This window comes from Cinclus cinclus, chromosome Z (genome assembly GCF_963662255.1).
Source record: "Cinclus cinclus chromosome Z, bCinCin1.1, whole genome shotgun sequence".
NCBI classification, from domain to species: domain Eukaryota; kingdom Metazoa; phylum Chordata; class Aves; order Passeriformes; family Cinclidae; genus Cinclus; species Cinclus cinclus.
In genome coordinates, this window is record NC_085084.1 from 43,861,101 (window position 1) to 44,005,279 (window position 144,179).

At 38.6% G+C, this 144,179-nt stretch overlaps 2 protein-coding genes across 2 annotated transcripts; one reads left to right on the forward strand and one right to left on the reverse strand.

Annotated features, from left to right (window-relative positions):
• Window positions 1-20,469: 20,469 nt before the first annotated feature.
• Window positions 20,470-72,547, forward strand: SHC3 (SHC adaptor protein 3). The gene is made up of 12 exons (XM_062512962.1): window positions 20,470-21,648; window positions 37,086-37,156; window positions 49,155-49,218; window positions 51,850-51,969; window positions 55,142-55,195; window positions 59,379-59,430; window positions 63,400-63,526; window positions 64,555-64,708; window positions 65,689-65,785; window positions 66,727-66,921; window positions 69,063-69,358; window positions 72,419-72,547. The coding sequence occupies exons 1-12, from the start codon at window positions 21,109-21,111 to the stop codon at window positions 72,545-72,547; spliced, it is 1,899 nt and encodes a 632-aa protein (XP_062368946.1). The 5' UTR covers window positions 20,470-21,108.
• A 12,395-nt stretch (window positions 72,548-84,942) lies between these two features.
• On the reverse strand, window positions 84,943-86,088 carry S1PR3 (sphingosine-1-phosphate receptor 3). Its single transcript, XM_062513435.1, has one exon. It carries the CDS (start codon window positions 86,086-86,088, stop codon window positions 84,943-84,945), a length of 1,146 nt encoding a protein of 381 aa, XP_062369419.1.
• Window positions 86,089-144,179: the final 58,091 nt, after the last annotated feature.

A 144,179-nucleotide genomic window follows, 5' to 3' on the forward strand; every position in this document is an offset into this window, starting at 1 on the left:
AGGCTGCCTATGGGATTAGTGCTCTGGCTTGATCATGCTGTTTTCTCCTGCTTGATATCGTCTACTAACCCAGTGCTGCTACAAGGGAGCCCCCAGTGAAGATAAGGGTTACTTTGATTTTTAAGGGACCAAGAGGAATCTAAACAGTATAGCTGGTCATCTAGGTCTTTGATGACAGAGATGGACTTTCATAAGACAAAATTAGAATGTGTTTTTGAATTTTCAACCTGTTGTCCCTCAAAATTAATCCGTATGTGTATAATTTGTTTTTTAATGATGTTGATCATTGATGTTAGTAGTTGGATGCTAGGTTGAAGTTTAGACTTCAAAATTTCCAGTTCATACTTTGAGAGCACATGAACTGTATTTTAAACTGCAAAATATGGTGCACCTATGAAATACCAAATTTCTTTTCTTTAGGGATGCTTTTTCCACTCTTTTTGTATTATAATTACTTAATGTAAAATATATATATAATTAACAAGTCTATGAAATCTCAAAATAGCATCTCTGGATACTAGCACTGTATCTCTGGAGTATTTTTTTGACATTATTGTGCATATTTTAATGTCTTAGTTATGCCTGAGGAGTCTGAAAACTTTCTTCAATATGTCTTATAGCATAGCAAGCGTTACCATGGTACCTTTTAACATTTTTTCAATCAGCATATGGAGCCACAAGGGAAGAAAAAAGACTTGAGAGAAGAATTTTGGAATGGCATAATGCTAAAATAAACCTGTTATAAAAAATGCTCCATATGATTGATGATAAATTAAAGGAAACAGTCCTGTAATGTATCATCTGTTAGTTAAACATGTGCTCTCATTTATCTAATCAGTACATAACCAAAGCCAATTACTACAAATTAGCAACAACAAATGACAGCCTTTAATTAACTTGAAGCTACATCCCTTTATTTAAGCCCTCAACCCAATATCTGTAAAAGTGGAATAAGTTAACCTTCAGGGTGTTCAATTTTTTACTTTCTCAAAAGCTAAAATTAAAATGGAGCAACTGGACTGAATGTAGGGATTAGGAATGTGGCAGTTTAACATTGTCGTAGAACTGGTTTGCTGATACATTCAGCTCCTTCCTGAAGATGTGGTGAGATGCAAGAGGGAAAAGGTCTTCCTGAATGATATTAAGTGGTAGTAAAGCTTCTTATGAATTAGTTGAAGACTGATAGATATGCTTAAAAATCTATAGTTTATCTATATTATCCGAAGCACATTTTCCTCATGACTGCCAAAGTACAGCACTTTGCCCTCTTTCACAGTACCTTACAAAATGTGAGTTTTGTGAAGCTTCCAGGAGATAAGTTAGGTAGTAAAGCTTTAAATATGTTTAAATATGTTGTTTTTTTTTTTAAATTCAGTCAATCCTGTGATTGAGCTTTTATAACTACAACATGTTAGTTGAAGACATATGGTTTTATCAGTAAGGAATATATTTGTATATTCCAGCTTGTTACAGGATAGGGATGTGTTTTGCTGCAATTGTTGTTCAAGATGAAGTTTTTTTTGAGAATATAAATTACAGTGCGGATTGTACAATCCAGCAACCAAACGTTGAACCTACTCTACCATGGCAATTCAAAGCGCAAGAGAATTTAAACAGTAAGAGGATCAAATTATTTTTGCTCTTTGTTTGACTCACTCTTTTGGTGACCAAAATAAAGATAGAAGGGAAGAGCCTGAAGCTTGATCTAAACTCAGCAGTTCTTCAACATGCATTTTGGTGCTGTCAGAGTTCTTCCTGCTGCATGAAGCAGATTAAAAGGAAGAAGCTGGGTATTTTGCAATAATGCAGGTGTAAATATGTACGTGTGCCTCAGATTTTAAAATGCAAAAAATACTTGCTTGAACCTTACTTTCCTAGGTGATCTGTTTTACATTAAAGCACTGTTGCATTGGCTATTAATGATGTATATCTTCTGTGAATGAACAGAAAATGTCAGTATTTAGGGTGACATCTTTGGAAGCATTAAATGCATATGCAAGCACTTCAAAATGGCAGAATATAATTAGAGCTGTGAGTTTGACAGTAATTACTACAAAATTACAATATTTTTCACTGTGCAGAAGGCAAAACCAAATGAAATGGATGTGTTAGCATCTGGTAAGCATGAGCACAGTTTCTTTGGGATGGTTGAATGTCATATTTGTGACACTCTGAGTGAGATCTATGGCTGATTGTTCCTTACCATTCAATTGTTGCATCTCAATCTGCCCTATTTATAATTGGAGGATGTCTCTTCTGCAGCTTGAAAATATGAGTGGAGAGGAGGTCAAGTTCTCTTTAGTCATTCAGTCAGGAGTGTTCCAGTGTAATCACATATGCAACCATGTTCTCAGAACCTATTAGTTGGTAAGACAGCTGTCCAGTACTTTCCCAGTGAATATAATTGCCAGGGACAGAAAAAGCTTTTTGAATGAAATTTTCCTCCTCCTTTTAAAATCAGGAAAAACACAGCTTTACTTCTGTTCCTGCAGATACTCTGTGTTCTCCTGTTACAGTACTAAGTCCTGGCTTTGGTGCATGTATGAAATATTAGCATAATTTTTTCCTAAGTGTTGAAAAAAGATTCATGATTTGAGATTAGTTATATGCCTAAATTCCTTGCATTCTTAGATGTCAGTGAATTTCTCTCAGTAGTATGCTAAAGAGTACGTACACACGATAAGGGTGAATAAGAATATGTTTGATTTTTAGCCTGCTGGTCAAAATGTGCATTTACTTCCACACTGCTTTCCATACATTCCAGGTATCCTTTCTCTTTTCATGCAGTGTTTTTTATGGTGCATGGCATATGTCACTGAAATAAGAATAGTGAAGATGATGAGCATTAGAAGGAAGATAATGATAGCAGGATTTCAGTTTGGTTTTAAATGAATCTAGACATTTTGCTTTGCTGAGTTTAAAACAAGCCTTATAAAGCAAGTGAGAAAAAGACCTGTAATCTTGCTATATTTCCATATTATTAATTAACGGGCTTCACTGAACTTAACTGACTCCTTTAAAACATTGTAAATGAAAGAAGCATGTATTTACTTGGTTCTGATCTTTGTCTTAGATAATTCTACAAAGCAAGTCCAATCCTAGGGAATAGTGAGCAGTAGAAATTTCTAAGGGATAAGAGAACTATCATTCCATTTTATAATTGCACTAAATATATTTTTATTAATTAATTTATTCATTTGTGTATTACTTCACATCCAAAAGTTTTGCTTTCTTCTCACAATGAAAGTAAGAAAATACAGTACCTCTCCTGAAGTGTTTATAATAGTGTTCATAGTATCTGTATACATGCACAGTTAGTTCTGGTAAATGTGGTAGGGCCCTGCACAGGTTAAAATAAGGTCTGCTGCATGACTGATTGTGGAGTTCCCTCTCAGATTCTCATAGGATGTAATAAAGAAGGAGAAGCTTCTCGATTTTTTTTCCCAAGTGGAAGCAGTATATTGCATGTATGACAAATCCTTAATATGTAAGGCAAACACTTGGAGGAATCTTATGTATGGACTTCCTAGAATATCAAAACTGGTAACAAGGAAGGTCGTAATGAGGAAGGCTTACAGATAGATTTCTGAATGGCTATGATAGCAAGTAGAACTGAAACTGTAGGAATATTTTTTTTAATCGCAGGATATATGTCCTTTTGGGTTTTTTTTATTTTTCTGATAAAAATGTTTTAATAAGTATGTATTGTAACTTAGTAATCTGAAGATAATTATATATAACGATATTTAAAATTCAAGTAGGTTTGAGTTTGTTGGGTTTCCCCCCCCCACATTTCCTTTGTTCTATTTTTGCAGTTGCAGCCCATGTTTCTGGCTTGATTTAGTCAACTATATTTGGCTTGGAAAATGTATGGTTACATTATGTACACTGACTATATGGTTTCCTGTGTTCATATTTTTAAGTTGTTGAAATGCAAAAGGCAATAAATGCCCTTATTTTTCCTATTACCATTTTCCTATACTTACTGTTTCGTCCTGTAAAATTGTTTAACGGTGAATGTCAACATGTTCTTTGTCAGAGATCTTGCTTTTTGGAGTAAAATGGATAAATAATGATACCTTCCCAGGCTTCCAGCAGGGCTTTTGGCTGTGAGAATAGACAATTATTGAACACTGATCAAAGTATTTGGGAGTTATGGGTAATTTTAAAGTAATCTAAGCCATTAGGTGGACTTTAAGTCATTAAGTTGCTCATCCACTTGTAGTTATAAAAATAACCCAACTCTGTTGTGCTACTATCTTAGAGAGTAGATTTTACTTATTTGTTACCTCAGGAAACAAGAGGAGAAAGGAGGAAGAATTATCTGTTTAGAAATGTAATAAACAGAGAAAGAATTAGGATTAAAAGGCCAGCAAGTTGCTGTTCACAGAAGTAGCTATTGAGGAGATTGAATAAGGGGAGCAAGTATACAGCTCATTTTATGATTAGATGGAATTTGTTTGTTCTGAACAATATTCAAACATTTGATCTGCTAATAAGCAGATAGCTTCAGTTTGAATACTGAGCAGGCATTCACTAGCTGTAATTCAGCTGCAGTAAAATCTTACCAGCCCTTTATCACTATCTTTCCATAGCCTGTGGAGAGAGTTTAGGATGACTTGGTTTCTAACTTTAGCCCCTCCACTAAGTGCCTAAAATTAGGTGGGTGGAAAATGAATTTTGGGAACATGCCACTCAGTGGAAAAATTAGCTTTGAACCTGGAAACTCCCACCTGCAATCTGCATATTAACGTGTCAGAAACATGTGCTATATATGGGTGGGATAAAAACAGTTGTACTGTTTATGGACACGTTGCATTTCTGCTGAGATTCTATAATCATACTTGAGATAGTTTTCTGTGGCTATTTTAAACACATTGAATTCTCATTGGCATGAGTCTGAACTTTGCAAGCAAACATTCATAGATTTCATTCATCACCTTTATTTGTTGCCCAGGAAAGACTTATGTTGGTCTGTCTCTTGATATCTAGGAATTGAATTTTCACAAATACCACAAATGACAATAGTGAATTATAAAAGCCATGAGATGCTAGCCAGTTTTTAAAATTTGAAAACCTTCATATTTCTTTTTTTATCTACGCCATGAATATTGAGAGAATATTTTCCATAAAATATGCAGTCAAAAAATCTGGCTTACAGCAGTATCAGCAGTGCCCTTTTCCCATGTTACTAACCTTTCTTGAGCTAAACCCTGAAATGAACCTATCATGGATATGACCAGCATTTTATGACCTGGCCATGATAAATGGAGAATTAGTCCTGTGTTACTCTTCTATTCGGTTAATCATTTTTCAATTTTGAAATGAAGAAGATTATATTACATTCTTTATTGACATTAGGAAAGCTATTTTCTCCTGAGTAATGTCACACAGTTCTTAACATCACACAAATGTGACGTTGCCTAGGAGCTCAGTAATCTTAGTTCCCAGCATTAATGTTTAATTATATAATATGATTTATCACAATGTTGATTAATTTCCTTCAAAATGTAACGCAAATGTTTTACAATAATGGTAGCCATTAGTACTACATCACTGGGACGCAGGACAATTTTATGTTCTTTTGATTAATTGTATCTCATGTTGTCCTGTCCTAGCAATGTATTTTTGTAGTAGAGTTTCAGTGAAGAGGGTGACCACTGAAGAGCACAAAGGACAATCTTTACCGTTTTCAATTTCCTATTTCATGTGTTCTGTAATATTCTCCTTAGCTTTAGTGCAGGTGGAGGAGAGGAGTGTCCTGTTATCGAAACTTCCATGCTCATTCCTCAGTGTGTCTGATAGCAGTGCTTTTGACAAGACTTCTCAACTCTGAGAAATTATCCAAACTTCTCAAAGTCTGACAGTAGGATAAAACACTGTGTTTTTTCAACAATTTTCTTAATGTGTATCCTTGAGGAACTTTGCTATTTTCAAATTTACCAATTATTTCTAAATCAAATTAGTCCTATTAAAACCATTAATATATATACAAATTCTTCTTGTCCTTGTCCTTGTCCTTCCCTTCTCCTTCTCCTTCTCCTTCTCCTTCTCCTTCTCCTTCTCCTTCTCCTTCTCCTTCTCCTTCTCCTTCTCCTTCTCCTCCCATTTTTCTCACATACATCCATTTTTTTTCTGCAGATATAGCATTTTATATATATAATATATGTATTTAAAATTTGCATTATGTATATATTTAACTAACAGGGGTTTTAGTTTTTAAATCCTCTTTGGTTCTTTTTCAGTTTCTTTTTTGTTTTGTGATAAGAAACTAGTTAATTTCCTTCATTTCTGTATGCTTGAAATCTGTACAGAGCTCTGTTTTTATGTAAAAATAAAATGAGTTTTTATTCTGATAACATTTCAAACACCCAAAATTGTCATTCAGGAATTCTGCAGCTTTCAATCCTTTCTATGCGACGGCTATTTTTCATTATAAATGAGAGTTAAAATCTTTTGTGCCTATGCTTGGATATAAGACATGAAGCTGTTACATCTGCTACTAAGAATGATGTAACTGATCTGGTATTTAAAAATGCCAGAGTGAGTAGGTAGCTGTGGGAGATGATATGAACACTTTTAGCAGGTGCCTTGCTTTCCAGTAACCATGGGCCTTAATGTATGTTTATAGATTCCCCAATATTTAGCATTTATGGGTTGATTTTTTCACTAGAGTCTTGTTTGAGTTTCACCTTTGTATATGGTATACAAGTATTCAAGCAAATAAACAATTACATGTAAAAGCAGTTAGTTAACAGGCATATGAGGCATCAACCCAAAGATAGAATTTGTAGTGAGTTAACATGGGACAGGAATAGCAATGTGAAGGTGGAAGAATCTATTTTGGAACAGGGAGTTGTTCTTGTGCTTTAAAAACCTTCAGGAACTTATAACAGGCTTTTTTGAGCTTCACAGCTAAAATTGCTTTGTAGATTTTACACCTTACAGTATTCACTTTATTGAAATACTTTGTATCAAAAGTTTTGTACCACAGATACTACAAGGCATTGCATTTGTTCTGCTTCACCAGTTAATGGATTCTTTTGGTTGTTGTTTGCTATGAGTATGGATTTTTTTATCTGGTGGTTGGTTTTGGCATGTGGTAGATACATGCTGAAAAGAAAGTGAAAAGGTCCTTCTACTTTAAGGCTAATATTTGCTATTTTTACTGCACCCAAAGAAAAATATTCTATGAGAAGAAGTATTTTTGTGTCACTCTAGCATTAGTCATAAGAGCTAAAGCATTAACCAAAGCCTGTGCTTTTGCTCTTCTGTGCTGGTACTGTTGGAGTCCTTTCCTCTTTGCCTTGAATGCCTTGAATTCAGCATTGGATGCTGCAGTCTTCTATTGTGGTGCAGGTCACGTAGCAGTGAATGAACAAGGTTGCATGAATAATGTGCTTTTTATTCAGCGATTGGATAAAAATTAATGCCCTCAACACCTACATACTTCCAATCTCCACTGCTTCCTGTGTGCTTATTCTTTCAGAAGCTTTAATTATTTATCCTTGGAGAGAATTTGACAGTTACAAGTAGTCACGACTCAGCAGATTAACCATACAAACACCAGAACCGATCTCCATGTCAAGTACACTCAAATGTCTCATGGAATCAAATGTTGATTTTGAAGTGATGTGACTCCAAATTAAGAGGGAAAAAAAATTGCATCCCTAACTGCTGCATATTTTTTAATCTAACACTGTCTTTAATTAAATTAAAGTTGGTTTAATATTCTTGCTAATTTCAAGAAGTAGTCTGAAGTGTGTGATATGCTTAAATACTGACACAGGCATTCTGCAATGGAAAGGCATTTTCAGGAGAGAATTGAGGGAAGCAACATTAATTAATAAGCCAAAATACGTGCATGGTTTCCCATCATGCAGTATTGCATAGTGATGAGGAAAGAATGAATTACATAAGATACCTGCAGTGTTTGCTACTTGATCTTTACAAATGTTGTGTTTACATCAAAGAAAAACTGCAGGTATAGCAGGAGTCAGTATAGCTATATACACTAAGAGGAGAAACAGCTTTGGAAATAAACTGTAACTTCTTTATATTGGCTAGAGACAGGGAAAGGAAGAAAAGCATGTGTGTGCATGCGTATATATATAGTTAAATCCATAAATATATTTTGTCTACTTGCTCTGAGTATAAGAAGATCACCAAAGAAATAGAAGGGTAATTTTTCATGTGACATTTTTGATAGAAAAAATATTTATTATATGGCTGTATTTTAGAAGACAATGCCTAAAAGGCCAATATTAGACTACCTTGCTTCAGCTTGTTGAATAATGCTACTGTATTATCTGACTGGACTGTATGAATCACAGCAGGTGGGAGCAAATCTGTCTGCATCATCAGACTGCATAATGTAGGAGTGTGCCCAGCACTGGTAGCTACTAATGATTGATTTAAGCCTTGAGAATTAGAGAAAAACTATACCTAATACTGACCTTATCTCCCAGTACTAAGAACAGACTCAAAAGTGTAAATGTGCAGTGGTTGTGTTTTGTGCTTTTGCTTACAAACAACAAGCAATTCGGTGACTGATTACAGCAGCAATTCTCCCAGAGTTGTGACAGCCTCTCTGAAGTTTTAATAAACACCAGCTATTTTCCTTGAAAGTAACTGACTAGTCTAATGAAGAATCCACTCACAGAAGACATGTTCCTTGTGTTAGACAAAAGAATAGAGAAGATACTAACAGCAGCTCCTTTTTACCTTTTGTGCTAGGAATTATTAACTGTTAAGCTTCCTTCAAACCAGCTGATAAACTGCAAATTGCACAATACCATATTTAATTCTATTGAAATGAATGTACAGCTGAACATCTGGACCAGTGGCTGAGTCTTAACTAGGGACAAATCATGAGATGTATATTCTGTGTAGGGACAATAATCATGATCATGGTGAGATGAATGTCTGAAGGATGAACTGAACTCGTTCCCATTGCTTTTGTATGTGGAACTGGGCAAACTCAGATTTAAAATTTTTGAGTGTTAGCATGAGAGATATTTGGTGAGATAGCCATAATAAAAACAGGTGTGCCGAAGTACGGTGATGTGCTCAAGTACGGTCAAGTGTCTGTTGTTTTAAGCATTTGTAACAGGTTTATCCCACTCCACATGAAGCCATGGGTGACAGGCAGGTTTGCATACTTTGTGCGATAGATTAAGGGCATTATGAACAGTCTTAGGATTTCAGAGAAAGGAAAATATGGTCTAAAATTTCAAACGTTTATTAGAAAATCATTAATGTGTCTATGATTCTTAATCACAAATGTAAACACTGCTCTGTGGCATATACAAAATCTTTTTGCTCCAGTTAAACGACAGCAAAACAGCTGCTAACCATGTGGGTTATACTGCCAATGTCTTGACATTTATCTGTGAAGTTTTGTGCTACTGGTAATACCTCAGATAATATGTAAAGCATGTTTATTAAAAATGTTAGACTTTAAGAAATACAGGCTAATACTATGGTGCCTGCCTCTCTGGAGACATAGGTATAATTTCACCTTTTCCTCTTCCTGCTTATTCCATGTGTGTGTTGTTACTTAACATCTTCCAAACCTCCCCTTTTTAGTTTTTGACTGAATTTGGTCATTGGTTTCATTAGCTGTCAGTCTAACAATGATATGCAGATAGAGGATACTGAGCAGCTGCAGAGGTAACCAAGGAATGGAAGACAGGCTAAAGGGTCATGAATCTCATAGTCACACTGTATATGTAAAGGATGCTTTTATGGTAGATGCTTTTTATAGTAGGATTGAATTTTAATTTTCTTTGGTCAAAGTACTATTCAAACATGAACAAATTAATGGTAGTTTAGAAAATCAGTATCTTTCCCAAAAAGGCACTTAACAGCCTTTAAAAAGTATTTTCATTTGGTGAAGTTCAGTTACATCTCTAGTGAAGCCAAATGAATATTCTGCTGGATAAACCCAGTGCTTATTTGTTAATAGGATTATAGGCATCTGCTGTACTGAGAAGTTTCTTATTTTTTTTTTTTTATCTTGAAGTAAAAATTCAATGATAAAAGGGAAAACTTGGAACAGCCTCTTTATTTTTGATTATCTATGTTACAAGAATTTACCTTGGGGTTTTTTCAGTCATCCTTTTGATCCATTTGCAGTTTCATAACTACAAGATGGTTTTTTAGGCATAATTGCAGAAAGACCAGTCATATGATCCTCCCTACACTGCTCATATGTCATGTGCATCACCTTTCCTGGCAGTATATATATCCCTTCTTTTCCTTAAGTGATGGAGAGATAATTTCTGCTGAAAAGGACCATGCCAAGGCTGAGCGAGATGGTTTATCTACTGATGACATTTTATAGACTTCCTTCCTTCCTGGAATCCTTCCTGGAATCCTTCCTTCCTGGAATCCTTCCTGGAATCCTTCCTTCCTTCCTGGAATCCTTCCTTCCTTCCTGGAATCCTTCCTTCCTGGAATCCTTCCTTCCTTCCAAAAACCTGAAGCAGCAATAGAAATTGCGTTGCTGGTCATTACTCTGTGCTTCTGAACAGATGAGATTCTCAGACAGGATGTTTCTGCCCTCTTAAACTGTGTTCTTACTTTTTGATAAGATACCACTCTCACTTGATGCTGCTGTAACACAGTGTTGTGGTTTAACCCTAGCCAGCAACCAGGCACTACACAGCTGCTTGCTCACTCCCCAAGAAGTGGAATCAGAGAGAATTGGAAGGGCAAAAGGCAGGAAACTTGTGGATTGAGATACAGACAGTTAAATAGGGAAGGCAAAAACTGTGCACAGAATCAAAGCAAAACAAGGAATTAATTCATGCTTCCCATGGGCAGGCAGGTGTTCAGCCATCTCCAGCAGGGAAGGACACCATTACGTTTAGTGGTTACTTGGGAAGACAGACACCATCACTCCAAGCATCCCCCCCTTTTCCCTTCTCTCCCACTTTATATCCTGAGCTTGATGCCATATGGTCTGGAATATCCCTTTGGTCAGTTTGGGTCTGTTGTCCTGGCTGTGTCTCTTCCCATACTCTTGTACCCCCAACTTCCTTGCCATTGTGGCAGTACAGACAAGAAGAAAAGGTCTTGGTTCCATGTAAACCCTGCACAGCAATAACAAAAACATCTCTCCATCATCAACCCTGTGTTCAGCACAAATCCAAAACACAACTCCATATTAGGCATTGTGGTGAAAATTAATTCTACCCTAGCGAAAACCAGCACATGTTGCCTTGCAGGAACTTGTAAGATTTTCATTCTCCTTATTCCATTTTTGATTTGTGAGTGCTGGGAGGTTGAGTAGGGAGGCTCTCTGTAGATGCTAATGCTCTAGAGAGAATTCATGTGCTCTGTAGAATGGAAAAGCTCCTTCCAGCTTTGTTTGTATCTTGGACAGCAGAGGGCAGGTGTTAGTTTTGTGTGATTGAAAGCTTATGTGCAAGGGTTGTGTATACACATTCCATCTGAATACTAGAAAGGAAGATGTAGTATAGAGCAATTAAATACAGATTATGCCTTTTTGTGATTATAGGAAGTTTTTCTTCTAGTAGAATGCTTTTGCTTTTTCTTAAAAAAGCACAGCTATTGTTTTGGTCAAAAAAAAATGTAAACACAAAATTAAAATGGTATTGGCAAGGTAAGAAAGAGTATTACTGGAGGAACATTACTGTGCCTCTGCATTACTATATTCAAACCTCCTAATATCATCCTGTTCTCTCATTTGACTCTCACCGTGGTGGTCTGTATATGTATTCCATTATATATATTCCTGTATGTATATCACATATACAGACATATATCTGTGTTCTGATATAAAATTGTAATGTAGTAGACTTACTTTTGCCTTAACTGTTGAGTTTTAAATTTAATTGCACTTAGGGATTTTGTTGCTGTGTGCAGTCCTCATGCTTGTAGCTAAACAACAGATTTCTTCTGGTTTTGATATTCCATTAAGCATATGCTGGTAAGGTGCTGTTCAAAAGCAGGCTTAGTATTTGCACACTGTTAGGTGCAAAGTTGTCTTTTTACTGGAAATGTTTCTTGCACTTGGTTAGAGGAGCAGCTTTAGCAGGACAAAGCATTGCTATGACACTGTCTTGGTAGTCCTAGGCAGATAAAGAGTGGCTAGTCTTTAAAATAAAGTCTTAATTTAAGGATCATTGCAGTTCATGGTGGTCAGTAATAACTTAGAACAGACATCTAACAGGTTGCTTTAGTGGCACATGATAATTTCATAACAGTATGGGTCCTAGTGAAAGTAAATAATAACAGCAGACAATCAACAACTATGCAATGCTAACATATTGCCTGTAATGATAGTGTTCAGTCAGTCTCAGATGTGCAGTCACTTAAACCTGAACTAACTGGAGACAGCAGCACTACTGTTGCCACTGAATAGTAAGGTTAATTATTTTCAGTGCACTTAGTAGGATTTTTCTTTCTGCTTTACTTACTGCCACAGCAGACCTTCTCAGACTCTATGGTGGCTTCAGCATCCCTTTTTCCTCTCTCTGTTTTGGAGCTGTGAGCTATGTCTGTGTCTCTGCCTGTGGCATTTCTCTTCTACCTCTTCATCCTGGCACCAGTGCTTTGTGGAAATCCAATTCAAAGTCAGCACGGGGCAGTTCTGAGATTGGGCTGTTGATATAAGATTTTGCCACAGACCGTCATAGCTGACCATTTTCCCTCATTCCAATATCTCCTATGACCTGCATACCCATCAATTACCTGTGTTCAGCCAGTGGGCTTTGGTGTCTGCTTGTCTGTTCAAGCCCATGCAATTTTTTTGTTCCAGCCTTTCTGCTGTCCTTGCTACATGTCTTTGCTGTTGCTGAAATCTGGTCCTAGCACATGTGCCCAAAGTTCTTTGGAGAACTACTGGCCCTCAGAATACCAACAGTTTTCATGCTAATTCAGCCTTAATTGTACTGAAGCTTCTCAGGGCCTTGCCTTCCTTGAGCAGACAAAACACATATTCTGAGGGTACCTAGAGAAAGTTACAATATACTTTTGCTACAACAAAGAACCATACAGGTTGCTGTGTATGACAGTAGGGTGGTAAACATATCTTTATCTCCATTTCTTTGCCATTCTAAACATTTTTAAATCTTGGAGTCCTTTTTAGAACTAAGGATTCTTGCCTCCCTTCTGCTCTGCTCCAGTTCATAGAGCTTAAAGCAGAATTTCTCAGTCTTCTCATCTGCAGCCATTTCACTTAATGCCTTTCCTTACATTAGTAGCAATGTAATTTGTAAACTTCTATCCAGTTAAGTGAACATTTAATCAGATGTTTAAGTCCCTCCATCCAGCCCTGCCTCATTAACATGTCTTTGACAGATTTGCCATCCTACTTTCCATATGTATTGTTGTATCTAAGGTAGGCCAACTCAAATGCAAGGAAGAAAAGCAACCCAGATAAGAAAAGAATGCATCCTTAATACATGCAGGCATGCGGGTATATCTGTATGTATACACTTGTCTGCAGATGCCCGTTTCATTTGACTATGCCGAGAAAAAAGTGAACCATCACTCAGGTCAGATAACAAGTAGCATTAACATAAACAGGTATGGTGGTTCATATCAGCTATATGTATGGATAATGCAGAAGTAGTCCTTCTTTTTAATTCACTGGGAATGAGTGCTGTGAGTGCTGCTGTGAATAACCCTCCACTGGTGCTGTTATCCACTACTACAGAACTTCCAGAATGTTTTAGTACTGAAGCTGACCAGTAACAGCTTTGCATGTAGCTCCATATTTGCCAAGAGCACCTGTATCATTTGGTGACACAAGTTAATGGGCTCTGTTTCAAGGTGAAGTGGGTGCAATTGGGTGTTAGACACTTGTCCTGGCCTATGCAATTCGTTTCCTCTCCCTCACCATTCATGACTGAAGTGATTTGGTGCCTAGAACTGATCTAGCTGAAAATAACCCCCAAAACCCTACAGCAGTTTTTTCTGTGTTATTCTTCAGCCAGGTCTCACACACAGCATGCACTTTATGGCAATGTGGCAAAGGTGATGCAGTCACAGTTCTCCTGTCCCCAAACCTCTACAAATAGTGCCAGAATTTTGGTCTGATGTGCAACATAAGACAAATATGGTAATTTATAATCTCTGTTGGTGTTGCTTCTTACAGTTTTGATTATAACCTTTTAATTAAGGGAGAGGAGACTAATGGGTTTGGGAAAGTCTGGGTTTCTTTAATGGACTGCTGTCTGATCAATCACGGTATAGTCAGCCCTTCCTGATGCCAGGTGATACAACAAAATGTACTGTGCATTTTTCCACATATTCTTTTCACTGCTAATGAAAAGGTTTTGCCCGTATTTAGCTATCCCAACAAATGAGTAGATTACTAGAGTATAAATTTTCTTATGGTGGTAAAGAACATATTTGTATCTATACTGCATAAAGAAAATTTTTTTCATGGTTTTAAAAAGCAAAATATAAATAAAGCCATTTACATTTTCATAAAAGTAAACATACTTCATGAGAGCAAACAACCTAAGAAATCTTGTACAAGAAGTAAGACACAATTAAAATTTCCGGACTTCATTTGAATTTGGAAATGGAGAAATTTGACTCCTATTGGAATCAACAGGAAATTTGTGAACTCAGATTTCACAGACAAGGTGGTGGGGAGGGGATTTGAAATCAACTTTGCAAAACATTCCTAGGTATGAACAAAATAAAAATAAAACACTAAAAAAACCTATCAAAACCAAAAAATAGACACCTTATTACAATGTAGGAAAAAAAACCCCTATTGAATAATTGAATGCATTTCGTGAATGAGAAACAAAAATATGCTAGGTTAACAAATAAGCAAATGACTGGTTTTCAATCTGAAGAAGATAGTAAATAAAGTTGTTGCATAATTCGTCAGTGAGCTGGGTTTTCCACTTGCTTTTTCCTCCAAATCACAGGTTTTTCTGATTGTTTAAAATAGAAACATTTGGAGACAAGAGTATATAATGCATATATGCCCAGAAGAAGCATAACTTCCATCAGTATGAATGAATCATGGGACAATGTTATGGGCCTCTCATCACACTATTTTCAATGCAGTATATTTTGTACACCATGCCACAGTCTGTGGTCACAAAAGAAAATGTAACCAGAATGTATTTCTTAGGGCAGAGTCCCTCTCTAGGGTGAGGCTCCAACTACAGTGTGACTCCTGGTGCAGAGAGTGGAAGCTTGGGACAGGGAGAAAGAGGAAAAACCATAGAAACACAAGATCATCTAGAATGGAAAAGATCTGTTATACACAAAGGTCTCTGGTGGGTGCAGGTAACCAAACAGACACGACAGCACTTTAGATGGTCTGTTTTTTAGGATATACAGTTCAGTTACACTGCTGCTAATTCTCTAGTTTCAGTGTCTCACTGAAAGAAAGAAATAATTCAATTCTGGGGGATTGCAATGGTTGATTTAGTGTTGGTTTGTAGATTTTAATGCACTTCACTGTCTGATCCTTCCTCACAAAAGCTCAGTGTCATGTTCAGATTTGGATATTATCTCAGAGCTGTCTTTTGTATGAACTTTTGTAGTGTGTTGACTTTTAACAGTAGGCCCTCAGGAGCTACTAATGGAGCAGAAGGAATTACTAGTTTCATTTTCTTCCAAATATTTAATGTCATATTTCAATGAGTGAGCATGTCTTAAGATAAAATTGTTTTAGTATTTCCAACTAACAGAAAAATAGCCTCCTGAGCATTGTTTAGGGTCCACTTCTGTTTCAAAATATAAGCATCTGCACAAAAATTTGTAGGCATGTTTGACACCTTAATTTTATACTCTATCGATGTAATTTAAGTTGGAAATTGATCATTAACGGTTAATATTCACTGATCTTGAATAGTAATACTTTTAACAGTGCAGTTTTCCAGAGAAATAATTTGCAAAACCACAGATAATGCTCCCATTTCCTGGTGCAGCCCACCCTTAGCAATAATGTTGCCACGGAAACAGCAAAACTCTGATCCAGTGAAAGAAAAGGGGTGAGGATGAAACGGAGATGGGGGCAATTTATAGCACTTTTTTTTTCTTCTAATAAATTAACTAGAATTTGTTAGAATCATTTTGGTTTCAGGTTGGGTTTTTTGGGAGAAGGAGGTGTTCCTTGGATTTTCTGCTACAGGAAAACAGTACCCTTTACCTACATGCCTTCAGGGTTTTTTGCATAGGACAGTAAACTGAGGTTGGACTCAAATACCCATTAGGAAAAAACCAATCTAAGTGATGTGGTCCAAGTCTATGCTTTGATTCCTGAAAAATGTTTTGAAGTAGAAGTATATAGTCCTGCCACTGACAGGAAGTTCAGTACCTTCCAATAATTCTTGCAGCTATAGGATGAAACTGCCTTGAAATCACAGTAGGATGTAACTGAGCTCTGTGTGCATGTAGATCAGAGAAACAGACGAATACAGAATATGATATATTAAGTATATACCAACAGAGAGTATAGAATTGTTTAGAATTTTTTCTTTAAATTAAAATAGCTACATACTTCTTAAGAAGGTTAGATCATAATGCCTTTTAGCTTATCCTGATGTTATCTTGCTTCTCTGTTAACTACATCATCTGAGGTTGTTTTACATAAAGAAAGCTGGATTAGGCTGATTATAATAAATACATGGGCAAGATATATCTGATATATGGCTATCTCGTGTCGTGCAAAGAATGCTGATATTTTTACTTCTCAATTATCAAAAGAAATGTCCCCACAGGTATTAGAAAAGTTTGTACTACAGAAATGCTATATTTTTATTCAAGGAATTGACCATTTGTTAATAGTGAAGATCCAGCAAGGAGATTTACTTAAGCAAATCATTAACATTTGTCCATCATATTACAATGTGAGGAATAGCATCCTATTTGCTGATGGCTTAATGTTACATCACAATAACAGTAATGGTTTTGGACTTGTCAAAAAGAGGAATGTTAACTGTGATGCTCTATGGCTACCTTCTGTGTAGTATTTAAAGTCTTAGCAACATCTATATTTATGTTTGTCTGACATATTCAGTGTTTCTTATAACTTAGCTAACCCAAATTCAGTTTGGAGGGTTTTTTTGGTCCAAAAGTTAAGATCGTTCTCATTTTTCTTAAATCCAGTTTAGTGTGCAAGCAATTTTACTGCTACCAGGCAATAACTCTGAAAATGCAAATATTTCAGTAGAATTTCAACAGTTTCTAGCACCTGTTTGTATAGAGGACACACCTGACCAGTGTATTACTGGAACAAAGTATTTTTGCCTACTCTGATTATATGATTAATATTTCTCTGAATATGATCACTGAAAGTCACCTTTTTTGTATTCTGGGGAGTTTCTTACAACTACATTGGGGAACACAGTAGTGGCATTCCTTATTTCCTCTTCATGGTGGAACATCATCCTACTTGTTTTGGCTTGTGTATAGGCAATGTCTCCTAAATTTGCAGCAATTTAAAATTATTTGAACCTCAACAAAAAATGTAATTTCTCCCTCTAATCATGCCCCCAGCATAATTTCTTTTCTTACCCTTTGCAATTAATAAAAATTAGTAGCTTTAAATTTACTCTGAAATACAGGCTGCAGAGGTAGTTTAGATACAGAAGGAAAAAGGTGGCAGCTAAGAATAAGCCCCTAAGAGCTGCTTGGAAGAAGAAAAGGAAGAACAGTGACATGAAACAGGAACTGAATTAGGGCAGGAAGAGTATGCATGAGAAAACAGTGATAAAAAAAAACAGCAGAAAAAAAAATCAGAAAAGAAAGAATGGTCTGAGGTGCCAAAATTACCAGTAGTTTGCAGGAAATGCTGTATTTTGTCAGAGGCAGCATATACCCCCTCACTGTATTTCTAGGATTATATATTATTTTTCAGTTACTGACATTGAATTTCCAGCTGCCATTTCATTACTGGGTCAACAAAGAAGTAATTGTTCCATGGCCATTTATTAATCATGTTGTAGTGTCTGGCTCACAGGCCTGCAAAAAGAAAAAAAGAAGAAAAGAAAAAGGCTCATTTTCAACCTGAATCCTCTTTACGTGCTGACTTAGCATAGGTTTGCAAATAGAAGTAAGAAAGAAATAGTTCTCTGAATGTCTTGCTGTTGTGCTATGATAATAGCAGCAACAATCTTGTTTAAGGCAGGCATGGTAAAGTCAATGTGCAGACATACTGCTGGAAATGCAGAAGACATTATAAATGCTCTGGCAATAGCTAGAATGAGCTAGATCCCAATTTAAATTACAGTTTATGCCTATTACACAATCTCCTAATTTCATTCATTATTTCCCGGAGTTGGATTTGAACCTGCTGCCTGCAGGACAAAATTGTGTACTGTTTCTAGTCCCAGGAACTATAAAAGGCAAGGTTTTGAAATGTTCAGTTCTCCTACCCTTGGACTGGATTTGTAAGGGAGACAGCTTCCCAATCAGACACTGAAATAGGTACTGGATTTCAAGCACTGAGTAATTCAGTGGCTTCTGCTCCTCTGCAGTGTCTAGTGTCAGATTTGCAGGAGAGCATTGCATCCAAAGGTTTCCTTGGAAGCATTTCTCTGTCCAGTCAAAGTTTCAAAAATTGCATCTTTTGCTGGTGCTCTGGAAAGCTTTTATCCTCTACCTTTGCCATTGCCTACCATTCCCTGGAGTGATGATCATACTGCCTTTAAATATCTACTGTGCTAACAGGGTAAATAAGGGAGAAATAAGTATATGCTTTTTTTTTTCAAGGAGAGCTTTGGATTTCTTTTTGTGGTTGTTTTTATGGGGGTTTCTGTTGTTTGGGTTTTCTTTGTTGTGGGGTTTTTTGTTTGTTTGTTTTGTTTTTATCAGAGGTCTCTGAAGACAAACCTGTAAAATCTATGAATCTGCGGGCGCAGAGAGAGCAATTGAATATCAAACGAAATGTGCACATTCATGTTCCTATCCTGGATGTAAATGAATTGGCTGAATGAACACAGTCGGGGAGAAGCACAGATCTGGCTCCACGGTTTTCCTCACCTGCTACTCCTGTGGACACCCCAGGCATTTCTCTGGCAACACCCTGTCTTCCACGGGGGCTTCACGACCCATTCCCGTCTGCCGACACGCCGGCTTCATTTTCTGGTGTTGCAGCAAAAAAGGTGCCGCCTGTGCTGGGAATGGGATCTTCCACTATTTAGCAAGGCTTTGCTGAATGAGTCATCAAAGCCTGCTGGTATTGGCTGGGCTGGTGAGCACCCAAGGGATTGCCTGGCAGAGGCTGCGAGGCCTCGCTTCATTCACAGAAATGTGGGGATGCTAGCCAGCCCTTTCATTCACACGCGCAGCATCTCATTCACATTTTGCAGTCCTGCTGGCCGCTTCTAATGAAGAGAGCCGTTCGGGAGCAGTAGGGTTTTCTGGGCAGTAGAGACACGTAAAAATAGGCTATGGTGTGTATATTTGCTGTTGCTGTGCTAGGAGGATGACGAGAGGAATGAATGCTGTGAGGATGCTGTAGCAGGTTTGCAGTGTGGTGATGAAAGGCTGTTCTGCAGATCAGTAGAAAACTGCTTTACGTTGACTAGGACATTGCCATTATTCATCACTTCTGGGATAAGAGGTGCTGGCTTAATTCATTATGTCATGAATATACTGATTAAATACCTGCATTTAAGCCGGCTGTTTCACTGTATTTGCAGTTTGTATACTGCAGCCTATAGTTGTGGGAAAAGGAATTCTATAGGCTTTTTTCCTTTAAGTTGTGCTGCAGTTAGTAATTTATTTTAAAAATTACTTTGCACTATGCAGCTTCTCTGGTCTAATTTGTTTATGATGCAGTGTGTTGTCCTACATCCAAAAACTGTTTTGCAAAGCAGATTAATTTATATGAAAAAGCCATATGGCTTGTGATGGGCATTGTGTATCACAATGCTGTACACACTTGGACTTCTAAAGAAATTGCAGGAGAAATTAAATACCTGTTTTTTGCATGTTTTGCTACTTCTCCAGATCAAATGTTTGAATGTTTGTGACTGACATTTTTTGCTTAATAAAGGCTGCATTTTTTTTCCTCCACTGCAGGATGTCAGTTTGCTGCTACCTGGACTTTTTAATATTCTTTCAGGGTTTTTTCAGTTTTTCAGAATTAAACCAAACATTCCAGTGAACTGAAGATCCTCTTCATGTTCTTCTTCGGAGGGAATACAGTTGTGAAAGAAAAAACATCTGTTAAGCCTGTTGTCGGACATCAGAAAAATACTTTTCTTCACACATAGGTACTTATGTAATTCCTGCATTAAAATAGAATGTTCTTGTGAAATAACAGGGAAGAAGGATTTCTTTCTCTATCAAAATTTGAATATAACAGTTTCTGTGAGGGACAGCATTGACAAAAAGGCACTGTTAGGCTGCTTTTGTGGAAGAAAAAATGTATATTTTCTTCAGTTCTGTTCATCTGTTCTGAAAACCTTTAAGGTGTCTGTGTTCTGCTGCAGGGGCAGGAGAGGGGTATTATATGTCTGCAAATATTATCCAGATATTTACTTTTTAACTGTGATTTCTTTACAGATTCAGAAATATGTGAGGTGGAAGAACATTTTAACAGATGAATAAAGTGTGGTGTTTCATAAAGGCTTTTAATTCAGTTTTAAAGGTAATTGCCTTTGGTACTAAAAGGGTGGTGGGAGGGAATAGGAATTAAAGGTTGGGAGGAAGTATCTGTTTGAGAAGATAGGAAAAGGGAATTTGAGAATTGATTGGTGCTAGTGTGCTGTAAGTGGGTGGATGTGGGTTTTTTTTTTCTTCTCTCTCCTTTTTTTTTGGCTACAGGAAGTGATTTGCAGTGTTCACAGGCTTTTGTTGAAAAGGGTCCTTCTCATTTGTGTGAGTCATGCTTTTGCTGTGAACGAGTTGGCAGCTCTAAGCAGGACTGGGATCTCAGTCACAGAAAACTGTTACTTCACCCAACCTTAACAGGGAACCAAAAGAAATTTCTTTAAAATATACATTTTTTCATTTTTCCTTATACTCTTTTCTTTTTTACCCTAAACTCTTGTTAACCCTCCGTGTCGTTATGAATTGCTTGCTATGTTAGTACAGGCATCTCCTGCATTGGCATCAGATTTGCCAGAACATATGCAGGAAAGCAGATAGAAGGGCATGCTTCAACGTACCAAGTATAACCGCTTCAGGAATGATTCTGTGACATCTGTTGATGATCTTTTTCACAATTTGCCCATGAACAGCAAGGTCTCAGCAGTTGCTACGACTTCAGCTTCTCCTTCGTACCTGGTCTCATCAGAAGTTCTCCACAAGGACCAAGAAGATGGACCCACCGCCCTGTGTACCCTCATCCATAAAGTGTCCCACTTGAAACTCTCTAGCACGGGCAGCCTTTTGGGTATCAAAAACCTCTCCTCTGCAGTAAAGGAGCTTGCTGTCTCCAAATTGCAGGGAAGCTCGAGTGCTTCTAGTTCAGCAGCAGGGGCTTCAGACAACACATGTAACCTTGTCTCTGCCACTTCGTGTTCTCAGCAGGACGTGAGCAAGATGAGTATGGGGAAAAAAGCACGGGCAGAGGACATGCACCTGGGAAGTGAAGATTGGAATCAAACTAGCAGTTTTGTCGATAAATCCTCTCGAGGATGGCTGCACTCGAGTGAGAAGATCCTGGGACCTGGTGTGACGTACATTGTGAAGGTTGGTCTGTTTTCTTCCATTCTCTGTTTTTATCAATGAAAAATTCTCTGCTGGTTTTGCTGACAGGATAGTCAGGCTGAAAGGATCTCTATTTTTTTTCTTTTGGTGCATAATACATGAAATGTAAATGCAGGAAGGGAGGGTTGGGAAGCTGTGTTAATTTGTTACATTAAAGCAAACCTGCAAATAATGTTCTACAGCTGTATAAAAATCTTGTTCCTAAGCTAAAAGCTGATTTGATTTGGGTGTTTTAGCCTTCTTCTGAATTTAGGTTTTCAGTGTTATCTAGCATACTGTATATATCTTGGATACGTAGGCTTTCAATATGTCTGGTGCAATATACAGGAGGAAAGACACAGTCCTTGATGTGAGGAGAACTGCTAATCATGCATGAATTTTTCAGTTTTAGAAACCTCTAAGGGCAAGTGCTTTTTTAAAGTGAAAGGATATTTGAAATCTTAGAGCAGTGAGGCAGAGAGCACAATTATTACTCTGTTTCACAATTAGAAATAATGTTGTGGGTAGAGAAGGGAAATGCAGCTTGTTTTACGTAATGAGCATTCAGCCACCTTAAATGTTATTGCTCTTTTCAGTTCATTGATACTGCATGTCAAGAGCAGAGGATCTTAAGTTTACAGGGTAAACTTAATGTTTCTGTATGCTTTGAAAATATTTTGAAACCACCTGTTAAAGTAGAGCCTTCAAGATAAGTATATTTGCAATGTTTTTTGTAGTTAGGTAAGAGTCGGGTTATACCTTTCAGTGTAGTGTGCAGAAAGTGTAAAAATAAAATTACTGTCCAGAATTCATTCTTCAGTTGCCATGTTTCATTTGCCAAGAGGCTTTTGTATTTTAAGTGTTAAACTGTATTGCAGCAGGCTATTAATATTACAAGTCTATTTTTAGTGTGATCTTATTTTTGGTGTAAGAGTCACAGGTGACTTTATTTCAGGATGCTTTAAAACTGAGTGACACCCTTGTTACTTAACTCTCACTTCTTTTTCTCAAGTCTCATTATCAAAGGCAGAGTGCATATTTAGCTGTTGGGGGACTAGAAAGCAGTTTTCATTTCTTTGTGTTAGTGGTGATAATAGATTTAGCAGGTGGTGGTAGATTGAGTAAGTTGGCCAATTCAGAGCACTATTGAAATTGTACTGTCTTTTTTACTACTCTGAAATTTACTGGAACTACAAAGGAATCAGTGCTACCTTTCAAGCCACAAACTGCTGCTCTGTTACTCTTCAAGAAGTGTGTCGATAAAAATAACCCACTGACACTAGACATAGTGTGTTGAGACTCTGATGTTTCTTTGCACAGAAATACTCTGGTTAACAGAATGTCATTTACCATTTTCACATTAGCTCAGGGGACTCAACCATTTTACTTTTTTTGTTTGGGATGGTATAAGCCCAGTAATCACTCAGTAATGATAATATAATGACCCAGGAATGAGAGAATACACTGCTGCTGTTAGTTTTACCTAAAATTATTGCTATGAATCAGAACAAACACAGCATTCAATTTCTTAATCCTTTCAGTAGTTGACCTACTATATGCTAGAGGAAGCTCATATCTTTGAATTGAAAAGAGAATTAAAGTTATATAGAAGTGGACTAACATTTACAGTTAGTAATTTACCCATACCTAACAGAGATAATAGATCAAATATTTAATTAGTGCAATTGATGTTGGGTATATGAAAGTGTATTTATACACACTATATACATCAGAATTTTCAAAATCAATCAAACAACTTACTTTTAGGTGTTTGTTAGTTTGTTAGTCATTAAAATGTATGGAATCTAGTTTATTGTTTCTGTTAAAAAAATATGATGATTACTTTAACTTCATGGTTTCTGGCTTAAGAATTATGGAACAGTGCTCTAAATGTAAAAACAAAGATTGAAAATAAATACCAAAATAAGTGGTTAATGAATGAATGAAAATAAACTGGTCCTGATTAGTTCATAATTTGCTTGCTTATTAACTATCTCAGTTTTCCTTGGCAACTGCAGCATTCATATGGATAAGAATAGAAGTGCAGTTCCCAAATCCTTAAACATTGTTTGCTACCAAACATTTTATCCAATCAGACTATCAAATCAATACACAGGTTATGTACACTGAGGGGAAACATTCCTTGGATACCTCATGGCTATACTGACTGTCTGGGGGACTCATACCATGTTTAATTAGTACCATATGCCTTTCAGATAATTCCATATGCCTTTAGTTAAACAAGACAAGAATTAGATTTGTTGTTAACCAGCAAACCTTTTTCATTTTTTTTTTTTTTTTTGGTGCAAATGTGCACTGGATTGCAATTTTCTCATCAATCCACATTTTAAACAGAAAATTAGTCATGGGACAGGGTTAATTGTAACTACTGGGCAGTTTAATAGCTCACATTGGAATCTTCTGAAGTAAGAAACACAAAATTCCAAAATTCCTTTGTGCACTGTATGAAAAATCTGAAACTTCACGGCTGTTCCCACATTTTCACATATTAACAATTTTTAAAATAGGCAGTGTAATTCTAATGCTTAAAAAGGGTGTATGTTTATGGTAAACTGTACCTATATTCTGATCTTCATGGTCTGCTGCAATGGAATTGTTTTCAACCATAAAAGTACTGGCACTTTCTAAATTTTTTCCTCCCAGTAGATTTGATGTTGCATTTTTATATATTTTGACATAAAGATTTTCACAAAAACAACCCCAAAAACACTTTAGTAACAAATTAGACAATTACCATAACCATGTTTGGGACATAAAATAGTCCAGTCCTGATATCTTACTTAATATACTGTTGGACTGTTTAACACATAATGAATTAATGGGAAGAACAAACAAAAAAATCCCTAACAAACAAAAAAACAAAGAAGTGGTTTACCGTGCTGGAAGTCCTTAAAGAGCTCAGTGCTTTCCCTATAGGGGCTGATTGCTACAGGGAGAGATTATAAGTGTCCATGTTGTCAGAAAAACAAGGGCATAGAATAAAAAAAGTGTAACAAAACTGAGTAATGTAGCAACAGTTAAATGTTTCAATGTAATCTGTTGTTTCCAATGATAAATATCCACTGATGAATATAACTGGATAATGTTATAGACATGTCAGATATTGGTTTATTTAAATAAGAGCACAACAGTCAAGAGGCAGAATGCATTTCTGTCTTAAGGTAAGTTATGGCTGGATTTTGTAACAAGTGTCAATTATTTTAAAATGAAAAATGCTGTTGTTCAGCTGTTCAAAACCAAATAAAGCAAAAATACTGCATAATTTTATATACCTGTATGATGTGTATCTGAAAAATTCAGTAAGATTTAAAGCCAACACAGTAGTATAGAACAGATCTGGGTAAATCTAGTGTTAAACACCAGATAGAATCCAAGAGAGAGGAAGGAAAGAACTACTTCATCCAAAGGAATCACTGCAAGTCAGGCAAATAATATTTCAATAAAAAGGACATTAAATTATTATTATTATTATTATTATTATTATTATTATTATTATTATTATTATTATTGCAAAGTATTCAAAGAACATAATCCTAACTGCAATTATTTCTTTAATATTTTAACACTTTCATTCCTTGTGAGGGAGTTAAGAGCAGTTTATAGCTGATGTGGAAAACTGACATAATTGTGAAGCTGTTCAAACACATCACCAAGTAAAGGCTTCAGTTCTGCAAACATTCCCACATGACACTGTTTACGGGAGCATTCTCATTGAAATAATTGAGGCTACCTTTGTACACTGGAAGTTAAGTGTGTGCTTAGGGCTGAACTGAATTGCTGTGTCTCTCTAATGGCTAACCCAGACTGAAAGCACAGCCTTAAATGGAGCTAACAAAGTGGAAAACTGCGTCATATGTCACCTTCCTCTAGAAGACTTCAGGGCTCTTTGGAAAAATGTTTCTCTCTCTTTTTTTTTTTTGCCTTTCTATTTTAGCCAGAATTGATTTGCTAATAATAATAATAATAATAATAATAATAATAATAATAACAGCAAAGCTTTTTTTCCCACTCTTTTTGATTAAATTTATCTTCTTTATAGGAAAAAAAATTATGGAAGTTTGTTAGGGTTTCTTTAAATCCTATTTAATTTCAACTTTTGTCAGTCAAATTGAGGTAGTGCTGTTGGTTAATCACTGATCATTTGGCATGGCCTGACTAAAAACATACTCAGTAGGATTTTGTGCATATAATTCTAATAAAAAAAGCCCCAAGCACACTCCCAGAGTATCCTGTTTATGATGAGGTTTACATGTTTAAGAAATGTGTTGTGTGTTTCAGTCATATGGTAATAATAGAATAGAATACTGACATTTTACTTCAGAGCCTTCTACCCTCAGCCTGGGTACACAAACTGTGTTAACAAAGATTAATGAAACTGGTTTATCACTATGGGTTTTAAAGATGCATGCATGCATATTAGGGGAGAGAGAAGTAAGTGACAAAGACAGGATTGGTTTAAGTAATTAATCCCTCCTATTGTATGGTATTCCTGAGAGATCAGTTAGTATCCTTTCCATTTCCCTTCACTGTTATTTGGACATTGTCATTTTACAAAAGAATGACACTGATGCCTGTTGCTCTGATGAGAACCTTTCTTTGGATCTTCATGGACCTGAACTACTGTGGGCCTGTTGTACAGCCCAATAATAGGAAAAGAACATTTCTCACAGAAATTAGATCAGATTCTACTGGCAGAAATCATATCATAGAGTCTTTAATTATAATATTATTCTGATTACATGAATCAAGTACTATTACTGTACATTTGTACATGTTCTGTAGAAAGCAAAGCATGTATCGATTTCAGAGTTGAAGGATTCAGCTATCAACATGAATGTCTGTTCTCCAGTACATTTGGAGTGTTTGCATGGAGTATTTTTTTTTAAAGCAAAAATTGTACTATTGCTAGTTATTTATCCTGCTAGTTAGGTATGTCCTACAGTTTTAAAATTCCTAGATGAATTTATACAGTCAGTGTAGGAGAAAAAATTGCATTCAGGCAGAATTCCTTCTCTGTTTTTCCTTGGAAATTGGATTGTTGGTTTCTTTATTTATCTTCCAACAATGTTTACAGTAGGAATATCATGTGCCCAATGTAAATATCTTCCACTACAAACGCAAAGAAAATGCACAGATGAATCAAGATCTTCAGGGAAAACTCATGTCCTTCTGTGCTGCTGGAGAAAAGGCTCTCCTTTGTCCCAGTGACAGGGTGTTTTTCTCTCCTAGCCGAAGAAAAATCTTGTCTCCACTAATCCAGAAGCTATACTTGTGCTGCAGCCTGGCTTAATTTTAAAGCTGAAAGTTCGAGTGAATGCACAAAGTATCAATATTAAATTTTCTTCTTTACAATGAGAAAATGCTTGGATCTGCTTTGGTGTAGTGTCAGAGACAACCAGCCTTTCCAGCTACTAATGCTTTTTCAAGGTGATTTACTTCCCTGTGCAATGAAATGAATTTCATAGAGGAAGAGGGGCTCAGTATTGCTTCTCTGCAATTCTGCATTGTCCTGCAATATTAATTTCATTTGGCCCTATATATTTATGACAAAATGTAATGCAGCTCTACCTTTGTCAGCTGCAGGCAGGTCTGAGGCAGAGCCTGACCATTGAGTTGTGATGGGAATAATAATGGGACTCAGTGCAAGCACATTTCCAGTCATCCCTTGTTTTCTGGAGCGATTAGGCACAATTCAGTAGGATAATCTAGAATGTTTATTTAATAAGTTAGATATTCCCCTTGGCTTTTCAAATAAGTTTTCATAAGGCCAGGTGAGATTTCAGTCTCAAAAGGCTGAGTCAGACATTCCAAGTCACAGCTAAAAGTTCAAGAAGACTGAAAAAAACACATCTGAAATTAAACAGAAATGGCAACCAAAGCCATAAAAACTAAAAATAGACAGGGTATAGGGTGACACTAAGCAATAAATGTGAGGTAGAGAGAAAAAGGTGTCTAGGCTTTATTTTTTCTATGGCACCATCACATTGGATTTACTGATACAGATTTTTTGGTTGGTTTGTTTATTGTTTTTTTCCTCAGAATAAATGCTGAAATGAGAGACATAAATTGAACAAATACCTTCAATAACAAGGACATGACCAAAAGAAAGAGATTTTATGTTAAGATGTTGTCTAAGCTTGCTCAGCACCATTTCTATCCTTTGGAAAAGTTGTTGTACTAAGATGGCTTTATTTGCAATTTTGGCTCTTACTACTTTAGGACTTACACAAGAGAGACAATGTCTCATGGGACAATATCTTTCCAGACTAACATTTGACATTGCTTAGCTGTGATAAAGTAATTATAGGAAACAGAATGGTCTCTTTTTTAATAGACAAGATGCTTTAATGAACCACAGAACATTTTAGAAATACCTGTAACTTCCCAAAGAATTGGAATATTTCAGAAACACTGCCTTTGTCACCAAATGTAGGGGCCGTGTTTTGTCACCACATGTTGAAGGCAGATGCTACTGTGTTACTCACTTCAATATTACTTTTCTTTTTGTAACTTAATTGTGTGGAAAAACTAAGCAGCAACCATTAACTAACTGGAAACGTATAAACTGTCTTTAACAATATCTTTATCTCTGCCAAGAAGAAAAAAATATGGAAAAAATAAAAGTCAGGTCTGCTTGGTTTTGGGCACAAACTGGAAGCTGCAGGTGCCAATTCTGAGCTGACCCTGGCCTTGGGAGTTTTGGGAGTAGTGGTAAAAAGTGCTTGGGGTCATGGAGGGCCTGGTGATACCCCTGGCCTCCCAGAGCTGCTCTGCCTCTTCATAGCCTTTATGCTTCAAGGAAACCTTCCAGAGATTTTTCATTATTTAAATCCAGCCTTGGAAATCTCTCCCCTTATCCCCCATTTTTTTTTTCTGCACAGTGGAAATTATCTTTTAGGCAGTCTTACTGAGAACACAAGAAACTATAGTTTCAGCATAGAGTTAAAGATTGGTAAAGACTCAGAAAGAGGATTTGGTTTAATTGCTGAACTCTTCCGATGGAGACCAGAGGTATATATGGTATTCATATAAAAAAGTACTCCCTCTCCCTCTGTGCATGTTTTGGATTTTCAGTTTTAACAGTGACAGGTCCTTCCTACATCACACCTCCAAATGCACAGTTTAGAAAGCAGTACAGTATATGAATTTCAGATACTTAACATGGGTTTGTATTTGGCATAGAGGAAAAGCACCTGTTAGATATTTTGTCTTCTGAGTCTGTGATTTAATGATACTTCTCATCAAGTAGTTCAACTTGCTAATGACTCTCTTACTCTCTAATGACTGAGGAAGAAAAATTCTTTAATAGCTGGATATATTTGCAGCGTCCATACTTACAGTTTCAAATGTCTAATTATGATTTCCAACTATTGAAGCATATTGTTTTGGCTGCAGAATCTTTTGTGTGTTTGTGTTGAATGAATTCTGATGCAGAACATAAGCTGCTGGAACTAATCTGCATGGTGCTTTAAAGGGAAGTATATCTTAGTGGATAGTCAAGGTAGCAGCAAAGCAGTCTGGAAAGTATTCACTGAATAAAGTATGCAGCTGTGAAAATGAAGCAATTAATCTGTGCTACTGCAGTGCATACTCTTAAGTGGTTCACACTGCAGTAATTGCATTCACTGTTATTATATATTTTTAAAATTAAACCAATAGAACTAAAACTTGTTGGGATTTTTTTCCTCAAATGCAGCTTTTTTTAAGGGAAATTCTTGGCCCATACAAAAAAATACAATATGTTTACATTTAAAATAATAGAATAAATCACTATCCAATGTGAGTTTCTGATTCTAACATTCTGATTCTAACATTCCTGAGGTTTTGCGAGAACATTTATCCGTAAGGTAGAACATAAGAAATACTGTTCATGTGAAACTACTGATATGGGATTTTTCTGAAATCTTGTGAAGGCTCTGTTCATTTAGCATCTCTACTACATAAATATTTTTGTGCATGATGTTGTCAATCTTGTTTCATCCACCTGCAAGTAAGAAATAAGAAAAAAGTATTTATTTGAAGATATTTTGTTTTCAGCCCCATTTGAGATGGAGATTAGAAAATTGTCAGAAGCGAAATTTGTTTCTCAGTTATATCTTTCCCCTCTCTAGCAAGAAATGAGACCTCAGAGTTGACTTAAGAAATTGCTTTTCGAGATAAGATAAAATATCTTCTTTTCCTAGCTGAATCTTTTGCCTTTTTTTAAGAGATTCTGAGTCCTTACTGTTGAGTTGATTGTGAGATGCTGCCAGAATGCTTTCACAGGGTAAGACAATTCATATAAAGGGTTGGCTATCATTTGCCACTTAAGAATTGTTAGTCTGAATATATTGAGACATATAATCTATTTTTGCTACAAAACCAAGTTATTGTACAAGAGGAAATAGGAAGGTGTTGGCCAGAGTTGGAGGTATTCTTGAGAGAACTGTGTTCTCTCATCCATTGCTATAAAAGCAAACCACCTGTTTTCAAGAGGAATGCAACTGACAGTCATATCCATCATCATTTCTACTGTATGAAAGCTCTGTTGGTTTACTTGTCTCATGGAGGATTTTGTGATGATAAATTTACACTGAGTGGTTGAGGCTTATCTGTAGTTGAACCCCAAAGAAGATTGTCTGTTCCGTTTCCACTCAGTCAATCCTTACTTAGAGTTTTCTGTCTGGATTGGAACATGCATTCTTTAATGAGAAAAAAAAAACCTTTGGCGGAAACATTGATTCACTGTAAAGCTCTGTACCTGATTACTTCCTGGTATAAGAATTACCAACTGCAAAAGTATGAAAGCACAGAGGAGAGCCTTTCTATTTTTCATGGCAGCATATGTTTATAACACATTTTTGGTGCTGGATTCTGGTAGTGTCTAAATATAGGGCCTTTTCTTCATTCAGAACAAAGCTACCAATACTTCTTTCATGCAGGATTTCTGTTCCACAAGCAGGTACACTGTTCTGCATGAAGCAGGAAAGCACAGGGCAGAAGTACAGACTAGGGGCTTTGGCATATACTGTTAGAGCATAGTCATCAAGTGCCCCCAGAGACCTGCATAAATGTCTGAAGATATGTCTTGCCCCAAGTGGAGGGAAGGGCAGGAGGCTATGGCGTGGCTGAGACAACATGTTAGCTAAGATTTTAATATGGTGTTACGTGACAGTTAAGCAGACAATTTAAAGGCAAATATATTTATTCCAAACTGTTCAAACTTTTCAGAGAAAGTGAAGTCTCTAGCAGCTTACTTAAAACTCTGTGACTACTGCTTATACAAATTTATTTCTCTCTGAATATCTAGTCTTGGTTCTGCCCACAGCTTTTTCTAATATTATAACTTACTCTACGTTAGAAATGTCACAGAATAAATTTTCCATTCCATTCTTCTACTGAAAGTGGCTAGGTAAACTAGCATAAATCTGAATGGTTTTGTGCATGCAAGACTTCCTTTTAACCACACTGCTACCTGTTCAGCTGATGGTAGCCAGCATTTTCAAAGGCTGCCTCTTCTGCTCATCAAATGCTTTGTATTTTCAATAACACCTGAAGCGAGAGGGTGTCCTGCAGACTTCTGTGATGCCAGAGTTTGGGTGAAATATTTGCTCTGATAATGCAGGATAGTGGTTCTCCATCTACCAGGAAAGGGTTTCCCTGATGTTTGACAGCACCCTCTTAGCAATGGACAAATCTTAAGGTAAAAAAAGAAAACAAACAAAGAAGCAAAATCCCACAAAACACAGAAGCAAAGCTCCACATAACAATAAACAAACAAAATAGCCCACAAAAAAAAAAAAAAAAAAAAAAAAAAAAAAAAAAGGTTTTTGCACATTTGCGCATTAGAGTGAGGGTATTGCTAATCATTGAGTCCAGAATGATTTACCAGATTCCCAGATCTAGCTGAGCCACAGTTAATGGTTACTATGATATTATATAGGGCCTTTATATATTTTTTTTTTCAGTATGAATGCAGTACCTCTATATTTAAAAGATTTCAAGTGTTAATCAAATCATAAAAATAAAATACATACAACTATACTGTGGTTTCCATATGAAGCAAAGAAGCAAATATATGTTTTGATATCTTCTCTTTTTGTGCCCATGTCTTGTTGATTAGCAGAGTTAAGTAATTTTGTAGTGCATGTCTCAAACTAGTAAGATATTCAGGGTAATAAATGTTCTTGTAAAGTGCAATTAAAAAACTAGGAAGCATTGTGGCACTTACTATTTTTCTTTAACTTATGTTATTAATGGGAACACTTTCTGATTACAGTTCCTTCTTAGACTTGCAGTTTTTAAAAATTTTTTGGAAAATCTGTTAAATTTTTTTTTTCCCCTACTTCAATGGTTTATAAAGTGGGTACTGCAAATTCAGTTAAGCTGGGAATTTCATCTAATATGATATCAAAGGGATTGAGTTTCATATTAATTTGCTAAAGAGAAAACATCATTTTATAAAATACTTGTCAATCTTACAGTCTCTGCCTATGGCTTGGGCTGCTTTTGGCTTGGGCTTTTGTGTTTTTTTTCTTTTCTTTTTTTTTTTTTTTTTTTGGGTGGGGAGTTTCGGATTTATTTTCATTTTTTTTTTCTCTTTTCACACATCAGTATTGTTATTATCCTGACTGTAACCACAGTTATAAGAGGACAAACTTACTATCTTGAAATCAAGTCCTGGGCTGTTACTATTTTTATTATGGGCTGCTTGTTAGTGGGCATCTGGATTTGAATCTTAATGTGATTTAGGGTAGATAGCAAACCTGAAAATAATTTTTCAGTATTATGGAACATTATGGAACTTTCAGTGCACATTTCATAAGCTCCTTTAACTGTTAATGTTGATACCTGAAATTAGAGGGAACTGTCATTTTGATGCATAAATAAATGCATACTGCAGTAGTAGCAATAGAATCTAAAATAAAAGCTCTTCTTTTTAAATAGGGGAGTCCTCAACCATAATTAACTAGCACCAGTCATTTCATACTAACTACTCATTTACTTTCATGGCATAATCTACTTCTGGACTAGCTCTTTGGTGAATGAGAATAAAATGTAAAACAAAAAAACCCTCAAAACCAAAGCAAACCAATTCCCCATCCTTTAAAAAAAACAACAAAAAAGAAAATGTAGGCGTATGACTTGAGATAGACAAGAACCAGATGTGGCAAGCAAAAAGATACTCACTTTTTCACTTTTGCACATGCCAAGTAAAAGTACAGCCTAAGCTCGTGGGTGAGAAAATTGCAGTGATTTGCCCAGCTTATTTTATTTCTATTTTTGAAACTTAGATCTCCATACAACACCCAGCACCCCAGGAATCAGAATCTAATTTTTGAGCCCTCAGGCTATTATCTGCAGCTCTGCAATGTTAGAGCATACTTTAGATACATCAATATTTGAAGGTGCAGGGTAATTTTTTGTCTAAAGATACAAGTGTATGTCTGTTTGCTGATGTAACCATGTTATCTCTCACGTGACTTGTACAAGGCAGATACAAGCTGCAAAGTAGTGAACCACTCAGATCTAATAATGGTCGTCTGGTTACACAAACTAAAACCAGTGAACCTCAGTTTACTAAGAATACCCATGCAGTTTTTATGAACTGATGATACTCCAGTACTTTGGATTCAGAGGTTGGGAGTTCTTATTTTGTTTGAGAGTAGGTGATGGGTAGATAAGCTATGCATAAGGCAGACACTCATCTGCTAGACGTGTATGTAGGTTGGACTGCTTCAGTGCTGTATGGAGCTACATCCTGATGGAATATTAGAATAAGTCTTGCTATGCTATTAAAAGTATTTCTTGCTGTTGTTACTGCCAGCTTCTCAGTCCAACAGTGGAGAATTTCTTCCAATAACTTGGTATTTTGAAGAGTTTTTTAGGAAGCACCAAACAAGGTTGTTCATATTTCTGGAGCAAAGGGCTTCTCTGACAGTGTCTGCTCTTTTTTCTTTCTTTTTTTTCCTCTTGGCTCCAAGTACACAAATGCATTCAGCCAGTGTTCATGTCTGTTTCTGAGAAGTGTTGAGAGATCTCATTATCCTCTTTTACACAGGCTTCAGGAAAAAGTTTTAGTTGGTGAACAGGAATTTTCTGAGTTCCAAAGAAAACAGGTACTTTAGGGAGTATGGAACAAATGCATATGGGACAAAATAGAAATCTGAGACGTATAGCCTTCTCTTACACTAACCTGTTAAAATTGTAGCTAATAAGGATGTTGGAACCCCATGGAATGAGAGCTACATGGTCCCACCTGTATGTGGCACTCTGCTTCCTGCAAGGTACTGTTTAGCATGCAAAATGCAAGTTATGAATCTAAAATCTCTGAATGGGAAGGTATTCATTCTTATGAAATTCATACTTTTTCTTTGGGACATAGTACCTTTCAGTGTACACAAGCTGGAAACTAATTCAAATATTATAAAGTCAACAGAAGGCAGAATGTTATCTGAGAAAGCTTGGAACTGGTAGTCCCAAATCCTCCTACTTCAAGGTGGGCTACATCTTTATATATTTGGTTCCTGAGCAATGAGAGGGAGGATGATACAGGAGCTCATAAATTTCACAGTGCACAGTAGCTGATTGGTTAGAATATAAATTAAGTGTTGGGTGAAGAGGAGCTTTTTTTAGAGGTAGACTGTTTTATAACTATATTTTAAATGTTTCATGGAATGCCTAAAGCAAAAGATAGCATTTCTTTTTAATCAGGGTATTTATTTGTTGAAATAAATGAATAATTTATTTCCTTGCTATCTTGGTTGTATGTCTTCTTTCTGTGGATCCTTGTCAGGATGTACTTCAAATGGATATTTTTAGACAGCAGTGTTGGTCTTGGGGAGTAATTGAAGCATAGCAGTAGGTGAGTTATATGTCCCTGTAGTTGGCCTTTGGACCTTTTGAATGTCAGTTTTTACAGTAATTTTGTTACTTGAAAACATGCTGTGGTGATTAAGTGTTCACATCTTTTATCCCAGCAAATCAGTTGCCATCTTCGCATTGATCAGTCAGGAATACTGCAAGCCTTACTATGTTGTGTTCAGCTGTCTCTGTGATATGCATAAAACAAGTACAGGGTAATTTTTCCATCTGACCTTCCTTCAGTCTGATTTTGTCTCTATTTTTGTCAATGCAGATCAGGTAGTATGACTCAAAGGAGTCTGAATGCACGTCTTCTTAGTATGTTTATGGGTTTTTGTCTTCTTATTCGTCTGTTTATTTTGACAGTGACTTGTGTTCACATGTTTTGTGTATTTATTTGCACGCCTGCATGTACTTGTCAAAATACCTTCCAGAGTTTGCTTCCAAAATGCTGGACCTGGTTCTCAAACTCATGCAATTACTTTGCTTTAAGACTTGTGGCAAATATAGGTAAGTGAAGGAACAAGTGTAATCCAAGAGTGTTTCAGTACTGAGTGGTCTAAACTAACATGTTCATGATATAATTAAATTTCTTTGACAAAAAAACCACAGAGATACCTTTGAAGAGTCATATTATTTACAGCATATTTAATTACAAAAGGATCTCATATGAAAAAATAATGCGCAAAATTAGTCTATGAAAGCATCCTAGACTAAAATAAAATGACACAGAAAGAAAACAAGAAAATATTGATCATTGCTGTTTATTGGCATAAGTTAAACGTTTTCAGCTGATTTTCTTAAGTGATACTAAAGAATTTAATCTCCAAGAAAATGAAATCATCCCCTGAGATAATTTAAAATAGAACCAATGGCTTAACTCCCTTCATCAGAGCATGAAAATGTAGTTGTATATGTTTTAAGTACTCAGGCAGAAGTATATGCAAAAAAAAGGAATTTATTTGTAGTAAGGTTTGTCTAATTTTGCACTGATAGATGACAGTTTGAGAGTATGAGGTTTAGCCTGAAAGCTCTATGTGCCAGGATCTCTTTAGACAAGATGCTTTCCACGAATATTTTATAAACTTTCAAAAAACATGGATTTGGAGATTTATAAAATATTCTGGGAAATGGATCTTGAGATAACCCTTCTCAGAAACTGTGTGCTATCATAATGCAAGTTCAAACAATTTAATGTATAAGAGTTAGTTGATGTTCTAGCTAATTTCATTCAGTGTTGTGATATCTTCATAGCATTTGATAGAAATAAATTAAATAATAATGGATATGTTAAAACAGGCTAGATATTCCCTCAGCCTGTTAACATTTTATGATGTAGTGTTTCTATGGAAAATTTTTTCTGAAATTCTAGATATTGCTGTTACTGATGCAGTCATTCTCTTAAGAGATTATTTTTTCAGCAAAAAACATGATTCCCAAACAGGCAAAATTGTGTCATCATGTCATGTGATTTTTGCACCAGTTTCATCCCAAATACATTGTATTATGCTGTGAAGATAGAAAAACTGATACAAGAACTGATATAAAAACACAGCGCTATGTGATGATCATCATAATGATCATCATTATGAGGCTCATGATGTAAAGACTTCTCCCCAGTTCCCTGGGCTTTCAAAAGTCAAGTGTTGGTTGAATACTTCACCTACATGCAAAGATACTGCCATGGGTTATGCTAGTCATGAGGCAGTTTGTGCAAAGGCACCATCCAAATATCTGACAAGAGGTTCAGCTCCAGTAGACTTCAGCATATGTGAGTTATGTCCACTTTTGGAAGCAAATCTAGAAGATTGACCTGACTTTTTCTCACTCCCAGTGGTACTCACTGAATTTTAACATCTTTCATAACGGTACTCCCTTTTTTCCACAGAGATGCAGAGCAGAAATCTGAGTCAAAAAGTCTGATCTTACCTTAATATTAGCTAACCTTCATATCATTCCTTTCTTGAATGACCCTGTTAAAGCCATTTCCCAGCATGGGTTAATAGTATATTATATTAGCATTTCCCATTGTTTTACTACTATAATAAATGAAAATACTAAATCACATCTATCCATGAGCTGTTTATTAACAAATTTGGTTGCTGGTGTTCTTTTCAGCTTTCCCTGTTTATAAGTTGCCTTTTTTGTTCTAATGAGACTTAGTTCCCTCCCTTAAAATAACTTTGTCCTATTAACCAATATGAGATAAATTTCCTTTAACCACACTTTCTTTCTCATTAAGATTATTTTTTACTTTGATTGTATCTAAAGCAGATCAATTAAGATAGAAGAAAACTAAAAAAAACACATCAATGCATTATAAATTGAGTGTATTACAGTGACCAGGTTAAACATAAACTGATGTTGAATGAAATGTGACACTTGAATAAAACAAAATGTATATGGAACAAATCTTTGACATAGAACAGCATAATCACAACAACCTACTTTAAGCATAGGATAAATCAAATGTAAATATAAGAATTGCACATTGCCTTTTAATGGTTAGTTGCACTTTCTCCCAGAGCTCAAGCATAATTATAATGCATTTTCCAACTGTTTCTTTTTCCTTCCAGTACTTGGGCTGTATAGAAGTCTTACGGTCAATGAGATCTCTTGACTTCAGTACTAGAATGCAGGTTGCAAGGTAAGATTTTGTACAACTATGTCTTTTAAATTAACTTCTGAATTGTGTCCCCAGTGGTAAAAGGCCAGAAAGATGGCAAAACACATGGTAAAAGATTTTTGAATACCATAAGTCCACTTTTAAGTTTTGCTTTTACATGTAAATCCCTTATGTGGTATTAATATTTCTTTGTGGATTTTTGGTATGCCAGGAGCTGCTTTAGAAATTTTTTGCCTGTTATGCCAAGTAGAGCACTTACTTGGGTACCAATTTAATTACATTTAATGACATAAACCAGTGAGAATTAGAATATGCTTAAAATCTATGATCTTAAAATTAATCAAAGGAGCTGTTTTGGAGCCCCATGTTTATGGGTTTTTATAGTAATTTCTTGCAAAAATTATAAACTATCTGCACAAAGGATATAAAGGAAAATATATCACTGCAGTGATATCAGAGACAAAAAAAAATTAGGTTCTTTTGACAGTTCCTTTAAATATGTGATGGTATTTTTGTAAGAGCAGTATATAAGTACAACACTAAAGAAGTAGAAGTGTCAGTGAATTTTTTTTTTTCTATGAAGAATATTTTCTGAAAACTATAGGAATGGTGTTTTGCGGTTTTTCACTTGAAAAGCTGAGTCATTGATTTCAGAGGGATGTAGCACTGATGTCTTCTAGCAACTGGAGACCTCTTTTTCAGATTCTGGAATTGAAATGATAAATCCTTTTCAAAGAAACACATAAAGTGATATTTCTGGATAGAGTGCTTGAATTTCACCTCCTTGAGGCATCTTACAGTTGACAATAAATAAATCTGTCATGAGCCGTATATCATACCATAAACAGCTTGATATTTCTTTTATTAAATGAGAAAAATCCCTTGTTTTTAGGCTTGGATGCTAATCATATGGTCTATATGCATTGACTTTGAGTTACACTTGCATATAGCTGCTTTGAATTGAGCCATGTATGTCCTCACAAGAAGTTAACCATTAATTTGTCAAGATACTGCACTGGTAAGAGGCATAGAAGCCAAAGGACAGGTAAATGACAGAATCCTGTTTTTCAAGCAATGTAGACTATGGAGGCATTTGATCATTTACCTACTGTACTTTAAAAAATGTATCATGTGCATTTCAAGTATTTCAGCAGTGACCTTTGAAAATTATTTCATATCTAAGCAGACTTGTAGTTCCAATATAGGGAGTATATCTATGTTTACCACTGGGAAATTCAGTGGTACTGGCTTATGAAACAGTTTTGATAATTATTTGGTTTGCTTTCTATATCAGGGAGGGAATTCATCTCAGTTTTTCTGCACAGTTTCCTTCACTGCAATGCCTTCATTGTAATAGTGTACTTTTCTTACTACCTAGCATAAAGGCACTACTCTAACATGAATACATAAGCATATTTGGTAATCTGAAGTAATATGGTCTACACAAACAAAATATCTTTGCCTTGTAGTTCCTCCAAAAAAACCCCAAGATGTTTATTGGTTTTTACTGTGAAACTAACTTGGAATTGTAATTTTTTTTTGTGTTGAAGTTATAGCATATTTCACTACATGAAATATGAAATAATTTTGTTATCCCACCTTCCTTTTATATCTTTTTTTTTTCTCAAACAGGAAGCCATATCTTCTGGTTTTGCTTTTTATTTTGTATTTATGGTTTTCTCTTCCTTATAAAACAATGAAATTTCATAATTTTCATAGTGTAGTTCCTGATCTAAAAAGTTTTGGTTTTTTGGTAGCTTTCGAATCAGGATCTAGCATCTTAATCTGCATTTCATTAATTCATCTGGCTCTAAAAATCCCCTTGTCATGTCCTACATTTTCAGTACTCACATGCTTTGTTATGTAGCATTTTACATACAAGCCTAGTGTTTATTAAGAAAATATTATTAACCAACCACTAAAATTCACACTAGCTAACTTCCTCATGTGTTTTAAGAAATATAATGCAGGCCTCAAGGTATGCACTGAATTAATAAGGCTGATGTTCTGATATTACAGGCACCAATTCCTTCTTAAGAAGACACCTGGTACCAAATGGTCTGTACAGCCCTTTGATTACAAATAAAATAAAAGCTCCTGAAAGTTACATTTATGTCTGCTACATCATACATGTATTTTTAGGTATGTCCATTGCCGATTTCTCTGCAGCTTGCCTCCAATAAAAAAAACTGTCCTGGTAGCCTGATGGCTTCTGATGTGGTGTGGCCAAGGCTTAGGTCCATAGTGTTAGCCATGACTGCATCAGCCAAGGAGCCTGGGTCCATAGCTGAAGTAAAAGCTTGTCTGTGTAAAACTCTCTGTGCTGTTTCCTCTAACCAGAGAAACAGATGACACATCCGATCCCTTTCTGACCAACATCTTTGTAAATTGATCCTACTGCATGCATCTCACCGGTTGGATCTGTTATTTTTTCAAGAGCTTTCAAAACCAATCATAGAAGAAAGTGATCTGTCTTGGACTGATATGACTTCTGGCATTATGAAGTATTTACTAAGTATGATTAAAAAACAGAAAAAATGAGTCAAGTTGCTTGATTTAGTGTGGAAGCCTGGGTGCATTTCCTCCTAATAAGTAGGCATCATGTTTGACACATACAAAGCGCTTTCTCCCTTTTTAGCACTGCATCACATGCCTGTCCCTGTCTCCTTTCTTAATCTTACTTTTTCTCCATGTTGCAGAGCTTAAACATAGGAAATCAGTTATTAGAAATCCTAAATTTATCTTTTTTCTGCCTTCCAATTATTGTGTATGTCACTTCATGACTGTCAGCTTTGAGGATGAGCAAATCCCCAAAGTAAAATAAGAAGCATCAATTCCTAGAAGAAAAAACTTATGGGGCTCAGTAATGGGAGGGTAAGATGTAGTCTCTTGTTCTGCTTGAAAACTCCTGGTATTATTTTAGACAAACTGTTAGTCCTAGTCACAGATAACTCTGTGATTAAATGAATTAGTGCTTGTAAATGGCACTTAAATTGTTGAGTGAGCACTTAGGAATTACTTAAAAATTGGACTGAGATTTCCACTTCTCTGGTGAATTAGAGATAAGAAATTCATGGGTAAAGGTTGCGTAGATAATTTGAATGGCTTTGAAAATCACAGCTGTTATGATGCATTAGGAATGTATATACATCAGTGTGCATGCATGGATGTATCTGACAAATGAAAAACTTTGGCTTCAATTTCAGGAACTGCACCAAAGCCCCAGAGTAAATAATTTGGTCAGCAGTCTTTCCTTCCTTATTGCAGTCCTTTGAAATATCGAATTATCTTTTCTATCCCATCCTGTAACTTGTGTTTGTTTTGTCTTTTCACTTTTTGTACACTAAAATGTTAAAACTTGCAGCAATACATTTATCTTAATGTGGGCAGACTTTCACTTGGCATACTCTTCATCAGATCTTAATAACCTTGGTGGTGCCTTGCAGTTGTATTACTGCCCTAATTTTGAGTTGGAGGAAAAATGAATAGTTGTGTAAAATTTCTAACGGTGTTTTGCCTTTATCATTACACATTTGAAGTCTCAAAATTCTCTCGCTACAGGGAAAATAGAAGAACTAGAGTAGTATTAATCAGCTGTATTGTATTTATTCTTTCCTTTAATGAATGTAATGTCATGTGAATTCTTGAGCAAATAAGAGGATGCGCCAGACAACAGTCAGATGTTACACATAATGATAAATGAAAGCCAGCTGAATCCACGTGTTGCATCTTTAATTACCCAGTGATAATTCTTGTAACACATGTGAAGTCACGATGTCTTTCTTGGGCAGCAAGACAAACAAAAGCATTTAATTTTCAACACAGTGGATGAACAGGAGGACTAGCAGACAAGACTACTGAGCTAACCACGGGTGGCAAGTGGTTAAAGTTCATCTGAAACCTATCATCATCGTCATAGAAAGGGGCCACTCTTAAGCTTCTGTGGCCAGGCCCTTTGTCCTTTCAGGCTTTTTGTAAAAAAAAAAAAAAGTTAAAAATCAGGTAAAATTCTTTTGCAACATGCAGTGTGTGAAGTTAATGTAATATGTTTGTATGCTTATTGTAAATCTGTAGTAGAATAATGAGTCCTCACTTTTGAGTTGTATGCATGAGTGAGTTATGCACTGATTTGAATTAAATGTTGCATGCACTGTTGTACATCTGAGTCTGAACTACAAGGATGCATGGTCACTGGCATTTAATTGAATGACATCAGTTTACTGCATGCAGCATCATAAAGTCACACTTCATCATGATAAGTAAAGTATTATTTTGCATGCTTTATTTTATTTGATTTTTGCATGTTTTATTAGTAATAGGTCATAGGACTGAAATACCTCTTATCAGCAGTGGACCCAAATCCAAACTCTGATCTTACATTAACTCTATTGGGATGAATAGCTTGAAAAATATTCCTCTCCAAATTTGAGGCCTGATCTTTATTAATAAAATTATGAAACCAAATCCATTTATGCCAATATCCTTGGAGGAGAGGTTGTGGAAATCCAAATTTTACAGTTGTATTTGTGTCCAATGCTAAACAATATGAAGCAATTCAGTTGATGTACTGTTTCACCTGTATCTGTATTGTTTGCAGAAATTGTCAGCAAGCATCACTGAAAAAAAGTGCAAGACATTGAAAAGCAAGGATGTGTCTCCTGTGATTTCTGAAGGCAGATAGGTAATCTGTTATCTGCAGTGAATTTTGTATTCAGTGTCTTCCTTAACATGTTGTCTTGCTTAAAGGTGAGTGTGTTTTATCTCTGCCCTCTTCCATGTGAACTCTGGGTGTAGGGTGGTGCTTAGGAGATGACATACCACATAGACCATTTGCAGTTGCAGGAAGAGGTGGGCACAGTTACTTCAGAGTCAAAGCTGTGGGGAGGATGAGGTGCTGGCTGCTGCTTGGTTCACCTGGAAGCAGGAGTCTCAAAAGTGTTTGGAGACATCCTTATAATTCATACAGCACACCTCTGAGTGGGGCATTGACAGCTATAGAGCCTGATAGTTTAAGAATAATTTACATTTGCTAGTTAAACTGTTATTAGCACAGAAATGAGGTAGAATAAATAGGTTTTTTGTGTGCCTGAGACTGAAATCTTTCCTTTTCAATGCAGTATTAGTGTGGAAATTGTCACCTAGTATTTGGAATAATTTTACTAATATATGCTAATGCAAAGCCAGAGTGAGAGCAATTTATTGAGCTCCCCCAGTCTGTGTGCCTCTGTAAGAAAACAAAGACCCTCTTGGAGGATGGGGAAGGTGGTAAGTTGGAATCCAGGTAGTCAGGGAAGCAGTTACAGGTATCACTGTATCCTGGCTTTTCACAAAGATGGTGACTCCATATGGGTCTACAGAAGCAGCACCTGAAGCGGGGTGGTCTTAACATGTTTTAAATGCAAATTGCAGTTAACAACTGACAGAAACCTGGAAACCAAGGCACTCTGTAGTTCTGCTAATAGCACCTGGCAGCTTGATTACACAAGAGTTGATGGCATAAGGAATTTGTGTGTCCAGTCACGCCAGACAGTTCAGCAATACTGAACAGTGCTTTTTGGCAAACGCAGCCCAGATATTCATAAAGTGTCATCTCTGTTATACAGAGCTTTTGTAAGATACCTCTCTCCAAAGTCCTGCTTTGGACATGAAGCCATTTAGGCATTAGAGAAAAATACATGTTGGACTAAATGTTTTCACTCTGCTTCTGTAAAGTTTCCTGTGTCTGCCTGCCTTTGAAATATCTGCTAATATCTACTCTTTGAGAGAAAATACTTTAGTAAATGACCTGAGTCTGGGATCAGTTTGAAGATTACTATGATCCTGATATAGCAACAGAAAACAGTTTTAATTTCTCTCTCCGTTTCTCTGACCAGGACTATGATAAGTGGCTAGAGACCAGGCTGAGTGAATAAAAGCCTGAAGGTCATAAAAGATGTTAAAGGATTGAGCTGCTTAGCAGATCTAAACCTTAAAATACATGTTTTTAAGATGTTTTTGGTGTCATTGACTACATTCTTGACAGTTGGAGGTTTTTCTGTAAGGAAGGTTTGTAGCTGTACATTCAACACCAAGTTTTCATATACTCTTATTTTCTGTTCATCAAAGCTGTGTGTACATGCAAAGTTAAGAGATATATCTAAGTAGTGTGCCAGTGGAATAAACAAGTTTCACTCTACATTTCTTAAGACCATTGTTCAGAACTATTGTATTGGAAGAAACCATCATGATCAGGTAGATTTCTGTTACTGTTGAATGAAACTGGGTTTTCTGAACCTTACTTGCGTGTTATATAAGAAGGTACAAGTTGTGCAGAAATTGTCTCAAATATTCCTTTAAAAGATAGGTCATCTATAAATACTGAGAACACAGCATTGAGCATACCAATGGATAAAAAGTTTCTTTGCCAGTAAAAGCAGAAGAGTCCTTTGAACTGCATTGGTTTCTCTTAGGAAATTAACAGAAGTCTCACACTGAAGATGCAGGAACATAAGAATAACTATCATTAGATAGATTGCCTACTGCATATCTAATAACATATGGTATTCTATGCCTAATACTTGCCAAAGCCAACCACTTGAATGTATAAAGTTTATTCAATAAGCCAAAAATTAAGTTGGCCAGCTTCCTTTCATTTTCTGCTTTTAGATTTTCTACGTGTGAGAGAACTCCATTTGACGAAACAGAATGGGGAGCTGACAAAAGAAAAAGAAGAGCTGTCATCATCTTGCTCTACAAGTGACATCGGCTTGTGTGACACATCTGCTTGATATAACCATATTCTACAAAAGTTTTCTTCCAGGTTTACCACCAAGACAGGCTTCACTTCAGTCAGGATGGTGACAAATGGCAATGCTTGGTCTCTGCACCAGTTTTTGTGGGCGTTCCCCCTCAGGGGTGCTGCTGCATGGTGCTCTGGATTCCTGGCAGTAGATGCATCTTCACTGCAGACTTAGCCTCCCTTTCCTTGTCATACCCTTGATTCATTCTCCTTAGCCACTTCTTCAGCCTTGCATCCTCCAGACATGGTCAACCTGCCGTCAAATGCTGGTTTTGTCTTCAAAGGTTGTGAATGTCCCCTGTGCTACTTCAAACAGCCCGTGCTCATTTGCTCGTTTTGCCTGTTTTGCAAATGAACAAAAAAATATTTCAATTATTAAACAGACTTCTAAAAATATATTTTTGGTCTCTGGGTGTTTTTGTTTGGTGGGGGTTTTTTTTGTTTGTTGTTTGTTTGTTTTTTATTTTCTCAGAAGCAAGTTATTTTTAAATTTAGTAGAGCTTTTGTTTTTCCTCAGAAAATACTGGTACAATATTTGGTAATTATTAAAATTGACTGGAACTGTCAATTAGTACTGCTAAGAAATAACTGTGAACCTTCTGAACAGTTCTTCCATTCAGAAAGTTGGTCTTCTGATGTCTGTTTTTCAACCTGTGAAGTCCTCATCTTTTGAGGCGGGAAGAAGTAAACTCAGGAACTACATGACACTAGAATATCTTAACAAGAGAATATTAGGAGGTTTTAAATATTTTGATACAAAACATTTCAGACTAAAATGTAGTCGCATTTTCTCATCTCATTATTTGAGATGGTTTTACTTTTTCCAAATATGCTGAGGAAATACGTGCTTTTTCTGTGTGTATACCATATTCCTGAAATATGAATCCCAGAATTCTGGGGTTACAGAACAATAAAAAAATGGATAGTATTTTCATGTGATGATGTTTCATAGAGGAACACAACTGAACTTTTCGAGTGGACTACTTTGTAAAACAGAATAAAATATCACTAAAGTTATGAATGATACCAGGACATTAGCCTTTTTAATGGAACTGAATGGCAATGTAAAATGTCCTTTTTTTCTGCCTTAGTTTTCAAGCCACTTTAAAGCAGTATAGGTCAATCTCAGAATATTGCTGATTTTTTACTGAATGCACTTGAATGCTGAAATTATATTCAGAATACACAACATGTTTTGTGCCTAGAAATGTCTCCACACTATGACCATCTGCAAAGCAGAAAATACTCTTGGGCAGATTTGGAACTCAGCATGTGGTCCCTGCTGCAGACAGCACAGTAACTAATTTTACAAGAGATTGGCATAACTCTACAATGATTTTAGCTGAACCTAGCTAATGAAGCAGGATGTGGCTTAGAAAGGTGTAATGTGTGTCTATGCCAAATAATTTTCTTATTAGAAAGGAAGCAAATGTAGTCACAACCACCTTTTCCAAAATGTGTGATACTTAGCCATGCAGATACATAGAGAACTTTTGTTTTCCCTTCCTTAGGCAAGTGTTTCCATGCCCAAGCCAGGTGATGGCACACTCAGCCTAGTGGCAATACCTGTTCCTGAGCTTGATTTGTGGCTCAGGTGTTTGTGCTGCTGAGGCATCTGCAAATTTGATCTGCTGAAAAGAAATGGTTGCATCCTGCCTGGCAATGCAAGCTGGAAAGAAGTCTTTAGGCCATCCTTTCCACGTCACTATCTAGAAGGCTAGCTGGCTATCTGCACAGCTTCACCCACAAAATGGTCTAGAAAATTCTGGATAGAGTGATCAGGGAACTGTCATAGAATCATAGGATGGTTTGGGTTGGAAGGGACCTTAAAGACCATTCAGTTCCAACCCCCCTGTCATGGACAGGGATACCTATCAATGGGCCAGGTTGCTCAGAGCCCCATTCAAACTGGCCCTGAATGCTTCCAGGGATGGGTCATCCACAATTTCTCTGCAAAACCTGCTCCAGTGTCTCACCTTCCTCACAGTGAAGAATTTCTTCCTAACATCTTGTCTAAACTTACCCTTTCAGATTGAAGCCATTCCCCCTGTCTTATCACTAAATGCCCTTGTAAAAATTCTCTCTTCTCCTTTCTTGTAGGCTCCCTTCAGGTGCTGGAAGGCCATGTTAGTTCACCTTAAAGCCTTCACTTCTCAAGGCTGAGCAACCCCAGTTCTCTCATCCCCTCCTCATAGGAAAGGTGTTCTATCCCTCTAATCATCCTGGTGCCCCTTGGATAAATGCATATCAGTGCAGTGACAGATGTTCAGTCATCCTTCTTCTTTTCTTCAAATACTGATTTTAGACTCCGTAACTCCCACACAGGAAAAGTACTGTGCCTTCTGTTGTAGGCATGCAAAGAGTTGCTGCCAGGACATTCTGACCTTGATTACGCAGAATTGCTCTATGAATATGTTTTCTGAAGTTCCCAGCATTTTCACTACAAGCATTGTTAACTTGAACTCTGCAGCTGCTTGAATACATTTGGTATTCACAGAGGTTCAAAACCCAAAGACTCCTAGTCTTCCCACAGCCTTTGGGAACACTGAGTTCTGTAAAACGAAGATATATTACCAAAAGGCAGATAGAGAGCTGGAAATTGTATAGTGCTTTTTTATTGAGAGGATGTGTAGCCCAGGTTTTCCATTTTTTTTTTTTAATTAGGTCTTCTCTGCTCTGCAAAGACAAGGTGTCCAAGGAGTAGTCAAGGCTGCCCTGCAAAGCCTTACCCTGGGCTTCAGCCTTTTCAGCTAGTGTGTTTCATCTCCTATGCTCAAGTGGCAGTTTTAATCAACAAGGTCCTTGAGTGAGATGAATCTATTGAGTAGCACACTTAAAGTCTGGTTATCAGGAGCTGGCAGGTAAGAGAGGTAGTAGCAAAACTGCTGCAAGACCCAACCCTGCACTAGAAAAATAGCAAGATTGCACACATTTTTTGTTTAGCATAGTGGTCTTAAAATCCCCTTGTCTTTCTGTAAGTTCCATGCTGCCACTAGAGAGAGGTGATTGGGGCAAATAGGAAGAGAAAGGAAATGATAGACTAATTTGTCCCTCAACCACATATCTGAGAAATCCAAGTCCTTTCTGTGAGAGGCAAAACCTACAGGGTATCTCAATGCACCAGTTGGACCACTGGAAGAGAAAAGGAGATGACAAGTGTTGGTGATGTTTCTGTGAGAGCAACTTACAGTCAAGATGCCTAGGAAACTAAGACACACCTGATGAAGCAAGAGACATAGGTCTGAAAGACTGAAGTGGGCTGGAGACTGCTACTGGCCTGGACTTCCAATTCTATTACCTCCAAAGGATTTGCATCAGCAGAAGAAAGAGATGGGAAACAGCAAGTTTTACCTTAGTAACCAGAGAGGATGACTCTGTAAAAGATGATGTCTATTTGTTTTTCTTGAGTCAAAGAAAAACATTTTTTTGTGATTTTTTTCTTTTGAGAGGTGTACTATTAACTTTTCCCTGGTTGCATTTTCAGGAGTAACCCTTGTCTCAGTATGATGGTGATCACTTTGTGATGCTTGCTGTGCTTTATTTCTAAGATGCATCAGATATGTTCTTTTAAACCAACTGCTTTATACTTGCTCTGTGACAAAATCTAGTAATTACTTTAACTAAAATAAATTTTTGGAGTAAAAAAAAACCAACACAAATTGTGGTAAAGGTGGGAACTAAATACAAGTGCTGAACCATGAAATGGGATGGTGTTGTAGCTATAATGATCTGAGCATGTATGCAAGGCAGGGTTTGTAGTAAGAGGCAATTTTATTAGATAAACTGATGTAGGTGGGGGAAAAAAGGCGTAAGACAAGTTACGGAACAATCAACCTCGCCTCTAAATCTGAAGAAAAATAGTGTGCTTGAAAGATTTTTTAACCATCTCTTGCTATAAATTTCACACTTCAGAATGGAAGGACTGTAAAACCTATTCCAAGGTGTATTCCATTACCACAACCACCCATCTCCCTAAACCAATAAAATGTGATTCTTCCAGGTGATTCAAATTTTGGATTGGGTCCAAGCAAAAAGCGCACAAGGCATAACTATATAGCAATTACTGATTGCCACCTAATATAATCTGCAACATTTGCTGAGCAGATAAGTTGAATGCTGATTTAAGTGTACGACATTGTTCTCCCGATTCACTTGTTGATCCTGTGTGTAGTGGATATATACAGATATGACATAAAATTAATATTGTTTATGTCTTTGTCCAGATGATGGTTCAAGGTTTTGATTATTTTAACTGTTCTTTAGTTTGTAGTTCATTGTTTCCCATTCTATTGTTTTCTGGTTTGTTTTTTTTTGGTTGGTTGGTTGAGTTTTGGGGGTTTTGCATAAAAAATGTGTTATTTGCATGGTTTGGGTTCAAAATATAATGTGCTGTTAGTCTCAACGCATATTAAAAATAGTTAAACAAGGTTTGGAGTCACCTTTGCCTGTTCCTGTGAAACCATTCTGTCATACAGTGGGAAAAGCCCATTAAAGCCTTGTACCTAGTGTGTGTTTACAGGAGAAAATTCTGAACACTGACCAGGTTGAACATTCAGATAGTAAGTTCCTAAATACTGAACAGAACTGTAATATTTGTTTGGGGCAATATGATTTCAAGAGTTTTTGTGGTGTACAGTTACTCTTCTATGAAAGGATATAGATTCAAATTAGTTTTTGATATGTATTTCTTTCAGTCAACATGAGTGCTATGGGAAGAATGAAGCAATGTTAAAAACTGAAGCAAAATATTGATGGCAATAGTTTTCACTAGAATATAAACATAATGCCACTAATAAACTACTCAAACTCTAATGAACTAGTAGAAATTAAAATGTTATACATCTCATGTGCTGTGTAGTACACTTGTATTACCAGAAATATTTTAGGGTTCTGATACTATCTGAAGCCTGGTAGTTTTGCTCTGACTGGAAAATGTATAGTGTAGTAGTAAGAAAAATGATGGTTTCTAACTCTCACAGTAAAATAAACATTTTTTTTTAAAGAAGGTGTGAAGCAATTTACAAAAGTGGATGGTATTAAGAGCAATATTCTAATTTACAGTGAGAAATGGTCTTTTTAATAGTGTGGGGAAACATTTTCTTTTTTAGAGAAAAGATAACTGACCCACTATCTTCACTTGTGAACAGAAATACACTTGAAGCTGTTCCTTCCAGTGCATTTCAAGCATAATGAAGAAACCCACATATTCTTTTGCCATAAAGCTTTTTTCTGTCTCTTCAGGGAAGCAATCAGTCGTGTTTGTGAAGCCATGCCTGGTGCCAAAAGAACCTTCAAGAAACGAAAGGTATTTTTTTTTCTTGTAGTGCAGTTGGCTGTATTTTCTGTGTTCAGCACAGTGGAGACCAGGCACAGCAGGCAGGTGACTTTAAAGCAGCTTTGAGAATTGCAGATGATTAATGATTTAAAGTATTGGCTGCTTTTACTCACTGTATGTTGTTGCTTGCCCTTATGGTCAGGATCTGCTTTTGTAGGCATCTGGAAATATAAATACATCTAGGATGAAGATTGTGACTTTATGTTCCTTCCATAGAAACCTCCTCCTTTTATTTTCTTTCTTTCTTTCTTTTGTAGATTGCAGGTGGAAGAGTTAAAACCAATAAAGGGGATGCCTTTTCATAAAATGCATGAGTAAATTATGAAAATAGGTTCTGGAAGATACAGCAGAAACCCAAAACATAAATAGTTTTGAAAGTGACTAGATTGTTCTTGAAGGACAGATCTACTGATGGCATTTAATGAGTTTGGTAATCACTGATTTCTGGAAATGGAAAGAGCATATAAAGTGATCTTTGCTTGCTATGCTCTTTCCATAACACCTCTGGCTGATGCTCAATACCCAGTACTGATGGCGAGTCAGTGTGTACCTGACATCGTTATTACCATGCTTTTGTTTTTATTTGCATGCTGGGAGTTAGAGTCTTCAGACAGAAAGAGGAGGAAGCCTTGGCTCAGCTCCTGCACTGATGGCTCCCAAATGTCTCTTCCAGGGGACTCCTAGCAAAGCTGGGATATAATGCTATTTCTAAGGGAAGAAGAATAGAAAGTAGTTAATTTTAGCCCTTGTGTGTGTTCTTGGGCACAGGAGGAGAATGGGCAGGTGAAGGAAAAGGTCTGCCTGCTCCCCCAGCTGCTCCACCATCTAGGCAGAATCTCAGCAGAAAGGAACGCAATGAAATGCCACTTGTTTGCAATGGAGAATCATATCCTGGTAAAATCAGTCACATGTGACAACGTGTCACAGTGTAATTGTTCATTGTTTTAGAAATTAGGGCTAGGGTTTTACCTCCACCAAATATCTTGGTTCTCCAGGTTTTCATTTTAAATCTGAAAGTAAAGATGAAAGTATCTTTCTTCTTGGAAAGAAAAATGACACAAAATGTAATTGAAAAAATAAGTTTAAAAGAGTTCAAATCACCTAGTGAGACACCTTGCTGTATTACAGGTTTTAGAAGTAATGCTGCTTATCTGTTATTGAAAAGAGCAACAAAATTTCAGATAAATGTCAAAAACATGTGTCTTTTACTGGTCTGTACTTTCATCATGTTTCTGCCTGCCACTAGTGGCATATCATTTTCATTAAGGTGACATGTACTTCCTGAGGCCAAATTTTCACACTTTACCTACACTGTAGGTAGGTAATCCTTAGGAATGACCTCGGAATCATGAAGGATTAAGAAAGAAGAGATACAAGAATATTCAAAAGAGTTTGTTCAAAAGAGAAGTTAATGAATTACTAGCTCTAACATGAAAGGTTTGAAATAGTGCAGCACATGGTACACAGGAGCAGCAAGTATATAGTGTATTTTTAACCAGTTAAACAGAAGGAAAAATTGAATGTATGCAAAGTTCCATGACTACAGAAGCTCAAGTGTGTCCATCCTGCTAGGAACGAAAGTATTCAAGCTTGCAGGCAGTTTAGGACAAATGCAAACATAGTGGCAGAAGAACACTGTCTCCAGTCATTTTGCTTTTAGATCCTAATATAAAATTAGGACCAGTGTGAACATTCACCAGTGCAAGTAGAGCAAATTAAAGAACTTGGTCTGTTACTGATGGGCAGCCTGATTTTTTACAGGCTGTGATTACTTGAATGATGCTGCTCTCATGCAGCTATGTGGTTCCCCATAGCTGCCAAAATTTATGAATTTTGAAAAGTTTGTGAATTTTCTTTGACAGCATAACTTCTACTGCTACAAAACCTCCTAAGAGCTGGTGAAATACCTATAAAAGAGCTAGTGAAATGCCTATTACATCTTCTGTATTGCATTCTTGGACTTATTCTCTGATAATCTTTACATACATGTTTTACCTGAGCATAAAGAGGTTTTATTTGTCTCTATTTGGCTTTTACCTACTCTTAGGTCTAGAAACAAAGTTGTAGAATGGTTTGGATTGGAAGGGACCTTTAGAGATCATCTAATCCATAACATTCTGTATCCCATTTTGTGAGCATTCCATCTGTATCACTGGAGTCCTATTTTACATGTGGCAAGGGAGTAGAACACTCAGTAGATGTAGAGCAAACAACAGATTTCTTTTCAAAAGTCGAACCTGTTTTTATATAACAAGAACACTGTCATTTTAAGATACTGACTGAAGGCATTCATCTTAATCTTACTTGGTCCCTTGGTGAAGATAAGATCGTGCTGTCTCACAAAACCCTTCATTTTTCTGGTCAAGAGTAAATGAAGAACTGCTTGGCTAGTATCATTGTTGTTAATAGCAAAGTAGTTGTAGTAGTAGTATAAATGAGAAGTAATTTCTGGAGGAAAACAGCTGTTGCAATTAAATGATCTTTGAAAAGTCATAAGCTTTTTAGAAGCCTTTGAGATCTTCACTAACCCTGCATACAGTGAAGGTCATTTAAAAAAAAAATCAGAGAACAAAAATCTGTTTTTTCCCCCCCTCCTCACAGCCACCAAGCAAAGTCCTTTCTAGCATCTTGGGAAAGAGCAATCTTCAGTTTGCAGGAATGAGCATAATGTTGAATATCTCCACCAGCAGCTTAAATCTAATGAATCCAGATACAAAACAGGTGAGTGTAACTTCTGTATTAATTTGTGAGGCTTTTGATGAACAGCCTGCTGAATAATTTGCTATCTGCCAAATACTCCGTTGCTCGAAGTTATTATTCCTCAATAATGTCATAAAATGAATGAACCCAAAATATAATCATAGTGGAAGTCAGTTTATTTCATTATTCAGCACAACTTCAGTGAATGATTTTCTTCTTGCCATATTTCAGGTAGATTGGTTTTGCTCTTAAAAGACCTATGATGTGAAATATCATTTTCTGGTTGTGAGTGTTCTTATTGAAAAATATTGCAAACTTTCAGAGTCGTAAAAGGGATGTGCTTGGAGCAACAAGTGAAATACTGGATGTGCATCCCGAATTTTATTGTTTTCTTCCTATTTAGAGTTTTAAAGGGCAAACTGTTCCTGAGGTGCTGCTAAAAATATAGCCTCAGGGATTTTGCAGTGCAGTGAAAGGCCAGTCTTTTAGAGAGACAAGGCAGCCTTTTAAAAGTAGCTCATTTCTTCTTCACTGTGCTGAAGGTACAGACAGACTTTGGGGAATCATTGCAGTGGTTTGTGAATGATTTATGAGATGAGAAAAATCCTTGCTCAGGGTATTTATGAAGAGGAAACAGGCAGACATGCGTAGTCACTGCTGTGCTATTTGCTGTGAACCACATACTGCATTAGGGCATGCAACTTTCTGCCCAGATACAGACAGAGAGGAAAAAAGTAAGATTCGTACTGTCCTCTGGGGCCTCAGGGTTAAAAAATAAGAAAGCCGTCTATTAAAAAGCTTGCTGTTCATTACAGTGTTTTCATTGGTATATCTTCATTCTTATCCTTATTTAGAGAACATCAGAGTTCTCTGCAGTGAGCACTGAGACTGTGGCCACAGTGCTGTGACTGGCTGCAGTAGTCTGTAGCCTTACTGTGGGAATATACATAGCAGTGGTTTTCGTAAGGACAGTCACCCCCATTGGAAGCATAAGAACTTGATGTTAATTAGCTCTACACAGGAAGTGCCAAACCTTGAAAGTTCACTTGTCGTCAGCGAGGGCTAGGGCAGAAATGTAGCTAAACTCATTTATTTCAGGGAAGACTCATCCCCCGTGTTTTGCCTTTTCTCGGAACTGACAAAACTGTTCATTTTTCTCTCATATAATTATTTTTGAGGTAGATTCTTCTGGGTGCTGCAGGCTTTGGAAACATCTGGTTTCTCAGAGATCCCTAGTCTGGCTGTGGCCTCCCCCGTTTCTTGTTTATTCCAAGGATTTGATTTGCAGATAAGCATGGCCCAACAGCTTTGCCCTTTGAGACTCCACACAGAAGGATGACTATGACCTTCTATAATAGCCTCTATATTTCTGGCAGATCTGGAAGGGAAGAAAAGACGAAACAGTGTGGTTGGCCCTTGTGGTAGAAGGAAAGCAACTGCATGTACCCCTACACAACTGTTCTGTGACCATATTAAGCAGGGATGAGTGGAAAATGATTTTGTTTCTCTCATTTCTTGAAAATGAAGGTTGGTGTAGATTGGAAGGTTTCTAAGCTATATGCCAGCATTGATGAATTGTTTTATTTTAAGCAATGCAAGGCATTGATAGTTTACTATGTCTCTTTTCAATATTTTGGTATTGGTGGAAATGAGGTGGGGAATACCCCTACCTCAAACTAAATTAGCTGTGGAATTCGAAAAAAGGCCTGATTTGAACTAATAATTTCAAACACTTTTCAGCTTCCTTAAAATTTGGAAAAAAATAGTTTAGTGACAATCTGAAATAATTTTTATTTTATAAGCAGAAATAAAAGATTCAGTTATTTTCACAAGTCAAGACAGTAATAATATGAAATTGTAGCAGAACTTCACTAGTTGAGCTCTGTTGTTAGGATATTCTACATTCAATATGTATTCTATGTACTATATATTCTATTGTTACTTCTAAAAGGGGAAAAAGAGAAGGAAATCCTCACTGCTGAGTAACAGAACTCTAATTCACAAGTGTACACTTAAAAACTAACCACATTTGGAGGCTCTTGTGGTACAAGCAGGGCTATTGAAAATGAAATGCCCTTTACGTAAAAGAAACACTACAAAGAGTAGTCACTTCTCTCTGACTTAGTGATGCAGCAAGATCCAGAGAAAGTCCTGTCAGGCTCTTTTCTTTCCAAGGAAGGTAGTTGATAATTCAGGTCTTTAAGAAGCAGGTTAGGGGAAAGAGCTAGGAGAATATTTTTCTAGAGTATTTTCTTTTTCAGAACGCTTTTTTTTCGTATGTGGTTCCCTCTCCAAAGTGAAGAATCAAGATCCTAATTCTATTGTCAGATTCTCTGAGACACTACACAGGGGCCTGTCCCATCTCAGATGAATTCCTTGGCATGGCTTCTGTGACTCAAATCTAAAGTGAATATTTCTTTCAAATTACTTTTTAATTCTTGTTTGTTACATGATTTCAGTATTAAAAGATATTTTTAAGTTAATTCTCAGAATAGCAGAGATGTCCTGCTTTTATTAGAAGTTTGGGACAAATTGTCTCTTGCTGGAGAAATATCATATTAGTTCAAATTGTACATAAGAAATTTGAATTTCAAATGCCCTGGAGTGTGCCTATGAATTTGTGTGCTACACTGCAGCTAGATCCAAAATTCTGTTTGCATATTGTAAACATGTTGATGTTTGAAACATAAAACGACCAGTAGTTGTTGGATGCAATGTTAGGAATCTTAGCTGATGTACAGGTTAGCATGGTTTCATTGATTTCACCAGAGCGGCATCAGCAGAAAAATGGTTTGATGAATAGGACCTTTTGTTTCATTCATCATTGTCCGTAATAAAGAAGGTGAGTTTTAGCAAATTAAAATTTCTCCAAAGACATTCTCAGACAGGTCTATATGATTTACTGGAGTTCTGAGTACATTTAGCAATCTTTCAGTGTCCTGATACATTTTAAAAGACATCAGAACAGATACATTAATCCTTAAGTTTGTTTGTACTATCATGGTATTTTTAAAAGACATCAGAACAGATACATTAATCCTTAAGTTTGTTTGTACTATCATGGTATTCCTTGAAGTCCTTGTAGGCAATTGTGATCTTGATTTTGGATTTTCACCATCATACAAGCAAAAAATAAGAAATCAAAATCAAAATGATCTGACTCACCCTTCCTTATTCTTTCTGATCCATACAGATCATAGCAAATCACCATATGCAATCTATCTCCTTTGCATCTGGAGGTGATCCGGTAAGCATTTCTCTAAACTTTCTCCCACATAGATACTGCTTTATGAGGATCCTGTGACAAAATTTAAGGCATATCTTACCTAAAGAAAAATATAATCACAATAGCTCATGTTTCTTCTTTCATAGCTTTTTCTTGACTGCTACCATCAAGCACTCATTGAGGGGAATTGCTGACAAGCATTCATAGCATTCATAAGCATTCATATAGTAACTGATAAGCAGGACTTTTTTTTTTATCAGGGTAATGTAGAACAGTCATATGGGCATTGTATGGATTTTTATCCTGCTTTCTATCTTGTACTTGTTACAGTAGTAGAATATGTTGCAGCTGTATTTATAGTATTTATAGTAACGCATGCCTTTCTTTTTGTTTTTTTTCCTCTTCTCAACTGTACGCATTGAAAAGACTGCTAAATTCTGCCTGCAGGTACATTTGCTACAGTCATGCAGCTTGAAGACAGGCTTTCAGGAAAAGCTCAGATCTTTCTCTTCCATTTTGCAAAGCTTTTAAATACACCTACAAATTTTATTCATTTAGATCAAAGGGCATATTCTTTCTTATTGTGCTTTTCCTATTTTTATAAGCTGTTCATCCAAAGGTATATTAATAAATGGGCTTGAAAAGTATTTATCACTCAGGAAGCAAGGGGAAAAATATAAATTAGTGACAGTGCTCACCTTTTACCTTAGAGGTTTGAAAGCTTTTAAAGTTAGATTAATTGAATGAGTACCTTTTTCTCCATCATGTGATTATCTGTCAAATATTTGTCATGCACTACAGTAAAGGCAATTTCTAGCCTGCTTTGTGAGTTAATTCTCTCAGTTCAACTTTCTTAAGGTCAAGATGCTTGGTGATTTCTCTGTTCATTTTGCTATTGTCAGAAAACATAAAGGCAAATTTCAGTCTTAGTATAGATTTGCTGAGCTCAGTACAATTACAGAAGGGAAAAGGACGCTATCACAATATCACAATTATTTGGGGAACAAAAAATGGATCAACAGCAGCTTTGAAACACAACAGATTGCAATAGATGCTGTAAATGAACAATTCCTGAAGTGGGCAGAGGAGTGATTAGCACAGTTTCCTGCCTCCGTAAGAAGATTCTTTGCTGCCCATCTGCCATCCCAAATGCTAGGTCCTGGAAACACCATTTCACACTGCCCACTGATGAAATGATTTACCAGGAAAGAGGAGAGGAACAGCAGTAGAGTTTTGGATTTGGAGTAAACAAGCTTTTCCAAATGTTTTAGAGGGAGAAATATCTCTCTACTGAGTGATCTACCAGAGAAATAAAACTGCATGGTGCAAGGGAGCCTACAAGGTGCAGTGAAATTATGAATTTATGTTCCCAATAAGTCCACTGCATCAATTCATTCTGTTGTGGGGAAGAAGAAAGTAGTATGAGTATCTAATGTTTTTCTACAAGCTTATCTCTGGTCTAGTGAGGACCAACTTTAAATCAAAAGCTTGTGCAAAAAGCAGCTAGCTCATTTATCCTGTGTGCATGTAGAAGATGACAAAATGCAAGGATGTGATTTAGTTCACAGCTTTATTAACTCATCAGAGAGCCAGCTAGACATAACTTTCATCAGCCCTTAATTATTTCCACTGGGTAGTGGACTGCCACCACCAAACTGCATATCCCAACCACAGCTGGCCTCCAGACCATAAATTTATCTCCTTATATGAGTTTTAGACAGGTTGAAGAAAGGCCATAGTGACCTCAGAAGCTAGATCTGTGCCCAGGTTTCTTCAGGAAATAATTCCCTTATTTTGAAGTTATTTTGGAGTTTGGTTTATTAGGAGGTAAGACTACTATCACTTCTCTACTCCATCAACCTTTCTGCTCTGGATATCTGCCTCCCAGCAATTAGCTTTACAACCTTCCTCCTACTCCCTTACCATTAATTATATTATTCAAAATATAACTCCAGAAGTGTTCCACAGTCCTGGAGAAGGGCTTGAATACCATATATACTTTTGCAATATTCTCCTTTGCAATTAGTCAGTTTCTGTCTGTGTCAGTATATGGGAGCTTAAAAATCTCCCTACCAAATCCTTTTATACGCAGTTTCAGAACCATTTTTATTTCACTTCCAAGGCTGTGTTCTCAATCCACTTTAGCTCTCTTCAGCCCTTCCTATGAGACACTAAATAATTTTGCTCCACAGTAATTTCAGGTGGCTGTTTCCAAGCTGCCAGACAAGACATCTGTTTTTGGAGATATCTGCTGAAATTTTGGAGAGAAGGATCTCATAAAGTCTAATGCACAGATCTCTCAAAGGTCCCTAAAGGCAGTAGTTTTTCAGTTTAAGCAATACCTCCAAATATTAACACTGCAATGCAATGTCTTTAGTCTGAAAATTATAGCTCATTCATACTGGTTTTCCTTGAATGTCAAGAATCACTTTGCCCTGTCAGCCAATCTCTGTATAGTTTTCAGATGGGGGTCTTATAACTTAGCCACACTGAAATGTGCCCACCTTAGTGCTTAATGGTTTGTCATAGTCAGCTTGAATCTCAGAGCTTTAAGTGAAATGAGGTGTAGGTGTTTTCAGACTGTCATACCCATGCTAGCTATGAGATAGATCTATGATTTACTCAGGCATAAATGTATCCATTAGCTATGCCTGAAGTAGTAAATAAATTGATCTGTGGCCCATTTTCTAGTCTTTCTGACCCTGAAATAAATAACATTGTGCAATTTGCACCCACACATTCACTCTTGTCCCTTGTAGTGATCTCTTGGGATCAGTGCCAAGCATGTACTGGTCCCTCAGAGTTTCAGGGCATGCTGTGAGAAACCAGGACAGTGACACAGGAGCTCTGTATTTTTTGCTCCTGTAGTCACCTTTGTTTTTCCCTCACTTGTTGTTATACATCCTTATTTCCACTGTAGTCACTACCCAGACATTGTGTAAGAAGTGTAAGAAAGTAAGAAGATGTGTAAGAAATTATGAGACAAAATGGTAGATCTATGCTTTTTTAACAGACCAACCTTACTGCTGCTGTGTCCGAGTGCCTTCCAATGATGCATTAAGTGACATCGTTACACATCTGTCACCAGAAACCATAACTATGCTTCGTCATTTCCCTTGCTTTCTCCTTAGGAAGGAAATTGTATGGACATTCAGTACAGTGATTTGTTTTGGGTGGCTGGTGGTGGTGTGTGCACTTGCACTAGAAAAAGCTGTGCTGAAGAAGTCTATCTTTTAACTGAAGATTGATGTTTACTGTGACATTAGATCTTTGCATAATTGGCAATGATCTTAGATCAGTCACCTGAAAAGGCTTTGGGTAGATTTACGCAGCCAGCTGTAATGTATCCTGTACATCCCTTGGGTTTAGCTATACCTGACTTGCCAGGCATGTCAGGAAATACCAGATCTAACCAGGACTTCCTGATTGCATCAAACCAATATGGCATTTTCCAGATGTATCAGCATGCCCGAGTGTTTCTCAGAAACCCAGGCTTTTCTGTTTAATCTGTATAATGATAGAAGTATGCACCACTTGTGCACAGGAGTGTAGGGGTGGCAGGAGAGGAAGGAAAAAAAAAAAAAAAACAACCAAGAAGATGTCTTTGTGCTCTTGCCAGAAAATCCACCAGGCATGTAGCAACAGGAGTGGCAGGGAGCAGCCTAAGGGCTGGGGAAGGGCGTCCAGGGATACTGCTTGTCAGAGCCAAGCAGGGGCTGAGCACCTCTGTGCCATATGGCACTGTAGTCAGTAAAGTCAATAAAACACCTGCTTGTCACACATGAATAAATGCCATTGCTTAGTATTTCTGAGGAGCAGCGCTGTTACTCCCACTCTTTCTGCCACAGAACCAGATGATTATTCATCTTATGAGCCAAAATCTCTGGGTAGTTTGAAGATAAGGACTTGTAATTCTATTCTCTCCTAAAGGAGGCCTGGGCCAAATCCTACTGAGTTTATTTAACTGATGGAAGAGATTTTAAAATTCTGCTGGATTTTACATTCTGTAAAAAGGAAAGTGGTGCAATTAGTAACAAAACCTATAAACTTTTGTATGTGGTTTAAGCAGTATGCAATTGTAGAGCAAAATATATCATTTGGGGCTCTGCCCACAGGACTGTACATACTCTGGACTGTGATCTTTTGCTGTTATCATTACAAATATGTTTTTGCATTCACTGTAGATATCTTAATTTTTTGACAGGATACTTCAGACTATATTGCATATGTAGCTAAGGATCCTGTTAATCGTAGAGGTATGTTTGAAATATCTATTTGATGTCTATTTTTCCTTCAAGAAACAGTAATTATTCATGGCTTAGGTCAGATTCCACCCTCACCCCCCCCCACATTTATATTTTCCACCCTGAAGAATATAAATGTAGAATGTAGCCCAATCAAAGGATTGCCTTAGACAGAGCCATGGAAAGATTGTAGCAATATATTAAACAGGCCTTGCAACTTGTTCATACCCAAGTATCATTTTGATTCTCTTCATCTCTTAAATCAGATACTTGCCTTACTTGGCTGTGTGAGCTTCTAGGCAACAGCCAAGTCTTACATACACCCAACCACTGTGCAAGAGCTAAGCAGTCTTCTGATTAAGTCATCTGATGAGGCAGCTGAATCTGTTACTTCTTCCCAGTACATGCCTAACTCTTTCTGTCAGAATCAAATTCTTTTTCAAATAGCTAGCTTTTTAGCCAGATTGCTGTAATTCTCTTTCTCAGTGAAGTTTTACTCAAAGTTATATTGCTTTAGTGGCAATCTGTCAGGGACAGGGATCTGCTGGTTGATTGTGTTCACTAGGTCTTAATGAAACACACAAAGTATTTTGCAATGTACCTGAGAATCTATTTACTTCATAGATCACAGAGCGAGAAGACCAGACTACCTCCAAAGGAAAAAAAAATTAAAAATTAAGTACTTCCAACAGGATTTCTGGAGAATTCAGACCCTTTAACTCCAAAATGTCAATCCTGCAAAGCCTCAGCTGCCCACCTTACCATTGGCACAATCAATCCAGTAGCTTCCATATGTAGCCATCTTTAATGATACCTGAAGAATCTGCTGTGTTGTTGTGTAGAGATGCCCAAACTTAAGAGTATTAGTTAGTAAATAATACCTGCAATAAGCATACTAATATGCTGAACATAATTAAAATACCTAGAAAACTTAAAGGGAATGGAAGGTAGGCCAATAGTCCAGTTCTTTACAATGCTTGTGACATTACAACATCATATGTCCCCTGTCGTAGAGGCTCCAGTGTCAGACTATGGAATGCACAGTGCAGAGCTGCTCTCCAGCCCACCTGCATTAGCAGTATACTTCTGCTAAATCCAAGACTGATTTAGTTGTTCTGAGAGATCTCAGTCAATGTAGGGACTAGCACTGTGGACCAGGTATTTGCTCTGTAGTGTTTGCAGAAGCCCTATACTCTGTTTTCTGTCCCCATATGAGTGGATTTTGTACACTATGTTCCTTCTGCACTAAGTTTTTCCTGTACTATATTCCTTCTATCTTACATTTAATGTGCTTATTCCTAAGCTTCCTGTGACTTTGAGCTAGGCTATCCTAGACTGAGGATTCATCTGAGCACCTGATATTGTTATCTTCCTTTGGTGTATTCAGGTCAAGTAATTTGGTTTTCTTTATGAAAAGATTGACAGATTGTAGCATTCCAGCTGCAGTGCACATTCTCCATCCTTCAGATAATTTCTGTAGCTCCTTCCTTCATCTTCCCACAGGTGTTTTAAAAAGGTATATGATATCTGCATAACAGAGGCTGCCACTACAGCAGAGAATGCACCTTCCTATTTTTTCCTGCTTTTGTCATCTTCGTTGGCTGGTTCCTCCTAAGCCGTTTTTGCTGCAGTGAAGCACTGTTACCTCGTGAAATTCTTTCACAATGTGATCTTTGAGCCTTCAGCACTATGGCTTTCCCATGGGTGTTTTCCCACTTGTGTGCATACATCAGTGGCTTGCAGATCAATGTCCTTGTATGTCACCTGTATTAAAACACATTCTTTAAAAGGATCTAATTTACCAAGAGACCTGAATTGCCCGCTTTCACTTGCCATTCTGTCATTCTTTGTCTTGTCTGCAAATTATTTTAAAAAGGATTTTGTCTTTACATCTGTATCTAGTGAAAATGTTACTGCTGGTGTTAGTGATGCTACCCTACCACCAGTGCTGTAGTATAGCTTGCATATTAGACTAATTTCTTCCCAAGATGGAAAAGCTGTCTTTGTGCTTTGCGTTCTGGATCTAGCAAGCTAAAGGCTGTCTATTTTCTGCTGTAACATTAACAATAAATCATCTCTGTGTGAGCCGAACCTTCTCATCCTTTTACAAGAAACATATCTCCTACCTGCTGAAAGTCCATTCACGTATCCAAGGAAACAGGTTACTCATTATGTCACCTACTGAAACTACTTGATGACTCATGCTTCATTTCAGCTCCAGAAAGGTTTAGCAGTGAGCGATGCTGCCTCTTTAAATTTGCACTCTAGTTATAGAGTGCAAACATTTTAGCTTTGTTTGGCCTAACTACTTTTGGTCCATGTTTTTGGAGTGCACCTGTGCACCTTCCATGGGGGCTGATTGTTCAATGCCAATAGCAGTGTTGCAGAGTGTGTAAAAAACCAAATGCCTCACTGCTAGTCAGGGATGTCTACCTCTGTCTTTGGACACATGGGGGTCCTGTTTTTGGCTGCTCAATCCACTTTCAACATGCATCTAGGGGCACTTTCCCTGGACAAGGCATTTCAGCTTGCTGGTTGGCATAGCAGATGCTCTAAGGAGAGAAGAGACCACTGTATCTGTTTGGCACTGTGACTGATGACATCTCATACTGAGTGAGATCTTGCTGCTGCTGCTGCTGCTGCTGCTGAGGAAGAGACAGCAGACATTCCATTGCAGGTTTCTTGGCCCTTTATTCTGGCTTCTTCAGAAGTCTAGCCAATATTTCAGCCTCTGAAAAAGTAATATATAAACCTACTTAGTCTCCCTGTATTACTTTAACTAAATGTCATGATCAACTCTTATTTGTAGGACACAGGTATCCCATGCACTTGGTTCCAGTGAGTTGGACACTGGGCATGTACTAAAATGCAGTTTTTCAGCTGAAGAGTTTATATTCAGGTTATTAAAGCATTCAGGGGTGCTGGCAACCCCTGTTGCTGACACAACAAATCTGTGACTTTGAACAAGGTAGCAGGACTTGGGAAAGAACCAGTTTGAAATCCATTCCAGGCTATAGCCAGTAGACGATATGCTTGTCCAGTTCTGAGTGTGGAAAATTAACTCACCTAGGCTTCTCTGGATATGATTGAGATGTTGTTCATTGAGATCTTTAGCTTCCACCTCTTAGCACCCACCTGTGCTCCTGCAATGTTGAGTGAGCTCTTCACAAGTTCACCGCTTTGTGTTTTCACGTATGATGAGACCTCCAAGCCATTCTCTGATTTAAAACTAGGACAGATATGGCTGCTCAGACAGCTGATAAAGGTTTCTCAGCCTTCTATAGGAAAAGAACTTTTGTTGCTGTCCTCCCCTTTACTGCCTCTGTTGCAGTGGATTCAGAGAGGTTGCACATGGGGAAGTGCTGGAGTTAATCAGGTTGCTGGGTCTGCACTCTTCAGCAACCCTGCAGTTTCCTGGGTGTGTTTCCATGCAAACAAGCAGGAAAAAGTACCAACCTCTGTATTCCTGGAATAAGATCAGGGCTTATTATCTAGAAAGTACATGTGGATACTGCTCCTCCCTCAGACTGTAATTTGGGGTAAAAGAGCATCTTGTGAACTTGGGGTGATTAGACATAGAAGTGAAGTAACTAAACTGAAGAAAACAAATAAAGCTTTTATTGTTATTACCATGTATTAGTATTTTTGTGATTTCAATTTAAAGCTTAGAACTCTTACATAATCTATTGCATTCAGGTAATAGCAAGTGAAATTTTGAGGGTTTTTTTCGGTTCGTGGGCTTGTTGAAATAGTGGAACAGATTTGTGACCTTGTCTATAGCAGTTACACATCAGTGTAATTTTATGTAACCTTTAAAAAGTTATGATTGCCTGAAATTCACTGTATCAGAATTGGGTTTTATTGAAATGTGCACATCACTAATAGAGCAACTAGGTTTGACAAGTAGGTGTTTTCTTATAGGTCATTGCTTCCCACCATGACATAAACAGCGATTTGCATGTATCAATCTTTTTCATTTAGCCTGTCATATACTGGAATGCTGTGATGGCCTGGCCCAGGATGTCATCAGCACCATAGGGCAAGCATTTGAGCTTCGATTTAAGCAGTACTTGCAATGTCCCTCCAAGACACCTACTTTCCCTGATAGGTGAGTGCAATATTTAGTTTTCAATTTACTTAAAATGTGGACAGTGGTGCTGGAGACAAACAGAACTTGAATACTTAAAAAGATTTCTTTTGTATTAATGAAACAGTGTTTACCTAATGAATATGAAAGAAGTACAGTCAATTTAAAAGGATAGTCTAAATATGGATTTAACAATGATGTTAAAATGAACGTGTGTTTCATGCTGTAGTTAGTAGGCAGAATTGGATGCCCAAGAATGGTTGTTATTTGTGACATTTCCTCATTACTGTCACAGCAGCTGTGTCAGTTTAGATGGAGTAGGTCAGACTGCTGGGCTTCCAAAATGACTAATGATGTTTCAGTATTTCTCACATTAGGATGATGTTTCTAGGAATGTAATGTATTGCAGGAAGGTTTGAATACACTGATATCTTAAGGATACAAACTCTGTCTGCCTGTATATGTTCAAAAGGCTGGAATATAGCCTTCTGTTTTCATTAGACACATGGATTGCTATGTGCTTACTAACGTTACTAGAAACTCTATTTAACTTGTAACCCCTGTAATCTCTTATATCAGAGTAAAAACATGTATATAAGGAATATAAATGCTACTATCCTAATCTGGAAGCATGCCGTATTCACATCTCTTGATTTTGTGAAGTACTTGCAGAATTACGTTGGTGATAGAGCAGTCATAATGAAAGACTTACGCCTGGATTTAGGCCTAGTAAGTCAATCAAGTTGTAATATTACAAGTGCTATTTTAAGGTTAGATAAAGTTGTTTGTTAATGCAGTTGATAATGGTCTTTAAAGCCAAGGTTAAACATACTCTACTCAGCATAAAGAATTTGATCCATTGCAAAGGAGGTTTATGTCAGTTTGTCTAAACAGAGAAGATCTGCTGCATGATCCATCATTGCTTCCTGACTTACAGTGGTAGCTGAAGTGTGCATACAATATACAGGGGTGATCCCCTGACAGGCAGTCTTAACCTGCTGAAAGTATCTGTAAGTGCTTTACAAAAGAAAGCACTCTCTTCCCTACAGGATGCAGAGTTTTGAGGACCCATGGATGGAGGAAGATAACGAGGCTACAGAGCATCCCTATTACAACAACATCCCAAATAAAATACCTCCCCCTGGCGGATTCCTTGATGCCAGGCTCAAAACAAGGCTTGCCACTGCTGCAGACACAGCTCATGTCAGTATAATTTCATTTCTACTCTCCTGCTGACTGATCCAAAATTTTTAAAATATATGTTTTATGGTGGGTACCTTGGGACTATCTGTAACTCACAATCCTTCCTGTGTGGCCAGTTTCTGTCTGAATGGCCATTGCAGATTGAGGGGGCAACACATTAGGCAGGTTCAGAGCAAATTAGAGGTGAAACACTCATGGTATTAAAAGATTAACCAGGTTCAAGGAACAGAAATCCACTGGGGGCTACTACATTCGCAGAAACCATGTCTGCTTCAGAGAGTACCAAATAGTGCACATGATTTAATGGGAATGATTTAATACAGAATCATTTAAACAATCTAGTGCAGTCATTACTAGCAGTTCATTATGTTAATGATTTAGCAGTGATCAGTATTCAGGCAGGTTTCTAGCTAGGTTTTCCACCTCATGTTGAGCTAAGGTCAACTTGAATATTTCTACCAGCACTCCTATCAACAGTTTGACTGCAGTATCAATGTAGCTCCCTAAGAGGTGCTTTCAGATCCAGCACAATTCTGCTTAAATCCAGGGGGGTCCTGTCTGTAGCCAACATTCTCCCCTCAATGCCCAAGTGCATCCCCTGGTACCAGTGTGAATCTTTCAGCTCATGCTGCGAAGTGCTGAGGCTGTCTTCTGGTTTCATGTGTGTTTCTGTGGAACACTTTTCCAAGTAACAGGTTGCCAAGACTCACTATGTGAGTACAAACTAAAGAAATGATGCATCATTTGGTATCATGGGGGTCACTAAGAGCAGAAAGCAGGGAAGAGCACCTGAAGTATACTGGTAATATGTTACTCTTACACAAATGTATTTGGGATACATATATTCTGACATTATGATGAATTGGAAAGGAAGACTGAGGTACACAAAATACATCCAAGGAAATTGGCAGAGCCATTTGTATTGTGTATGAACATTTTAAAGGCAACTGAAAAATTTCCTCCACATGTGTCCATTCTAGTCTGCATCAGGAGTGGGAGGAGAGCAAATTTATTATCAGAGCCATCACTTAGGAGAAAAATTCAGTGAAGAATGGCATCACAGGCCTGTTAAACAAGGTAAGTTTTGCTATTTTTAGCTGTAATACTGCAGGTGGTCTTGTAGGGCAAAGCATGTGAAAATCTAATGCCTCAAAGTCTTAAGGCGATAAACTGAACTTGGTTGATAAGTTCCCTTTGTTGGAGTTTTAGTGTTGATACCAGTGGAAAGAATTTGATAATTATCTCTGGATAAATTATTAAATGCACACCTTCATGAAAGATTTTCTTCTGCAGAGCAGTTCATAAATAGAATTACACAGACTTTCACAGACTTCTCAGCTTTCTAACTTTCTATATCTTAAAACCCTATGATATTTAAGGGTTGCTGCATATCTGTTCTGAAAATCTGATCCACTAGGGTATGCAAAATAGAATTTTCAAATGAAAAGCCTGAAGGGACAAGTTCAATTCAAAATGTGAAGCAATGCGCTCTACTCAACAAATAGCAAATAGTGCATAATGTTCCTGTTGTTGTCTTTGAATTTCGAGTAATTTCAAAACGTATATAAAATTTCACTCCATCCAGCTTTATGTGATAACTTTACTGCGTTTCTAGTGATGTTTTTATTCAAATGCTGGAATATATTCTCTATTGTTAATCTGCTCTCATTTGAGGATTTTATACCTTCTCCTCCTCTCATGATTCCCAGCAAAATACAATTTTTTAAATTTATAATCTTTATTTACAAAGATTTCCTTTCCTCCTGGGAAATAGCCCCACCATACCCTCATTGAAACATAGTTCTGAATCCATTAACTAACACTTTTTTCTACTTGATCCAGCAATTATTGACTTTACATCTTCCAGTTCAGGAAATTTTAAAACTGTGGTGATGTGGTGTGATGATAATTGGTCAACACTGTTTTGTCGATTACAAACATACACACACACAACACACACAAACAAACAACCAACAAACAAACAAACAAACAAACAAACAAAATATTGAATTTTCTAGGATCTCTGGATATTTGTAGTATGTCAGAAGAGAAATCAGAAGTAGCCCCAACAGCAGAGCTGCCAATATATGTAAACACCCAGCATATAAATAGAGAAGATCTATTGGCACTTCAGGCAGATGCTGAAAGTACCTTCAGTGGAACAGCAGAGGATGCTGAAGCAAGCAGCCCAGGAAAGGATCTGTTTGACATGAGTGAGTTCCCTTCCTATTCACTTCCTTTCTAACAAGTGACCAAATATGTTTATGCATTAACTCTGCATTAAATATATATATATATATATATATATATATATATATATTAGTTTTCCAAATTTAGTGTTCCTGGTGTAAATTATGGTGAATTTTAGAACCCATTGTGGTTTTATATTGGACTGAAGTAAAATAAGGGTGGCTGAAGACTTGCAGTTAGTCTGTAAAATATCTGAGTTAAGGTTAGTTGCAGTCTATGTTCTCCTTAACATCACAGGCAATTATGTCAGAAGAAAAATATAATCAGGAAGCCTACCATAAAAAAAGTGAAGGAGAGTGAAGGTATGGATGGGTGGGTGGAGAATTGTCTTCAGCCTGTCCTGTGAGTGTGTTACAAGGAAGTTACTGTATATATGAAAAGCTTTGTGCCACAAGGAATCTAGCACGGAAATTAAATCACTGAGTTACCTCTTACTCTGGGTAGGCCTACTTTCCTATCTGTTCCAGCTCTGAAGGCACCTTTCCTTAGATCAGAATCATCACCATAGCTGCACAACTGCAGCTTAAGCATCAGCCATAGTTTGTTGTTGGTGCTACTAGTACACATTGTTTTTAGCCTTGAGGAGATACATAAAGTGAATAAATAGTGAAAGAAATTTGATGCACATAAAATTTTTTGGGTTTTTTTACTCTTCCTACCTCAAATAAATTGCTTAGCCATGCTTTATTTAATTCACATAATGAAAAGGCACTGAGACAAAGCAGTTGGTGCCTAAAAATTAGTTGTAAAATAAAGTATCTACATTTCTGCTATTTTAGTATAGAAAAAGATCTTTTCCTGTCATGCTTTTGCTGAGATATGGCTCTATTTCTACAGCTTAGTGAGATATTCAATTGAAAGAAAGGAGGAGAGAAAAAAAGTTGACATAGTATCTATCTGTGAATATAGATCTGAAATGAGAAAAATCTGCTGTTTGAAATCAGGGATGTTAACTCTTACCAGCCATTGGAACATCAGAGAAAAGTAGCATTAGAAAATGTGCCAATTAGACTGAAGTTAGTGGTTTGTTGAGTTAAACATATGTTGTTGAGCAGACTGTGGTATAGTGAAGACACTTATAAGCTTTTTTTTTAAACTACCTGAGATATCAATAAGCTACAACAGCACAATATTTTTCGTATTTCTTTGACCTAAACTAACCTCTCTGCAGCCCCATGCAAACAAAGCTTTGTACTCCTTGCATCTGAACAATCTATTTAGAGCTGGTGTATTGCTTCACTGTGCTGCTCTCCAGATGTCCTTTTGTAAGCCTAGGGACACAGAACATTTCTTTTTGGTATGTACTGGTGGGCTAGATGAAGGTCTTGCAAGAGTAAATATCTTCCAAGAGGTCAGTACAACATGTAACGAAGCATCCTATGGCGTATTTGCTATTTTTGTAAGATTGTTGGGATCCATAATGTCACTTCTTTCCACTCAACTCTACAATTGCACTGAGTTCAGGACTTAGCTAAGGTTTATAAGATGCTTCCCCAAGGCTGATTTTTGCTAGGCAAATGATGTTAAATGTATTAACATGTGTTTGTTTTGCAAGGTTCTCTTACTAGATGGAAGCTAGGAGTAGGTTGAGTGGTGAGGGTAAATGTTCCCTACTAGACATAGCCTTAGGCTGGAGACTCAGTAATGGATAATTTTTAAATGAATAAGTTGTTTGAACAGAGACCAGATATGAGTATAATGACATTAGGTACCCCTATTATGCAATTTATTTGAAATTAAACTGTCTGACATACCTAGAAAGACTAGAGGAGAGATTTGCCTGGTACCAGATCGTATAAATACAGCTGTTGACAATAGCCATTATTGAAATAAACCAGTACCTTTCAAGGTACCTGCCAAGGTTGAATCTGATTTTTATCAGTATTGTTCTGTACATAACATACATTTTAAACACATTACACTCTTAATATATTATATAAATCAGTAAGTCTATTAGTGTATCTTCCCTCATTTTCTTTCATAAAGATAAAGAGAAGTGGCTGTAATGCAAAATAAATCCAGTTTAAAATGACCAGAATATTACCATTTTGCTAAAAGATTTACCTCTGGATGATCCTGTTCTTGTTTCTATTTCCCTAACCAGAACCATTTGAAGATGCTCTCAAGAGTCAAACATCTGAGGCTATGTTGAAGAAATCCACCTCCACGGGATGTACCAGTCCCCCTTTATCCAGAGTAGCTGTCCAGACTGAAGCTGAAGAGCTGAGTACAGAGCCATGGTATCAAGGAGAGATGAGCAGGAAAGAAGCAGAACAGCTATTAAAGAAATGTGGAGATTTCCTCGTGAGGAAAAGTACCACAAATCCTGGCTCCTATGTGCTGACAGGCATGCACAAAGGACAAGCCAAGCATCTTCTTTTGGTGGACCCAGAAGGAACTGTAAGCATTGACTCCTCGCTAATAGATGAGGTTTCTGACTCTACTCATTTTCTAAGATTAAATGCCTTTAATCTTCTTCACAGCTTTCACACCTTATCATAAGCATCACCTCATATCTCTGATGTGCCATCACATCTCTAATTCTCTCCCTGATGCCTAGCAGAAGACCTAGCACATGGTTTCTGCACATTGCAGGGAGCCTTAGGGCTGATTCCCAAGCAAGTTCACACTTTGATCACTGCTGTGCAGTCTTGGTCAGAAGTGCAGCTAAGCCACTTCAGCATTCTTGTCAAAGGAAGGAGGTCTGGCTAGCTTGCACACTGGCAATTTCCACTTGGCATCTCTGTTACCTGAAATATGGACCAGGCCTTCTGTTTTCCTGCATGTATGCCCAGGAGAGAAATGGGGTAAGCCTGTTCTGTGTCTCTGCTGCCCGTAAGACTCCCTCAGCTGATGAAGGGACCTTCCCCACAGCAGGATGGAGGGGGCAAGAGAAATCTAGTTTTCTGTAGCTGTCCTGTCCTGCATCTGTGGAGACATAAACCCTTCAGAGAGATTGAAATAATTGTTGTGAGTTTTATTCTTGGCATGTTGGGTAGATGCAAGCAGGCAACTCCTTTTCCTCAGTAAAGGACAGCTTTAGACACCCCTCCCCAAGGTAAGTGAGAAACTCCCATAAAGGAGTCGGTCTCTTGGCATCTGAGCGGAGAAGGCTGTGGCAGAATTATGTCAGTCCTTCAGAGTCTGTATTGCAGCAGTGAGGAGCATCCATGGCACTTATTGCAATTAATTACGTTTGCCACATGAGGCCAGTCAAAGAATGGTTTTGCACTCTTAAGGTGCCAGCTGCCTAGTCCTGGGTTTGCTGGGTACACTGGCACAGGGGACTGGCTCTACACCTCTTGAGGGGCAGCCTCTTTAGCTAAAATTTGCCAACAGTTTTGTGACTCCTGCAACAAGGTAGCCTAATTCTCTTTTAGGCATAAACCCACAAATAACTGTTAAAGGCGACTGCAAGGGAAACAGTGCTCTGTGGCCTGGCAAGTGCAGGATTGCATTGTGCCACCAGGTGCTCTGCTGCAGTGCTGACTGTCATGGAATACTCAGGTCGTGTAGTGATTTCCAGGGCATCTCCTTCCTGTACAGGTTGGAGGGCCCTCCCCCCATCTTTGCTGCACTGCCTTTAGTGCATCTCTAATTTTCTCCTTGGTTAGAGACCTGCTTGTTATCTGCACCTATCCCTTCCGTCAGCTTCCTTGTATCACCATGGCCCAAATGGCTCTGAGACGCTTTGCTCAGGAGGCACTGTTCCAGAACAATGATTTTCTGCAACTGTAGTTAGTTACAGACAGCTGTGCTTGTCTGTACGATCTGTGGGATCCTGACACAGCTTCTGAGCAGCCCTATTTGCAGCTTGTCAAAGTGGAGAATCATCAATAAAATGCCAGTGTGTGGCCAGCCACCACAGTGTGCCAGTGGCTTGCATTTCATCTGCATGGTCTCAGTGGGATTGTTCTTGAAGACTGATTCACACAAATGCTGCCTGAAAATTAATTTCACACACAGTACCCAGTGACATGTAACAGGTCTTAAGGGTGTGTTCTCAGAGCAGAGTTAACTGTACAGTTGCTTCTGCTCTCATCCAGCTAACAAAAAATTTTTTAAAAAAAGGAAAAAGAGATCCCTCGTTCATATAACAGATGCTTAAAATGGAGGACTGCAGGATTTTTCTTGATTTAGAATTGGACCTCTGGTGATGGTAGAGTGCCTAACTTATGATAAGAGCATCTCAGAATACAGATAAGTAAATTTAGTGCTTTTTTAACAATATCTTTTTAATTTTGAAAATATAGTTTGATTTTAGAGAAAGTGACATTTCAAAGCAGAATGCTTCAAAAATTGGCAGAGCCTTTTGGTTTCCTTCAGTGACATAAGTATGTGTAGACTGACCAGAAAGCATCATATGCCATCAAAGTTATTTGTTTCCTTTTTATTTTACCCTGTAACTTACTGTGTTAAGCTTCTAGCAATTTTTACAGAACTTAATGTTGAAACTGAATTATTTCAGGAGAGGTGTCCACCAGAGCATAAGATGACTTTTGAAAGTTTTAACACAAGTTGTTCTTCTTCCTGAGAATAGTTCAAGGAGAATAGATAACATTTCTTACTCAGAATGGTGCTCACAGGTATTTTTTAAGGCAGCCCAATACAAAGTTTTAGTGCAACATGATGTTTGCTTGAGGTGGATCTGTGCTCTTCCTGTGGCAGCTCTGTGCCTAACTCATTTGAAACATAGGAAGGAAATTGTTTTTGAACATGTGGCTAAATAAAGATTGCTTTGTAATATAGATAAGTTTTAGGCTTCTGATAATTTTGACTGCTTTATCCAGCAATATCAGTTTCCTCCTATCATAGGTGGAATATTGCATACCAGCAGGATGCTGCTGCAGAGGGCTGGTATGTGGGCTAGAAAAATTATTTTTCCTGCCCTGAAGTGTTTCAGTTCCAAAGGCACAGGATGTATTGTGCAGCATAGGGCAAACCCAAGCTAAGCAAATACAGTGGCTGTATCACTTCCTAGGAAGGGAGTTTTAGAGTAGCGAAAGAAGAATGTCTAAAGAAAAGCATAAAAATGCTGAGGTGCACAAAGAAGCTGGTTTCTGACATATCTGGCATGATAGGTCTTTCTAATTAAAAAGAAGTACTTGGTACTTTGAAGAAGAAAAATTTATCTAAAAATATGATTTACAGTTAAACAAAATAATGAATGGACGTTTTCAAGCAGACCTATTCAGAAGGAGTAATAAGAGTAGGCTGGCCCATGGACTTGCATGCAAAATATCTATTTGGTGAAAATAGGGGGAGTGAAAACAGAAAAAATTGAAAAATTGAAAACAGAAGCCACACTGGAGAAACATCAAATTTCCACCAATTTTGATGGAAGAGGGATCAGTTTCTAAAACATTATTTTGTCATTTTATTCTTAGACAATTTTAGTACAAAGTTAAGGGCAAATGTACCTTGCTCTTTAATATATCTTCTTGTATCCTTTCTTTGAAGGTTCGTACAAAAGATCGCGTCTTTGACAGCATAAGTCATCTCATCAACTATCATCTTGAAAATAATTTGCCTATAGTTTCTTCAGTGAGTGAACTCTGCCTGCAACAACCTGCTGAAAGGAAACAATGATTCCAGATAACTCTTTTATTTATTGCAGCTTGCAAGCTATATCTGGTAGAAATTGCAGATCTGAACAGAAAATGTACATTAAAAGATACCCCACATATCCACACACATTTCACAAATATGTTTTATTTAAGTTTAAAAAGCCCCATTTCATATGGTACACTTGAACATTTTCAATGCTTTATGTGACATGAAATCACAGCAAAAGTCTTTCTTAAAAGTAATTTCAACAAAATTGTTCAGATTCTCTAACGTGAATGTTGATAATGTATATACGCATTATATATACAAATACAGTATATATTTATATTTTTCAAGTCAGTCTGTTGACAGTATAAAATTATCTTCTGTGCCATGTGTTTTTACCAAAAGAAAAATGACAAGTGTGATTGTTCAGATAAAATACCGAATTCAGCAGTCTCAATTTCTTGAGAAATTTAATATTACAAATCTAATTTCTGATTTTACCTAAGAAGCACAACTATGGGGATTACAGATGGATTATGCTAGTTAACCATGGAAGGAATCTGAATTCAGTAACTAGTATTCCAACTCAGAAATTTAGCATAAAATGTTTTTTAAAAGTGTTATTCAGTGTCACTGATATCAAAAGGATTTTATCTTTCTGACGTCAAGTTTGAATTCTTATATGATGCTATTCAAAATATTTGTATCTTTAGCAATGATTTGGTGTGTTCTCTATGTGTATGAGGTGTGTGCTTTGATTTTTCTAATGATATTGTAACAGTATACTATAACTTAAATTTATTAATTTCAACGCTAAGGTTATTTATAAGTAGTTCTCTGCTTATAGTGAAGATCTAGGTGTCCTTGAACTAAGAGTCTCCAATGAGATGTTGCATACTGATTAGACAAGTTCAAATAACTTGTGATTAATAGGCCTAATACAAGCTGTACATGACTGTTCAAAGACATATCTGAAAATTCTTTTCTTGTAAGCAGCAAAAACTATCTGAACTCAGTGATCAGTTTTGCAAACGATGTCACTTGCATTTACTTGCCAAAGCATAACTTCATTTTGGCCTTCAGCAAGTGATAGGTATTGGAAATATACTGCTTTTCTCTAAATACCAAGTTTAAAAAGTACACATATAATAAAGACACATTTCTGGCAGAAATGCCCTTAACTTTTGGTACTGGGAAATGCTTTAAGGGATGTTTGTACTGCTCACATTTAAGCATTATATAAAGTTATTTTCCCATTCTATGAATCTTATTATGAGTCAAATTCAATAGACACAGTTCCTGTAAATGCAATGCTTGTGCCAGAGTCAAGATTTAGCCTTCAGCAATCCAAGGTCTTCTGTAGCGCCAGTCTCTCAAATCAAATCTTCATACTTGATTCAAAAAAACTCAACAGGGTAAGTCGAGGTTAAGTATCTGCCTACCCTGTAGTATACTTAAAGTTACATTTGGTTCTAAGAATTTGCTAAGTTTAAAAATTTTTCAAACCATTATCAAACTGACTGAAGAATTCACTCAGAATATATTCAGGCAAGACTACCATGTTAAAATTCTGAAATACCTGTCTTGTACCTCTGCTTTTAAATATGGTGAGTTGCAACTTGAATTTGAGTAATCTCAAAACTGAAAATTATTGAGGCACCTGAGACTAATGATGTAATCTGCACCTATGCAAAAATACACTCGATTCTGTAATTAGGAACATCCAGAAACCAAACTAAGACATTAGTGAACCAAATGCTTGGGATCAATTTTACTAAATATAGTTACTATTTGATATTTCTAGGTCTGAATGGGAGCTGGGAGCAAAGGAGACCAATTAAATGTTGAATTCAACCTCAATCAGTATGGCAATGTGTTTAGTGGAATTCTTAAAATTTTCTTTTACTAGACCGGGAGTGGCCAGGAAGTAGGAACAGATCTTATGTCCCAAAGTAGTATCCACCAAAATGACTTTATCTGAGAGTCTCAAAAAACTACTTTATTTATCCATGTCTCACCATATTCCAGTTTAAATTATCTCAGGTGCCACATTTTTTCAATATATATAATGCTTGTTATTCCATGCTCTAACCTTCATGTAGCCATATTCTGGAAAATTTTCTGTGCGATATCACTACCTATAAGAGAAGATGTCTTTTTTTCTTTGAATATTGCATATCATTTCAGTAAAAGTCTGCTGCATAAGCCCCTTAGGTGTCTTCAAAAAGTCCACCTACTTCCTATGTCTGTTTTGGACTCCTAGATATCCTGGAAATATGAGACAAGATTTGGGTGTATGAATTAAAAGCACTAAACATACACTGAAGGAAATATCTTAATTTTTTTTACCACTGTCATAGTTGTAGCTTTAATAACTTAGCAGCCACTTAGCTGCAAGTTTTGGAAATTAAAGCTGGTGTCAAGAAGACACAAAATGAAACTGCTTGACAGAAATACTAAATTTCCCAGACTATATTTCACAAACTATGCCTCCAGGGAAATGTGGCTATTTTGAGCTGCTCTGTCAGCACAGCCAATTTTCCCAGCTCAGCATATCCCTTGATGCAAAGGTTACATATATCTTGTCTAGATGCAGTGTGGTCTGAGCTGGCAATGTGACAGTGCCCTGTTGACACCATGGGCCAGCAGATCCTGTCTGGCCACACATCAGGATACATAGGCTTTTCCTTAGCACTGGGAGCCACACAGTCTCAAAACTGTCCAGAAAGGAGGAGCATGTATGACACAGTACTCCATTTGTGAATCTTGCCATGTTTTTTGTCCCTGTCATTCCAGTAGATTTGGCTTTCCCCTTAATGAGAAGGTCAAATAAACTGTAAAGCTATTTGGATAGCAGTTTCAAACTGGTTGTCGTTAGACCAATTTTAAACTGATTTCAACCAGAACTAACTGAACCTGCTGGAGTAGCTAGGCTTGCTTCTGTGAGGAGCCAACACTGCAACCAATTTAAGACATGTAAAAGTTATAAGACAGATTTAAATGCTGAAATGTTAGTTGAAAACCTGACAACTCACAGCATAACAATGTGAGTCTTTTAATGTTCACCTTTGGTCTGGAGTCCCTCACCTTTTTTATTATTTTTTCTGCAATCTCAAGGACTAGACACTTGCTTGTGGTAATTCAGGACCATGACTTCAAGAAGTGGGATTTTACTGAAAGAAAAAAATCTATACTCAGTAGAAATCATTGAGATTAGGTGATATTGTAGTTTCTTTTGATGTTTTTCCAGTAAACAGCTGTGAAGTCAGAACTGGAACTCTAAATATCCTGCAAGACCATCTACATCGTTTTTGAGTCTTATCTGATTAACAGTTTTGATTTCAGTTGTGTTGCAGCTATAGGAACTAATGACAATGAAAACACACTCAATGCCTTTAAACAAAGAACATTTATATGTGAACCAGGTGATTTTGATTACTTTTTATTGCAGAGCTAGACTAATTAATAAATTAATGAAATTCATTCAGTGTTGCTGGTAGCGATAGGCTGGACATCTAGGTATTATCAAGTTCCCAAACTTTCAGTTATTTCAGATACTTCAGAAGTAATGAAACTTGAAAATATGGCTTAAGAATTGCATTACCTTCTGACAAATGGGAGTTTGCTCAGAGTGAAGAGTTGCAACTTCCCTTTCCTTTAATATAAGAAGAGAATATTCAAACTAACTATGCCTGGCTAGTCACCATATGAGAAAATGCAATTTCCATGGCTTAATGCCTGCCTTTTTGCCCAGTTATACAGTTGTTTTACTCCATTTCCTACAGGATTCACAATGGGAGGTAACACTGGTTCTGCCAAAACCTGTCTGCCAGACATTCAATAAAAGCTTGAACAAAGGACACAGTCCTGGGACCAAGACTTCAGTGCAAAATGTGCATTGTCACTGGAACAAAATGTTTAACAGTCTGGTAAATATCACCTGTCAGCACTAAATTTTCTATAGCCTGTATTCGTACTTTTTCCACACTGTGGAATAATATACACACATTTCTTATCACCATGGTCCCCAGGCGTCATGTGCAGTAAGATGAGGAGAATTTAAAAAAAAAAACTACACTGTAGTATGATTTCTGTTGGCACATCAATGCCAGATGCCAGCTATAATGTGTTAATAACAGAATTGATTCATATTTAGACATTTGTCAGTAGATTTGATAACCAGCAAGTTTTGCACCTTCTAGGATATTTGGAACTTGTTAATATTCTGAAAAAAGCTTACAAATCCTGCTTTCAAAATTTTGTTCTTAGCTTCCAATGTCTATCCAAAGTGGTAGAACCAAGAATATATATTAAGTAAACCATAATCCATATTTGCATAAAAGAAGTCTAAGCTGAAGTAAGAGACATAGTTCCCTTTTTATCTGCCTGACAGTTTCAAAATATGTCTGCATAAAGTCTAAATTCAGACATACCTTAGTGTACTTAGTGTACTGTCAAAACCACTGTGACTTACATGGTCTTTTTTTTGCCCAAGCAGAAGTTCGGACCCTTCACACATCCATGTGGGTTCAAAAGCTCGCAAAATGTGGGTGAATTTCCACTTAATGCTCTGTGATCAGTTGAACTGACTCTATTCACCTGCATACAGTGTCTGTGGACCTTGGTCATATCTGTATTGGATGCAGCAGGAATGAGGGCAGGCCAGTGGAAAAGATAACTTGGACATGCAATTTGCCTGCAGTTAACCAGAAGCTTGGTTAGAGAGTGAAAAGCTGTCTTGGGAGAGAAAACTTCAGGGATAAGAAATGTGAAGCCTGGAAACATGAGCCAGTAGGCATTTAAGCCACTAATGAGAATAGAGAGTTGTTGCCAAATTCTAAACATGCTAATTGGTTGATAGAGTTAAAGCAGAACCTCTGGGGATACAAAGCTTACTGCTCATCTCTTATTGAGACATTTATGTTCACAAGCCCTGATCTCTTCCTCTGCACACTCCAATGTAAACATCTCCTAAGGCTACCAGGGAGAAAATGCAGGGCTTTCTTGTTTTCTTTTTTTTTCTTTCTTTCTTTTTATTTTTTTTTAATTTTTTTCACAGTAAAGGGGATAAGATTTCAGAGCTGCACATTTCTAGCAAAAACACCATACAAAGAGTGTTTAAACCTTGTTTGACAACATAACAGGTCATGGAAACCAAAGGAAGAAAAGCTAGAACTAGGTGACTCATTCTGCTACCCCACTGTGTGAGAGACAGTGCAGATGACTCAGAAAACAAAGGCAACCTCAGAATTTGAGATTAAGATGCAGATTTACACTTTATGTAGCTATAATGAAGATCAAATAAAGTCCAGGTAAAGTGAAAGCTTTTTCTAGCAGTCCTCCTTTTTCTTCCATGAGGAAAAGGATACCAAATACATCCAGGTATACATTAATTCAAACTTAAGTGAAATTTTCTATTAAGTGAAGAATGTGAAGATTATAATTATTATATATTTGTGTCCTTTTTGTCTGAATTGCTGTGATAACTGCTTCCTAGTAAAGTCCTGCAGAGTTAAAACTTGAAAGAAGCTAGGTTTCTTCTTTTGAGGTAAATGTTTTTCTTTGCATTGTGTGGGCACCAACAACAAAACTAAAAAGTGACTATTTTGCTGTAAAAGGAAGTTTTATTGTACAATTGTTATTTAATAATATTTATTACTTTTAGAAACATTTTTAACTGAGAATTGCAGGAAAAATAATGTATGTGGAAATATTGTGATAATTTATATTCCTAACCACTTTTGTGAATCTCAAGTGTTTGCCTCTCTGCTGTGACATTTTAGCTATAGAGACAAATTTTGTCTCTGAGGAAGTCCTTGAGCAATGTAGTTTGGAATATAAGTGTCATGCAACTGTTTTCTGATTATTCAGTTTGTATATGTTTAACCAAAGTAATAAAACAGTGAACACTATTACTAGATTGAAATGCATGAAAAGTGGGCTTGAGTCTATCCTCTTACGCTCAGGTTCCTTAACGAAGTTTATTTGCTGGGTTTGGGGTTGGGCTTCGTTTTTTTTAAATTGACCTGAAGGGAGGCACATTTTGTACCAGAATGTGTGCCATTCCAAAAGGTTCACCTGGACACTGAATTTTGGTAAGTCAGTCAATTGCTCAACCCAGCAGAATTAGGGATGAAAAATGTCAGAGGACCAAATGGCACCAAATGAGAACTTAGACCTCGGCTACACTGACCTTACATCACCACAGGAGCTCCACTTTGACAGAGACAACATGTGTTTGTTTTCAAAACATACTATTTTCATGAAAGCATGTAAGAGTTAATGCAGGTGCTGCTTCTGAGCCAGATGATGTCCTGACCTGGAAAGGTAGCTTTCCTGCTTGGCACACTGAATAGGTGAGACTAGAAGAGGGTAGTCCACTCCATGAAGTTTTTCTGTGGAGAGTGACTGCAAGGACAAGAGCAGCCACTTTGTGTACTGTGGAGAGGACAATGTCTCCATGTCAGCAGGAAGCTTAGCTGTGCTGAGCTATAACCCTAGTCCTCTTCCTCCACTGACCACATATTCTTGCAAAGGCCCTTCCTTCCCTTTTGACCACTTGGACAAAAGCTGAGCCTGAACATGCCCTGGGAAGTTACACTGCTCTTGGGGAGAAGAAATGCATCTCTGAATGCATCAGGGGCACCTGCAAACTCTGCACGCCTCTGCGTGGTGCCTCCGGCCCTCTTCAGGTCCTGGGGGGCCACAGGGCAGCAACAGCAACCCCGTCACTGCTGCTGTACCTGTGAGTCTGGCCCCTGTGAGTCAGGCCACGAGAAGGGAGTGTCTCCAGGCCTGGCATGACCTAGGTTCCCAACTCCTGCTGGGAGGGTTCTCAGCTGGCAGGTGGAATGGCACCTGAAGGAGAATGTCAGCACATCTCTGCCCAGGAGCAGCCGACTGCCTCACTTTGAGGCCCCGAGCTTTTTGGTGCCCAGCACTTTAAGCACGTGTGTTTTCCATTTCCTTACTACAGCAGTTGGAAAAAAGCCTGGAAGGCAGCACAAAGCTTCACTATAGTTGCTTCTCTTTCCAGGGAGTGGCCATGCCTGGAGCAGACAGCCATCCAAGCCCATAGACCACAGGACTGACCCCACTCCCAGAAAGCATGGACAAAGCCCTCCCCCAGCCCTGGGGATGGCAGACACAGCACCTACCACCTTCCACTACTTCACGATTCATTCACAGAATCACGTTATATCCTGAGCTGGAAGGGATCCATCAGGATCGTGTCCAACTCCTGGCCCTGTGCAATACACCCCAAGAGTCACACCATGTGCCTGAGAGTCCAAATGTTTCTTTGACTCTGTCAGGCTTGGTGCTGCGACCCCTTCCCTGGGGAGCCTGTTCCAGTGCTCAACCACCCTCTGGATGAAAAGCCTTTCCCTGATATCAACCCAAAACATTCCCTGACTCATGCTGTTCCCTCAAGGTCTGTCACTGGACATGACAGTGAAGAGGTCCCCTCCCCTCATGAGTATATTGTAGACTACAGTCAGACCTCCCTCAGTGTCCTCCAAGTTGAAAATACAAGATTCAACTGCTTTTCACACAGCTTCTCCTCCAAAGCCTTCACCATCATCATGGCCTTCTATTGGACATTCTCCAATAGCTTAATATCTTTTTTATATTGTGGTGCCCAAAACTGCCCTTAGGACTCAAAGTCCTAAGGCTGCCCCAGCTCAGAGCAGAGGAGGGCAATCCCCTCCCTTGCCAGGCTAGCAATGTTGTGCCCGATGCCCCTCAGGACAGGGTTGACCCTCCTAGCTACCAGGGCACTGCTGACTGATGTTCAACTTGCCCTTGAGCAGGATCCTCAAGTCCCTTTCCACACTGCTGATCTCCAGGGTGTTATTCTCTAGCCTCCCAGTCTACACACATAGCCAGGACTCCACCATCACAAGTGTGGAATCCATCACTTGCTCTCGTCAAACTTCACATGATTGGTGATTGCCCAGTCCTCAAATTTACTGTGGTCTCTCCTCAGGATATCTCTGCCCTTGAGAGAGCTGGCAGCTTCCCCCAGTGTAGTATCATCAGCAAACTTACTTAGTATTCTGTTGAGTGCAACATCCAGGTAATTTATGAAGATGTTGAAGAGCAGAGGGCTGAGGATGAAGCCCTGTGGAACCCCACCAGAGACAATCTGGTCCCCAGTCTGATGTCACCCCATTCACTGTAACCCTTTGGGCCTGACCTGTGAGCCAGCTGCTCACCCATCACATGATGTGTTTATCCAGCTGTGGGCTGGACATTTTGTCCAGAAGGATTCTGAAAGAGATGTTATGAAAAGCTTTGCTGAAACCCCAAGATTAGATCAAATAGCTTCCCTTGATAAATGAAGTGGGCTACATTGTCATAGAAGGAAATAATGTTTGACAAGCAGGACTCTTCCCTCTCATGAAGCCGTGCTGGCTGTGACTGACGACTACATTGTCTTCCAGGTTTTCAACACCTCCCAGAATAATCTTGACCATGATTTTACTGGGCATTGAAATGAGGCTGACAGGCCTGTAGTTTCCAGGGTCCTCCTTCCTGCCATATTTGAAACTTGAGACAACATTCTACAGCTTTCAGTCAGCTGATACCTCTCTGGATTCCCAAAACCCCATGAAAATAATTGAGAGAGATTTTGCAATGACAACAACAGCTCTTGGAGGATTCCTGGATAAATCCCAGCCAGGTCCCATAGATCTGTAGGGATCCAGCTGGAGCACGAGGTCCCACACAATTTCAGGGTCAGCTGGGAGTTGATCATTCTTGCAGTCATGGCCCTTGAAGCTCAGGGCACTGAGCCTCCCTTGGTCTGTTATCTGAGTTGAAGACAGAGGTAAAGAATATGTTTAACACCTCTGCCTTGTCCATACCCCTGTTTGTGAGGTGACCATCCTCACCCTCAATGGGCTGATTTTATTTCTCAGCTGCCTTTTGTCACTGATACTGAAATAACTCCTTGTATTGTTCCCCACATTTTTAGCAGCTTCATCTCCAGCTGAGCTTTGACCACACAAATTTTCTCTCTGTGATGGCAATTAGCATCTCAGTATTCTTTCCATGTCACCTGACCTTGCTTCCACTGGGCACACACCTTCAATTTTAGTCTCATTTTCAAGAGAAGATCCCTGTTCAGCCAAGCCAGCCTTCTGCCTCTGGAGTACTGCCTTTAGGCACAATACCCAGAGTTTAAATTAATGTTTTCCATAGAAGGCCAAAACCTTTTCACAATTCTTTGAAAAATGACTGCTACTTGACACTATTAGTTTAAACGTTAGTGTTTTTTTTATTAGAAGTTTTCAAAATGTTTCTGGTACCTAATGATTTGAAAATACAAGGACTCTTGGCAATGAAAGACTCTTGGAAACAGATTGTGAAAATCTTTATTTTCTTCATAGGTGCCTGGATTTGCATTTATTTAATAATCCATAATCCAAACAAATATTCCAATTAAGGTAATAATATGAATTACATGTTAGTCTTTGTAGCCTTTTCTCCATGTAAAATCAATTGCAAAGGAAAACCAAATTTGGTTTCCTGTATGCTCAAGTCAGCCAAGATGATAAAAGGCTTAGATTCTGGGATGTGTTTGGAGGAATATTCTAATATTTTAGGGTGAAAGACAATAGTATCTGTATTCTTCCAGCTTCAGGGTATGTCATCTTCCTGGCTGTTTAAGGTTGAGTGCTGTTAAACCCTTGACTTGTCCTAATTTAAAATTCTGCTCTGAAATCTTCCACAATGTATGCCTTACTTCCCAGTGGGATGGACTCACTGAAGATAGTATTGACAATAGGTTTTTTCTCCAGTTATAGGTACTTTGTAAATTGTATTAGCAATGTTACATGTGAAGCCAAGAATCTTAGAAACCTGCTTCAAGTACAGCAGGGCAGTGAACTAACAAAATATCCCCACAGCTCCAAAATAAGAGAAGGAAATCAAAGTAGAATGAAAGGGTTTCGTACTTACAAGCAATCACATGGTCTTTAACAGAGAAGTTCTTTGAATTTGAATTTCAATTGTACCTTGAGCCAGTACTGACAATAGCTAAGGCTAGAATTCAGATGTTAAAACTCACTTTTTGGACTTTGGCCATTAAAAAAACTTATTTTTCACCTATAAGGCAAGAATCACGTATGATCCTTGACACAAGGGTTGGTGTGGGTTCAGCTACTATGTTTTCTCAAACCATTGTGTTCCTAAGGCCTGTCTGCTCTACAGTAGCAAGGAAGCTGCCACGTGCCACCACTTTGGGAACTAACACAAGAATATAAATATTTTAGCTTGCAATTTTAAAAGCCACAACTTCAGGGGAGAACTTTGACAATACAGTCCAGTAGCAATGTAAAATTGAAAACCCTAATCAAGCCATGGCAATGCAATGACACACCAGTTCTATCTCTCACAAAGCTACAGAGCCTGCAGCCTGTACCTACAATCCATATAGTTACATCTTTCTTATCTAGGTTTAGCTTTTTCTTCTTCTCTAAGTGCACTGCTTTTCAACATTTTTGGTAAAAATTATTTCATATTTACTACTCTCTTTCACAGTTATTTCATTCAAATACAATTCTTCTTTGTTCTTATACACTTTTCTAACACCATAAAACATTTACAGACTGTTAATTTGTAAAAGATAATCACAATGCAAACCTCTATATTTTAAAGGTTTTTGCTACATACAATACAGAACCGATACACTATACATACTTGAGAAGAGTCTAATGCTGCTGTTTTAAATGCTTAAGACCAGAGTAAAGCTAAGAATAAGTTCTTTCAGGCTCTGTATTAAAAAAAGCCTCAACTACTTCTGATTGTGCATAAGGCAAAGTGTATTTGGAGACATTAAACTCAAATCTTTGAAAGAGCCCAATAAAGTTAGATGTATACATTCTTACTGAGACAATGAGAATTTGTCCCAGAATTTCCCATCAAACTCCACTGAAGCCTCCAGCCATAAAATACAATTGATTGAAGTACCATGGGCCACTTCCCTGAGGACCTGAAACTAGATGTCCGTGAAGTCTTTACTGGTCCAGGACTCAGGGAACCACTCTGACACTCAACATCAACCTGTGCCCAGGCTGGTAAGGCAGTGACAACTATAAAGATGTTTTCAGGTTTCTCTGGAACAGGATCTCAAAAGGTCCGGGCTGGAACTGCAGGTTGTTCAAACTAAATAAGCCTTCCTTCCATATCCAAGGCAGGGTCAGGTATAAATGGAGATATGCCCTTCAGCATGACCCTGTTGCACCACATCTTCCCTCTTGTATCTGCAGAAGTGTCCAGAAATGGTAGAAGTATTGGATCCCATTGACAGAAACAGGACATTGTCCGACTCACTGAACTTTCCAGGGAGAGTTTCTAACACAATCCCATGCTGTGGTATGGTCTGAAGAGGAAAGAAGGAGCTCCACAGGAACTCCACAGGAACCCAGTGTGGTTCATTGCTTTCTGAAATGGTATGTCTCTGTTTCAGAACTGAACTGAAGGATCTCAGCTTAGGTAGTGCATTCACAATGTACACAGGTTTACATAGGCTAGACATAAATTTTTAAATATATCGAAAATAGTAAGCAAAATTATATGCATTCAAGCAGCATATACACTTGTTACACATGTATTGAGGGGTCACATTTTAACTACTTTAAATAGCAAATATATATCCTCTCTCAACTGTTTACTACTGCTTACTTAAAATATGTTGTGAAATGCCATAGTGACAACTGTCAGGTTGTCTTTCACTAAACATGGAAAGTTTGAATAGCAATGGAAGAAATAAAAAATACTGCATTGATATGACTTGTTAAAGTTTCTGACAGTTAAAAGCAACTACTTCATTTTAAATATCCCCATTGAAACACATCTATTTGTACAATTAGTTACACTGTATACTGCAATACAATGTTTAGCATGTTGTAAACTTTTACCAATCAATGACTTTTTAATGAGAAATTGTACAAATATATAGCTATTTGTACCACATACTTATAAGGCCATTAACACAACAGTGAAATACATACAGAGAACTATAATCACCAACTTATGCAATGAATTATTCTCCCAGCTGGCAATAACTGGACTCACCTTACAATCATCAGCAGTGTTTAGTGAATGTTGAAGTTTAAACAGTTTTTAGTGATGTCTTGCAAGATCACGAGGTGTCAAAGGAAGCCTTAGCATGCACGCCACTGTGGCACATGATGTCCTTAGCTGTGCATGGACTCTGTCCTGGCTGATGGGTAGCATGAAAGGCTTTTTCTGAATCAGGTGTGTTACTGAATGAACATCCAAAGCAAAAGATTGTTGATAAATAAGTTCTCAAAGTTAAATAAATGGTTAGTGTTTTCCCCTGTGACTGAAGTGCATGAATATTTAAACTACACTTGTAGCTTAAGCTTACAAACCACAGAAAAGTACTTGTCTCAAGGAGTCCTTTACTTACAGAAGTTTCCATTGTGAAATGAAGATTCATTTTTCTCAGCAATACATGGGGGAACATTTATTGGGGGGAAATCCTCCTTTGGCTTCTGGGTATTGCTGCTGCTAGATTTACTTCGACTGTTATCTGGAGTGGGTTGAATAGGCAAAGATCTGGCCACCTTGGACTTCACCAGGCAGCCACAAACAAGGCGAAAGAAAGCCCGACGCATTTCCTTACTGGCCAGGGTGTAGATGATGGGGTTCATGGCAGAATTGATGACCGCCAGTGCAATAAACCAGTGGGCTTTGTACAAAATGGAGCACTCCTTGACTCTGCAGGCCACATCGATGAGGAACAGGATGAACAGTGGAGACCAGCATGCAATGAAGACACTAACAACGATCACAACAGTCCTGAGGAGTGCCATGGACCTCTCAGAATTATTGTGGTTGGTGACATTACGACTGCTGGACTTAACCAGTATGTAGATACGGGCATAAAGGATGACAATGGCGACCAAAATGGCTATGAAGATACTAATGCAGAACACAACATACTTTTTGGAGTACAGAGGCAAAATTGTTGAGCAATCTGTTAAGTTATTTATACAGTTCCAGCCGAGGATGGGGAGGGCACCCAAGGAAATTGAAATAAGCCAGCATGTACCAATGAGAAGGAACACTCTGTATTTTTTATTTGCGTCGTAAGGCCTCATTTTAATCATGGTCAAATGCCGCTCAATAGCTATTGCTAGCAAGCTGAAAGTGGAAGCTCCCAGGGCAACAAACATGCTACCTTCCCTAATGAACCAGATTGTGGAGGACAAGCTCAGAGTTTTCTTCCCAGACATAAGAATGTTTACTTTGTAAACAATCCCAGCTAAAAGATCACAGAGAGCTAGATTGCCAATAAAAAAGTACATGCGGTTGTGAAATTTATTGTTTTTCCATATGGCAATCAACACCATCAAGTTTTCCAGGACTATGAAACTACACAGGATAAGAAATGAAATAGTGGGCAGGTCTACTTTATCAGTTGCCTTTTCCCTTAAAATAAGCTTCCCTGTGTAATTATAATGCAGTACAATCAGAGAGTCCACCTCTTCATTTCCTTGAGTGCTGACAAGAGCATCAGGTGTCATGGTAACTGCTGCCATCATTTGTTTCCTGATGGATGCTTGATGTTTTTTCTTCAGTATCACAAGAATACAGTTCCAATAATTTTCCACAAGAGGGAGATCAAGCCACGTTCCTCCCAGTGCTCCTCTTGGTAGGCGTTGTGTATCCCCACCTCCAGCAAGCCTTGCATATTAATTTGGGAGGGGGCTCTCAAACCAGGCTCTGAAAATAAGAACAAATGCAACATAAATATCACTGTCTTCCCATGTCACCCAGTGCTTAAGCTGCAACATACACCCAGGAGCCAGGGGCAAGGGACTGTAAGTGATGAGGCACCAAAGTTGAGCGCTGCTGCATGCCTCTCACGATAGCTGTAGGTAAGCTCAGGCACAGCCTGGATGCAGAAATACAAGAGCAATGGAGCAAATTGCTCAAACGTGTTTCCCCCCTACAAAACTTCCATGCTGAAAAACACACAGAAGAGCCATGAGAAGGACTGGCAAACAGATCCAGTAAGCCATAGTGTGCACAGCAAGCAGCTCACTTCCTCTCAAAAAGACCTAAGTGTGCACTGCACTACCAAAACACCCCCCAACCATCACTGCCTCCACAGCAGTAGAGCAAACTCTATGCTTTCTAAGCTTGTTCTTGTTTGCCATGCACACCCAAGGGAGGAAAGATCCTGAGAAAGTTGATAAGTCTTGATGCCAGTGCATGTTGCCAGTACCCAAAATAACTTCCCCCAGAAAAGGGTATAAATTGCTGCTATTTACAATTGAGAAGATACACTGAAATGCAGTCACTATAAAGACAATCCTACCTCCCACTCAACTTAGTTGGATTTCTGCTACCTTTTTTAAAATAAACATGGCAAGTCATATTTTTATAAGTATTGGTTTTCTTTATAGTTAACAATTTTCCCCTTTGCATAGGTATACAGGATATATATTTAATGTTCTTGGGTTTTTTAAAAAATAAAAATAGTTACACCAAATTTGTCTTTCTCAGAAATTCTGATTTTCTTTAAGTTACAACTTAGATTTACTGTAGCATCTTCCCATGGACTTTGAGGTTCACAGCAGATGTTCCAATATGTAATTTTTTTCAAAATATCATAAGAGATCTGCACAGTAAAAATATCAGAAGATGTCAGAAGCACTCACTGTTTTACCAAAAATGCTGCAGTTTAGTTGCTGCATACTCCAATGACAATCAGTGTTCATGCTGCAAATGTATGAACTGAGAATGAGCAAATGGCCAATTTTTCACTTTTCTACTTTTCTAAGAAATCAAGGATGGAGATGAGGACAGAGCTCAAGTGAGCTTATTTTGTTTCATGTGAACCAAATCAGTAATTTATTTTTTTTTGGGGGGGGGAAGGTAACAAAAAAATTGTGTTGGATTGGAGGACACTTCTCATGGGCCCAAAATTAAATAATTTAGTTTAGGGAATTTTTAAGAGCTGGAGCTCCTGACCATAGCATTTATTCACTCCAGGGTCATGAACATTTTCCAAACACATTAAAGACACTTTCAAAGGACAGGTATCAAGATAAGGAGGGGTGGAACAAGATGACCTTTAAGGTCTCTTCCAACCCAATCCATTCTCTGATTTTATGATTCTGTATACAGGTTTCTTAAGATCAGAAAAATGTATGAGCTGCTGCTGACCCAACAGATTGTTGGGCACTTGAGAAGTCAGAGGTGTATTTTCAAGTGCCTTCTGAGGATGATGGGAGGAGCAAACCACATCCCAGACAAAAGTAAAGGGATTTAAATGGTGACCCATACCCTATTTTCCCACCCTTCCTTTTCCTTGATTCCCTCCTTCAGAAAATAAGTTATCTGATAAAAGCCTACAGAGAACTAACTTTAATTCTTTCCTACACCCAGGATGTTCTAAAATTACTTTCTTAGAAAATAATTTGGTTTTTGTCCACTGTTATTTACCCATTCTAGTTCATAGGTCCAAACGACTGCGGTTGAAGAGGCCCACTTGGATGAAAGACATCCAAGAAAGACAGTTGCTGCTTGGTGTCCTTGGTCCTTTTTTACTCTGAAGAGGACAGTAACCATCTCAATTCTTTTCCCAGGAGCTGAACTGGGCCCTTGAGATGTTAAATTCTTTTCTGAAGCATGGTAATAGAAAATCTTCACCTCAGCTAAGGTTCAGTGTAATTGTAATTCAGTTACAATTTGCACACTGTTATCACATTAACTGTCACAGTCTTTCATTGTATTGGCTTGTAACAAAAACCCACTGTGTCCATATGAATTGCAAGCGTTTTCCACTGTAAAATAAACAATTACTTTTGAAAAGTAATTACTTTTTAGAAAAGTATTTGTTAATAATAGTTCAACCAGCAATACTCACCAGACTGGCTGATGACTGCCTGAAAGAATAATATTCCTATAATTTAACAGCACCACATGCAACAAAATAAATATTTCTTTAAGTCATTTTAAAGAGAGTTATCACACTCGTCTATCAAAGCACAAACACATTTCTTTCTGTGAAGAAAATTATATGCCAGACATAGTTTATCAGCCACAACTCAGCAGATGTGAAGTGTCATGACTCTACTAAAGGTAATGGTACTATACCAGTTCCCCTGGCTGAATGCAAGGATGATGCACTCAATCAGCAGAAATCATACCGCCTCTTGCCATTGCTAATTATTACTTCTCTTAAAATTATTACAGCCAGCTTAGTATCACAAAACTAAATCTTTGCCTCTGACAAGCTAGTAAGAGGACAATGAAAGTTGTAATATTATTATTTTACCAGGACTCTCACTGAATATCACATAAGACATCTGAAAGGTAATATAAGTAATGTAATAAATTAGAATTTATTTCCCAGTAATATAATTCAGCCATAGTCTTCTTTTGTTTACCTCCTGCTTTGCAGGCAGTAATTCAGAAAGTGCATTCTTTCTTTAACAGTTAGAAAAATTAATTTGGTTATACATTATAATAACAAGAAAACAACAAATCAGGCTCAGGATAACATGTGTCACTGCTTTGTGACAGCTCAGTTGTTTACTCCTCAAAACAAGTTTGTCCCAGTCACATACTAGCTGCAAAGTATGGACTTCAGCTCAAAATATTTAAAAAACAACTTGAAGAACTTGTCTGTAGTATGTTGCTTGTCCAGCACTGCCATGATTAGGTACCTCAGCATCCCAGACTCCTGAAACCACTAGAAATGAGTTTTATTTCCTCCAAAGCAAAGCAGAGGATCCCTATTTCTGCACCACCAGGTACCACTAGAAGACTAAACCTCTTTGCAGTGCAGGGGCAATCTGCCTGTACTTCCCCATGGATGTGCTGGCTAAAAAAGCAATTGCTAAATTACCAAATTACAACAGTGGTACAATGTCAAGAACCACAGTCATGTTCAGGACCATTCAGTTGCCTTCTCCAGCTATTTGGCTGACCTTTGTTGTCCCAGCTCCAAGAATGGAGAGAACAGCTGGGGTCGCTGTGAGCACCAAGATATTCCCCCTCCTGCAAAATCTCCTCACCCACCGGCACACTTTGGGGTTTAACCACTGGAGAGAGGTTAATGTGGTCTCCTGCAGAGGTCAAAGATCCTGGCAGGGTCAAGAACCCTTTCAAATTAGAGTAGGGGCTCCTTACTGTGGATCACATCGGTGGTGGAGTGTCCACCAGTGTCTGCATGGTCCCTCTGCCACATACAACACTGAAAGAAGCTGTGCCATTGGAAGGCCACAACCCCTTGGCAAAACACAGACCTTCGGTCTTCTCCAGCTAAACCATGAAGTGGTACAGGCAGCAGCTCAGGGTCATAGCCCTCACTGGCTCCCCTGGGCTGCATCTTTTCTCGGGGAACACATAATTCCCAGTGCCAGGAGGCAGCAGGGAACCTATGATAATGGGGATGCGAAAATCCTTCAGCAACCATCTCCCTCTCGACTCTCTGTTTCCAGTGGGCTCTTTGGTTACAAGCCCCACAGGGAGCTGAGGGCTTTTACCCTCTCATGAGTCACTGGGCACTTTATATCTAAAAGAAATAAGAAATTCCAGTATTCAAAAAGTGAGCCAAACTGCCCTTGATTTTCCTGAAGTCAAAGCAACAAGTGAGAATAAAGTTAGCATAGGACTTGACCTTCTGCTATGTACTTTTGCCTGCTGAGAAACATATGATACCATGCATTCAGTACACACGTAATTTGGAATAGTATTTTCTTGTTTTCCATATAGCCACAAACAAACTTGACCAAAGAAACCTGATACCTCTTCACCACCACCATATGCTCACTCCACAGCTCTGCCTCCGCTTCCATGTACAATACACTTTGGCCAGAAGAAAGAATATTAAAAATAGCAAAGGGAAAGACAAGAATGCAAATCTCAAGTCAAACATTTTTATACATTATGTATCTGTAAAGCCTTTCTAAATGAAATGTAACCACATGTTAATTTATCAGGCACACCCTGATAGCCTCATTAACAGAAAGGAGTTTTGAGAAGAGCAGCACATTTCAGTACACATTTCCACTGAAATTCAACTGTGCTAGATGCAAATGAAGTTTAGATAATAAACATCGGATGGAAAAAAATGTCTTGGAGAATTCAGATACACTTGTAAAAGTTTTTTTTTCCTAAGCCAACGAGCTGGCAGTTCACAGCCTCAGGAAAACAAGCAGTTACATTTCTTGGCTTCTGGCTCTTAGACATCAGTTTGAATTTTGTAACGCTCAGTAGCACACATGTACACCTCACAGGAGAGCTCCGGGATGGTTAAACTCGTGGTCGTTAAAGGGAAGGCATTTTTACTTAGTTCCCCGTCTCCCAGTGCTCCCGACCAATTCCCCCCACTCCAGACTTCAGTAAGTGTTCTCAAATTTCCATTAGCGCCACGGCCTGAGCCTTCTGGGGTGACAAATATCTTGTTTAAGTTACCCGACGTGTCCGCGGCGCACACGACTCACACAGAGAACATCGTTCTACCCACGGGATGTGAGGACCCTTGCACCTGGGGCTCCCACGCGGCTCGGTGCCGCTCCGTGCCAGCCACCACTGCTTTGCTCCACACGCCGAGCGGCGGCTCCCCGCTCCGACGGCCGGACCGGCACCGCTCCTCGGCCGCGCCGGGAGAGGGGACCAGGAGCACGGTACCGGCAGGGTCCGTGCCGGGAGAGGGGACCGGGAGCACGGGTACCGGCAGGGTCCGTGCCGGGAGAGGGGACCGGGAGCACGGGTACCGGCAGGGTCCGTGCCGGGAGAGGGGAGCGGGAGCACGGGTACCGGCAGGGTCCGTGCCGGGAGAGGGGACCGGGAGCACGGGTACCGGCAGGGTCCGTGCCGGGAGAGGGGACCGGGAGCACGGGTACCTGCAGGGTTCGCGCCGCGTCCCACGGCGCTCTCTCGACCGCCTCCTCCGACCTCGCCGCCTGCGCGGCGCCGCTCGGGCCCCGGGGCTGCGCTGGGCAGGACCGGGCTGGGCCGGGCGGGGCTGTGACTGCCCCGGCCCTGCCCCGCCGCCAATCCCTGCGGCTCCGCGCTCCCCGCAGCCGCCTCGCCCGGATACCCCCGACCGACCTCCCGGCCGCCCCTCCGCGCTCTTCGGTCCCCACGTCCGCCTGCCCTCGGCTCCTGCCTCCGGCACGCTGCTCCCGCGCCGCCGGACAGGCTCCGCTCCCCGCTGCTGCGGCCCCGGCCTGCCCCCGTCCCGTCCCACCACGCCTCACCCCGCCCCTCGGCCGCTCACCGTGCCCCAAGCCCGGAGGAGCAGCACCCCAGGGCTGGATGCTGCCGGCTGGGCACTGCTACCCAGCGTTTAATGTTTAAAGTTTAAACGGCGTTTTGGGCAGCCGGCGTGAAAGTGTGAGGCGGCAGAGCCCACCGCCGAGTATTTATAACGTCCAGAAGAATGCGAGGTGGAGGGTTAGTCGGGTCGAGCGAATAGAATGTTCAAGTAAGGTTGTACGTACGCTACCTCTGCTCCCCTGTTTCACCGTGTCCAGTAATGCGACCTTCAGAGAGCTTGAGTCGAGAGGCACAGGGTAAAACATTCAGAAATTCTCGGTAAATGTACTTCTGGTTTGACCCAGAACTGCCGATTACAGCATGCTCCTGGAAAGGTACCTCTTGACAGAGCTATTGAACGAATAATAGCAACCCAAGGACAGCGATAAGCACGTGGATTGTGCCAGTGATGGAAGCAGCACTTTGAAAAAGAAGTTGGAACCTGGATCCCACAAGTGTCTTATTTAAATGTAAGATGCTTGTGGGTACAGCAAATCTTTATGTCAGAAGTGCATATGATAAGCTGGCAAACAGAAGCGCTACATCAACCTTGCTAAGCACAGGCAGACGTGTAGGGTTGCCTATCGTCTCATAGCAATCAGTGTTTTCTTGGGAGCCTCCTGTCTGGATCTGAGCATCATCACACTTGGAGTCATGCCATGGGCCTGGCTGTCAGGTTGCCTGCATTGCTGTTCTGCAGGGAGGAAAAGTCCTGGAGGGAAGCAGAACTAGGCTTTTTATAGCCAGAAGTTTAAACTGATGTAGCAGAGCAAATGGTTGTTCCTGTGACTGCATTTTATCTCCTGAAGAGGAGTAACAGAACCTCTCTGGTTTAAGACTTTGGTAGGAAATAAGGACTACTGTGAGCAAAATAGTAATGTAAAATTTCTTCCAAGTTGATAGACCCAATGGATATGGCCCCATTCAACTATGGATAGGACTATACTGCCATCTGTAGAGGTCTTAACCTTATCTCCTGTCCTCCTGCTTCATGTGCTGTGTGAAAAGCTGCTCTCTTCTGCAGAACAGGAGTGGAAAACTCATTCCGTGTCACAAAAAGGTACACACCACTTTTTGTCAAAAGGGAGCTCAGGCCTGAGAATTACTACTCTCCCATTGCTCAGAAGAGCCTTGTTCTACAGAAAAGCTTTATTTCTACATCCCTGTCCATCACCCCATGAAGCTCTATAGTCTTCTTGCAGCCACTTGCTACACACAGCGAGATCCAGTTCATGTACAGTGAATGTAAGTAGCCCCTATCCTGGCTCTGTGTTCTGCTGTTATTCCTTGTTATTTTTCCCTCTCTCCTTGTTTTTCCTTAACTACCTTTTGGCTACTTGGAGAAGGGAGCCAGAAGAAATAGTCACTCTTACCAGACTGTCATAGATGAGGGGACCAGATACTACCACCACACAGATTTTTTGGCAATAGTTCCAGGAGGTGGCAAACTGTGTCCTGCTGCCTATAATGTTTTAAATTTCCTTCAGCTGGGCTTACCACCACCAGCAACCCACAGGAGCAGCTAACAAGGCCCCACTGCACTACAAGGGAAGTGGTGTATGATGAGGATCAGATGTTATTTCTGACTGAGACTTCTGATGGTGTCTGACATGGTGGTGTCTGAAACCACCTTGGCTGCAAAGCACTGTGGGCAGCGCAGTCCCACCAAGTGAGCACAGTGATCTCATGCCCCAGCTTTCCTTTCCATCATGGGAAACTGACTTCTCACACAGCTGTGCTGCAGGGGTGTCTGGTTCATCAGCAGGCAGTGGTTTCTTGCAGATGCCTCTTGACCCCTGTGGTTGCAGTGGCTGCTGATGTCACTGAAGGTAGGTGGCAGGATGCTGAAGGGCAAGCTGTAGAAGCCACCCATGAGCGAAGGATGGTACAGAGTCCCTGTTCAGAGGCTGAAGGGGATTTGCCTGGTGTGACACCTCAAGTCAAAGCAACTGTTGGTAAAAACTTTCTGAGATCTCAGCCTTTTTGGCAATAGCTGATACAACCCACGGGTTCAATTCCAAATGTCATGCAACAGCCAGTGAGGCAGTCATGGAGAGCTGTCCATGAAGATCTCAGCCTTAAAAGAAATTACATTTTTGTGGGGCAGAGATTAATGAGTAAGGAACACATAGAAAGAGATGGTCAGGAGCAGTGAGGAATTTTCACAGCAACAGGAGGTTAACAGCTCAGTTTTTCTGAGGAGGAGAACTCCCTTTCTGCCCTGCAAATTCCTGAGTGATTGGGCAAACAGGATGAATAATGGGAAAGTACTATTTGCTGATGTTATTGGGGGTATTTGACAGTAAAGCCAAAACTGAGAACAAAATGTTTCCAAGACCTGGAGGTTGTGAGTGACCTGCTGATAAAATGCAACGTTCACTTCGGTGCTGCTAAGTGAAACATAGTAAACCAACTGTAATAATAGATGCACAAATTCATGTCGAGTGTTTAATACTCAGAAGAGGGGTCTTTGTGGATAGTCCTCATAAAGCAACTGACATTCATTAACTGTCAAAGGGAAACTGAATTCTAGGAATGAGCGAGAAAGGGAAGAACAAATTGGAAAACATGATTTTGAGCTCTTCTGTGAGCTTGACACCTTGAGTACCACAAGTGTCTGGGGTTACTTCATCTCCTGTTTTGTAAAACACAAAAAGGTGAAAAAGGCAATGGAATAGTTAGAAAAGTTATCCATGCAGGGAAAATTCAGGTTGGCTAGGGCTAATCAGTGGTCCAAAAGAAGATGGAAAAACACAAGATGGAATACTTTAAAACACAGACACAAATTTCTAGCAAAACACGGTTGAGTTATGTAAGCCAATGAACATGAGAGAAAAAGTGGTTGAACAAACTGAAGAAACCACTTGGAGTAAAGAGCTGCCAATAGCTGTTAAGTACAATGAGAAGGCAGTGCAGGGCACCACGGCTGAAGCCACAAGCAGGGGTGGTATTTACCCTGCACGATTCTAGCTCCAAAGTTGCCAAGGGCTGAATCCTCTATGCGCTCTTTTCTTCTGTGTTGCAATTAAGTGTGGTCTTGACTAAGAGGCAAGCCATGGCCCATTTAAAAGTGTGTCTGTTGCCCACTCAGTGGGTATTGAAAAAGGGAGATCTTTCTGTAGCATGGCAGAGGAAGAGTCAGCAGAGGGACTCAGAGAGAGAAGGCTCAGCAAATTCCATGGGCTCAGCAAATGTCCAAGTGAAGTCATCCTAGGCTTCTCAGCACCCTGCAACAGCCAATGGATTTGCTTTTCTGTCATGGGCTTTACATGAAGAATAACTGATTAAAGAAAGGGCATCTTTTTCCAAATGCAGCATTTGGTCCAATGAAGGCAAATGCATGATAAGTGCCATTGATATGGATGGCTTTTCAGAACATGATTTAAAGTCAGAAAAGTGGTTGAAGTCACTTCTACTTACAGATAGCTAAAATATATGCCTATGAAATAAAAGCATAAGTTACTCTCAGATGAAAGAAATTGTGGTTTCTCTACAGACAAGACAGAAAATGTTTCAAGATTAATATTGTGCTTCTCATGTAGTAGTTACAATTAAGTCCTTGAAGAATCTCTTTTTTCTGTTAACTGTTTAGGGCATGATAAAATCTTTCCAATATCTGTCTGTTAAAATCATGCAATGTTTTATTAATGCATTAGCTATAATTTTTTCATACTGACATTCATCCAATGCTTTACAGCTCTGTCATTGATTTGCTTGCCTGGAGTTGTTGAAGTAATGCTTTGTCATTTGGTAAATCAATAACTTATATTGACTGTTTTGGTATGAAACCTAAACAGTAGCAAAGTGTTTTTAAAATTGTAATTCAAAGCAATATGATATTTATCTGATTCTGTGATAACGTATTTTAGCTCTCTACTTTTCTACTGCTGCTGAACTGGCATCTTTATATTAGCAGATCTTTAATTAGCATATTATGCATTATTCCATCTAGAAGATGAAATGGTGCAACATATTTTTTTTGGTAACATTTTTGTTCTTATTTCTGTGACTCCAACTGAGTCTTAAGCCAATATTAAATGTAGTACTCTTTAAATTAGAAACCATTGAAAGATATGTAAGATTAATTAATGTTTTAATTGAATAAAAAATAAAACCAAAATGGGAGAACATTTATTTGGAGTGCTTTTAAATCATAATCTGCAGTGACTGAAATACATTTGGATACTATGTCAAAGAAGAAATCTGTCAATAATTATAAAATATAAGCAGAGGATATTTTGGAATCTTCAAAAACTATGACTTTTCTCACCTCCTCATGCACTTGTATACCATGGAACATGTATAAGAAATATATGCTCATAGGACATATTTCAGTTGCAAGTTTTATATTAACTACTGGGATCACACACTTAGCTAAGGTGAACTCTGTCTGCCTCTGCAACTGACACCTTCCTCTAGGGATAAAGGGGCAGATGCTCAGAGTATGGCCAGATATTTGTTGGTATTGTTAAGACTGACTCATCTCAACATCCAGCACTGTGCAGACTGCACATGTTAAAGGGAAGATAGCTGTTATCATAGCACTTCCAGCCAGACGTGATGTAAAAAGTGAAATGCTGTAAAGGGAGAAGGGGAAATGAGTTCAGTCAAACAGCTCCTTGGATTTCCCCATCTGCATTCTGCAGCTCAGCACTCCAGACATGAAGACATGAAGGCACCTACATCACTGTCTGAAGGCTTGTCCCTCCTTTCTTTCCTGCACATTATTTCCAATCTTCCCAGCAGGTTTCAGTCCATCCTTCCCCATTAGTTGCCATCTCCTTCTGTGCATTGAGCCTCAGGGTATCAGAGGGAGATGTCCAGGGTGACCTGGGCCAGCTCATGTGAATGCCACTGCTGCAGCAGCACTTGTCACACACAGGTCCTGCAGAGCTCCTGCTGTATGAGCTGCCTCCATGAGACCCAGTCCTGTTGGTGGGCATTCCTGCACCCCTGCAAAGGGTAGGCAGAGCATGGCTGAGCTGTGGTGCCCACTGCCAAATCTACGGGCACAGCTGTACACACACCATCCCTGGAGGAGTGCTACTCTTCCCTAACACAGCATCACATGATGGGAATGTGCACATGTCCTGTGGAGCACACTGACACTTTTTTTTCTTCATCTTTTAGTGAAACCAAAAGGATGGGCTGAAAGAGTTCAAAAACTCAACTCTCAGCACAAGTGGCAAAAAAGTGTGAAGAGAAAAATTAAAAACTCTAGGTCATCTGATTGAACTCCTTCTAAACTAAAGGACTACAGTATGACTAAAAATAAATCTGAGGGTTTTGAATAGAATTTACAGTAAAGAACCAAATTTTAGTTAATAGAAAAGTTAAGCAAGCAGAGGCTAAGCATGTTTTATCAAAGGGAGATGGAGATAGAATAATAAGATGGTTTGGGTTAGAATGGACCTTAAATACCACCTAGATCCACCTCCACTGCCATAGGTGAGCTCATCTCCTAGGAGAAAGGTTACTCAAAGCTGCATCCAGCCTAGCCTTAAACATTTCTGGGGATGGGGCACCCACAACTTCTCTGGGCAACTTGTGCCAGTCCCTTACCTCCAAGTAAAGAATTTCTTCCATATGTGTACTGTAAATCTATTGTCTTTCAGTTTAAAGTCATTCCCCCTTGTTCTATCACTTCATACCCTTGTAAAAGGTCCCTCTCCGGCTTTCTCACTGACCTCCTGCAAGCAATGGAAGGCCACAATTAGGTCACCCTGAAATCTTCTCCAGGCTGAACAATCCCAAATCTTACAGACTGTCCTTGTAGTAGAGGGCCTGATTCAGACCTGAGGTCATCTTCATGGCCCTCCTCTGGATTGTCTCCAGCAGGTCCACATCTTTATTTTGTTGGGGACCCTAGAGCTGGATGCAGGGCTCCAGCTGGGGTCTCACCAGAGCAGAGCAGAGCAGAGGGGCAGAATCCCCTCCCTCCCCTGCTGCCCACGCTGCTTTGGATGCAGCCCAGGACACAATTGACTTTCTGGGCTGCAAACAAGCAGTGCTGAGGAATATTGAGCTTCTTTTTCACCTACACACTCAAGTCCTGCTTGGAAGGATGCAAGTATTTAGGAGTCTTGAAAGCCTGGGACAGACCAAAAAAAGAAAAAAGCCAGAAAAAGAATTTACAATAGCTGGGTTCTTTGGACATCTTGCTGAAAATGAACCTCTTTTTGGACAACATAAAAGCACAAAGCAAGAAGGTTTTCCTCTGAGCTTGTACTGACACAATGCTTTTGTAATGCTGGAAGATTGTACTTTGTTTCACTGTGATGCTTGATGTGCTGTATTTAACTCTTGTAATAGTGAGGCATGATATTCTTGCCCTGCTGAGATAAGTTGAAACTTATTGCTGCCCTGTTACCTTATCAGCCATTTTTCTGTAAGCTGTTACCATCTCTGTAATGACAGTCTATAGCTTAGTCTTGTTTCTTTAAAAACCACTACCTGCAGTGGTTTAAAGTACGCTGGGCTGCAAAGCACTGCGGGTTCAAGTGGGTTTAACATCAGCCTTGCTGTCTCCATTGAAAGGCATGCCATACCTCAGACAGGTATGGTAGGCTGTGATTATAAGATCTCTAGTGTCTGGGAGCCTGGAGAGGGGCCACCTCACATGGCCAGGGCCCTCACCTATGGGTATGAGAAAGGAGTAACGCAGGGGCTGGTTATGGGGTCATGGGCACCCTTGGTACAGCAGGAGATGGGGCTGGAGATATGCCCCTACAATGAGTAGTGCCAACAGGCCCCTGACAATGAATCACCTCTGCTGAGCCCCTGAAGGGTTGGGAATCAGAATTCTGAGGTGTGCTGTGCTTTACAAAGGTGTAGCTCAGCCCAGGTGTAGTATCAGGTTTATTCAGTTAATGAATTAACTTCCCTTTCAATGTCTACAAATTCCCTCAAAGCCTATTCTGGAAAATGTAATTCAAGTTGTGTTTGAGGCTCACTAGGAGTGTGCAGGGACTGTATGGCCAATTACATCTTGGTTTCCACCAGCTTGGACAAGTCACTGCTGATGAGACACATCAGGAGCCAAGGAGGAGACTCATAATGGGACATGAGGAAGAAGGCTGTGGAAACCCAACATGCGTTCCCTTTACAGTGCAAATAGATACCTAGACTAGACCTAAGTTATCCTGGTAGTAGAGGGATGGAAAGAAAGAGGCCTTCAAGTGTCTCTGTGTCTGCAGAGCATTGTAGCATATCTGTCTGCAGGCAGTCTGGGTTAAGGCTACTTACACCATTCCTAAAACTTGCCTGGAAACTCCTAGGAAACTCGTGTTCCCTCATAAGCCAGTTTACCTATTCCACAGTGGCCTTGCAAGACAGCCACAGAGGGAAAGCACTTGAAACAGAAGACACTGTCTGTATCAGCAGCATACTAGGCTAAAATCTGTACCTACTCTGAGTGTAAAGGCATTTCATTGTAAGCACTGGAATTCTAGCTGTCTCTGCCATGAGAAATTTATATGCTGAGAATGACTATGAAGAAAGAAAAGAGAAGTGGAGGTAGGTAGGAAAAGAATTACCATTTAAAAAGAGATAATAGACCTGGTTTTGAAAGCCATTGAGAAATTCTGAGAAATTACCAGGCCTAAGAGGAGCTGAGAGTACTCAGAAATGTAAAAAATCTGGCATATGTATTGACTTTACAATAATGACTCAACATTATTAGAAAAGTAGAAAACAAGCACTGTTCAGAAAAGAGCCCTAGACCAGTCACAGCAGCCCCTTAATGTTCTTATGCCTTGCTCTTTTCGACATCTGTTTCTCTTTACACAGGAGATAAATTCCTCCCATACCACATAGCATTCCTTAAGAAGTGTTATTACTTGCTGAAACAAGAAGTTCTCCAGAAGCACTCTGTGCCACTGCTGTCAATCAGACTTTAAGAGCTTTTTAGGAGCTAATGGATGGCGTGTTTTTTGCTGTTTCATGGAACATGATGGCTGAAGTGTCACAGTAAGGGTCTGTGTAAATAGTGCCCAGATGGCCATATGGCCTGCAGGTGAGACTGGGGATCTGTGTGGCTGAATGGAGTAGGATTCCTGGTGGAAGACGACCTGAAGATGGGTGAGCCTGCCAGATTCTTTCACACATATCCACATGACGCTGTCCATATCTGTCCGTAAAATAGCCACAAGTTGTTTTAAAGTTTGGAAATGTGTTTTTCACTGTTCCTCTTGAGAGTGTCTGTGTGGTGTGAGGCAGTGCTGTGTGGTAACAGCCACACACACTGTCACCCAGACACTGGCAGCCTTATTGCTCCTCTGGCATGGGACACTGCTCTGCCACTGGCTCTGCTAAGTAATGTGTATTCTTGGTGACACTCTACTACCTCTGCAGCATATAGTACTTAGCATCACACCAACTACCCAGTCCTCTCTGTGGGACTGTCAGGGTTGTAACTCAGGCTCATGTCCTTACTGTGTGCTATTTAAGTTACTTGTTTTATTAACTTCTTTTTCACTAAGTAATTTTTTTTCGTGGCAGTGTACAAATAAGATGAAACTTATGATTCATCAACTTAAGATGAAACTCTTTTTATGCCAATACAACACAAAGATCCCCACTGATGTTAAAGATCTTCCTGTTTCTTATTTATTCTTATTCTTATTTATCCATATCTTCTCATTTGTGTTCTTTCTTGCACTTTACATTTTTATGTGCCTTCCCTTTTTCAGAATGTCAGATTCTCCAGTTACTGCATCTTTTCTTACTACTGAATTTCCCATACTAAGTTTTCTTGTATTCCTACAGATTTCTATAACTAATTTCTTCTCTTAGGTTTGAAAGCTCTGACACCAACCTTCTTTTTCCAATATTCAAACTCTCCATGCCTTCTGCCCTCTTTAATTTTTTTCTGCTCATTGCTACTCTTTTAAAAGTTTTCTAAGGACAGCAATATTTAAAACTTCAGTGGTACCAAAAGTTAGCTTCTTGATGGTTTAGTGCTACAGGTAATATGCTCCTAGGTGTCTGCTAAAGTAGGAACAACTTGCTTAAGTGTGATGGTGTCACAGACCTTGTCTCCAGAGTCTTTGGCAGAGCTGAAAGTAAATAGCTGTGGAACGAGATGCAGTTCATGGGTCACCTGATATCTGAGGTGGTGGATCTATCATCTGAGGAGAAATACTGCTCATAATAATTTTTCCCACCTCCAGAGAAGAGTAGGAATGTGTATCTCCAGGGCATGTAATTTTCTGGGATGTTTTTGGAATAGTGCTATTTATGCCCCACCCATTGGTAAGCCTGGGAAGAAAAGGCATAATCAAAGCCTTACTTAACTTAAGTACAGAGCTCTCTGGTTCTGGAACACCAATCCTTCATTTGCATCTGTGCTGATGGTCATGTGGCATGTATAGACACATAATAGTTACCAGTGGCATCCTTCCAGCTGTTACTGGGAATCTGTGCCTGCACTGGGGAGGGCAATGAAAAGGGGAGATGAACACCCCCACTGCAGCAGGACCATCACTGCTGTAAGTTGTTGTAATATGCTAGTGCAAAGGAGGCAAGTATATGTCTCAGCGTCTATGGCTTTCAGCTTCATGCAATTTCAGATCTCTGCCTTGTTTAGGCACCTTCTCCACCCACCCTGATGGAATAGGCACCATAGGAAATGGAATGGCATAGGACACAGAATGAGCCCAAGGCAAAGGACTGCTTGCACATTCATACCTCAGCCTCAAGCAGCTCAAAGCTGCAGGAGCTGAAGTTAGGCAGGAAACACCAGAAAGCAGAACCCATAGCTCAACATGAAATTAAACTAAAAATCTGTCATATTTTTCTGTATTTTCTTTGATGCTCTTCCCGGAATTGTGTAAAGGCCTGTACATCTTGCTGATGCTTTCAATTCCTACAATGAATAGTCTTCTAAAGAAAATTGAGTATGTTGTACATAGAAGAAAATTTTTCATAATGAAATAAAGATATAAGAAGCTGTTTACATCTCATTCTGAGTGCTATTAGATATTTGTGGTATTTATTAAAAAATATATACACTTATAAGACTCTCTTATTTTACTATTTCATTGACAAAAATCAGTTTCTGCATCAAATTATGACTAGTGTATCACTTTCCTGTGTATTTTTATAACTTTTGTATTCATATTCAATAGCTAATGAATAAGCTGTCATTACAAAATAAAATGAATAAAATGGAAGGGTTTGATGTTACAGTACTCCCAAGGTCTGTGGGACCTGGACCAGCACAAATCTGTAGTCAAAGACCAGTGTGTCCAGGAGTGGGTGTTGACACACAGAGTTGTCATTTGGCCTGTGTGCACATCAGAAATGTTGTTCTACTGAAAGCATATCAGGAGATCTGTGACATGATATATTTTTCTAGCAGGAACACAGTCTTTTGGTCTACACAGGCACACACGCTCTGTACCAGACACAAAGAGAAAGATCAGTAAATGAATTACTGTAGTCTGTTCTCACTTGAAGCACCTTCCCACTATTAATTTGGATAGAAACTATACATGCCCGTGGTTATTTACATTGCATATAGGGGACAGTGGATGTGTGGCTAATCCTTGTATCTGTGTCAATCACCTTTTCTTTTTCAATGCTGGTTTTTACCAGTTTTTTTTCTTATAGGTCATTGTCTCATGCTGCCTCTAGACAGAGCTGTCTTTGTGCTGGAAGACAAAGAAGTAACACAGGATAGTGGCTGTGGAGCAAAATAATTTGCAGCATTCCTGTTTATTTTCAGACTTAGGAGCTTTGTATAAGCAATTAGTTCTGTGGGGTTTGCACTTTTAAATCAATGTAGAATTTTTACTTAATTTCTGCATTCACTTTATGAAACAGCTAATGAAATATTCTTATTCTCAATTATTAATTTGATTATGGTCCAGAAATTATGCATTCTAGCTCTGAATTTATGGTCACAACTTCAGCCTGAAGACACTAAAATTAATAGACATTTTCTTGTTGACTGGGGCCCACCCTATCTAACTTCAGCACCTAACGCTTTGAAACCTACTTATGTAGAAATGATATATTGTTAGTGACATTGTCTGGATGTCCTATGGATCAGGATTTTGAGGGGCAGGGAAAGATGCAGGAAAGACTGAAAAAGGCCTGTTACTTTTCTGATACCTTCCTTTGGCACATACTGGACTTCCAAAAACTCTGGGCAAGTAGAAATACCATTGAAAGGGTATTTTCTCCTAAGAAATCTCATCCATAATATCTATATATACAAAAATTTATAGATGAACCTTGGAAACAAAATTTGCATTATTTTGAGTACTGTTAGGTTATTTCAAAATCTGTTTTTTATTTATGTGTTTACAGGTGTTGATTTTGTAGCCTCAGTGAAAGCAGTTATGTTACTGAATTTCTGTGTGTACATCTCAAACCTTTTACATTCTTCTCTTGTTTTCCTTCCACTGTGTTCAGTCAGTGGGTTGCCTTCAAATTAATCTGAAAACACCAGCTGTTGTGCCACTAGAAAGTAGTTTGTGTGTCCCCTTAGAGTAGTTTTGCAAGATCTCCATGAGCAGAAGTTTTCTATGTGAGCAATTTGTATTTCTTCTTTTAGGGTTCCAGACAGAACTGGATCTTTGTATTAATTTGTTTACTTGAAATTATTTACATAGGTTTTTTTTTTTGCTGATTTTGTTTTCCTCAGCCATTTAAAGAGAAGAAATAAAAAAATATGTTCTTGTTTTGGAATTGAATCTGATAGACCGTGTATCTCTTGCTCTAAGAGGATTTTGAGCATATTCTTGCATTCTTCAAGAGATATGCATATGATAAAAATGTGGACTATAGTAACAGATACCAGATGTGCATGAGGTAGGAGAGCTACCTACCACTACGAGCTTGGAAGACACCCACTACTTCGTTTTAGAAAATTTCTGTGATCTGCATTTGCTGTCCTGCACTACATAATTGTGATGCTGACAGTGGCTGATATTTTTCCAGGCTTTTTTGGTGAGTTTTCTGTTGAACCTTGGTTATTGTTCTATCAGTTAAGGTTCTGTAATATATCGCCAGTGTAAAATAGTGTGGTTAAAAATAATTTGTTTGATATTAATTCTTCCTGTTACACGATTGGCAAATTGGGTATGATTCCCTAGCACAGAAGGAAAAGAAATTACACAGTGTCTTAATAGTTGTTGTGGAATGTGACATGATTCCAGGTATAACCATGTGGCCACTTATTAGAGATAAGAGAGCTGAAAATTTTTCCTCACAAATGCTATGCTCTGGATCACATGAGGCTGCAAAAATAAAGCATCTGCCTGTACTTTATACGAGACTCTAGTCCTTCTCTTTCTCTTCCCCAGGAGAGCTGGAGAAATACCTCACTAATTTTATTTCATCAAATACTGTAGTCTCAGCAATATCCTCTTCAAGTGTCTTCTTAGAGCAGTGAAGATGTCCCCACTCAGAAAATGAGGACCAGAGTATTTGTGTAGATTACATCTGTTTCAGAGAGGGGGAAGGGATGTACTGACCCACTCAGCTGACTATTTTTAGCTGACAGGAACAACTACAGGATGCAGGGGGAAGCATATCTCAAGAGATCACCCACAAAAGGAGTGAATTAATAGCAGAAGTACTATAAATACACAGGGGCTGGATGACTTGAGTGAGACTGGCTACTTTAATGGATGAACTGTGGAGAATTGCAGGAAGGGGATGTGTGTGTGGCAGAGCAACAGAAGTTTTCATGAGCCTATCGTCTCAAAGATAGACTCAGAAGGACTTATTGGTAGAAAATGTCTCTTGAAGGGTGTTGGGGTTTTTGCCCCCTTTTGCATATATTCTTAACTCTTGTGTTCTGCTTTTTCTTGGCTTTTGTGTTGCTTACCTAGTTTCCACTGTCTGTGGAATATCTTCTTTATTGCGGTCATTCATTAATTTTTTGTGTCTTTCATTAAAAAAGCAGCACAAAAGCAAATGGATTCTTTAGGCCTGATAAAGGAGCTTGAAACCAAAGATAAAATTCTCCCAGGAATTTCCCAGAGTCATTGCATATTCTGAAGAAATGCTTCTGTATTTGACTGAAAAGAAATAACATCTATGGCAGAATGAAGCCAAAGACCTGTCACAGTGAGCAGGAACGGGTCAATTTCTGGGTGTCAAAGGCCTTTTTACTGCTGAGGTGCAGAACTTCTTCCAGCACTGCCACAACAGACACCTTCACAGGAGCCCAACTTCCTGTGAAGTCAAATGCGGTCATAGTTTGGAAATTTACCATCTCTGGTTAAAATTAGTTATGAACTGGTTTAGTGTGAGAAGTTGGCCCCATGGTTCTGTGAGGCTCAGTGTATGTACTGCTCCTTTTCTGTGTAATAATTCTATTCTTTCACTCCAGGGCCTTTAGAGATTTTTGCAGTGGGAATTACTGAGTAGTGCATCCCAGCATATTGATACAAAACATATGGGTACACTTTGCTGGGAAACATTTCTTTATGTACCAAAAAAATAATTTTCACTTCCTATTTTCAAGTGTGTTTTATTGCCTTGGAAAATGCCCTAATGTTTATGTTATCTTTACGTTGATGTTATGTTTATGTCCTAGTGTTAGGACATCCTAAATGGTCTATCACACCAGCAACTTTGAAAGGTCTGAACTGCTTTTTTGGTTGCAAGTGGAAGACCTGTGCTCAGAAAACATCTATGGCATTAAAATTCTTTCATTCTTTCCAGGGCAGTGGACTTGTATTTTATTTCTGCAGTTTATGAGTCATTTTATTGAGCACTCAGGTAAGGGAGAGGAGCTAGTAATTCAGACCTGAGTAATGCAGAAATAGATGTGATTTTGGAAGATGGACAGACATCACTGCTTGGGTTCTGTGCTGTTCAGAAATATCTGCCTACTGACACTGCTGCTTGCCATAATTTTCAAAACACACTTTTATGCAGAACACCTCAGACAGAGCAGGCAACAAAGTCTAAATAAGGCTTAACTATAAAGTTTGTTTAAATTACTGCTTGTCTACAGTGAATCAGAGGTGGTTCCTGTTTAATTGTTAATCTGAGAACAAAATTAGCTGATGTTTTACAAACTAATGCTTTATTCACTCCAAGTATTTTGTAAATTGTGTTGAACAGTGGAAAGGTGCCAAGGTGTTTGCATTTGTGACATATTTTATTTTCTCTTTGTGATTTCCTACATGAAGGTTAGGCTCCTACTGTGTGTAAAACAAAAGCACAGGCAGTTCCACTGAACCTTTTAAATTTTATTTAAAAAATTAATGTGTTAGTATGCAAGTTGGCTGAGGTGGTATGGTAGAAGTTTTCAGTACAATGTGATGTAAAAAATTGATTTACCTCAGCTCTCAGAGTGCAGCTTTTGAATAAACAACATCAAACTACCACAATCAAGGTTAAACATCTAATGCATCTTTGACAATTACAAGAAATGCTGTAAAAATAACTAGGATTAAGCACAGCACAATTGGTGGCCTGGCACAGTGCCCTTGCAGGGAGCACTGCACACTGTTGTGAGAGAGGGAAGATTTTTGCTTCTTGGATTCATTGCATACTGTTGGGATTGTGGAGGTGAAGTGCTGAAAGGGTAACCCTGAGATTTTTGGGATGGAATAACATACCAGCAATGTTGCTGGGGCATCTTTCTTGGCCACCTTGAGAGGATATAGTCAGGACTGGCTCTGAAGGGGCTGCCAGGCAACCCTCCATGACTCATTGTGCTGGGAGAGCCAGAGGCATCTTCAGACACAGTCCAACAGGTATCAAATCTGACACATAACCCCACGTAAAGGGTGTGATAGGCAAAAAGCAATCAGCCAAGCAAATCTGTGCTAAGGCTCACTTTCAGGTTCTCTGCTTTGTACTAATGTCTCTTTAATTCTGCCTACAACTGGCACAGACCAAAGGCAGCCTGTGAGAGAAGCCTGTGTGGACATGCAATATTACCATGTTGCTCATTGCTGTGATCCTTGGCACAGGAAGAAGTCTTGTCTGAAAAAGAATTTAAGTTGATTTTTCTTTATCGGGAACTGTTTGATCACCAATTTTAAACAGCTTAAAGCATAAAAGGAGATAAAAATCAGCAGTCATGAGGCTGTGAGGAGAAGGCACAACAGATTTTGTCAGTTTCTTTGACATGCAAGTTTTCAGGTTGTGAAATAACTTTTTTATATTTTTGAGAAATGAATTTCATTCTTGCAGGGGGTGTGCAGAACCATTACTTTGGAGCCAGACTTTAAAAAGACAATCTGAGGTGCCTGATGATAATAAATTTCAGGCAGAATGCAATTAAAACTGGCTCTCATGATTCCTGGTAGGCTGCCTGAAATGAATATTGAAAGAATTTTATTTCAGCATGAACTACAGTTGTTACAGGCTCACCTATTGTCCTGTAGTCAACTCCTGACACAGACAGGTTGGAGTAGCTCTCAAAAGGTCTTCAAGTGATGGGAGCTAGTGAAAGGAGTATTGAGAAGAAGTACAAATTCCTAATGCTCCATAAATAATGTATGGAGGGTGCTTCATGGCTAGCAAGCAAATATTTAACAGGAAACCCCAATAGCTCTGTTCATGGCAAGAAGAATTTTCTTTCATATTCTTTTAAGCTGGCCTGGCTCACACATAAATGAAGTCCCCAGGAGGCTTCCTTCCTTCTGTTTTAGGATTTTGATTGGGAATTGCAATTAATGTGATCTAAAGCAGATACACATGCAACTGGAGCCTTCCAGCCCTGGGAGTGCAGTGGAGCTGTGGTGTCTGGGCACATCTCTGGGATATGTGTGCAGTAGCATGAAGCCATGCCTTTCCGAAGTCATTCCTACCTCATTGTCCTGTTTTCTGCTAGGGTAGAGTTAATTTCTGCTCAGCAGCTGTTACACTGCTGTGTTTTGTATTCAGATGGGAACAGTGTTGATAACACACTGATGTTTTGGGTTTTGCCAAGTTGTGTTTATCCTGAGTCAAGGACTTTTTTCTTCTCTCATGCTTTGCCAGTGAGGCGAGATGCAAAAAAACCTTTGAGGGAGCACAGCTGAGACAGGTGACCTGAACTGACCAAAGAGATGTCCCACATCACAGAACCATGCCAGTATAAAAACTGGGGGGACTTATGGGGAAGGGGGTGTCTATCTGGGTTCAGGGTGGGGGGGGGCTTGGCACTGGTCAGCTGGTGGTGAGCAGTTGTGTTTTGCACCACTTGTTTCCTTCTTATTGTCACTGTTATCACCATTTAGCATTGGTATGGTATTTTACTTTATTTTTCATCATTGAACTGTTCTTATCTCAATCTATAAGTTTTACTTTGATTTTTCCTCCCTTCCACTATGGCGGGGGTGAGTAGAGAGGGGGTTTGAGTGGTGCTTTCCATTCCATTTGGGATTAAACTACAATGAACCTTTTGGATGCCTAATATGGAACATAAAGGGTTGAGGGAACAACAGATCTGACCACAGCATGTTAAAAGAAAATTGTTACAAACATATTGTATTGGGTTAGAAGTTGCTAGTTACAATGCAGTCATATTTTCTCTCGTATTTGTTTAGCCTCTGTTACACCAGTAATACCTTAGTTGCAGTTTGTGGTATTTCACAGGATGGGCTTATTCTGTGACAATGTCTCTCCTCAGGACACCAATCTGGTGTCTGTATTCGGTATTGCAGGTAACTTAATATTTTGGAAGTCATTTAATGCGGATGATTAATAATCGCATCTTTGTTTCTTTCTTCTCAGAGGAACAAACTGTGATGGACATATCTTCCTACCTTTTTCTCTCCTATTTTCTTTCTTTGTCCCCCAGGCTGATTGCAGTAGTTGAGAAGTTTAAAGATTTTGAATATCCTTTGACAAACCTTGAAACCAACCTGGTCCTTTTGTTAGGAGCCAGCATGTTATTGCATATGGTTCAGGTCTTGTTTAAAGTTAGACAAGTAATTCAGAATATTACCCAGAGATCTGCCCAAAGATCAGATAGTTTGGAATAGCGAGGAGCGTGGGATTGCTTGAGCAAGTACTTGGGGCAGTGGACACCCCCAATGTGTTTGCATTGTACCCTTTAACAAATTCAGAATCTAGAAAAACCAGTGAAGTATTTATTTAAAAAGAGTGCTGGCACTCCAGAGAGGACCCAAATGACCGCGAAGTGCTGGGGCATGGCCAGGCCTACTGAGCCATGTTCAACATTACTCTGTGGCCTCAGGAGGGTCTCTGAATCTGACCATGAGATGACATCAGGCCCTGCAGCTGTTCCCACCACAGTGACAGACACTCTGGCTGCTCCAACACCAGTGACAGGCTCTGCCACCGAAACCCTGAAACAGAATCCACAGGGGCTGCTGTCAGAGAAGCAGAAATGTTGATGTAAGTCACCCGTTAAAAAGCTTTAGCAAAAACAGTCAAGGAGGACAGGGAGGGCAAAGAGGAGGAAGAAGCAGAACCATAACAAGAGTGATTTTCAAGGCCATCATCAAGGCTGTCACTGGAACTGGAAGAGGAGACAGAAGAGACAACCACAACTCAATCCCTATCTCTTGGCGCTACAGGAGCCAAGAAAAGATTTCACTATCATCCATGTGAGCATTTTACTGCCTGGCTACTCCAGTGCTGGGACAATGGAGACAATAATGTGGAGATAGAGGGTAAGGAAGCCAGGGAGCTGGGATCACTTGCTAAGGAACCAAGCATTGACCCAAACAAAAGAAAAAAAAAGGCAAAAAAGACACACGTCCTTAGTCCTTGAAGGAGACTCTTATCAAGTGTGAGAGAAGATGATATTTTGCAGAACTAAGGGAAATTGACTACAATGGAGAAAGGTATTCAATAATTGAGGGAAATGAAATATGAGAAAGAAATGAAATTTTGATCCAGACAATGTGCAGCTCCCCACAGATCCAGATGACCTTTAATCTCCATGAATTTTGTGGAGGAAATTTTTACAGAGTGCACCAACAGTACATGCTGACCCCTTGGCAAAATGTTTTGGAAGGGTGATATACAACCAGCAATCCATTATATGATTTGGGAACTCTGGGAATATGAAGAGAGTATTTCTTCCTCCATCATTGCAGCTGTGGGGAAACTGATAGATAAACTCACAGATAAACTGACTCTTGAGTTCCAGCAATTCAGAGAGAATAAGTCCTGCTTCCCACCTGTACAGGCCCATATTTCAGTAACTGACAGCACGTGTCCTTTGGCTCAAGAGAGAGGATATGGAAGGTGCACACCACAGGGTACCCTGCAGCTTTACCTGTGGGACCGCAGAGGGGATATAAGGAAGTGTGATGGACAACCTACCTTGATCCTAGATGCACAGGTGCAGGAATTGCAGGGAAAAACAGCCACAAATGGGTTTTTATCCAGGAAAATTTCTGCTCTGGTCTCCAGTGGACAGTTTTACAGGAAGAAGGGAAGTTTTCAGGACTTAGAAAGATTGAGGAATATTGCTCTTGCCGAACAAACCCCAAAACCAACCAACCAACCAACCAACCAACCAAAACCCCCAAACACAATAATTAAATTGTTTGCACTGGACATCTGTTATCCTCCTACTTATTTTGTAGAAAGTATACAAGGATGTTTTATGAAAATATAATGAATAGGTAATGAAACAGCAATTGTCCTGTTGCACAACAGCTAATCATGGTTACTTGACATGGAGGTAGTGTATCACTTGATAGGTGGAACTATCTAGCAGTTTCTTGCAAAAGCAAAACCAGAGAAGCTTTCTACCATATCTAATCTAGTGACTACTTCTAGTTGTAGTATTTTGTCTAACTGGTTGGGCACAACATCCTGTCACTTCTAATTCTCCTTGAGCAATCATGTGTTAGTCAAATGCTTATGGGGAATAGCCCAGCCGTATGCAAACTAATGATTAGATTTTAATTGCTGATTTTGTGAAGAATCAAATCTTGTACTTCTGGCCATGATTTCACAGAAATTCCAAACAGGTTAGGCCAGAATGTCTGACTAGAGAAACAAAGCTCATCTTTTGTCACGCTGATGTTTCTAAGAGCAAGGCTGAAGTTAAAGACTTCAGCTACTTGCAATACACATTCAGTCATTCGGGCAAATTTTTGTCTCAAGACTCTTTGAGCTCATACAATTTGCAACCATATGTCAGGGCTGTGAAAGGTCACCTGGTGTGAAAAGTGGTCCTAGCATTTTTGTCTTGTAGAGGAATAAATATACATCTGTAAACTACATCTGCATCCTTCTGCAGATTCTAAGGAACTGCCAATACAGAAATATAAATCCACTACTTCTCTTAATGTAATTCTTAGCCCTGTTGTGTCAGGAAGGACCTTGATAACCCATTGCTGAATTTGTGCCCTGCCACAATAAGCACTTAGGTGAGGTGTTTGCTCTGGGGACTCAGCCTTTTGGAGGGACACCTACACGCAGACATGTATGCACACACTCCTGTCCCAAGACCAGGTCAACAAGCTTCCCTGTAGGGCTTCTCTCTAAATTAATCATGGTAAGACAATCTCAGCTGAAGATGCATTTACCTTAGGTACTTCATTTAACTGTAAAAATTTAGGTGAGTCATAACACCACTTCTTGTTTCCCTTGGTCTAAAAACTGAAAAATGTATTTTTCTGAGTTATTGAAAATCCTAACCTAAATTACACAAAATACAAACTCTAGTTGAGGTACTGGGCAATGGCTTCCTCTCTTGCTTCTCACTAGTGACCCCTTCATCTCGCAGTAGAGCAGGAGATTTTTAGAAATAGGCTGGTTGCAAAGCAAACACAGGTTGCCAGGACACAGCTACCCTTCTGAGATTTGCAAACATATAGTTATATGTACCTCCGTCCCCTTGGCATATAGCCTCATTCAGTTTTCAAAGACAGAGTTAAAATTGTTTCAAGATGGAGAAAATATACATATATAATTTCAGATAAAGTACATTATGGGAATGTTTCAGTTCAAACAATAAGGCTTTGTATAGACAGGAAGTTTTCAGCTTATATAAAGTTTAATAAAAATGTGAACAACTTTAATCCTTTTTTTTAGGAATACTTAAATACTTAATAGTGTCCATGAAATAATGCCTTATTGCTGATTTTAATAGCTTTTTTTCCTTTTCTTTTTTTTTTTTTTTTTTTTTTTTTTTTTTTTGTTAAGTGCATTGAGTCATGTTGGAAGAGAGAAAAGGCAAGGTTGCTCCAAAATATTTTGGAATAAATATGAGGCATAACTCTTAGTCATTAGCAACTAATTTTTTTCTTGAGTGATTCAACATCCCCAGAACAACTGTGACTATATAAACCAGTGCTCTGAAACTGGTCCCTCTGGAGTGATCTTCCTTCATTGATGGAGTTCTTTTTTCCAGGGAGGAGAACAGAATAGGATTATTTACAAGCAGTCTGATCTCCCTAACAGCTCTCACAAACCATTCATCTGGTTCAGAATATGAAGGATACTCAATTATTCAATGAAAAGGTTAATCTTGTGGTAATTATGCATAGTCAGTAATGAAATGTACTTCCCCTGGGCATTTTTTGAAAGGGCTGCAGGCTGACAGATGTTTACCACATCCTTTCTGGCAATGTTTTCTGAGGTTTTAGTTTGTGACACTGTTTATGCTTATTTTTAAAATGTAGCTCATTGTCTTCAATGCTTTACTAAAGTTGTAATTGGGTGACAGTGAAGTAAGTCAGCCACAAAAATCTGTGTACATTCAAGCCAAGGCAATACTACTTATACCATTTCTGTGTAAGTGTGAATATTATGCTGCATAAGAAGGGTCAGGGAACAGCCCACCTAACTGCAGGCTCCACACTTTCAGCCTTTCTTACATCTATCCATCTCTTTGCTTTCAATATAATACTTTCCTTGCTAAGTATTTTGTACATAGCCATAAATTGTGATACATATGTAGGAGCTTGTAATTGTACTGCTGGTGGCAAATTTGGCTGTGGTGCTTGGATGTTAACTGGCTTTTTTTCTTCAGTAACTGCTGAAGGTTTGTTCTGTTAATAAAATCTTATTGATGAAGCAGTGGGACTCTAAAATTATAAACAGCTTTGCTAAAGACATCCTTTATCTTTAACCAAATCTATTTCCATCCACATCTTGTCTTGAGTATCAATAGTTTTGATGAATAAATACTAACACATAATACTAGGTCAGTATGAAGAGGCCACACAGAGGTCTCTGCAGTTTCACTGCAGGGCTGAGCTTCATGCACACCACCCATGGCATTGAGGTTTCTGCTGGGGAGAAGCATAATGTCCCAGTGCCCTCATTGCCAGGAGCAGGGGATGCAAAGAAAACCTGCTCAGAGTGTCAGAGCACTGCTGTGGGCGCCCTGCCAAGAGCAACCATTCTGCCAGGAGTGATTTGCAAAGCTTGATCCTTTGAGCAGAGCTGTTTCAGTCATTTGCATCCAGAGGGTACACCTGTGGTCTTTTCTCCAGGCTGCTAGGCTGTATCAAGCAGCTCCCTAAATGTTTGGGTGGCTGAGGGCAATAACGCTACTATGGAAATCAACTGAGTGAAAAAGAAGGCACCAAGGAGTTATTTTTAATGCAAATGTTTTCTAGACACAGTGCCCAGAGATCTTCTATGTGCTTTACACTTTCTCTCTGATTCAGAAGACCATTATTTGGGCAAGAGGTAGCTTTTCCCAGATGTAGTTCTCTCCAGATCTGCCCAAGGGTTTTTTTTGGATAAGCCTGGCACATCATGGTCATGGATTAGGAAAGGCCAGAAGGAAAAGGTTAAAATTAATACTTTTACTGAAATATGAACCATTCAGGGATAGGAAGGACAGATTTAAAGAAGAATACAACATCAGTTTGCATAACAGCTAAATGTTCCCTGTATCTGATTCATCTCTTTAAAGACACAGAGAATAGTGTGCAAAAATTAAATCCTAAATTTAGTTAAGTGCTTCATAGGCAGAGAATTGAAGTCTCCTGAAGCTGATATGAACTGTAGATGCATATAATTATGTTTTTATTGCATCTTACTGGTCTTTAAAACTTTTGTAACTGTTGTCTGTATTTTGAATGTGAATTTTTCACTTAATCTATTTTAATGCTGGTTTCTAAGTGACAGGGCTACCTGTCTGCTTTCCAGTGCTTCTATATTTTTTTTATTTGCCCCTAAAACAAATGACAGCATTCCTTCATTAGCTGCATAGAAGCTGTCAATGAATAGATGCTTGTGCTGCAAGCATTTTTGGGTAACTACTGTTATCTGGAAGTATCGTGACTTACAGCAGGACGCTGAGTAGTGTGGCCAAAGCCTAAGGGCTCCACAATTCTGAAAATAAAACCTACTTTCTCTGTCTGTTCTCCTGAGATTTCATGGACTGAGAGCAAATCTGCAATATTGTGTCTGGTTGCCGGTGCACACAGGGCCAGTCAGAGTCTGGAGTCAGTGGGAATGGATGTGAGACCTCTTAGTGTTTGCAGAAATCCATACAAGGAAGAAAAGAAAAACATGTATAATTTCAAGGTAATCCCTGTACTGTGGGTTTGGAAAGTTGGGTGGTTTAAGAGATTACTTGGAGTGTCTTCATTTAAGTAACACCACTTGTGCTGCCTTAATATTTACAAGTATTTACTCTGAGGGCTGGTCACGAAGGTCTTTGGTGTCGTCTGTTGTAGACTAACAAACCAAATTGTTTAAATACTTATTAAACTCCCATACTAAAAGAAAAGAGTTCGGTTAGACCATCACATCAAACTGCTGATGGTTTTTCTTATTTCCTGTGGAATCTTTCGGTGGGAAAATATCTTTCTCACAGTGTTCCAAGAATATTTGTTGTGAAGGGATGAATTTACTATGTGTGATTGGTTTTCTCTTCTCCCATTGTGTCCTCATCATCACTCTATGTTTATGTTGCAGTAATGCCCATAACCTCCATGCAAACTGAGGATGGCATTACAATAGGACAAAAAAGGGACCCAACCTTTGGCCTGAAAGATTGGTGAAACAGTTTTTGTTTGTTTTTTTTCCATCTAATAAAAAAGTAAGGGTTTGGGAGCTCAGATGAAAAATGCAGCAGGGAAGACTGTTTGTAGGCAAAAGTGCATTGTGCCTCAGCCTTGGGACAGTCGAGGAAGGCCAAAATACAAGTATGACTAGAAATTCCTAAAGATCTACAGCCAATATAGATGCCCAGATATTGTAATAAGTATGTAATGAGTACCTACCTAGGAGGGGAGATTAACTGAGAGAGGTATTCAAATGCATGTTATTGTTTGGGTTTTTTTCCATGAAAATTATGAAATATGAAATTGGACTCTATTTTCCAATACGGCTGAGGTCAAAGGAATAATGCTGTTGCAAACAGCAGGATATGGTTCGCAGGCAAAGGAAGAAACCTCTGGAAATGGAGAGCTACATGAGAAAGAGAAAGATGAGCTACATGTCTGAAATTCACCGTGATCTTAGTCTTTCTTTAACTGATGATATGCCATGCCATCTCAGTTCTGGAGAAGCATACAAATGGATGTTTACAAATAACCAATGCTGCTGCATGAGAGGCTAAAGCAGCCTTGCAGCTTCAGCAGTGGAAAGCACCATAATAATGCATCAAATTAAAGATGAGAGGAAGTGGCTTTCTGAGCAGACCCTGACCTAAACAAGAAGATGATAGCTTCCTTTACACTGCAGCACATTAGAAAACAGCAGAACTCCCTTTAATAGATATTGCAAGCTGGCAGTGGAATACTTACTTAAATAAGCAAGAAAGAGATCTGAGTGTAAAAAAACACCCCTAATTCAAAGTTTATTGAGAGACTGGAGTGTTGTATCATTACATATTAAAACATAAAAAAATAGAGAACAACATGCTAGAGAACACAACAGTGCTCCACTGTAAACTCTATTTGAAGTTCATGCACACTAATTGCACCTTCACAGGTATAATAATCCTGTGTCGTGATTCAGATGCCAGATTTGAAAGTGTGAGGCTCACATTTGAGGAATCACTAAAAAAAGATTAGCTCAAACTCTCACCGAGAGGTTTAAGAAAATTAAATTAAACTACTTGCTGCCTAGGTAATTAATTTTCCCAATTTACAAAGGCCCCACTCAGTTACTTTAGCATTGTCTTTTTTCTCCAACTATTTAATTTCCTTCTTAAAACTCCCTACAGCACTAAATCCCTTTCTCAGTTAAGTCCTCTGAAGACTTCTAAATGTACTTTATTTTTGTTTGCTCCCTTTTCTTTTTCTTTTCAGGCCTCAAGTCAAGGAGCTTTTCCCCAGGGACAGGGAACTACTAACGTGGGGCACATGTGCACATCTGCCGGTGGCCCAGGTGTCTAACCATGGCTGCTGTAAACTTCCCCCTGCTCCTGATGCACCTCCATGCTTTTGGTTTATTAGAAGAGCATCCTGTCCCAGCTCAGCAGCTTCTGAAAAATAAACAAATTTTGGGTCTGGCTTTTGGTTCCTTTCAACTGTGTCTTTCTTTCTGCCAGATGTGGACAGAGGTCCTCTCCTACAGGGTGAGCTGATGGGGAGAGGAGGAGGGCGTGAGAGAATGAGCTCTTTTCTCTTTTAACCCCACATAGGTCTTTTTTTTGGCTGCATATTTACAGGGATTTACAGAGTCTGAAATATTTTTAAATTTAGATTTTTTTTTTTTTACATTTCCTCTTTTTTCATTATTCAGCTTAGGTATATCATGTTAGTTCAGAATGCAAAGTTATATAAGCCAGGATTTTCAGGCAAAGATAAGGAGACTTCAGACAAAGCCTCTGTGAACAGCCTGGAGTAGCAGAAACTTCCATCCAGTCGCTTTGCCTCAGATTAAATCTTTACAAAACAAACTTTGCAAACATGCATGCAACCGCAGCCTTACTACCAGTTTGGCTACAAATCTCTTCAATTCCCGGGAGCATTAGCAGAGGAAGGTTCCCTGGGACCAAGAGACAAGGCAGCACTTCAAATAACTGCAAGAAAAGCAGAGGTGGTAGGGGTGGAAATACAGGGGTATTTCCCAAATTTCCAAAGAAAACAGAAAATGAGAGGACTTCCGGAACTGCTCTTTCTTGCAGAGCCTGGGAGAGACGGACTTTGTTTAAAAACATGTGAAATTTTAAAAAGGGATTTGTTTGCTTGGACTGGTTAAACCTGAATCCCCGTTATGCTAGACCACAAATGGCTGGGATGCCAGTTATTTCATGGCTGCCCGAGGCAAATCTGTTGCTGTATCTACACTAATTTTTCTGTATCTATGCTAAGTTTAGTGGTGCCACAACAGTTCAAGGGCTATCCAACTTTTGCTTGTATTCAGATTTCATCAGTGGAGCAGCAATTGGGAATACAGTGACTGTATAGATATTTATTTAAGTTTTAACTTTCTTAGAAATAATATAGCTATAGAATTGACACACCCATAAAAACCAAAACCCAAGCAGTAGAGTCATGAGTTAAATTATGTGATTTATTTATGTCACTGAAATTATCAAGAGAATTGGGGCAGGGAGGTTAAAAAGTACAGGCTAGTGTTTCTCAAAAAGCCAGGGACAGAGGAACATCCAGCCCTATTTTAAGATAAAGGGGTAAAGGCTGCCTGGAGGAGAGATGTTCTTCACAAGCTGTTGACATGTTAGATGATGCTGTGCTGCTGGGAGGCAACTGTAACATAGTGATTTCTCTGTTGATATTTACTCTGATTTCAAGTCAGTGAGGCTGTTACTGTCATAGTCTCCATTAAATGTGAGCCTGGGGCATTTCAATGCTACCAGCCTCTGCAATTGTACTGAAGTTTTCCCTGCTGATACTGTTTTTTTTTTGGTAGAAGTCTTAGCCCAGTCAGTAAGGTCATTACAGGGTCTTTACAGATCTAGCTCTTAAAAAAACCCCACAGCTATAACCTATATGTTTACTTGGAATTCAATCAAACTCCATGTGAAATGTTAAAAATGGCAGGAAAATAAAAGCAGTACAACATCCGTCAAATACTTTTCAAACCCCACAGTTTTAAAGCTGATATCTGGGTTACTCTGGGCATGACTCATGATTTCTCTATGTCTAGTTAGATATAGCACATCTTGATTTACTGCTTTCTCTAATCTGTGTATGTTCACTAGGATACATCTGGCTAACATCATGGTGGAAAGAGCGTCCATGACTATATGATTTTGTGGGTCTGTGCTGTGCTCCTTAGTGAGCTCCCTAGACTCTATGAGCTCAGCATTTTGCACAAACATCCAGAGCACCTCACACGGGTCAAGATAAAAATAAGGACTAAGTTATTTCCCACTAATGGATTCTCTTGAAGTGAACATTTGGGATAGAATGGATTTGTGTGCAACTGGTTGCACCTGTACAGCCCAGGAGCCATTTTTTCAAAATCTCCATAGCATCCTCATTTCCTTTCCTGTCAGTATTCTCCTCTGGTCCGTGCTGACCCAGGCTCAATATCTTCCCTGGGGCAAGAGCTCTGCCACTCTGGTGTCTTTTTTCCCCCTCCAAAGTTGTTCATGTGCAGGTAAATGTGCCTGACATTTGGGTATCCAGCATGTCTGTAAAAATGCAGCCATTCCTTCTGGGGCAGCTGCACCAGGAAGGCAGCTGAAGATGGGAATCAGGCACTAACTTCATCTTGTCTGCACATTTTTGTGGTGCTAGTCTATCCTTCCCTTATGTAGAGTGCAAAAGCACTTCAATTTTCCCTGGGTGAAGAGTCACAACTTAGACATTAGTGACAGTCTCCTGGAAGGTTGTTTCCAGAAAACAAAAGAAGTTTCTTTATAAGCACTAGCATCTGCTGATCCCAGGAGTCAGGTCCATCCTAAGAGTAGATACTGCCCACAGTCCCAAGAGCAGAGGGATGAGCATCCCACAGAACCTGGGTGTGAGGAGCAGACCACACTGTCCCACACTGCACTGAGGATGGGGTCTTCCATTGAAGTGCCTGATGTTCCAAGAGGAAGTGAGGCAAAAATAAAGCTGTGTTCTCTGTCCCATGGTTCATGCAGCAGCCTGTCTTGGCTGCTGCTCATACTGGCTCTGAACAGAAGCTGTGGGCATGGCCTGGGGCTATGTAACAATGATAAAAGCAGAGGTAGCTGCTGGATCTTTGTGTGGTACCAGACTCATGTATAGGAGCTACAGCAGGGCAAAATGTCTGTGGTTTTCTGGGACTGGTGAAGAAAATGGCTTAGGACTGCCAAAAAACTGTTTTTTTCAGAGGGAGTCAAGCTACAATGTAGGTATGTCAATAAACTCTTGAAAGGCTAGGTTCAACTCAAGCTAATTATTAAAGAAAAAGGTTTATTTTGATGATTGAGTATCTTAAGATAGTCATATGCTTTGGGGATACTTTGGTGGGGGTTCCTGAAATGAAGGTGTAATTTCACAAGACAGGCAATGGAGAGAGGCAGAGAGCTCTGAAGACCTCTAGTATAAACTGAGATCAAGAAGAGATATGAAGAGCTCTTACCCCTTTGGATCTAGGCTGAGTGATGAGAGAGTGGGTTCTTGTGCCTACAACAGCAGCTCCTGGGTGGGTTCAACAAAACAAGCCTGTGGTAGAGCCCCAGTGTCTTCAGCACTTTCTGATGCAAGCAGGTTATTGGCTGACTCAATTAAACACAGGCATAAACATGGTATGTTTCATTTACCTTCTGAAAGTCCATCAGCATTCAATGTAATTTTTCTGTCCTTGATAAAAAAATTACTCTTTCATTTCTGACCCTGAGTACAGATTATGTCTTGGTGGGGTTTTTTCTCTAATGTTCCTTGTGATCCCTGCTGAGAAAAATTTTTGCTTGTAATTGTGTATTGCAAAGCCCAGTTGTCCCAAGATCAGCCACCTGGCATCAGTGGAAACATCAAGAATAAAAGTAAGATGTGTCTAGGGACTTGTGACAGCTGGAGAGAGGCCAGTTGTGGCCAAAGGGACTGTGTGAACTTGAACATCAACCCACGTTATTTAAGTTTTTTCTTTCTTCAGTTGTTTTAAGGGAAATGTGGGCTGAGGCTTCAAAATACAACAGAAGATGTTGTTCTGAAGTAGAAGGGTCTTGAGAATAACTGAGTAGGTTGAATATATTATGAAGTGCTAAGTTTCTTTTTGTTTACTGTATTTCATGGAGGTATAAGAAAGAAAAAAATATGTTATTTCAACCAAAACAAAAAGTGTTCACAAATTCAGATGGTCTGGGCAGAAAGGATGGGACAAGGGATTTTGAAGAAGAGAGTAAGAGTGAAAAATGTACAGAGTTTCAAAGATGGGAAAAATTTTTCAAGACTTCTGGAAAAACACAAGTTTGGCACTAAATAACAAAGGGCTTTCATGTCATGTTTCTCTGTAGGAGGCAGAAAGCCATCCACTGGAAAGCTGTTTCTGGATGTTGAGTCCCCTGTGTGTCCTGGAAAACATGACTTTGTTTATTAATATTAATAGGGAGATTTTTTTGTGCCTGAAAAGTCCTGTGTCCTTTCACCAATTATTCCTTTTAATTCAAATACGTTCCAAACTTCTAAATGCTGAGCTAGTCAGGAAAGTCAAGAAAAGTAACATTGATGTCTCACTGCTATCATACTGCAGTTAAGTGGGAAAAACACCCCAAGAATTATTGAATGTATTACAGTAGGGGAAAAAAAAAAGCATGTGTAGGTAAGTGTTGCCTTGGACACCTCCTCTCCCTCTCTACATGTTTGGATTCAGATACCCTGTGCCAATGTGGGGTGCAAAATCCTGCCTCCAGCCATGGCCTGAGCCCAGGCTTCCAGATTTGCTGTGACAAGACAAGGTGAACTAACACAGACATGCTATGCAATGAGGATATTTTGGCTGAGGGGTACTGACAGAGGAGGCAGTCACTGGTTACACCAGTTTGCTGCTTCTCCCTGCTCTCCTGGGAAATTTGAAAAGCAGCTACTGGCACCCTTACTGGTCAAACTGCACCATTTCCCAAAGCAGGTTTTATCTGTGCTTGCCTGGCTGGCTGCTGGCAATGGTTTGCCTCAGTCATTGCTGACTTGGATAATTCCAGCCTTAGGTCAGGCAAATCAGCTCATAATCATGTTCAAACAGTAATGTTACATATATTTTCCAGGTCTTACTATTTCCCTGGTAGCCTCAACAGTCAAACACTTTAAGAAAGACATTGGTTTAAACAATTCCATTTAAAATTCAGGCTCACTTTAGCATCTTGTACCATTTCTTGATGGCAGCTCTTCTCTCATTTAGGTAAGTGAAATTTTATATAAAGTCTCTAGTCCCACGTAAAGAACAATGCATTAACTTGGTCTCTCTGGATACACTTTTCTTCCTGCTTCTAAGGCTGTATTCTACTTCCTTCATACCCACGTACCTCTACATTATTCTATTTCATTTGCTATTTCCTTTAATCACTTTAACTTCCTCTGTTGTATAGTCTCATTTGGGAGGTGTTCTTGCGTAAGACTGGTGTGATGCAGGTAGAAAATTCTTGTGCAGGTTCCATCTGAGGCATGAAATACTGCATTTAGTTTTCATGACAGCTAAGAAGGGAGAAAACATCATGAGGTAGAGCAATGGCAGATGCACTAACACATGGCAGAGATAAGATACCTAAATTGTTTGATACTGCTGATTCTTAATGCTTGAGCTTCTGTATTTGTCTCTGTAGAAAGGATACCATTCCTATGGAATAAATAAGAGTGGAATAAATGCAGTTTCATGACTTTAAAACAATTCCAAACTATTTTTAGAAAGGTATAGCAGAAAATGCCAGCTTGTGGAAGTTTGTGCTACACTGTTTTTTTTGTGAAAGCCATCGTAGGAGGTATTTTGCAATAGGATGATGATGATGGCAGGTACTGACATTTAATCCTTAAACTGGTATCAGTTTAAAAAAAAAAAACAAACAAAAGTGAATGATTCACTTTTTAAAGATATTGAATGTTTTGTGCCACAGCAACCATTGAGGTTTTTGCCTGCTGGAGGCCTTTGTGAGAATTTCTTATTCTTGGATCTTTGACTGAGAGTTTAATGCAGAAAATTGCTTCCTCTGGTGGTACACACTAATAAAAACATACTGAGGATTTGACAAAGGAAAATGGGTGTTTTTAGCAACAGAGGACTTCATTTCTCTTTATTTTATGCAGTTGTCCAGGCTGCTGCAGTAATAATGTACCGTTGTTCTTACTGGCATTGATGTATGCAAGCTCAGCACTGGTGAATTTAGCAAGCAGCAAGCAGAATAATATGAGAGAAGTATGCAGGTATTTGGTAGTTTGTAAACAAGGCTAGTAGTTTAGCCTTCACATGGTGTCTAGACAGCAGCAATTAGTAGTAATTAGTAAGTACATCTGCTGTCTGCTTAGTCCATTGCAGCTCACGTGCTGTGGAAGTAAGGGATCAAAGAGTTTTACTTAGCATCAATACCTGATAAAATAGTCTTGCATTAGATTCCCATATGTTGAGTACCTGCTTTGCTCTGATTATCTGGTTTAGAGTTTTTGAGGTGCTTGTTTCCCTGTTCAGGAGTTAGCCTAGCAGATAAAATGATGGGCTAATAGTAAACACTTAGCCTTGTAGTAATAATAGTAAATATAAAAAAACTCCAGTCTTGAACTGGATTCCTGTCATGTAAATAAAATACTGCTGCTAGGTAAGACTCAATTCTTACCAGGTCAGAACTTCACAAAACATACTGCAAGGTATAAATTCATGCCTCTGCGAGGTACCTGAATCTGGCTTTTTACTGGGCTTGTCTTACTAGAAGGCAGCTTTTGTCATGTCTTCCTGCCACCATGTAGGTGCTAACTGTGCCCCCGCCTTGTCTCAAGGCAGGAGGGAGATAGCAATATTGCAATGTGCTCCGTGTCAGAAACAGAGCAATTAAACACTGGATTCTCTGCTACGGCTATTGTAGCACCTGGCACCTGAGAACAGGTGTGACTCTCCAAGTGGAAAACCACTGCTAAACAAGTGAGGAAAATGCTGTTGTCTACTGTTCATGTGAAGAGAGAAGAGGAGCATAAACAGAAATTATTGTTGGTTGGGTTGGCTGGATTTTTCCCCTATTTGCTTTCAGATGTCTCTATAACACCCCCATGGGCACTGCTGCTAGTGGCTCACATACTTCTGATGGCATCTACCTTTAGTATGTTTGCTGCCAACTATACCAAGTAGTTGCAAGATTAAATCAGCCTTAGTCACAAAACCTGTCAGCTGTGCCTCATATGATGAGCAGCATCACAATGGTGGAAGAGGGGTGGCCAAGAGCCTTAGAAACCTCCTGGATTTTTCTTTGACACACCTATCTCTTCATTTCTCTCCTCTAAGACAAGAGCTTCGACTTCAGAGAGCTCCTAGAATTACCTGCCTATTGTCAGCCCTAGCAAGTAATGTTTCTTTTGTGTATAAGGGGTGGAAGACCTGAGTGTGTTTAAACCAGATAATTTTATAGTCAGTAATTGTATTCATTCACAAAATGCCAGGAACTCTCTATTCAGGGAAAGCATCCTGTCTGCTAGGCTACAGAACACTGTTTCTCAGACTTTCCCAATAAATCCTATATGAGGAAGAGTATGGCTGTCCCAGGATTTCCCCCCAACTGATGCCTTGGATATGCTGTAAAATGAGGAGATGTAGTTACCATATCACAGACTTTGTCTCTCTGTGTCCCTGCCACATTGCAGCTCTTTGATGATGAGCATTTAGTGGAATTTTAGCAAAAGCTTCTGCTACCTCTGTCTTCTCCCTGACAAATTACTGTGGCCTAATAAATTTTTGTGGGGTGTAGGAAAATTATTGCTCTTGAGTGTCTCCTTGCAGGAAACTTCATCCTGTTAGTAAATTGCTCTGGAAAACCCAGAAAGCTATAGTGCTAAGTATAAGACTGCTTTTTGAAAGCAAACAAAGAACAAGAAAAGAAAACTGGATGAAACTTTGCCAAAAAATAAAGGTCGGGTTTATTGCTGATGTTTGGGTCAGTCAGTCTAATTGGCCTCAGGGAGTACATTTCTGAAATAGCTGCAGTCCATAATGTAAATCAATATTTTAACATCACAGTTAAAGGGCCTCTATTGCATTAAATTTGCAACAAATATCAGATCTGAATTGTTATACACATTTGGGGATTCCTGAAGTGTCCAGAATGGCTTTCTGATCTTCAGATAAACATGAAGCCAAATCTGTGACTGTTTTATTGCTCTTGTAGGGTGAAAGAGTCCAGAGAGATAACCCACAATAGATTGATGAATCCCATTAAAAAACAAACAAACAAACAAACAAACAAACAAACAAACAAACAAACATATTTTTGTATTGCACACAAGCTGCAGTTTCCTAGCTGATTTCATGGCAAGGCTAATTCAGGTTGTAGAGCAGTAATGCAGTCTCAAACTGAGACATGGGTCATGTGAAGTCGTCAAAGTCTCCCTGTCTGACAGAGATTAAAACCCACTCACTCTGATCTTTGTTGCAACAAGAATATCTAAACACATTTTTGCATCCCAGAGTATCACCAGAAGGTGAAAACTTCTGAAGGATGAATGAATCTATTTCCTCAGTCAAGGAGGCAGAGACAGACTTCACAAGCATGTTCTTTGGGCTCTATCCTTTTCCTCTGGTTTATATGTACAGGGATCTGAAGCAGAAAAAGTACTCTGTGATGAAGCTGGGTTTACTTTCATTTACTTGCTGAACATGAGAAAAGCTCATATTTTTTAATACTGACAAAACTATATGAGATTAACTTCCAATATAAAATGGGACAAATCAATTTTACCCAAGATTTGAAAGTTCAGGCACAAAGAACATTGATGTATAAACCTTTAGAATCAGCAATGCCATTTAAAGAAGCAAACACTGCAGAAAAGTACTTGATCTAAACTAATGATTGCAATTTTTTTTTTTACTAGCTACTATTCAGAAAATTTCTATAAAACCCGTAAGTAAATTCTGTAGAAAATACTTGTTGGAGTGATAAAAACACTTTGGGAAATTAAAAGGGAAAGAGTAATCTTCAGTATCTTGTCCAATAATTGAGTAGCACAGAGACACAAGCATCCACAGGCTGGAAAAAACATGGAGTGGGAGCATTATTTTGAGATGTGTGAAATATTCTGTATAATTAGTTTAATATTCATCACTCTCTTTGTGGCTAATGAGTGATGATGACTCCCAGTATCTCATTAAATTTAACCTTACTAGAGAATTTTTCTTCAAACACAACTTTGGCAGATTCTCAATTTTTTTACTGTCTTACTGTCCTTTATTTCAAAGATATTATTTATCTACTCAAAGGTCTCTAACTCCTTGTGTGGGACTGGCATAATTGTAACTGGCACCTGTGCTAAGCAGATTAAAGCATTTCTATTATTCTTAATATAGGAAGAAAGTTAATTCCACTTCTGCTTGCTTTTTTTTTTAATACTTTGTGTTGCTCTTTTACTCTAAATAGTGGGGACACACTTCTTTGCTTCTCCTGATCTGGTTAATTTTGAGACAGCTGGAGCTGTGGACACAATGCTTTGATGCAGATCTTCAGTGGCTGAAAATACACTGCCTTTGTCTCAGTCAATAAATACATCATGATTTAGCTGTTAACAAGACACACTTTGTTTTCATCTCCTGCAGAGAGGTATTCTTGGGGATCTTTTATGGGTAGATGTGGATGATATTCTTCATTCTGCATACTTGTGTTCTGCTGTTTCCTTCCAAAAAGAATTGACCCTATATCCTTGTCACCTGGTGTACTTCAGTCCTATACTCATCTCTCCCATCAGCTCCAGCAGCTCTCTATTTTCTGCCCCATGTTGTCAAATCTTGATGTGATGCAAAATGAGTTACTGGTCCAAATGGCTGCTTTCCTTCTTTGTAAAGACGAACCACGGGCTGAGGCTTCCAGCTCATCAGATGCAGGTGTAGCTGGAAGTGACCATTGCATGGCCAGGGCCACCCCTTGTCCTGAGTGGCTGTAACGGGTCACAGATGCATCTGCAGGGTTTTTGTCTTCTTACAGTTGACTAAAAAAATCTCTGGCTGTTAATGAGAAAACTTAGGTTTTCTCTGTGCTCCTTTCATCATTTAGCTTTATGAGGCTGCTCTTTTTGGACTCGGGGTTTTCCGAATCTCATCATTCCATTGGGGAAGCGGTAACTGTTTTAACAGCACGTACGAGTTAGTGCTTCCATGTGCAGACACTGAAGTTTGTAGTCTCTATAAATTATGTTTCCCACTAGTGTAACTGCTGCTGCAAGGCTGAAAAGGGAGATGTTAGGCAACATTAATTTCTTGATAAGGCCCTACTTATGGGCTGTGAAATATTCACATGGTAAAGATTGGTATTTAATTATACCATCCAGCATCATTGTTCATATTGCTCCAGAAGAAGTAAGGGCAATGATTTTCTGCTCTATTTTTGGAAAGCTGGGACAAAAATCCCTATGTGCATAGATATTCCAAGGCCACCCCTTCCCTCAAATCTGATATACATAGCAGAAAAACAGCCCCACAGGAACTGGGGCTAGCTTAAAGTGGTGATGATCTGATGCAAGTTCATAGCTCATATTTGGCAGTTCTAAGAAATTTTGGAAGAGATTCCTAGAAATCTGGACTTTCTACAGTTCAGATTGTTTAAAAAGATTAAGTCTTTAGCTGACATCAAGGATGATCACCCACTGTAAGGATGCTGTAGACTGATACAACTACACTGTCCTTTTTGTCTGGTCTCTGATTGTGCAGTTATTTATAAGATGTAGGTGCTGCAAAAGTCTGGGATCCAGTTTTCATGGGTTTAGGATTGATTGCTTCATTTATAAAAGAAAGAAAATAGAACAAAGAATTTAATATCCCTCTTAAGGCAAGGGGGAACCTCCAAACATTCCCATCCATCCACGGAAACAGTCTATTTTATGTCTGTTTGCTTTCTCAGTTAATTACCCATCCCAGCACCTTCTCCAGCTCAGAGATACTCAAGAAATAGGACAAGGGATTAATACACTGCCATTGCTGCACACTCTCACATCAAGTGTCTCATCAAATTATTTCTCCTGTGTAACCTGTGTATTAGGGAGATCACAGCCCCCTGCCCTAACTTTTTCTCAGGTCCACTACTAAGTATATGGGAAACAGTGCCTCTTGACTAGTCCCCTGCCCACTTAATTTTTCATTGCTCAAAATTTAGCTGAAATTAAAAATCTAATTATTTTCATATTGCTATGTTTTTCCCCCTAGACTTTAGATGCTTGATACTATTTTTTTCAGGTTTCTGCCTTTATTTTGATAAATTTTCAAGGACTAGCAGTTCCCATTTCCGTGTGGGGTCTATAGTTTCTATAGGCTATCTTCAACAAAAATATCCCAGTTAAAAATTATGTGGAGGATTTTATTTATTGGTTAAAGAATGGGATGCAGTTTCCCAGGCTTTCAGTTCAGTTGTCTTTCTTGAAGTGAAAGAAATTCACCTTGGTTCAATTTGGTGTTATTCAATTGGTATTATTTAATTTACTCCAGAACTGCTTTGTTTCTGTACTGCACACATTTCTTCTTCTGCTTCCCCTGTTGCAAAAGACTGCTCCAAAAGCACCACAGTTATGTTTATCTAAATGTAACTTACATGACTTGATTCATGAATATTTGTGAAATATCTCCAAAACTCCCTGGATATCAGACTTGGAAGAAGCATCATATTTTGAAAGTTTGATTTTTTTTAATGAAGTTACTCAAATGACTACTGTAATAAGCATGAGACTACGATGGAAGCAGAATCCCAGTTAAATAATTTTTCAATCAGACCTACGCTTTTCCTGTTGCATGGAAATGCTATTAAAATCCTGATAATTAATGCCTCTTTGCAAAAAAAAAAAACCAAAAAAAACCAAAAACACCCCAAAACCCAACAAACAAAACCCATATGTGAACACAACAGGAATTAGGACATCTGAGAAAAGTCTCAGAAAAGTGATTAGAAATCCAAGGTCAACACAAAGGGAAACAAATGCAAAGTTTAACCCAGGACTACAGTGATGAGTAGCAGTGCATCCATCTTAGTACAAAGTGTTACTTTGTTACAAAAACAAAGTGTTCTTTGTTACAAAAGCTACTGTTTCCTTTGTGGCCTTTTATTTTTGTTGTCATGACTGCATTAGCTGCCTCTTTATTGAAGTGTTTGTACTCCAAATACAAACACTGCAGCTCTCATCTAGCATTCATTTCTGTGAGTCAGGACCAAAGCTTTATGCCTCTTTATAACTCTTCTGTGAGTTCTGACTCAAGCCCAATGTTCTTAATACTTCTATATCTCTTCCTGATGTACAACTTTATGAGCGCTGATAGTTATCTTACGCTCATTAAGAGTTTCCCTGAAAGCATATCTTCCTCTGTGAGTTTGAAATTACTAAGAGCAGAATGACTTTGCATCTGAAAAATTAAAATATATCCTTAATGCGTCTGAGCAGGATCCTGGATAGGTAAAATGTGCTCCGTGTGATGGATGGATTTTTAATCTACCTTCCTTGTCTATTTTGTGGGCACCTTATCCAGCAGGGATGCTGCTGAGCAAACTGGCTTTCATCCACCAAACCACTTAAGCTCATGCTCATCTTGGGACATGTGAATCTTTCCACTGAGATATCTGAGTAACAAGGGATCATTGCTCTTTGGAACCACCAATCCTGAAACCCTCAAGAGGAGAACACAGGACCAGTTCTGGAAAAACAATTAAAAGCAATAATATGTCATGTTACTTCAATATTCAGTACTGAAGAACATATTTCACTAGGTCCTGCTGAAGCCAGCAGGATTTTAGGGAGCTGTTCCAGGGCAGCCTAGCACCCCAAACGGTTAGGAATGGGAAGGAATTAAATGTTCATTACTGAGTGGAAGATGTTGGTGTCAGTGTAAATGGTCACAAATACACCCTACACTCAAAAGCACAGTTTCCAGAAAGGACCATCACTGCTCCTTGAGCCATGCACTGGGCTCTGCCTTGGAGAACAAGCTCCATCCGCCAGCATCACTGTCTATAGTGTACCTCATCCCAAAACCCTCATTCAAGCAAAACTGCTATGGGTCTGAGGCAGCTTTCCCCATGGGGGGTGGGAAGCGCAGGAGCAAGTTCTTGGTAGGTGTAGCAAGGGTTCTGCCATAAGGAGGCATCATACTCCTCATGTTTCTGCTCAATCCCATTTCCTCCATGCTCAGTTAAAATATGTGCATTTTGTTATGTTGAATTAATGGTGCTCTGGCTTTGACTGAGCAGCACCAAAAAGCTGCCATGTTCTCCTATGCCCCTGTAACCATTCATGGCTCTGTCTTGCTCCTAGAGCACCTGTACTGACAAGGACCATTTATCAAAATTAATTTGGGAAGCAGTTGCATCTAAGTGTTTCCATGTACGTAACAGTCTCTGGAGAGACATATTGAATATAGGGCAGGAAATTAGGGGGAGGAAGAGTGGAAACCCAGGAAAATGATCAGAGCCCACCTTGACTTCAATGATTTAGTCTTCAAGTGCTTGGCCATATTCCGGAAGGCTGTAGGAAAGCAATTCATTTTGTACCTGGAGCTCTGAAAAACAGGAACATAAAAGATAAAAAGTGTGTCTTGACAAACACTTTTAAAATGCTAAGGAAAACTGCTCTAAATAAAAAGCTTGTACCTGTGGAGAGTCTATCTGTAGATGGGTCATAGTATTCTGTAACACTACAGAGTCAGACGATGAGAATTTGTCATCTTAACTACCAAGTAGATGGTAAAACTGTCTTCCAAACAGGAATTTTACTCAGCTGAAAACTGTTGTTTTAAAGGGGGTCTTTTTTCTTTTAATGCTGTGTGAGAAAAATATATTTTATGTCTGTGTAATCTAAAACTTGTTGATGCTAACCATCAGAAAGATTACTTCTGTTCCAGGCTCTCAATGTCCTCCTGAGATTACTACTTGCAGTTTTTATTCCATGATGATCCCAATCAATTTTATTCATGTTTCTCCATGATCCATGGGATCATTTTCTACTCCAGTCTGATCAGATCTTACTAACCTTTTCATGAGTTTGAAACTCTGTGTTCTGTTATCTTTTCTATTAAATTCATCTTACTAACTCTGACAGCAGAAAAAGTGAGCTCTCAGCTGATGAGCTTAGTTGTAGTTCCAGCACAGAAGTAGGATGAATAATACTATCATGCTTCTCTGATCATCTCTTAAAAATACTCAGTGTTGTTCCATTTTTTTTTAAAGGGGTGTAAGGTAGGTGGGAACACCCCCATCCTGTGCTGGCCTGTGTGGTGGGGTCAAGAACAAGGACGGGAGAGGTCCTGACATCTCTTTTGCTATGGTGCTGGGAATGAATTTGTTCTCAGGGTTGCAGCTTGACAGGAAGAGACAGGGAAAATCTGGTATCCTGACAAAACTTCAGGAAAAAAAATAACTTCCTTATTTTTTGTCACAGTGCCAAGATGGCCCCTGTGCTCTGGGACTATCAAGCCAAGCTGGACATCTGGTGTGAGGATTCATCTGATGGAATGAGGATGACTACATCAGAGTTAGTCACCCCAGGCTTGCTTCAGAGTCCACAGGGAGAAGTGGGTACTTCCAAGGGCGTGACTTGTCTTATTCTAAAGAAGTTATCCAAGCCCATATTACATGAATTTTGCTCCAGATATCCCCAGGTTTCTCTGATGAGCCAGTTACCTCATTCCATTTTACTGACACCAAGAAGAAATGTAACATCTACTATAAATCTCTACTGTAACTATTGAAACTTACTTCTTTCCTTCCCCAGTGGTCATAAGAGAGCAGTAGTCACCAGATTCTCAGCAACAAAGCTTTGTGTACCAGAAAATATTATCATGTCCCTCTGTCTTCCACATGAACTAAATGGTTTTTTCTCCTCAACATTTCCTTGCAGAACATCGTTCTTAATTTCTTATCACTTCCACTGTTTTGACTGGACTTTCTCCAGCTTGCCTTCAACATTTAATATATTCTATAATGATTCAATAATGCGAGCTAAGTGATATCTCCTCTTGTTCACACCACAGCCTCTAATTCAGTTATCTCCTTTTATTCTCATACTATAAACATTGTGCCTTTATGAATATTTAGTCCCATAATAGATTTTGAGATATAGATATCTCTGGTCTTTCCTCATGAGTCCATGTTCATACCAAACTTTGAACATGCAGACAAACTGAAAAACTCAGTTTTTCTTTCCAGTGCTTGGCAGAGTTGCAGTGTTGACACTGCCAGCCCAGTAAAGAGAAGGAAAAATAAGATTAGCAGCAGTGACAGACTCCAAATGCCTTCCAGGGAATTGGCTGCACTTGGGTTTGAATCTGCAAATCAGCAGCAGATAGATTTACATTTCAACTCTTAGATCTCTGTGAGAAACTTCTACTCCCTGTGCATCTGTGATTTTTCTAGTTCTTAGTTAATGAATACACATAGATTTAAAACTAGTGGTAATGAAGACACAGGGAGCTGTAGGATAATGAGAAGCAGGAAACAGTTTCACACAGTTTCCGTGAATGAAAAATGTATGTGGGTGTTCATAGTACACAGATGGAGCAGAGAACTATGGAGCTCAGTAAAAATAGATGTTGCTGGATTGTCCCTCCTGAAAAAAACCCTCCTGAGAACAAATACTAGCCAGAAAATCCCTCAAAAGACCCAGCCATGGGACAATGTTATTTTGCTCTTCTGTTCTGCATAGCCATGCTGTTGATTTTAATGGACCAAGGCTCTGAATTATACTTTATATATGCAGCAGAGAGAAGGGTCACCCATGTGCTGCTCATTACTTTCCCAGCTTTCTTTGTGCAGCTGCAGAGGGAAGAAAAGCATTTATTAATTTCTGTAAAACTTTTCTGAATTATGAGTAATACTTCACTTTATTTTAAAATGAGGCTCTATTGCTTTAAATTGAGCGTGGGTAATTTTATTTTTTTTTGGTGGTCTAATTTTACTCTTTTCTCATAAGTGCTGTTCACCAATGCAAAACCAGTCTTGTTTTTAGCTGACACTGCTCTGAATTAGTTCACTCAGTGGACTAGTACAGCATGTGGCACCAAAATTCAATGCAAGCAAAAAGTTAGCTTTTAATTTTTGTGTCTGTGGCCCATAAAGAATACACGTGCTGTGAGAAACATTAACCAGCAAGAGCTTGTATGGGCAAGGCTGAAACATCAAAAGCTGCAGTCAGATGGTGCCCAGACCTTTCTGGGCTTGTCTCAGCTCCCGCTATTTAATGTAAATTAGGTGATTTCACATATGCAGATAGTGGTGTGATCCTGCCTCACATCTTAGTCTTCCTTCAGGGAGTTAAAAGCAGCCAAACATTTTGAGGAACCCAGTACCCTAAAGGCAACCACTAACTGTCATGGCGAGGCACTTACAGAGTAGTAACTCACATATGCAGGCCTGGGTTAAATCATCTTTACTGTCTCCATAGAGTGCACCCAGTAAAAGGGAATGAGAAGAAGTGTGATACTTGAAAAACAAACTGTCTCCTGCTGACCAGGGAAAGAGAAAGGGCATCTAGAAAGAGAAGACCCCAAGCCAAACATTAAGTGAAATTGAACCAAGTTATACTGAAATTCTTGCAGCAGCAAAGCCCTATTCTCTTTTCCACTTCCCAGCAACAGCAGCAAATAAATAAAATTAGCTGGAAGGAGAGACATGCAGAACAGATCCTTTGATCTAGATTTCTCCTTGCAAGTCTGGTGCTCAAAGGACAGTGCCTGGTCTTTAAATGTGTGTTCTCACTGGTCCTTTTTACATCGCTTTTTTCCATTCAGTCTACTTCTTCTTCATTGCTCTGAAGACCCAAGCCATGTCTTTTTTTTCCAAGTGAGTGATTCCTATTCTCTTTTCTTTCCTATGTCGTTGCTTTACTTCTTCCTGGTGTTGATAACTTATACTGTGATCTCCTCACACAGCTGACAGTTAACAGGGCGCCAGGTTTCCCTGACTCATGACCAAGCAGACATTTTCAGGGTGTCAGATAGAACCAATATAGTTAAAGAATAACAGAAAAGTTTGAGTATTATTTATATTTTTATGGCCTTTAGCCATGTCTCCATATGTTTCAACATCTGTTGTTTAGCAGACATTAAAAGCTGCTTGAGCAGTGAGATAAGTTCATGGGTTATATTTGTACTTTAACCAAAGGGCGATGTGCTTTTCTATGTATTCTAGAATTCATGGGTGCACTTAGTCAATAACAAATCATGTTGGACCATCTGCTGTTTAAAAGCTCAACAACTTCTTATGGTGAGGTTTTTATCAGTCTTATCATGTCATTTAGAAAAAAAAAATTCATCTGCCTAAAGAGACAGTTTCTTCAATAAAGATTCTTGAAGCTTTCCTTAAGTGCTGGTTTAAATTAAAGGACATATGGTTACCATCATAATGGCAATCAATGATTGCTGACTGGTAGGACAGTGGTGAGAAGAGCTATTAAAACTTACTGAAAGAGCCCAGATTCCCAGGGCTTTTCTTCCACCCAGCAAAGGTGAAACTATTCAATCATTTCCACACTATTGAATTTGTATCTCTAACACAAATATGTCTCAATAATTAATTACAAGATCTCAGATCCAGGCACCTATTATGAAGTACACTATGTAAACATAATTTCAGAACAAAACCTTACGAGGATTTATAGACACTCAACATCATGTTGATAAATGCCCAAATGAACACTGAATTTAACCAACCTTTCTAACAGCCACTGTTGATACCTGCTAGTTTACTTATCTACTGCAATAATTCAGCCTTAAATAGTATAACTTACTGACGACTGTCATAAAATCTTCAGGAAAACACTCATCTCCATGAGGTTTGTAAAAACTATGCAACAGATTTTATTCTGACACAGTTTTAACATCCCATTTTAGAAGTCTGTCTTTGCAGTCTCTAAAATGTCTGTGTATCTTCTCTCTGATTTCTCTTTAGAACTGGAAATACTCCTCTGAAAAAGGTGAAATAAGCTTTCTTTTTCTTCTTAAAGAAACTTGACTTCTCTAAAAGAAGCTACAGCATAGATAGGGAGAGGAATTTTTTTTTCAGAGTATCATTTTCCACATTGCATGCATACTTGCACACCTCTTGGAAAGTGCACTGAAGGTGCGCTTCAATTGCAGGAGTAGGGTCTAAAAAAAGCATATTCCATTTTTTCTTCTTGAAGTTGTTACACTTTTTTATGACTCTAAACCTTTAGAAAAACGTAGCTCTTGTTGCCTGTTTGTTCTCTGTGCATCTATGCAAGAGGCAGGAATAAAGGCAATGGTTGGACCTGATTACTTACATGCATGTAGATCCACAATCTGAGTAGCCTGTGCTGCTCTGGGCAGCTGGAATTCTTTCTGTACTTATCCATGCATAACCTATAATCACAGCCTAACTTTAAAAGACATCTGTTTGCATCAACCAAAAATGAGATGTTCTTTCTAGAAGCCTACTTGACTGCATTTTTTCCTTTGTTTTTATATAATATATAACAAAATATATATAATTGAAATTTCAGACACAGTGTTTGATATGACTTTGGAAAATTAACAGCTTTTGTTTGCAGCAGTCCTACATTTTTTTCTTTTTTTATTCCTTTTTTTTTTCTGAGAAAGAAGAGATTTACAGATTTTCAAAGCAAGACAGAAGCTGGAAACTGCATCTGAGTTATTTAGTAAAAATAGTTCCTGTTGTTTCCCAAGATGGAGAGAAAACTCCAGCATCAAACAGGCAAGTGTAAGCAGAAAAACTGTGAAGCCTGCAAAAAGATAGATTTTGGGATGAAAAACTGTCACAATGAATTCTGAAGCACTGAGAACTAATTTTTGCAATTGCTGTAGATTAATTAGAAAACTTGTGTTGTGTGTGAAGAACTACAAGACCATGGCCACTGATTCCCCTGAGGGGGGGATGGCCTGTCCAGAGCACTCAAGCAAAAATCTGGTTTTCCTTAGAGTAGAGCTGATTTCCCTTCTTCCCTGAAGGGGCTTCTGATGATGGGAGATGCTTGGTGCAATATTTCCTTATCTAATGAAGCTGGCAGCTTTACAAGGGTGACTGTTTACTGAGATGATTTACACAGACTGGTGGGTACAGGAGAGCAGCCTCAGCCTGCTGTTCCCCAGAACTCCTCCACAGAGCCGGGGGGACCAGAGATGGCCAAGGCACCCAGAATATCTCTGCATTGCGAGGAACCATTCACAAGTAGTGAGGTGCAGCATCAGGAGAGGCTTCCCCCCTACATCTAATCAGCCAGAGAAGTGACTCCAGAGCCTTCTGGCATACCTTTGTATGTAGGGAGGAGTTTTATAATTCTAAATAATTGCCTGTGCCTCATGTTAACAGCACGTTTGAAGTTTTGTAGAAAAGCATACTTATATCACAAGTCCTGCACATCATCTGTTAATTAGAATGGCTGAAAGGATTTTTACATTTTCTGAAATTTAAGGAAATGCACTAAATAAAAATTTGCAATATAATTTGTTTTCAAAAATAGTAAAGGTGGATGAATGAGCAGCCATGAAATAATTTTTGAACTTGAAAGGAGTTGGGATGGCAATCAGTCCTATTATATTATATTACCTTATAAACAAATATTATTTAAAAAATTACTAATTTTTCCAGTTGGATTTTTTCTAAATAAATCACATTGCTATGCCTCAAACATTTTGATGGATGATGGCATCCTTCCTAGCTAAGCAGTCTTTTAATGCAAGGCCAGCTGCTGCTTCTGATTTTTTTGTGTTTTTGTCATTTTTCTGCCTTCATTGAGGACAGAATCAGACTCTTTTGAGGATCTTTCCAAGACTTAAAGCTGAAGCTAATGAGTAAGTCTCTGATGTCAAGCAGAAATTGAAAGACATTGTAAACTGTCAGAAGGGATATTTGACATCTAGTGATTAGTAGATTGCATTTTGAACAGTGATTAAGAATGTAGATTCTGTGATGCTAGCTGTTAAGAAGATATATGTGATTCAAACATGTAAATGTAGTATAAAATTTAAGAACTGCTGCTAATTATTTATCAGAATACCTAAATAAATCCACATTTGTGCTACATTATATAAACTTAAATATAAATTTTGACTGATCCTAGAAGTCAAAAAATTTACCTTATTCTTGAAAGATTTTTGCAATTATCAGAAACACATTTTTAAGTGTATAGAGCAAAGCTAGCTTAGTTATTAAATGGGAGTATTGAAATCTGACAACTGGCCTTGATCTTCTATAACATGAATGTAGACTGTGCACCTTCTTCAAAACATTTGAACTGATAACTTCCAGGTCTCAGATAATCAACATAAGTACATGACTCTGAAAATCATAGGAAAACCATGGGCTTGAGTTCCTGCCTTCTGTTTCATGAAATGGTGTTTATTTTGTTTTAAGCACGCTCATTATAAGATATAATTGTATTTTAGATGAGATATAATTTTCTAACATTCAGAGATAAAGAGTCTCAATGTCCCACTTTCTAATAAAAATATTAACTTTTTAAAATTCATCAGATGTCAGTTCTCAAAATGACTGAAAACACCTTGCCTAAACTTTTTGGAAATTATATCCTACAATTTAAGATTCAACTTTACTTTTAAAGGTCTGATCATTCAGTATCTCACCATTGTGAGTCTGCTATTGTGAGTCTGCTATTCAAAAATCAACATTTAACTCATTTTATACTTTACTTTACTTCCTTATTAAGTCTTTTGGATGAATGAGCTAGAACTGAGATGTGAATTCTGTTTTCTGCCAAATTATCCTTACAGGTGCCAGAACCTGAAGGCATTCTAAAGTGTTTTAGATAATGAAAACAAGGAAGGGGCTTGGCAGGAAGAGCTATGTGAAAAGGTTTTCAATGTGAAGGTCCAGGAAAAGGAATGAGCACTAAGAAGTTGATATGATGGCTTAAGGAAGACTAAGAGAAAGCATCTGGAAGTCTGGAGAATGTCAGAGGACAGCTGAGGTAAGGACCAGGAAGAGTAGGGGTATGGACCAGTTGATTCACAGGTGTTTCAGACATATTTCTGCTAAGTTGAGGTGAACAGAGAGTCCCCACTTTGACAACAGCCTCTTACAATGACACTGCTTGGTAAGAGCTTCTCAGGACAACAGGTCCTGCAGGTATTGCAAGGATATTTCAGCACAAAAATACACTTCCAATGTAAACCACTTGGGCCTATCTGGTGCTGGTTGGTATTGTGCATGTTGGTTATGAAGGCTGCTCACTTCTCATTACCTTGATTTTCTAGAAACTGTGAGTACCCAATAAATTAATTTTCCATGGGAAATGCATCACCACTGAAACAAAGATCAACATAATAAAAGCACAGTGTTACTGTCAGATGTTACTGTAAGTACGTTATATATATATTGTGTGAGAAATAACAATTTTCCCAGAAGGCAACACACTGGAGACGTCTCACCATTACAACGATGAGAATTGCCTGAGAGTCAGAGGACTTTTTATACTCTAAAAACCACACAGCTTATTTCTGTGTAAGTGAGGACTAGAACATACAGTTTCTTGTATGGTTTAAGCTGAAAACTAATTTGTCAAGATTTAGGTATCATCTGACATGCATGACTTGTGATTTAAGAATGCATGTTTCACTAACACCTTATGAAAGACTGGAAAAAATGGCAATATTTAGAACATTGATATCAAAGTATGCAGGACAGCTTTAAGAAAGAAACTAAACAAATGTACTTCACTGTCACCATAATTAAGTGAGAAAGAATACTTTCCTGTTTTGAATAACTTCTTCCCATGAACATGGGACGTACTGAGAACTGAAGTACAAACTGGAGTCCAGCAAATGCTGGAACCTGTTTTTCATTGTTTCCCTGGTAAGCAATGGCATGTGTGCTGGTTTGATTGATTTGCTTTTACCAATCAGCACAGGGTATTTCAGCATAAAATATAAATCACCTGGTTTTCTGAGTTAGCTCACAAATCTTGACAATTCAGAACAGTTTACATATGCTTTCCAGCTGCTGCATTTATATCAACGAATGCAAGGCCAGAGTTTGAGACAGTAAAAAGACTCATCTTGATTTACAGAGGCTTTGAATGATTCTTTTTGAGACCATGGATCTATGTTAGGAGCAGACAGAGACCCACCAGCCACATAAATGTATCAGTTATCACTGAAAACCTCACACCAAGAAACTTTATGATTCCCTTAGTCAAGCTAGGACAGTAGGGTTTTATTGTTTTGTATTCTTCATGCCAGAGCAATTTTAAATTCATATAATTCAGTTTGGTGTTTCTCTGATAATGATACAGGCATGCATGAGCTGGGACTTGTGACATCCATCCATATGGATAGGTTTTTCCCCCCTTCCATAAAAAAGAATTTTTATATAGATAAAAACAAATCCTGAGATATCCAGCTACCAGAAAGTATGTTGAAAATATCTACTTCTGCCAAACGCTATAAGGGTACCAATAAACAAAACTTGCATTATTTTTGGGAGAAAAGCATAAGAGAAATGAGGCAGGAACATTTGTGGGGGTTTTGTAGAATTTATAATATGATCTGTCCAATGTGATGGAAAAACTTTAAATACAATTTTCACCCAAAGCACACATCTTGTGGCTCTTCTTAGTTCTGCTGTAAATTAAATTCTGCTTCTGTGTTCTAGACAGTTCTTCAATATTTACCCACTAACAGCCATGCCTTTCACTTTACTTCTTTCTTTGAATTGGTTGGTTCACTTTTATAATTAACTAGTAAGTATCAATCACAAGCGATTCCCAAATACTCTCTTTTTCCTTAATTCATAGCCCTTGACATCATTCCTGCATTTGGAGTCTCTGTCTGACATGATATACAAATATCAGATTTTATTTCATATGGAAAGTGGATATTTTCCTGAGCTTTTGCTTCCTCCCACAGATTCGGAGATTTGATATTAAGATTATATTCATATTGCTGGACCTGTGGGTCATTTTATCTCCCTGATCACTCATATCTAACCTGTCATTGTTAATATTTATTTTTAAAGGTCTGATATTGCCTTTTAGACAGTAGACCGGTAAGTCTCAACCAGAGCTCTATCATTCCACATTCTTTCATCCCTTACTTCTAATTTGTTTCCTCCACAAGTGCAGCAACACAATTATCTTTGCAGCAAACATTACAGGTTTTTTTCCTGCCTATTCCTTCATTTATATCAGCCTGGAATGTCACTCCAAGAGGTGATGAGGACTTAGGTGTTGAAATCCTGTATTCTGCCTTTCTTAAAATAGGAAAAGAGAAAAAAGGCAGGGAAAACAGCAGTGTGAACAGCTCACAAAACATCCCTTAGAACTCCTCATTGATGGATCACAGGGTAAATCACTGTTCTTGACTGTATTCTTGGGGGAGCTGAGCCACAGTTTCACCTCCTCTCTGTTTCTTTCTTGGCAAGTTGCTCATATACTCAGGTGGTCTCACATACTTGTGCCCACTGGTCTTGTGTTACCTCTGGTGCATGTGACAACTTACAAAGCTAACTTGTAAAAGTTTAGAAATCACCTCTGACAGAAACAGTTTGAAGAAGAGACAGAAGGACTTAATTAAAATTGTGACTGACTAATCAGACTGTAAATGGACAGACTTATTCACAGAGACTGGCAGTTTTCTGGATTTAAAGCCTTACAGAGGAATGTTCCATGAAACAGTGCTGGAAGATTTCATGGTTTGCTGCTTGCACCTCCCCGTCCCCAGAGAGCAGAAGAGATTTCACAAGCATAGTGGTAATGTAGGGGGGCATGTGTCATTACACTGTCAGCAGACCTGCCTGGAAACTAACCAGAGACAGGCAATAGAAAACAGCCAGACTGTGTGAAGAGAATACTCTGCTGATCACATATTACATTACTCTGAAACTGAAAAATTACTTCTTCTGAAAGTATAACTTGTGGAAAGTTTGATTGCTATATACAATCCCTTAATGGGAATGCAATCTGTTTGCAGATTGCTAAGGAATACAGAACATGCAGTTCATTGTTTCACAGATTTCAACACACTGACATTAATAAACTAAATTAATATCTCCAAGAGGTGAGTGTGGCCTTCAAGAGCACCTCGAGACATTATCCTAATTGCTTTACCAAAGCAGGTGCTTACTGCTAATGTAAAAGCTGCCTTGTACATAAAGAAAACAGCTCAACTCCAAAGTGAAACTGATAGAAGAACTTTTAAAAAACTTCTGGTATTTTTATTTTGACTTTAATAAAACTTTTCTGGATTTAAACATGTTAAAACCATATTGAATCAGACCTTAAAATAAAGAAACAAGTAAAATTAATGCTATTTATGCCATTATTGCTGATATTTTTACTTTCTCCTGATCTTAAATCTTGCCTGTAATCCTCTTTCAAAACTATCTGATATGAATTTGTCTCGTTATGTCTGGATTATAGCAGTAAGCAAGCTAGAAGACAACAGTCTGATTTATTTTTAATGGGATTCATCAAACTAATTGATTTGAGTAGAACATACCCAATTATAGGTCTACACAAGTGAAAGGAATGAAGTAACATAGGTAGGCTGCATGCAATCCACAGCACATTCAGCACCAGGTTGCTGAGTTTCAGAACACATATGAGAACAATGTTAAAAGCACTAAAAAGTACTTATGAGGTACTGTATCTCCATAAATAGATAGTGAGCGACCTCCATCATCTGGAAACTGGAGGATATGCTGCCTCTCTATTGCAGATTCAATAGCTAAAGTATAATGAGTAGGTTTTAGTGAGGTCAGCCAAGTGATGTCTTTTGGTGAACTGCTACTGTGAACCTTGAACATGTGTACTGCAGCATTAGGTTCTCTGCAGCGAATCATGGGTGAAGGGCACTGCCATCAACAAGCTTCAGAGCACAGATCTTTGCAACACTCCTTGGTGGATTTATATTGGCCTTACTTCTTGTTAGAGGCTTTGAGGAATACAATAAATCTGTACTTAATGTCAGGAAAAACTGATTTATTCTGAAGTTGTGTAACTGATGTTATTGAAGGTAATACAAAATATTTACAACAGCTGTGAATTGTCATCAGAAGGGAAGGTTCTTAACAATTGTGGTATTCATAGCATGTCTGTAAATAGAGATATGTATTTTTTTATTCACTTCCCTCTGTCAGGCTCCATCAAAGATAGCAGTTGGCCAAAGCCCCCTTTCATATCATTCTACTGCCTTTCCTGTCTTACTAATATGTGATGGTGTGGAGGTGATCAGAGAGTCTCTGTCATACCCTTCCTTTTTCACTTCAGAAACCTTTATTACTCAAAAAATAAAGCAAGGATGTTCAAATTTTCAAAAAGTAGCCCTTCATTTTGGATACCTCAGTGCCTACATAATTTTTCACACTTATCTGTGATGCTTTGAGAATCTTGCCACCAAATTACAGCTCGTTCTGAAATACCTAGGTGCAATGCTTGAAAGCTCACCTACTGCCCACATACTGCGCTGTGACAAAGCTTCAATTGCCTATTGTCCTTTTGCAATTTTGCTTTAGGGAATACAGAACATGCAAGACATTCTCCCGAGTTTTAGTTTTCTTTGCTCAAAGTCATGCAATGTTTGCTCAAAGAATAACATCTGAAGTACCTGCCAAAATGTGAGACAAAACCTAGCATTTTATACTTCAACAAATCACGCATTTATCTCATGTTTAAATGTAAAGTCAAGCATGGTAAATGACTTCTGTTCCCTTCCAACTCTTCTGTGCCATATTCAATTTATATGGAGCCAGTTAGGTACTCTGCATGGCAAATGTTTTATTCTAGCACTTAGAGCTGTGCTGCTCCAAGGAGTCTGTATTAATGGCTTTTGCAGGAGTTGGAACACACTATGGGAATGTTATCTTAGTCAATGAGGGGTTCAAGACTTCCTCAAAAAATATTAATGGAAATTGTTGTCCAGAGATTTCCCAAAAGATTTGAAGACTTTTCCTTTCCTCTACTAAAACAGTTGCTGAAAAACTGCAGACCTTGCAGTGTTCAGAGTCAACAAAGTACTCAGCAGATGATGTTTCTGTCCCAAAGTGAGAAGTTCATGGCTTTTTTTTTGGCAGCCCCCATCCTGTGTTGGTGGAGTTCACACAGCCTTCCTGAAAGGGCGATCTGAGGTGGAGGGCATACTGTGGGGGAAAACACACACCAGCCCTGCAAGGCAGCTCAACTTGCCCTGCTCCTCAACACTTCCCACCAGCCAACACACAGAGCACTGCAGTGCTGGAACTCTAAAAAGTGCTTTATGTCCTGTGAATTTGTTCTATGGTAAATCTTGCAGTCAGTCAAAATTAAAGCAGAGCTTCTGGTGAAATAATGACAATGCCTCATGCTGCAGCCCAAGTACCCATTTCATGCCTCCCTTCAGCACAGAAGGTTCTGCCAGACCTCTATAGTATATAGGAATTTGAGTGAAAATCTTTAGGCATAGGGAGGAATTGGATTTGAGTACATAGGTAAGGGCTGGCTACTGACAGAATATTCCTGGGAAGAAGACTGACAGTCTTGGTTTGGGGAGAGAAATGATGCAGAACAGGTCCTCATCTGTTATATCGGGCAGTCCAGCAGTGTCAGCTTTGCTGCGCTCTTCACAAGAATTTGTTTTCTGATTCCTCACAGTGATGCCAGCTATCCAAATGATTGTGGCATACTATCAGATACCTCGATCCTTCCTTATTTCCTGTGATGCTGTGTGTGCATTCCTGAGACACCTTGTACTGTGTTGTAAAGACATAGCACACTAGCTCAAGGTTTCTACGTCATGTGGGATAGACACACAGAGCAATAAGCTAGAGGACAGCCTTAATATCCAGTGTCCTAAGTGGTTACTGGTTTGTCACAGTAACCTTTAGCCATTTTGGCAGCTTCTTCTTTTCTGAAAATTACTTTAAATTCTCTCTAATTATATTTTGCGGTGAGAATGTGGAACCACTGCCACAGACCTTCATATTTAAGATCTTAGCTTTCTTCCTCTACAATGACATAAAAACCTTACACTCCAGCAAATGCTGTAACAGGAATATTTTGTCTTCCATATCCACACAGAGAAACACATCTATTTTATTTTTAATGGGGTCAAAGTAAATCTGGGATGATATAAATATGATCAGGAATTTCCCCTTTCAGTTTTCTTTTCTTTCATATCTATATGATGTCTCTGGGAAGCTCCTGGACTGCTGATAAAAATAAAACTCCTAACATTTACTTGTGGCATGATATCTATTTTTCCAGGTTTTTTCCTCTAAATTATATTCTAATAGTTATTATTCTTTTTGTATTTCTGTATCATCTGCATGCAGAAACACAGAAGATACCCTGCAGTGTTTTCTCTTCTCAAAACAATCTAGTGCTCCTTTGGAGCAGTAGCTCATTCCAATTTACTCCAATGGAGTACTGCTTGATAGTCCATTTATTCAGCACAAAAGAAATTAAAGCCTTGCATTACAACCCTCAAGCCAAAGATAAGCTATACAACACATCTCCTAGCAATTCACATATGCACAAGGACACACATATGCAGGGAGTAAATTCCTGTGATGGTACTTCTGACCTATCTGTGGACTTAAAGAGCTTCAGGCTGCTTCTGAAAGTTTGACCTAAATTTTCTTCCAAGTTGGAAAAAGTAATGTCATCAAAACACTGACTGATCCATTAGGAAAAAAATCAAAGCCACAACAGTCATGGCATTTCCCAGAATTGTGAATTTCTTGATGATGATACTTCTGTCATGGTAGCACATCCAGCTGAGTGTGTGAAAATCTGGAAGCTTTTATTTCATATTTTGAAATAAGTCTTTGTGTATAATCTGACTTTTTTTTGCCTTCAGTATTTGCAACTATCTTTTTAGAAGGAATATATTATGGAAAAACTAAATTATTTTAAAGTAAATGAAGTGAAAAAAAGTTAGAGCAAACTTCTATTGAAGAGAGAGTATTAAATGGGTAACTCAAATGATTTGGACTCTTTCCTCCAACACTACACCAGCCACTGAGACAGTTCAAGTACACACTGTAATTCCCAATTTAAGTAGAGAGGATGAACTCAGAACTGTATCATTTAGCAAGAAGAAATTGGCCAGTCACATATTACAGTCTGGTAGATGTTGTCTCTGAAGCTGCTTGCAAATCATACATTTCCAAATAGTTATCTGGTGTCTGCTAGCGGCTCATGTGGTCTGAATTAAAAAGAAATTGCTTGCATATGCATTTTATCAGATCTTTTTGGTCTTCCAACAGGCATGGACAACAACAATAAAAAATTGTGAATTTTTCAGATTGCAATGGGATACATAAAGACTGTATGTGTAAATATAATGTGATACACTTTTGATTTACTGACATAGTTTTCCAGAAATAGAGTGAACTATAGCTTTTCCTTCAGCATTTTTGTTATGCTCCTCATTGATTCAAAAACCAAGAGAGGTTGATCACGCCATTAAAAAGATGTACTTTTTTTACATTACTTTCTACTTTTCT

Excerpts from the sequence above, each read along its gene's own strand:
- SHC3 (XM_062512962.1), top strand. The coding sequence starts at position 21,109 with ATGCTTCAACGTACCAAGTATAACCGCTTCAGGAATGATTCTGTGACA. Across the intron at positions 55,196-59,378 it reads TTGCATCTGGAGGTGATCCG|GATACTTCAGACTATATTGC; the intron begins GTAAGCATTTCT and ends ATTTTTTGACAG. Across the intron at positions 63,527-64,554 it reads ACACCTACTTTCCCTGATAG|GATGCAGAGTTTTGAGGACC; the intron begins GTGAGTGCAATA and ends TCTTCCCTACAG.
- S1PR3 (XM_062513435.1), bottom strand. The coding sequence starts at position 86,088 with ATGATGGCAGCAGTTACCATGACACCTGATGCTCTTGTCAGCACTCAA.